The sequence below is a fragment of the Mesoplodon bidens genome (genome assembly GCF_964165515.1).
Source record: "Mesoplodon bidens genome assembly, chromosome: 4".
Taxonomy (NCBI): Eukaryota; Metazoa; Chordata; class Mammalia; order Artiodactyla; family Ziphiidae; genus Mesoplodon; species Mesoplodon bidens.
In genome coordinates, this window is record NC_138160.1 from 135682125 (window position 1) to 135807059 (window position 124935).

The 124935-nt window shown below is 45.3% G+C and overlaps 1 protein-coding gene across 3 annotated transcripts; it reads right to left on the reverse strand.

Moving 5' to 3' along the window:
- Nucleotides 1-2416: 2416 nt before the first annotated feature.
- Nucleotides 2417-89747, reverse strand: ADAM19 (ADAM metallopeptidase domain 19). Of its 3 annotated transcripts, none has more exons than XM_081230636.1 (23): nucleotides 89537-89747; nucleotides 86817-86902; nucleotides 81574-81644; nucleotides 54189-54267; nucleotides 48970-49046; nucleotides 40030-40222; nucleotides 39289-39354; nucleotides 34514-34585; nucleotides 30952-31118; nucleotides 28922-29006; nucleotides 27862-28001; nucleotides 25595-25772; nucleotides 21864-21953; nucleotides 19047-19242; nucleotides 17641-17749; nucleotides 16222-16426; nucleotides 15409-15486; nucleotides 15186-15294; nucleotides 13782-13926; nucleotides 12643-12715; nucleotides 12130-12354; nucleotides 3425-3577; nucleotides 2417-2622 (listed from the first exon to the last, which is right to left on the reverse strand). In XM_081230636.1, the coding sequence occupies exons 1-22, from the start codon at nucleotides 89601-89603 to the stop codon at nucleotides 3458-3460; spliced, it is 2631 nt and encodes an 876-aa protein (XP_081086762.1). In that variant the 5' UTR covers nucleotides 89604-89747; the 3' UTR covers nucleotides 2417-2622; nucleotides 3425-3457. The 3 variants fall into 3 exon arrangements, with proteins under 3 accessions (XP_081086762.1, XP_081086761.1, XP_081086763.1); XM_081230635.1 differs by having other exon boundaries at nucleotides 12643-12727; XM_081230637.1 differs by lacking the exons at nucleotides 39289-39354; nucleotides 40030-40222; nucleotides 48970-49046; ... (2 more) ...; nucleotides 86817-86902; nucleotides 89537-89747 and adding an exon at nucleotides 35823-35846 and having other exon boundaries at nucleotides 12643-12727.
- Between the last annotated feature and the right edge of the window lie 35188 nt (nucleotides 89748-124935).

Consider the following 124935-nt stretch of genomic DNA (forward strand, 5'->3'; position numbering starts at 1 on the left):
ATTCCTTCCTATAAAAGGCCCCTTCCAAAAAAAAAAAAAAAAAGGCCCCTTCCTTCTGAGCTGTGGGATGCTCATAGATCTTGTAGCCGCTCAGCTCACCTGAGCATTCTCTTAATGCAACTGCCTCTATCGCAACACTTCCTTCCCCAGTCTTGCAGTAATCCTTGCGAATAAAGTGCCTCTTTCCCTAAGTCCATACTGGTTTTCATCACCTCAGAGCAGCACATGGACACAGGAGGGGAAAAATGGGCTATGACAGCCAGGCTTGCTCCTGGGCAGCCTCCCCGCCGGCCTGCCAGAACACAGCCAGGAGTCAAACGGTAAATAGAACCGGCTGCCGAAAGTCTTATCAAATTTAGAAAATTCAACCATTTTCCAGTTCACAGTACAATGTTTATGGGATGGAGGTGGTATTAAAATCATGGAAAACAAAAACGGAAGCAAACAAGAAAGCAACAACCCACGTCTCTTTCCGGTATGGTTCCAGGGAGGGTGGATTTCAGGTTCAAAAGGCTCATGCAGCCACAGTGGCTAGGGCATTTTCACTTCAGAGCCTTCAACCTCCTGACATTGGGGAGAAAAGCTGGACATGCCACAGGAATGTCAGTGAGGCAGGGGGTTGAGTTTAAGGGTGATTTCGGTGGGGAGGTGTTTTCACCGTTAATTTTCTGGGGCCCAGCCTTGAGGCCTGGGGCGTCTCGAGTAGCACGCTTAAATGGAAAGCCATCCCCTGACCTCATCAGGCAGCAAGGGTGGTGGACATCGGCTGCGGGGAGCAACGAGGGCCCTTGTCGGCAAGACAGGGGTGTGAACATCACCAATAACACAACTACCTGACTACCTGAGGAAAGAGAACTTCATTTTCCTGAGCTCTTTCTAAATCTATCCCAAGTGTCCCCCGCAGGTGCACAGCCTGAATCTCCCACTTGTCTACACACCCAAGAATATCTAGTGAGCACCTATTGTATACAGAGAACGATAAGGGGGCCCCGGGGTAGTGGTTGGGAGTGAAAACTCAAGCCTCTTCCATGCACTGAGGTTTTCAAGAGCAAACGTCTGTTCACTGCAGGAGGCGGGGAGGCCCCAAGCTGCCCAGCACCTTTCTGGGGTGGGAGACCGTCCCAGAGAACATCTCCGGTGGCTCTCTGAAAATCCTCCCAGCTAGCAGAGCACCACACAGCCCCCATTCCCTGCTGCAGGGAGGACAGGACCAGAGGAAAGAACACAAGGAAGAGGATGAGAAAATGTCTGGCTGGTCCCAGCGCAGACTCTGTTCCGTCAAGGCTGCTGGCTGCTGCTTCTCTAGGGATCTCTAGAGACAGGTCTGCTCTCTGCTCAGAAGACAATGGTCCTGCCTCAAGCCAGTGACCAGGTCTGGGGACAGGCTGGGGCTCCCAGGATGCCCGCTCTCTTCCCTGCACCCACCACTGTCCCTGAGGACCTTACTCAGATTCAGGTCAGGGAGTAAAAGGAAGACCCACACTCTGCTGCGGTCACCACACACCATGGAAAGTAAAGCTACGACCCCACAGCCATGGCCCGAGTCTACCCGGGTCAACACTCTGGAGAACCAGCATAGGAGATCCCGTGGCCAACCCGCAGGCAGGACCCTGACTTACAGGTCACAGCACCAAGTCCCAGGAAGTCGGGACTGCCGGGGATTCACGCTCCACAGCACCACACATTAGGCGGGTCCCAGCGGGGAAGGAGAAATCAAAAGCGTGAGGCACTTGGAAAATGCAGAAGAGAAAACAAGGAGCAAGCAAGAAGAACGGTGAGCGGAGTCGAAACCTTTGGCTTGACGGCTCAGAGGGGGCCCGGGCTGTGCTCCCCCTGCTGTCTACACTGCCTACAAATAGTACCTGTCTGAGTCAGAGTGACCCTTGGGAGTAAGGGGATGCGGGGGCTTTAGTGGGGGGAGGGGGGCAGCGTGAGGAGAGAACTTGACGTTTTCACATACGGCCACAGAGCCAGGAGCTGTGACCTCAACCAAGGCCTGGCTGGAGTGACCCAGCCAGGGGTCAGTAAATCTAAAGCTAAAAGGGACAGTAAGTGCCCAGCCTCTGTCCAGCCTGGGACCTCTGAGGAAGATGGAAGCAAAGGAAAGCTCTCATGCGTACCCTCCTCCACAGGACGTGGATGGATGGCTTCTCCAAGCTGAGTCCTGGCCTCAAGGGCTAAACAGACTTTTCCCAGCTGGGCTCGCCAGCTCAGACAGCCTGCACCAGCTCGACTGGCACCTCTGGGGCGAGGGGCCAGCTGAAGGGCGGATGGGGGACGAGCAGCCATTCAACCTCTTCCGCTCTGCCCTCCCTACCTGGGGCTGAATATTGCACAAAACAACACTTGGATGCCGTTGACGGTAGGCACTCTGGGCCTCTGAGGAAGCCGAGGAGGCACTGAGTCAAGGAGGAGATTTTTCAGAGATGCAGTGGTTCCAGGAGGAGGGGAGTGGGGGAGGGGGAGCTCACAGGTGGCCAGGCATATGCTTCCTCCAGATTCCGTGGCCACGGCTCCTCTGTGGTGTTCAGAGGCCTCACAGAAAGGGAGAAGCCCCTTCAGACGGGTCTAGATTTTCGAGCTAGCCATCCCCACAGCCCTCTGTGACCTGTATTCAGGAAACTGTGGGGAAAAAAGAGACAGAGGGAGAGAGACATCAGCTCCGTGGGATCAGTGGGGAGCTGTCCTCTGGCTTGTGACAGATGGGCAGGAGTGGCAGACTGTCACCTGAGAAGAAGGGTTTCCGCAGAAGTCTGTCCACATGTCTGCTTGTCCAGACCATCAACTCTGCAGTGAGAGGCATGGTGGCAGCCCCCAACCCCCAGCTGACAAGCCATCCCCCTCCTCCCTCCCAGCAAAGCTGCAGCTCAGTCTGCAGAGTTCCCAGGGCCTCGTAGGAACACAGGGCAGTGAGCCAGCTTCCTCACCTGCTCCCCTCTGCCCCAACTCCCAGGACTAAGAATACATCAGCCCCAGGGAAGATGTATTAAGAGGGGCCGTTTGTGCACAGCCTACCATAGGCCAGCGGTTAATGTAAATTAACTGCCTTTGACCTTCACAGTAACCCGATGGGGTTGGCTATTGCTGCTTCCTAAAACCTCTTTCTAGATAAGGAAACGGAGACTCAAGAGAGTGATTTGCTCAGGGCCGCTCAGCTCAGCTCATCAGCTGCAGACCCAGGTTTGAAGCTACCATAGCTCAGCCTCCTAAACATCACCTTTCACATGAAACCAAAAAACCCCTATCACCAATTTAAGGGACAGTCATGCAGGCACGAAGAAATGCTAAGCTTTTGTCCTTTGCTCTTGTTCTGGAAGTTCAGCCCTACGTCAGGAAGCATGAACTGGTCTGTTTCCTCAACTCTATTTTTGCCCCCTGGATCCCTCTGCCCCAGCTTCTACCTCGAGTGTTTCTGAAGACTCACCTTTGGGGCAGGCGCTGCCAGGGGCCGGGTCTGCTAAGGTCTAGAGGCAGGGGGCCACAGAATGGAGACGCCACCTGGCCTGGGGAGACTCTTGCGGCCTGGCACCGGGTTAGCCGGGAGTGCCTTCTGGGGCGGCCGAGGCCTGGAGAAATCCTGGGGAGAAAGCCACAAGCCTCACTCAAAAGGCCAGAGGGGCCTGTTCAAAAGAAAATGTTCTCAATATTTTACAGGTCAAAAGCAGATGAGAAAAGGGATATACTATTTAAAAAGAATGGTCCCATTTAAAAAGAAATTGTGTGCATACATGTTTACATGCTCAGGAAAAAGCCTTTTTGGAAAGCAAATTAGCAGTATCTATTAAGATTAGAAATGATCGTTCTCTGACCTAATACACAATTCCATTCCCTCTGAGAACTATTTGCACAGGTGCACAAAAATGAAACTGCAAGGATGTTCCTTGCAGCACTGTTTGTGACAGCTAAAAGAAACTATAAATAACTAAAATTTCCATCAACAGACAAATTACTAAAATTATACAGTGATATATGACGCAGCATTTCAAAAGAATGAAGTAGGTTGATACGTGCTGAGGTGGAAAGATGGTCAAGAGTCATGGCAAGCTGCAGTATAAGCTATACAGAATAGTTTAGAGAAAATAAGTCACCCCACTACCCGCCACCAATGTAAATGCAAAGGTACAGAGGAAAGTCAGGAAGGATGAAGACCAAATTGATAACAGAGGTCAGAGGTTCAGAGTGGGCTGTGCATAGGGAGAGGGGTCGTCCAAGTGAACATTCAGTTTTTTTTAACAAAAGCATATATGTGTATTACTTGTGCAAATAAAAATAAAAATTGTAAAAAGAAGAAATCATATTTTCCATATTGATTGTCTATGGGTGGCACAATCTTTCCTTTGTGCTTTTACATTACCTTCATGTTTTGCCCCCTTCTCAATAAGGCCTTCCCTGATGACTTTATTTAAAATTATAACACCCCCAAACACAACCATACACAATCAATGGGATGCAGCAAAAGCAGCCTAAGAGAGTTCATAGCGATACAGGCCTTCCTCAAAAAACAAGAAAAATCTCAAATAAACAACCTAAACTACCACCTAAAAGAATTAGAAAAAGCAGAACAAACAAAACCTAAAGTCAGCAGAAGGAAGATCAGAGAGGAAATAAATAAAATAGAGATTTAAAAAAATAGAAAAAAATCAATAAAACCAAGAGCTGGTTTTCTGAAAGGATAAATAAAATCGACAAACCTCTGGTCGGGCTCACAAAGAAGAAGGGAGAGGACCCAAATAAAATAAGAAATGAAAGAGGAGAAATAACTACTAACACTGCAGAAATACAAAAAATCATAAGAGAATACTATGAACCATTACATGCCAACGAATTGGACAACCTAGAAGAAATGGACAAGTTTCTAGAAACACACAGCCCACCAAAACTGAATCAAGAAGAAACAGATAATTTGAACAGAATGATCACTAGAAGTGAAGTGGAATCCGTTAAAAAACAAAAAAACAAAAAAACTCCCTGCAAACAAAAGGGAGTGGCTTCCAGGATGGCTTCACTGGGGAATTGTACCAAACATACAAAGAAGAGCTTACACCAATCCTTCTCAAACACTTCCAAAAGATTGAAGTGGAGGGAACACTCCCTAAGTCATGCTATGAAGCCACCATCACCCTGATACTAAAACCAGACAGAGACACTAACAAAAAAGAAAACTACAGACCAATATCTTTGATGAATATAGATGCAAAAATTCTCAACAAAATATTAGCAGACTGAATCCAACAACGCATAAAAAAGACCATATACCACAACCAAGTTGGATTCATCCTAGGGTCACAAGAATGGTTCAACATATGCAACTCAATCAATGTGAAACACCACATCAACAAAAGACAAAACTCACATGATCATCTCAACAGATGCAGAAAAAGCATTTGATAAAATTCAATATCAACTCATAATAAAAACTCTCACCAAAGTGGGTATAGATGGAACATATCTCAGCGTAATAAAGGATATTTATGACAAACCCACAGCCAACATAATACTCAACAATGAAAAGCTGAAAGCCTTCCCGCTAAAATGTGGAACAAGACAAGGATGCCCATCCTCATCACTTCTATTCAACATAGTATTGGAAGTCCTAGACAAAGCAATCAGACAAGAAAAAGAAATAAAAGGTATCCAAATTGGAAAGGAAGAGGTAAAATTGTCATTATACACAGATGACATACTATATATAGAAAACCCTAAAGACTCACACAAAAACTGCTACAACTGGGACTTCCCTGGCAGTCCAGTGGTTAAGACTCCATGCTTCCAATGCAAGGGGTGTGGGTTTGATCCCTGGTCAGGTAACTAAGATCCCACATTCTGTGCAGCACAGCCAAAAAAAAAAAAAAAAAACTAAAACTGATAAATGAATTCAGCAAGGTAGCAGGATACAAGATTAACATACAGAAATCTGTTGCATTTCTTTACACTAATAATAAAATTATCAGAAAGAGAAAGTAAAAATACAATCCCTTTTAAAACTGTATCCAAAATAAAAATACTTAGGAATAAATCTGACCAAGGAAGTGAAAGACTGATATGCTGAGAATTATAAAAAACATTGGCAAAGGAAATTGAAGATAACTCAAAGAAATGGAAAGATGCTCTTGGATTGGAAGAATTAATATTGTTAAAATGGCCATACTAACCAGAGCAATCTACAGACTTAATGCAATCCCTATCAAATTACCCATGACATTTTTCACAGAACTAGGGCAAATAATCATAAAATTTATATGGAACCACAAAAGACCCAGAGTTGCCAAAACGATCCTGAGGAAAAAGAACAAAGCTGGAGGCATAACCCTCCCAGACTTCAGACAATACTACAAAGCTACAGTTATCAAACTGTGTTATTGGCACAAAAGCAGACATATGGATCAATGGAACAGAATAGAGAGCCCAGAAATAAACCCATACACCTATGGTCAATTAATCTCAACAAAGGAGGCAAAAATATACAATGGAGAAAAGACAGTCTCTTCAGCAAGTGGTGTTGGGAAAGCTGGACAGCCACATGTAAATCAATAGTTAGAACACTCTCTCACACCATACACAAAAATAAACTTGAAATGGCTTAAAGTCTTAAATATAAGACATGACACCATAAAACTCCTAAAAGAGAACATAGGCAAAACATTCTTTGACATAAATCGTAGCAATGTTTTCTTAGGTTAGTCTCCTAAGGCAAAAGAAATAAAAGTACAAATAAACAAATGGGACCTAATCAAACTTACAAGTTTTTGCACAGCAAACGAAACCATAAACAAAACGAAAAGACACCTATGAAATGGGAGAAAATATCTGCAGGTAATGTGACTGACAAGGGCTTAATTCCCCAAATATACAAACAAACAGCTCAATATCAAAAAACAAACAACCCAATCAAAAAAAATGGGCAGAAGACCTAAATAGACATTTCTGCAAAGAAGACATACAGACGGCCAAAAAGCACATGAAAAGATGCTCAACATCGCTAATTATTAGAAAAATGCAAATCAAAACTACAATGAGGTATCATCTCACACCGGTCAGAATGGCCATCCTCAAAAAGTCTGCAAACAATAAATGCTGGAGAGGGTGTGTAGAAAAGGGAACCCTCCTATACTGTGGGTGAGAATGTAAATTGGTGCGGCCACTATGGAAAACAGTATGGAGGTTCCTGAAAAAGCTAAAAATAGAGCTACCATATGATCCAGCAATCCCACTCCTGAGCATATATCCAGAGTTTTATGGTGTCATGTCTTAATTCAAAAAGATACACGCACCCCAATGTTCATAGTCGCACTATTTACAATAGCCAAGACATGGAAGCAACCTAAGTGTCCATCGATAGATGAATGGATAAAGAAAATGTGGTATATATATACAAGCGAATGTGCCATTTGCAGCAACATGGATGGACCTAGAGATTATCACACTAAGTGAAGTAAGTCAGACAGAGAAAGACAACTATCACATGATACCACTTATATGTGTGGAATCTAAAAAGTTATACAAATGAACTTATTTACAAAACAGAAACAGACTCACAGACTTAGAAAACAAACTTATGGTTACCAAAGGGGAAAAGAGGCAGGAGGGATAAATTAGGAGCTTGGAATTAAGAGATACACACTACTATATATAAAAGAGATAAACAACAAGGACCTACTCTATAGCACAGAGAACTACATTCAGTATCTTGTAATAACCTATAACGGAAAGAATGTGAAAAAGAATATATATATATATATCTGAATCACTTTCCTACACACCAGAATCTAACACAACACTGTAAACCAGCTATACTTCAATTTTTAAAAATTGCAACACTCCCCCAGTCAGCATTCCCAGACCGCTTTATCCTAATCTACTTTTTCTTTTTTGGTATATATCACTTATATCCCATTTCACCATACTATACAACTTACTTATTTTTTATTTTCTGCCTCTCCATCCCCCACTATACCGGAAACAGGGGCAGGGGTCCTTTTCTGTTTGATTCAGTGATACAGCTCAAGCTTTAGAACAGTGCCTACTATACAGTAAGCACTCAACACGTATTAACTGAAAAAATAATAAAACTCTGCACCTGTAAAAAAATTTAAATAACTATATTTATTCTGTGATCAAAAAAAAATTTTAAGGGGCAAAGAATGGATCTCATGCCACCACCCACAGATCCCCAAGGTGGTGGGGTGCAAGAGAGAAGCTGATTCCACAGGTGAGAGTTCCAGTGCCTACTGTCCTGGATCGCCCCCCTTCCTGAGAAGGTCACTTGCAAGCACAGAAATGGCTCAAAGGCAAGCATGGGGAGAGAGTGGGAGTAAATCAGAGATCTTCTGAAAGCAGCTTCTCAGCCAGCAGAAAAGTGAGAGCAGAAATGAAAAAGAGCAGCAGATTCTCATGACCAAAGTGCCACGTTGTCCAGCGCCACCCCTTCCCAGAAGGACAATGCAATCCCACACGCTTCCAGCCCAGACAGCTGTCCGATCCGTGGCTGCTGGAGGCCAGGACAGAGACCCTCTCGGGGAAGCAACAGCTGGGGGCAGATGTCAGGATGCCGTGGGGAAATGCTGTGCTCCCTTGGCTGCTTTCTGTGCCAAACGAACAATTTGTGTGTGTGCAAGTGCACACGCAGGGCGGGTGATCTGGGCAGGAGCCTCATCAGCATGGCAACACTGGGCCTCCCAGAGCAGGGTCGTGCCACTGGCCACGTCTGCTTTGACCCAGCTTGGCTCTACCAGGGGCCTCACCCAGCACTATTTTCCAGAGGCAGAAACTGTCCTTGAACCGCTCTGGCCCACTGCTCCTGTCCTCAGGGGGTGGCACCTCCATCAGTCAAGCTGCACAAACCAGACACTGGGCAGCTGTGTGTGTGTGTGTTTCTTTTTTTTTTGGGGGGGGGGTGGTTGTCATCCCCTCCCAACCCTTATCAGCAACTGTTCCCCTATTTTCTCTACTACACAGCCCTTATCGGCTTCACCCCATCACTGCTGTCACCACCCCCTACTCCAAGCTACCATCACCTCTCCTCTGGATGCTGTTTAAACTTGTAACCCCTGCACTCAGTCTCATCCCTCGGATCACAATGCCGCTAGAGTGAGCCTTTCATTCTTTAAAACTAATTTTTTAATTAAAGTATAATATACATAAAAAGAAATGAGTCAGACAACCAGATGAGTCATCAGAGTGAACACACCTATATAATCCTCACCCAGGTCAAACAATGGAAGATTAATAGTCTCAGAAGCATCTCTGGGCACCCTCCCAGGCACTGTGCCTCCCTCTTGCCTAAATGTAGCCCAAAGTGAGATCCCTGTAGATGGCAAACCTGTAGGGAAATTTCCCTGTAGATGTCACCCATGCTCCACCACTGCCCTGTTCCCATCAAATGCAGACCAAATTCCTAGTCTATGCCTATGGCACAGTCTGGCTTCCCCTGGCTGTCCAGCCTTTCATCATATCTCCATGGGCCCCAGGCAAAGGGGCCTTGAAGTTCCTTCCATCTGCGGGCTCTCTCCATCACAAAACTTCCCTACCATCAGGTCCCTGGTCCAAGAACCTCTCCCACCCCTCACAGCCTGCTCACCCCGCAGGTCTCAGCTCAAATGTCACCTCCTCAGGGAAGCCTTCCAAGATTTCCCAGGCTAAGTCCCCCATAACTCTCTTTGTAAGAATGCTGAACCTCTCCTTCATAGCACGCACTACTACGGTCACTACATGTATACCAGTCTCTTTCCCAGCAAGCTGTGAGCTCTGTGAGGCAGAGATGGCATCTGCTTTGCTAACCACTGCCTAGTACAGAGTAGAAGTTCATACACATTTGTAGAGAGAATAGAAGCGGTTACGAAGCTTCACCCTCCACCTCTCCAGAGTGGTCCATGTCACCAAGCTAGGAGGTGGTGGAGCTGAGATCTGGAGAGCGTGAATTCCCCCAGGGCAGGTGGTATCTCAGCTCTGGACTCCAGGGCCTAAGCCAGGACCTGACCCACAGGGTGGTGAAGGGTTTGGAGTCAGCCCTGGGTGCAAGTCCTGGCTACTCCACTTACAAACCGCCACCTTGGGGTAGCCCCTTCAACCCCGTGAGACACAGCTACCCAACACCGAAAATGAGGGCAGCAGAAGCTCTCTTCTTGGAATGGTTCTGAGGAAGGGGGCGGCGCCCCGATTTAATCCCTGCCGCCTGCTCAGAGAAGCTGCCTCCCACTCCCCACCCTTGAGAAACCCCCATCTGGGCCCGGGGCCCAGCGGAAGCCATGCTTGGCATCTGTGTTTTGGGATACTTCCCACCGGCCAGGTGGCCCTCTTGGGCTCTGGATTCCTGCCAGCAGCCACCAGGGAGAGTGGGAGTCAGGGCAGGACAGGGAGCCTCCAGGCTTCCCGTTCCCCCAGCTGGAGTCCACTGCCCCTGGAGACCCCTCCCCCAACCTACTGCTCGGCACCTTGGGGTGAGGCTGACACCATCTCCACTGACCAAGCCTCCAGTGCGGGTGTTTTAGGACCAGTGGTTTCAATGGAGTGCTGCCTCCCTCCTCCTCCACCTCTGTTCTTCTCACACCTCTGTCTGCACGTGGCTGCTTTCTCCCCTCTTCCTCCCTTTCTCTCCTCTTTCCTTCTGTTATGGGCTGAACTGTGCCCCCCCCCAAAAATTCATAGGTTTCCGCTCTAACCCCCAGTACCTCAGAATGTGACTGTATTTGGAGACAGGGCCTTTAAAGAGGGGACTGTGTTGAAATGAGGCCGTTAGAGTGGGCCCTGATCCGGTCTGACTGGCGTCCTTATAAGAGGAAATGTAGACACACAGAGAGACATCAGGGTGCACGTACACAAAGGACGGACCATATGAGGACACGGCAGAATGCAGTCATCTGCAAGCCAAGGAGAGAGGCCTCAGAAGAAACCAAGCCTACTGGACTTCCAGCCTCCAGAACTGTCAGAAGATAACTTTCTGTTGTTTACGCCACCCAGTCTGTGCCGTTTTGGCCACCCAAGGAGGCTAACGCACCCTCCGTCTCCTCGTCTCTCCTCCTCTTGCTCTTTTCCCTTTCTCCTTCCCTCTTCTCTCCCTGTCAGTCTTTCCTTTCCCTTTCTGCATGGAATTTTCTATCCCCCCGCTGCCCCAGATGAGAAAAATGGGAGAGTAGCAGCTTCGCATCATCAGAGAACCAAAACTGATGCTCTCGGCTCTGCTAAACCTTGACACAGCCATGCCCCAGGGACCCCCCCACCCCAAGACCTGGAGCCAACCACAGTCCTTAGGGGCAGAGACAGCCTGGGCCCCATGGAGCCCTCTGGACCGTGCCCAAGAACGGCAGTCCCAGGAGGAGAATGGGCAAGTCCCCTACCCCACCTGAGGGGGTCCACACCCAAAACACACAGGTGGCTCTAGAAGGCACCACACTTGGCCACCGCCCTGGAAACATCTGTGTCTGTGCTACAGGAACTTCTGCCAGAAGGTAGAGCTGGAGCCATCAGAGCACAGACACACCGAGTGAACAGACTGCTGGGCAGGCAGCTCTGCTTCCAAAGAACACCAGTGGTGGGGGGATAGCCCAGCCCCTACTCACCCCTCCCAGAGGCCCGGCCCCTTGACCAGCCTCCCAGACAAGCGAGGCATCACTGTACGTCCCTCAGTAAGACTTCCCGACTAGTGCAAGATACCAAGAGGCACAATTTGGTGGAATAAGTACTATGATGAGAGAAGTACAGAGGCCCCAAACTCAGGCTTGGGGGTCAGAGAAAGCTTCTCAGAGGAAGTGTCATCTAAGAGGAGATCTAAGGATGAACAAGAGCTGGCCATGCAAAAGGAAGTATATGTGGCAGAGGAAAAAGCATTTGCAAAAGCCTAGAGGAGAGAAAAAAGACCATGGGGAACTGAAACATTAGCTGAACATTAACATTTGGGGTGGAAGGTGGGTAGTGGCTTGTCACAGAAGAGGCCAACCAGGGAGGAAGTCCTCGGTAGTGTATTTCCTCATGCTCATCACCCTCACACTCTGTGTGCCCTGTATCTACCAGAATGCAGAAAAGGCAGCCAGCCCATGAGTCAGCAAGCTCCCTCTTCCCAGCCTCTGTCATTCCTCATGGCTGATGGCCTGAAGAGTGATGCTCCCGGCCCAGGGTTGCTGAGAAACCACTTACCTGGGAGAGGATGCACTTTGGTGCGGGGGGCACTGGCCGGCTTGGGGGAGGCCTCCTGGATGATTCTTTCCTCTCTACTGGGGGTCCGGCCCCTGGGGAGTTCCTAGCAGTCCTGCTGAGGTGCGCTGGCAATGGCGCAGGTGGGGACCCACCATGCAGATAGTCCGCAGGGGGCCTGGGAGGAGGCTGGGAGGGCTTCCGTAGGGTTTCAGGGGTGTTGGTCACCTGTATGCATAAGACGAGGAACACCTGAGACACAGGAACCCTTAATGCACTTAAAAACTCAGGGGTGGTCTTGTGTGTCTCACTGGCATGTACAGAGGCCTAGGATCCCAGAGGTCAGATGCAACGTTTAAAGTCATTAGGGGATGGCAGAACCAGCTGACCATCTCTCAAGCCAAGAAAGTGTCTTTTATCACCAATCCCGTGGGCCCACAGAGGCGCTTAGGAAAATCTAGCAGAGTCCTGAGGGACAAAGTTAAAGTAGCAAAGTTCATGGTGCAAAGCCCTTACCTTTCGCTTGCCCTGGGGTGTCTGCAACTTGAACGTTGGGTTGGCGTGGCCAGTTCCACTGTTCTGAGACACCCTGAAGGGACAACTAGTAACAAGGAAGGAGAGAGGAAGAGTAAAGGGGGTGTTGTTCATTGAGGACCAGTGCCTGACACCCCTCTGACCGAGGCATGGCCGACAGCAGCTCAGTCTTCCCAAGTCTGCTCTGGTGGAAGTGGGATGGGTCCTCCTGAACCCCAGCTCCCTAGGCATGGAGACGGTGGCCAATGGAAAACTCCCAAGGAAAGACAATTGGCCTCATACAAAGCAGAGTGTTCCTCAGCACCTTTGCTTCACCCTTTTAAGACCTTTCTCCCCCAAGAAGACGAGGATGTCACCAGCCATCAACCAATCTCCCTCAGGCATCATTCCAGGAGGACCTGGGATTTAAAATCCCCTCCGGAAAAAGTGTCATTTAATAGAGGACTCAGAGACTATACACCTTCAATATCCAAAGGAATGAATCGCTTAGGAAAAAAAATTACTCTGTCTTGAGCTGATGTCCAGCCACCCCTGTGATTGACTTGAGCTAGTCAGTTTTTCTCTGTTGCCTCAGTTTCCTGCCCTTTAAAATGCGGAGCAGGGGCTTCCCTGGTGGCACAGTGTTTGAGAGTCCGCCTGCCAATGCAGGGGACACGGGTTCGTGCCCTGGTCCGGGAGGATCCCACATGCCACGGAGCGGCTGGGCCCATGAGCCATGGCCGCTGAGCCTGCGTGTCCGGAGCCTGTGCTCCACAAAGGGAGAGGCCACAGCAGAGGCCCGCGTACCGCAAAGGAAAAAAAAAAAATGGGGAGCAAATCAATTAGATACATGCTAGCAAAGAGATTTCATTTCTATTCCAACTTGAATTGGTTGGGGCATTCTGCTGAGAAGGATTCTGAAGTGATGACCAGGCTCAGCCGAGCTTACTTATTAATAAAAATCAGCTAGTAATGTCTGCCACGGTCAAGGAGCATGGCAGCAGTGGAGAGAGTGGCGTGTACTTGGCATTTGCCTTCCCCGAATTAGACCCACCACCACCAACTTTTTCACCAGGTACTGCTTACGGAAAGCTCTGTGATCTCCAAGTGGACCCCAAATCCTTCACGGCACCCCGTCATACCTGAACTGTTGCCTCAACTTGGAAGGGAGGGCTAGGGGCTTGAGGTAGCCCAGTTTGTTGTTCTGTTTACAGCAGCGATACATCAGCATGAGGACCGCCAGCACAAAGATGGCCGAAAACACACCGGCTACTACAGGACCAGCACCTTCCAGAAATAGAACCCAAGTGAAAGACTTAGAAGTGGTCTGAGCTTTAGTTGTGGATTTCAAATAATGTATTCCTGACACTCTTCAGATATTTGATCTTCATTTACATTGCATTACTTACTTTAACTTAAAAACTATAATAAAAAACACACATTATGTCCCACTGGGAAGCCACTGTTATTAGCTTCAACAACCAGGTCAACTTGCTTGGCACAGATCTCATAATAAAGCTTCTCCGGCCACTTCTGCCTAATGGAAGAGAATGCCTTTTAAGGCAAGGAGTTTCAGCTCTATTATTATTTACCACTAGTTTTCAGCCTGAATCATGATGTTCCTGGACACAAAGCAACCAACACAAAACACTGAGAGTCATAGATTGATCTAAGACTAGAACTTTCACACATAATCCACAATTTCACATTTGGTTTCACCGAACTGCCTCAATGTTCTCACAAATTATAAATCTAAATGCACAAAATATATACAGACCAGTGACACACTACTTTTATGTTTTATATGTTGAGGTTTCTTCCTTGAAAAAAAAAAGTTCTCTATTACTTTTTTAAAGCTTGGAAACCGGGCCTCCCTGGTGGCGCAGTGGTTGAGAGTCCGCCTGCGGATGCAGGGGATACGGGTTCGTGCCCCGGTCTGGGAGGATCCCATATGCCGCGGAGTGGCTGGGCCCGTGAGCCATGGCCGCTGGGCCTGCGCGTCCGGAGCCTGTGCTCCGCAACGGGAGAGGCCACAACAGTGAGAGGCCCGCATACCGCAAAAAGAAAAAAAAAAAAAAAAGCTTGGAAACCAAAGAGCTAGAATCCCTTAGATTTCCGCTAAAAAAACTGTAACATTTTCTGAGTTTCTGGTTCCTCATTTGAAGCTTTGTTCATCCAAGGAGATCTGAACCACTATAATGTGCCCTAGGTTCATGATTATTTTTAAGTAGCCAAGAAGGGGTAGTCACCACCACCGCCCCCCAGAAAGGATGTGATTATTCAGTAACCTGTGGTCTGTCTTAATCTCTCCCTAAGCAGAACCATGCCCCTCCATAGAAGGGAGAGAGGAAGAGCAACTGAGGCTGAGCCCCACACCAGGCTGCTAGACTGGGCCGCTCCTTCCACTCGGTCCCTCTTGTTCTCTCATCTACAGAATCAGGATAGTGATGCTGACTCATTATCTCTCTGCATCATGCCACCCACCCCCATGGCACCCACCCCTCCTCACAAAGGTGGGCAGAGGCCCACACAGGCCGGGCACTCACTCTCGGGGGGCATGGGCCCGCTGTCGATGCTGCCCCCTTGGCCCGGTGTGTTGCAGAAGGGCGGGGCCCAGCCCCGGAAGCAATGGCAGTTCTGATTGTTGTTGCAAACCTGGAGCAAGGGCAGGGCAGAGGCATCAGCACCCTGGAGAGCTCTGGCCTCCCATAGGGCCTTGCCCCCTCAGACACCATGGCAGAGGGGCCCCAGAACCCCAGGCACGCGTACCCCGTGGCCATGGCACTTCTTCCCACAGCCTTCTGTTTCGAAGAACGAGGTGTTCCTGCACTGCCCCTCGAAGCAAATCTGTAATGAGGAAGAAGCCACTCAGTACAACGGAAGGGACACTGGTTGGCAATTAGGAGACTGAGGTTTTGCACTCAGAATTTATGGGACTCAAAAAGGCAGCCTACTTCAGGTTATTACTGTGAAAAATTAAAAACCACCTAAAAAGCCAAGGACAGGATGGTAGTTAACTAAATTCCGCTATCACTTGTGTGATTAGGGAGAAAAAACCAAATATTATATTTTTAATAAATATGTGTTATTCCACTCTATATTACTATATGTTGGGGTATGTCAATTACTTAATTGTATATTAATATGCACTAATTGAAATATTATACTTAAAAATAATGACCATGGTGACAGCTGTCTACTTTGTGCCAGGTAGTATACCAAGTGCTTCAAATGTTTTTTATAACATCATTCTCATAGTTAACTCTGAGATGCGGCCATTATTTTCCCCAGGCTTCCCTGACTCCTAGTCTAGTCCATTTCTCAACTCATAAGATAATTAATGATGAGGACAAAAGAGATAATAGCCAGCCTTCTAAATGGTTTACAGGGATTATCTCGTTTAATCCTTATAACATTCTATGAGGTGGGTCTTGCTCTTACTAACATGCTTAATAAAGGAAGCAAGCCACAGGGCCAGAGAGGTTAGGGAAGCTGGGACTTGAGCCCAGGCACCCTCGCTCCAGATTCACACTTTAGTCACTGCAACCCAGCGACTGAGTGAGGCTGGAGAAAGGGACTCACGTGGTTATGGCCACATTTGGTCCCGGTCATCACCAGGCCTGGGTCCAGCATGTCACCCTCCTCCTCGGGACCTCGGTAGACGTGGGTGCCCCGACATCGGATCTGCCTGCCGTTCATGATGATGGTGGTGTCGATGGGCACTGCATTGGACTCCAGGGGCCGGGCCTCAGAACTCTGACACTGGATCTTCCCACACTTGGCATCTCTGGGCCCGAGAGAGAAGGAGGGAAGGAGATGGAATCAGAGGCAGGGGAAAAGCTGGGGCACCAAAGAGCTTCAATCTTTCTTGACCAGGACAGCAGGCTTGGATGGGGGAGAGGCAAAAGGGCAATGAGTGTGCTGTAGGGACTCAGCAGGAAAGACCCCATGTGGACTGAGACCTAGGATAGGATGCTAGATCCTTATCCCCAAGCAAATCGGGGCCAGAGAACTGGCCTTGGAAAGTCCTCTTTACTGCAAGGACAACTGCCTGACCTGAGCAACCTGCCCCCTTATGCTCCTTGCATCCCCATGCACTCGAGTGCTGCAGCCAGAAGCCTGGTGTCATCCCCGACTTCCCATACTCCCTCCCTCCTATATACCTACTCTAATTCACACCACCATCCTTTCTCACCTGGACACCAGGAAACTGTCTCCCTGCCTCCAGTCTAGCCCTATAGGAGTCTAATTTCCAAACTGCTCTCAAGCCAAAGTCCAAACTCCCCTAGCCGTGCATTCGAGGCTTCTCATGATCTGGTCCCTGCTTAACTAGTTAGGCTCATTTCTCAGCAGCCCCCTCCCCACTGCACCCCAACATTATACTTTAACTATATCAAATTGTTATCAGTTCTTCCTACCAAGAATTTTTCTCTACTCATCTCTCTGCCTGGTACACTCTTCCCAGGTACCAGCGCCATTCCCCATCCTTTTCAACTGGGTAATTTCTCAAAATCTCAGCTTAGGCATAACTTCCTTTGGGAGACCACCTCAACCCACTAACATTTCCATTATTACACTGTATTGTTACGTTCCATGTACTCAGCACAGTATCTGGCACATGGTAGACCCACAATAGATAGTGGATGGGTGGGTGGGTGGATGGATAGATGTTTGAAATGAATGAATGAATGGGTGAATAACAGGCTATTCAGATGAGGGTATAATTTGTACCCTGTGGAAATGACCCAAGAGGGCTGATGCCCCGCCCTACTATAAGAAGGTCCCAGAAGGAGGTCGGACCAGCTTTCTAGGAAGCATTGCCATCCGCGCCCTCCCTCTGACTTCCTTAGGGCTGAATGGCACATTGCCAAAAGGGCCTGGAACAGATTTATTTAAAGACCCAGTTTGGGGCCAGCCAAGCTGCTGAGAGGGCAGGAGTGAGGAGAGAGCAGGAATTGCTTTGTCACCCCCATCTCATGGGGTCTGCCCTATGGTCATCACCTCATGTTGCACTTCTTGTGTTTCCCATTCATGTCCTTCCCACAGTTTCCAAAGGTGTCCCCTGCCACATTCACCTTCTCGAAGCAGAGATCAGGAGCAGGCCGGGCTCCTGGGTGGGCAAGAAACATTTATCAGTACACTAGCCAACGTTAGTAGAAGTCAGAAGCCCCCAAAGGGCAGAGCTAGCCCTTGGCAAAATCAGAAGGTTAAGAAAGTTTTAGGGGAGGGAATATTCAGCCTTTTCTTTCTTTACCCCTATCAGTTATTCGACCCCCACCTCCTCAAGACCTACTCATAGAAAAAGGTTTTACATCAGTTCTTTATACCTTATTGAGGTTTTATATCCGTGGGAGGTTTGTGTGCTAAGCCTTCTCTCTAATGAAGAAGCCCTGTCCCATTTCAGGTTTTTTACTAAAGGTAATACCTGCACAACATTTTAAAGAATAAAGCATGTCTTTCAGTTTTTTCTACCTAGTCATTCCAGTTCCTACTTTCCTACAACCTGGTGAAGCAATCTTAATTAACAGTGTATCTTCTAAAGATAATTTCCTCTCTACTGTCTAGATACAATTCTTGTGTATCTTCTAGAGATAATCTATCTAATAAAGAGTGGCAGCATAGGCTATTCACTGGTCTGCATCTTGCATTTTTCACTTAATTTATGGCGAGAGTTTTTTTTTTTATTCAGTACATACAGAGCTGCCTCCTTTTATTCAGCTGTATAGTGTCCCAACGTATGGAGGTACCAGAATTACTTTAATTGGTCCCTACTGAAGGATTTATAGGTTGTTATTGGTATCACTAACAATGCTGCAATGAATATCGTTGTAAATCTCTCTTCACATAAATGTGCAAGTACAAATGTAAGATACATCCCCAAGGAGTAGTTTGGATGAGCCCAATGACAGGTGCACTTAAAATTCTGGTATCTCCAAACAGCTTTCCATTGGGTTTGTACCTACCTGTTTTCCCACACCCTCCACAACTATATTATTATTGTTCTTGTTGTTACAGTTATAGTATTATTATTATTACCTTATTATATTAATTCTTCAGTCTTTGCCAATATGATACATGAAAAAAATCCCATCCCATAGTTGTTATAATTTGCTTATAGCTTAAGGCCATTTGCATTTCCTTTTCTGTCTCCATCCTCTGCCATTTCTGTTGGATTATTCTTACCCACTCACCCACTCTGAGAATTTAAAGCATCAAGGAACTAGGCAGAACACTGCCTACTGCCTCTCCCTGGAAGTCTACCCTGAGGCAAGGGGATTGAAAAAGGTAATATCTGGAGACGCTGTTTTAAAGCCAAGGATTCTAAGCTACTCAGAGTGCCTGAAGGGGGAGGCTGGCTAGGAAGCAGTGGGGTGGGAGGAGGGCCATTCCCCCCAGGAGAGCCTTACCAGGACCCCACAGCTGCTGGCACTGCTCCTGGTAGGTAAGGCACATGCCGTTGTAGCAGTAGGCCTGGCCACCCTCGCAGGGGGTGCCGTCCATCTGGTAGAAGTTGGTGGGGCAATGGGGGGACTTGCCCGTGCAGAACTCCGGGAGGTCACACTGCCGCGCCTGCTCACGGCACAGTGTGCCAGGGGCCAGCAGCTGAGCCGAGGAACGAGAGCGGAAAAAAAAGGTCAATCTGCCACCTGCCCTCAACCCTCCCAGCAAGGGCTCATGAGCATCACTCTCGTGGAACAGAATTTCCCATTACCATTATTTCGGAGTGCTTCTTACATGATGACCTCATTAGCTCAAATCACCATCATTCATCTAATATGAATGGTGACTTAGGGTTTCGAGGTGTTTTCACAAATGCAAACTCTACATAGCAGTCGTAAGAAGTAGGTAAAAAATAATATTTATGCAACAATTTACAGTTTACTAAGTGCTTTAGTAATAACAGCCACTTTATGGAGCTCCTGCTTAAGTGCAGTACAAATATTACTTCATTTAGTTTTCATGACAGTCCCATGTAATATAATTATCCCTATTTTACAGATTACGAAACCTGAGGCAAAAGAGGTTAAATAATGTCTCCAAAGTCTCATGGTTAGCAAGTGGCAGAAGAGCCAAGCCCACTAATATATATGTAGAGATACACACACACACAGAGTAGCATTCATAAGTCTTTTTTTTTCCATTAATACAGCTTCGAATTTACGAAGCACTCTGGCAATAATACATCCCCATTACTAAGCCAAGCGCCAGGCTAAGTATGTTACACATACTCAAGGCATGAGATCCTCACAATATCCATGAGCTAGATATACTGCTATTGGCCTCATTCTGCAGGTGAAATAACCTGATCAATAGCACACCTTGGGCAACTGGTAAACAGAGTTTCCACTTGAGTCTTCCAGCCTCCCAGGGTGGTCAGAGTTATTAGTACTCTTCCCATCTTACAGATAAAGAACCTAGGCTTGGATGGGTAACAGGCTGCCCCAAATCACACACAGGGCTTGAATTGAAGGTCTCAGACTCCAAGCCTCATCTTTTCCCACACACTTCTCTCCAGGAACTCCTTTTCAAGATCCAAGCTGATATCCTGGGACTGGGAGATGGGCGCTCTCCACACTCACTCTCAGGCGTTAGCCTGAGACTCGAGGACCTGACCCAGCTAGCACAGCCTCCCTGGGGGACGCCGGGTGCATCCTAAAGTCAAACCAGATGGCGTGGGAATTCCCCTGATCCAGGCAAGGAGAGCTACGTCTGAGAACAGCGCCTCTCCACACTCCCGGGTGACTCCACGCCACCCACAAGGCCCTCCCAAGACAGAAGGCAAGAATGGGCCAGCTGAGCAGCCTTCTGACAGTCTCAGTTCAAGGGTGGCCTCAGGATGCATCTCTCCACCTGAGAGCAAGATGGAGGGGAAGAGGACCCACCCTGGAGTCAGCCTGCCTGGGTTCAAATCCCAGCTCCTTAACCAGCAGTAAGACCTATGTTTATGCGCCCGTGAGGGTAATAACCCTCTTGTGGTTATTGCTAGAAGGTCATGCTAGAAGGAATGTTCTAATAAAGTACTTGAACAGTATGTGGAACATAATGAGCCCTCAGCAAGTGGTAGGTGGAAGCACAGTCCACAATCCTATCCAAAACCCTGGGACCAGATGCGCTTCAGACTTTACAGATTTTAGAAAGCAGACACTACACAGATGTACATACATATGTGTATACAGATATACGCACATACACATTACATATGTATGTTACATAACCCACCAGCAAGGCCTAGGATTATGTTATAATCACACACATTAATATTTCTGCAATGAAATATAATATTCACTTTAAGTGTGATTTTTTTTTTAAGACTATAATTAGACTCATGTCAATTCAGGTCAAATTTTGCCACCAATAAGTTAAAAAAATTTTTTTGAGTTTTCAGAACTTCCTAAATTTCAGAATTATAGATAAGAGACTGTAGACCTATAGTAATATCAGTGGTAAAAAATGATGTGATCTTTCACATTAATTTTAAGAGTGGGGGGCCTCCCTGGTGGCGCAGTGGTTGAGAGTCCGCCTGCCGATGCAGGGGACACGGGTTCGTGCCCCGGTCTGGGAGGATCCCATATGCCGCGGAGCGGCTGGGCCCGTGAGCCATGGCCGCTGAGCCTGCGTGTCCGGAGCCTGTGCTCCGCAACGGGAGAGGCCACAACAGTGAGAGGCCCGCATACCGCAAAAAGAAAAAAAAAAAATATATTAAGAGTGGGCTCCAGAGTCAGGTCAACCTGGTTCAGCCTCCTCCTGGCTGTGTGATCCTAGAGAAGCCACTTATCCCTTCTGAGCCCCAGTTTCCTCATCTTAAGTTGAGGCTATTAATACACATCTCATGGGGCTTTTGTAAGGATCGAATGAGATGGCATATATAAAATTCTCTGTACCATGCCTGGCACCTAATAAGCAATTCATTAATGTTAGTCAAAACTGTGATGAAGATTATTATGAGCTCCAAATAAAATCAAGCCTACTCTTTCTGGACACTTACCTTTTTTTAATCTCCCATCTTCCAGGAGGCACACACAGCCCTCTGGGATGATCTGAACTCAGTGAGGCCCAATATAGAAAAAAGTAAACTTTGTTCAAGGGCCCTTTCTAGCTCCATGTTTCTGGAACTTTGATGCCACCACTTCCCCAGGATAGAGGCTGAATCCTGGCCATTACCCCCCAGCAGAGTCTTGGACTGTTAGGTCAGAACCCTGGGCGGGGAGGAAAGGGCCACTTACCTTACACCGGTGACAGCAGGAGCCATGGGCACACTCTGCCCCCTCTCTCAAGGTGCAATTAGAGGCATTGCAGCAGGGGTTATCACATTCCTGGGGAGGCAGTGGGAGGGGGCGTGAGCAGCTGGGGCAGCAGGGCAGGGAGACAGGGGACTAGGCAGGGTGAGGGCCTTTACCCCCTACCCTGCCCCACAGGCCCCTGGGAAGTCTCCACCAAAACATCACTTTATAGCTTTATCATAAGGTAAGACGTATACATCGTAGAAAACATACATATGCATAATCATCAGTAACACACAACTTGACACAACTACATTTTGTATTTTTCTAAGCACTTTCCTATACACGTACATAGACATATACTCATTTTACAAAATCATAGTATCCATACTGCTTTTTTTTTTTTTTTTTTTTTTGCAGTACACGGGCCTCTCACTGTCGCGGCCCCTCCCGTTGCGGAGCACAGGCTCCGGATGTGCAGGCTCAGCGGCCATGGCTCACGGGCCCAGCCGCTCCGTGGCATGTGGGATCCTCCCGGACCGAGGCAGGAACCCATGTCCCCTGCATCGGCAGGCGGACTCTCAACCAGGGAAGCCCCATACTGCTTTTAACTTAACATAATATGCCCTTTTCTCCTTGTAATCATGGATTCTTCTAAAACATGGTTCTTAGCATAGTATTCCATTATATGGAAATTCTGTGATTTGTTTTTCTCATCCCCAACACAGCATCCAGAGACCATGTCTTCTACTGCTGCCCCTCCTGCCCCCCACGTCCCTAAACCTCACTATCTGACAAAAAGAGGCCATCAGGAGTCAGGGCATGCTGGAACAACTCCTGAACAATTTATGTCAGCCCCCGGGCCTGCTTCCCCAGACTTCTCTTGCCATCTGCTGCTCCTCCTCAACCCTCGCTGGCCTGGACCCTTCTCTAGGGGTTCCATGCTCTCCTCTCTTCCTTCCTGCCCTACGGGTCCTGATTTGCTGACACACAGCATGAGATCGAAAAAGATGACGGGACTCCCCTGGTGGCGCAGTGGTTAAGAATCCGCCTGCCAATGCAGGGGACATGGGTTCAAGCCCTGGTCTGGGAAGACCTCACATGCCGTGGAGCAACTAAGCCCATGCACCACAACTACTGAGCCTGCGCTCTAGAGCCCGTGAGCCACAACTACTGAGCCCACACACCACAACTACTGAAGCCCGCGCACCCTAGAGCCCACATGCCACAACTACTGAGCCCATGCGCTGCAGCTACTAAAGCCCACACATGCTAGGGCCTGCGTGCTGCAACTACTGATGCCCACACGCCTAGAGCCTGTGCTCTGCAACAAGAGAAGACACTGCAATGAGAAGCCCACGCACCTCAACGACTGAGCCCACTCGCCACAACTAGAGAAAGCCCGCGCGCAGTAATGAAGACCGAACACAGCCAAAAAATTAATTAATTAATTAATTATTTTAAAAAGATGACGATTATCTACAAAACAGAAATAGAGTTACAGATGTAGAAAACAAACTTATGGTTACCAGCGGGTAAGGGGCAGGATAAATAGGGAGATTGGGATTGACATATACACACTATATATAAAATAGATAACTAACAAGAACCTACTGTATAGCACAGGGAACTCTACTCAATACTCTGTAACAGCCTATATGGGAAAGGAATCTAAAAAAGACTGGATATATGTATATGTATAACTGATTCACTTTGCTGTACACCTGAAACTAACACAACATCGTAAATCAACTCTACCCCAATAAAATTAAAAAAAAAAAAAAAAAAGATGATGAGATGCCCCGTGACTCCCAATGTCCCTGTCACACTCCTACTATAGAGACAGGCCCATCCATGGGTCCCTCACAGCAGGATTAGGAGGCACAATTATGCCCACTTCACACAAGGGGAAACCGCAACTCAGACAAGTCCAGTGGCTGATTAAGGCACATACCTGGCAAGTGTTGGAGCCGAATTCAAGCCATGTCTGCCTGGGGCCCACTCTGTGCTTATTAACCATATCATAACCATCACTGTCCAGGTCTGGCTTGTTGGAGAGACACATGCCACCACCTGACTACAGATACTCACCCACCTGTCTCCCCCTCAGAGAAGGAATAAGGGCACTTTCTTTCCATGAATCTCCTACCACCCTGGGCTGCAGGGAGACCTGTGTTCCTTCCCTTCTAGCACACCATGTTTCTTCTCACCCTAAGGCACGGTTCCTCCTCTAGCTGAAATGTGCCTTGGCCTCCCTGTGCTCCTCGCTAACACCTACCTCAGCCTTTGGCTATGGGGTCAGAGGTCACACTCCCACCTGAGTAGGGCAGTTCCCCTCACATTACACATACTCCTAGCATCATGCCATTGGCCCTCCTAGCACTTACCACAGTTGTATTTATATATTTTTGCAATTATTTGGTCAATGTGTGTTTCCCCCACTGGACTATACACTCCATAAGGACAGGGACCATGTCTATTTTCTCTGCCTATCTATTTTCCTATCCCTGGCACATGACATAGTACCACATACTCAGTAAATATTTGTTGAATGAGAAGCTCCTCTGAATATAAGCCAACTGGCCAAGCCCACTCACAGGCTGCTCTTCAACCCCACCAGGCCCTCCGTGATAATACAACTCTCTGAAGGGTCTGGGCTGATTTCTCTGAACTCATGGTGGTGCAGATGGTGAGCCTTTAACTAGTTCTTGTTTTATTATGAAAGTTACGTGCTGGCACTAAAAAAAAGTCAGGGGCTTCCCTGGTGGCGCAGTGGTTGAGAGTCCGTCTGCCGATGTGGGGGACACAGGTTTGTGCCCCGGTCTGGGAAGATCCCACATGCCGCGGAGCGGCTGGGCCCGTGGGCCATGGCCGCTGGGCCTGTGCATCCGGAGCCTGTGCTCCACAACGGGAGAGGCCACAACAGTGAGAGGCCCACATACAGCAAAAAAAAAAAAAAAAAAAAAAAAAAAAAGTCAAACCATAGAGAAGATTATAAAATCAAATAGTCTTTTCCCACATATACAGACCCTCAATCTCACCCACATAGTTTATTCTGAATACATAGAATACTCACACATTCTCCCACAAATTATTTTGCATGTTAACGTACATATTTTCATCCTTCAAAAAACAGATATGAAACTATTCAGTTCTGCTTTCTGCAGAAGAGCATCTGTTAAAAGTGAGAGGGCTATGCTGTACGCCCACCACTCTCATTCTGAAGATTATAAGGAAGCAAAGAGCTTGTACACCAAGAGTTCTGCTGCTTCTTCCTCCTAGAAGCCCCTTTCAGACTTGCCAGTACTTCCTACATCCCCTTCCTTTCAATCATCTCTTCTCCAGGCCAAACAGCATGAGCTTGTTATTTTAAGCATCCTCATAATGCCCGGGTTCAAGTTCATATATCTGGCTGCATGGCCTTCAGAATAAATTCAGTACAGCTGGAGGGCCAAGGAGGCCACCTGTGGCTTCACTGGCAAAAACTGTGGTTTCTGGGCAGACCTGATGCTCACAATCTGGACATAAACAATGTCAACTTCAAACCGGGAGAGTCTACAGACGTGGTCCATTCAAGGCTTACTCCCCACATCTTATTTGTGATGGGGTCGTTGATAGCCACGTGTGTGCAGGAAACGCCTATGACTAAATTTTCACTTGCATTCTCTTTAACCTTGAGATTTGAAGCCAATGCAAAGTCTTCCCCTCCTACTAGCACCAGCACAACAGCTTACCTCCTCCTCTCCACAGTCACATTCTTCCCCATCTTCCAGGTACCCATTTCCACATCTCTGGCCTCCATACAGCGTCCTGGTGTCCGGCATGTTGGAGAGACACATCCCTCCGCCTGACTGCAGATACCTGTCCAGCTCCTTCCTGTTGCATCTATTGAACACTCTGGGAAAGGGGTGCCTGGGAGAAGAACAGGGTTGGAATTAGCTGGGAGTCTGAGCATCAAGCAGCCAGAACAGCATCAATCCTGCTGCCCATGAGGCTGATTCCAGCTGGACTCAGACCCCTATAGTCCCATGCACATATATTCTGCCCCCCTAGAACATCAACTGTACATTAACATTCTAAGAATTAAGAAATATTAACCATCCCATAATGCTTTTCTTTCTCACGCTCCATGGAGGCTTTACTTGAGAATTTGAAGCAACAATTTCAGCCGTTTTCATGAAGGAGTTGCAATAAATAAAGGATAACTAGTGTGTTACAATAGGTCTCTTGAGCCTTAGAGCTGAATAAAATTCCAGCCAACCCAAACTCTTCCGGAAGCTGATATTAGATGGAGATTTTCTTAGAACAGAAGACCAGGCCAAAAAACGCCAAGTTCAAGGGTTTAATTTCTTTGTTGGGCCAGTGATCTGATCTCTGTTCTAAGGATGCAGGCAGCACTCCAAACTCAACCAGCTAACTCACAAACACATGGTCTTTATCACAAGAATATGAAAGGTCCTGGATCCCACTACTGGGAAAAAGAGACAAAAGTCATACACTCTCTGGCGCAGGTCAGTACCACAATTTGGGTCTATAAGGGAAAAGTTATCCTGATCCCAATTCTCTAAACCAACTAAAGGGTAAACACTGGAGGGTTTTCTTCAGTTGTCAGGAATGTCACAAAGAACTTGTTACTAATAATTGTTAAACTACTAAAATTTGTGAACAGCTTAAAAACAAATTGGAGTAGTAATTAATATAACTCTCTCAACCATTTGTCTACAAATATGCTTTTTAGATTGAGAGAGAAAGAGGTGGACTTAATGGTGAGCTCACAGGGGTTTGAGCATGACCCATGGAGTTGTCCCCTGCATGTCAACATCATCCTTTGTGTGTCACTTTCTCTGAGAAGTGAGGAGAAAACAATGGACACTGGAGCTCCAAGAAAGCTGCATCTCCTATCTATCTATCTATCTATTTATTTATTTAGGCTGCGTTGGATCTTCACTGCTGCATGCAGGCTTTCTCTAGTTGCGGCAAGCGGGGGCTACTCTTCGTAGCAGTACGCAGGCTTCTCACTGTGGTGGCTTCTCTTGTTGCAGAGCACAGGCTCTAGGCGCACGGACTTCCGTAGTTGTGGCACACGGACTCAGTAGTTGTGGCTCTCGGGCTCTAGAACGCAGGCTCAGTAGTTGTGGCGCAAGGGCTTAGTTGCTGCGTGGCATGTGGGATCTCCCCAGAGCAGGGCTCAAACCCGTGTCCCCTGCACTGGCAGATGGATTCTTAACCACTGCGCCACCAGGGAAGCCCCTGCATCTCCTCTTGGAGACACACCATTCCCTAAGAAGCATAAGCAGACCCTAATGGTTTGGGGTGGGAGGAACACAAGCTCCCACCGTGGTGCCTTCTGAAGAGTGACTAGGGTCCCGGAAGAACCCAGTGTTCTCTGCTGTCTGAGTCCAGGCACTGACTTTTAAGCAACTCCAGAATTCTCTTCCAAAGGCTCTGGTTTAAAGACCCCTCACAGCTACAGGGAGATGGAGCTGCCTTATCCTTATTCCTTGTGGTAAACGCAGCCTGTAAATTCCCTGAGGAGTCACTGGGGGGTGGGGGTGGGGGTGGGGGGGTGCTCTCCTTCCCTTTCCTTGTTCTGGAGGCTACCTCAGCACGTTCAATCTGGCCTGAGGCATAACAGCACTGATCACACTTCGTTCACATGGCGGGACTGAGGATTGTGGCTGTTCTAAATGGGTTCTCAGCAAAAATTCATGAAGTGGAAAAGACACACGTGGTTATGCCAATTTTATAGCTAAAGAACCCCAAGACAGAAATTAAGTATAGCTAAGGTTACACCACACCAAACTTCCTGCTAGAAACCTGTGCTCCTTCCACACGATTGTTTTCTTGGTCTTCTTCCAATGCTTTTGTGGTCAAAACCCCCTTTTTCTTCAATGCCCCCGTTAGTATAACAGAGGCTCCCTGGGCCGGGAGCAACGCAGGGGCCGCACTGGCCTCTCGTGCTCTGCCGTCCTCCCCGTCCTCACCTTCCCGCTTGACTCACCCGGTGGCGGCTGCCATGATGCACCCACCATCAGCCGCGCTGGCGGAGCAGCAATCCGCAGAATCATGGCTCATGCCGAAGTTGTGGCCCATCTCGTGGGCCATGGTGGCAGCCACGCCAATGGCATTCTCAGAGTGGTCCTGCTCAGGGAGACAGTTCAGGTCAAGGACATCTCCCCGCTACAGCCCTGCCTCTTCTTTGGCCAAGCCTCACAGCCCTCCACTGATTATACAATTGCTGTGCGTACAGGCTCGGTGACTAAAGCCTGTGCTCTTAACTACCCTGCTGCATCTGTCAATAAATACGGGTGGATAGAGGGGTGGACAAAGAAATGGACAGCAGCCTCCTTGCTGTCTACTTCACAGGTCAGACATGAGTAGTCCAAACACTCTCACAAAGTCAGAGAGAACTGCAAAAGAGGGCAATAATTTCCTGTGACTCTGAGACAGGCTCTTGTTCCATAAAGATATACAGAACAACACAAGACTTCGGATAAAAAAAAAACATTTTATCTCTGTATCTTACAATTTCTGAGCCCCTGGTCTGGAATATATAAGACATCTAGCGATGTATGATTAATGTAATTGCTTCAAGGTTCTCCTGAGCTTGAAAACTGGGGATACATTACAATAAATGAAAATTCATCCCTGAGTACCTCCACCTCTTAGAACTTAATGCCTTCATTTTAAACAACTGCCCTTCTTTATGTCCAATCTTCTCTTTTCCTGCAGCAATTAATATAAAATTATTTTTTATTTTTTTATTATTATTATTTTTTTAATGTGGTACGCGGGCCTCTCACTGCTGTGGCCTCTCCCATTGCGGAGCACAGGCTCCGGACGCGCAGGCCCAGCGGCCATGGCTCACGGGCCCAGCCGCTCCGCGGCACGCGGGATCCCCCCGGACCAGGGCACGAACCCGTGTCCCCTGCATTGGCAGGCAGACTCTCAACCAGTGCGCCACCAGGGAAGCCCTAAAATTATTTTTTAGAAGATGACCTCCTGTCTTGTGGGGCAATTCTCCGCCTTCTGCAGCATCAATAATATTAGCTGAGACTCACCATGTTGACCCCTCCAGACTGGTACACAGAGCACATGGCCATGAGGGGGGCCAGGCCGATGGTGGTGCCGTGGAAAGACATGCCCCTGCAGGAGGGAAGGAGAGAGGGTGACTGGAGTGGGGACCAAGAGGGCTGTTTCCATGTGCCCAGGAGTGGGTGGCCATCATGGCATTCCCTGGCCCTGCTGACATTCCCAGATCATTCCCAAGGGGGAGAGAGCCCACTACTCTAGGCCAGCTGGACAACTTCCAGGTCACCACACCTCTCACTTCCTCTCACCTACTCTCTCACTGCTCCAGAGAAACAGAAGAGAGAGCAAAAGGTCACTTCTTCCCACAATATGCCCGTAGCCCCATTCCCTGGAAGGAAATGGGCAGGGCTTGCAAAACTGCATCCCATTCCTGCTGCAGAGGAAAAGGTCAGAGGGTGGGGATGAGGGAAGGGTGGCACAGGTTCTGATGCTGAAGTGAATCATGCCCACTTCCGCCAGCTGCCAGGGTGCCCTGCCATATCCCTGGCTCTGTGGTATGTGTATGGGGAGGTGGGGGGGCGTCAAGGCAGCAGCTGTGGGAGCTGATGCTTCATTCCTGCATCACTCTGGGGCCAAGGAAACAGATGTGTCCCATCAGGAGCCTCACAAAGTGCAGCTGGGTGCAAGGATGAGCTGTTTTTGCCTTTGTTTTGCAACTGTGCTCCTAATCTGCCAACAGCCAGCTACATTCCCCCAGTTTAATACATGCTTTTCTCAGTTGTATGCATCCAGGGCAGGGGCAAAGGAGTGAATAATACCAGTGTTTTCGTGCATGCCACAAACATGATATTTATTTAAAGCATCTACATGGAAGTTCATTACATCATGCTTTTATATCTCTGTGTTTGTCTTCTTACTTAGAGCATGATATCTTATAGAGTCAAGGCTATCTCATTTATTTTGGGGTCATTAGAACTTAGCATAGAATCAGACACATAGTGGGTGCTTAATACATGTTTGTTGAATTCAAGGCACATTTATCTTCAGAGAAACACTCTGCAAAAAAATACATGCAAAGCTCTATGACGCCCTACTGGTTATCTGATAAACTCACACATGGCTCCAAAGAAGTCCTACTGGAAATTGGATTCAAGGTCTTGCCCAAAGCAGAACTCCAGGCTTTCAAAGATCAGGCCAAAGTTTTGGTAACCAAAGACTCTTCCTAGGTAAATGTGCCATCATGAAGTAAGCACTCGGGTTATTGGTACAGCTATTTCCCCGGTCTCTTTTAAAGAGTAAACAAAGGTTTAAATGATTGTTGTTTCAGAGATATTTAGGAAACAGGAAAAAAAATTGGTTTTATTATGTATGTGCCTTCTGTTGTAACTTCCTGAGAATACCTTTGGAAGTCAACACTAATAAATACTAGATAATCACCATGGGGGACTGTCACGGGCCACCATGACCCCCATCAGTTTCTGCTCTTTTCTCTCTGGGGACTGAACAAACTCCAACACAACCGCCCTCTCCCCCCATGTCTGTCTCCCTCCTCCCAAACACACTATTCCTGCACTATCTGCCACTTGACTATCTCGTAGTCGGCCCTGAGCCCCTGGGAATGACAAGAAGGACAAGCCGAGACCCCTCTCCTGTGCCTGCTTTGGGCGATTAACACCCATTCTAGAACAAAGCACCACGAAGATCAAGGTGAGCCCCTTAGAAAGTCTGTTTCAAAGCAGCCATGACCACAGTCACTCACTTCCCAAATACACACCCAATTGTTTCAGAGACTCAACTAAATATGTCTAAGGCTAATTTTCTTATTTGGGTTGTAAACACTTCTTGGGATTGCTATGACTCAGGCTTTTTAATATTTTCCTGGATATACTGGGTACGGAGCACATGCCTGAGGAACACTTCGTTACCTGGACTGGAGAGTCAGGATGGCTTAGTCCAGCCAACCTTCAGCACTGGGGAGAAAAGGACGAACAGCACACGCACTGCAGGCAGGGGCTTTGCAGCCAAGGCCAAGGCAACACATATGGAAAAAGCTATTTACGTGATTAACTGTGCATTGTCATGGCTCTTCCGGGCGAGCAGCTTGCGCCTCCAGCTAAGAAATGACCAGAGGGTAGAGTACGGGTTCTCCGAAACTTCACACATATTCCCGTGAGTCCACACTTCCAAGCCCACGAGGGCAATCCGGATATTCAAGGATCGGTAAAACTGAAAACACACACAGAAGAGTCACAGCATCATCTGTCAACACCACGTGAGATTATGAGCCCCTTCCTAGCCCAAGCGCTCGGAGCACAGATTCCAGATTTGTCTTCTATACACGCCTCCAAGGGGAGGAGGGAACAGGTGTTGCTCTTCACCTTCTCAGAAGGGGGACATCCTGAGACAGGCACGACATCCTAAGAGAGGCTCTGCCCCTGGTGGCAGAGCTGGGGTGACTTAGCTTAGAGAAACGAAGACTGAGATAGGACACAGAGCTGTTTTCAGACATGCACGGGGTTCTCATGTGGAGAAAGGATCAGCATTTTTGCACATGAGCCTAAAGTGGGGCTCAGTCTACAGGTAAAAAAGACAGGAAGACATTTCACTTCAAACAGGAAAAAAGCTTTCAAAGCGAGCTAAGCCACGCTGTCATCTGTAATAAGGACCTTGGGCCCAGGTGTCTGGTACAATTATCCCTTGCAATTCCTTTATGGCCCTTATCATTTTTATACAGGTCTAAAAAGTTCTCTTGTATATGGATTTTCAAAACAACTTTATTGAGATATAATTTACATATCACAGAACCCACCCATTTTAGGTGTACAGCTCAATATTTTTTAGTAAACTTACCAAGTTGTAAAGTGATCACCATAATCCAATTTTAGACTATTTTCATCACACCAACAAGATCCCTTATGTCCATTTACCATCATTGCCCATTTTCACCCCCAGACCTGGGCAATCACTAATCCACTTTCTGTCTCCACAGATTTGCCTTTTCCAGACATATTCTATAAATGAAAGTATACAATATGTGGTCTTTTGTTATTTCTTTCATTTAACATGTTTCTGAGGTTCATCCGTCTTGTAGCCTGTATCAGGCTGCCATTCCTTTTTATTGCTGACTAGTATTCCATTGTGTGGATATATTAATGGATTTATTGGAAGACGTCTCCGACTCATTTTGGAAGTAAATGGGTATAAATGAGATACATGTGACAGATGTGCTTACTTTCAAATTTTCTTTCCCCATCACTGGGGGTTTTTGGGTTTTGTGAAGGATGCCATAAACAGGTTGCAAGCTTTAGGCTGCAAAGGTCCCAGATAATCTTCAGGATTTTGTCCAACCCAGAGATCCTGAAATTCTATAAACGAGCTTTGATCCTTGGGCTCCTTAAGGCTAGAGCTACATCTAACTTTCATGACACAGTATCTTTCATCTCACACACTCATAGCAGGAAGAGGGTTTTCCTTAAAGCGAAGTACTGGAAGGCGTAGGTACAAGGAATTCTTCGACTGGCCTCTACCCTAGAGAATACTGAGACAGCAACTTAAAGAGAAAAGCTGCAGGTAAACCTGGGTCACGTGAGCAGGAGATGCCACCTTAATCCGAAAGTGGCAGGTACTGCCCCAGGTAAATATAACAATCATAGCACAAATGCTTATCAAGTGCTTTCTATGTATTAAGCACTGAGGCCTAGAGAAGTTCAGTAACTTGCCAAAGTCTCAGCAGGAAGCTGGCAGAGCCAGGATTAAGGCCCGGATTATTAGACCTCAGAGTCTACTCGTGACGACACTACACTGCTGAAGCGCTACCATATCTACACATCCAGAGAATCAACCTGCCCCCAAGAAACTGTGACGTAAGTGGGCTCCAGATTCAGCAGAGTATCCGTTGATTTCAATGGAAATTTTGATTTTCCTGTTTTGTGCCAGGTCAATCATTACAGAAAATAAAGGGTTTGGATTTCAATTTGAACTTGCTTCACTAGGGAGCTTTTTGAGGACTTAAACTTGGCTTTTTCACAGTTAAGGAAAAACATTTTTGATTGGGTTCATGATTCAGCCGATTAGTGCAGTGCATTCCAGTTTTAGTTCCATAATAGTTCAGTTCAAGTAGGCGGGTCAGCAAGCCTCAGAGAAGTGAGTTTGCCTTCCCTAACCCCAGCCAGGAGTGACTAACCTCAGCTGCAGATGAGAGAACCGAGACTGCTTCACAGAGCACACCAGCTGGCAAGGCTGGGGGCCTTCCAGCCAGGATGCGGTTTGCTAATGCCTCTCTTCTCCTTCCACTTTTCACCAGCACCCCTGGTTCTATCACCCAGACCAGCTGCAGAATCTACATAGGGGAGACCCAGCCAAGTCTCCCACCTGCAGCATCTCCAGAACAATAGATGTCACATGCGGGATAACAGGGTCTACCCCCAGGGAAACAAGCTTTTCTTGTTTTCCCAGATGCTGAGTGTTTGGGTTGTGGGATCATTTAGATGTTATTGTTGAGTGAATTGAAGGCTAGAGAGAGGACTGGACTGTGTCCCTGGAGTCCTTCCTTCCAGGAAATGCCAGTGTTTGACTTTCACCAGGCATCAAACACTGACCAGCGTTTCCAGAGTCATCTACGGCAAAAACACAGGGCATAGACCTGCCCATCCAATGACTTCAGAACACTACCAAATTTGCTTGTCAATCCCTAAAAATATTTGTTCTCTTCCTTATCCTCTAATATTATATATATATATATATATATATATATGTATATATATATATATATATATATATATATATATATATTCCCCCTTGAGACCTGGGATCCAGGAATCCCTAGCAAGCCCAGAGTTAAGGTTCAGAAGTTTTGTGAGTGCCCTGAAATTGTACAATAAATGTGATCAGATCCTCAAGAGACCTGCGATCCCAAACATTAAAATCTACTTTTTAAAACTATTTACCACTCGCCTATCAAGAGGCCACTGTCATTCTAGGTTACCTCTTCTGCATTTTGCACTCTTTCATATAAACAAAGTATTTCCAAGTCCCAGACCAGCCTATTCTAGTAAAATTCAAGAATCTGGGTATTTCCTAAGAGCTTGTTTAAAAGAGCCTGACCTAGGAAAGTTAACCAACTGCATGGCTTTTCTAAGAGACAAAACCAAATGATTTTAGAACTGTTTTACAGATGGAGATTATACAGATTGACCCCAAACAACCCACTCCTCAACTTTTAAGGCAGGGATGAGGGGAAGGGGGTCAGAGGACAGCACTCTGGGTCCTCACCCCTGCTTCAGCTTAGAGGAGTCTGTTTTCATCGGACTTTTATATTAGACATTGGAAAAAGGATTCCATCAGAAAAACAAAAACAATCCAAAGCTATTGATTTAAATCAACCCCTCATTTTGTAAATTAAAAAGCAAAACAAGACAGCAACCCAAACAAGACAAGTTACTTGGCTAGGTCCATGCAGTTGACGGTCTTGTCGTGACCACTGAGCTTCGGCTGCATCGCTACTGCCTCCCAGAAGCTGGTGGGGCGGCCAGTCGAGCAAGAGGAAAGTCAGGTGTGATCTCCTATCCTGCAGCTCCTCTAAGGTGCTGGCACCTTTCCCACAAGGACACACCTGGTCTCACCTTATCAACGTAATTGGCGATCTCCATGAGCTTGTGTTTGGTGGCGTCCTGGTCTCGTCGATTCTTCTGAAACTAAATGGGGCAAGCAGAACTAGGTGAGACCCCAGAACCCTTCCCAGGACCCCTCATGCGCCCCATTACTGGTCTTTGAATTCCTTTTCATTTTCTTCCGTCTTCTAGGACGACTATCTCCCTGGCACATAGTGTCGGCTTGGGAGGGCAGAACCTGGGTCACATCCATCTTAGTCCCTCCCACTGCTAGATCAGCTCTGGGCACACAGTAGGCATGTAACAGTTGTGCAGTGAACTGAACTGTCTTCCTCCAGCCTGTGAAGTCAACCTCGTTCTCCTGTCCTCCTAATTACAAGGCTTCCTGCAAACTTCCACTGGGGCTTAGAAGAGGGACCAATTCAATCCTTGCCTCGGTCATCACCCCAGCATGGAGCCACCATCACAGGGATCTCACAAGGCCTCCGTGCACATGATCAGTCAACATGGTCAAATTGTTGCTGAACACCTGCAGTGTGCAAGGCACTGCACTTGGTGCTGGGTAGGATACAAAGTGTGTGGTCCTGGTCCTAGCCTTGAAGGAGCTTCAGTTAAAACACAGAGAGGACCAGAAATAACAACGATGGCAGATGCTATATTTAAGGAGTATGAAATAGAAACGGGCTGAGAAAACCTGCACAGAAATAACTGCAACAGGAGGCCGTGTGAATGACACAGAATGAGTGCTGGCAATGAGGATCATAAAAGCTTGGCGAATAGGCTTCACCTGGCATGCTGCTCAGATCAACTAGCAGTGCCTTCCACAGTGAGGAGAATTCTAAGACTGCAAGGGGCTCGGCAGGAAAAAGCGCTGTGCTCCATCAGAAATATCTGCCGTGGGTAGCAGGAGGGGCACATTTCGGTAGGTAGCCTCACTTTATCACGCCTGCTTCAAAAGGGTAGATCACGGGCTTCCCTGGTGGCGCAGTGGTTGAGAGTCCGCCTGCCGATGCAGGGGACACGGGTTCGTGCCCCGGTCCGGGAAGATCCCGCGTGCTGCGGAGCGGCTGGGCCCGTGAGCCATGGCCGCTGAGCCTGCGCATCCGGAGCCTGTGCTCCTCAACCGGAGAGGCCACAACAGTGAGAGGCCCACGTACCGCAAAAAAAAAAAAAGGGTAGATCACTTTCAGCTGCAATGATGAAGGAAAGCTTCACAGCATAAAGATAAAATTTGTTACAACTGCAACCTAAATTTGAAAATGATGGGTATGTCCTATATGCTGCCATTGTTACACAGAACCTGGGTACCTATCTGATTTACCTTGTGTACACACGATATATGTTACTTCAGTCCAAACCTTCACGTCCTTCCTCCACTGCATCCCACAAGAATATACAAGAAAGAAATGAAAAGAACAGCCAAATAAAACACTCTGGGATATTTGTCCAGATGGGGGTGTGTCTCAGCCACGAGAGGGGGAGAAACGCACCGTTTCCTATTCTCCCACTGCTTCTGGACCTTCCTGGGCCTCCTGGGAACCGTGACTCATCAGAACTGCAATCGTCTCCCTTTCACCATTGCTTTCTATGGAGTTAAATTCAATGTAAGATCCTGGGACTTAGACCTTTCCAAGGTGTTAATCCTGAAGTTTCTCTTTACTGAGTCATCCCATTTCTAAACTCGTCTCACGGCACAGAAAGTGCTGCAGCACTTAGGGAGTATTTATTAGATAGAACATCAGAGTCAGATTTCATTGTCTTTCAAATATATTAATCCTATCTTCAAACAGCTGCCGGATAATACCACCATAGTTTTAAGGAATGTATCATGCTATCCTGAAGAGCCTCAGGCAAGAGTCAGCAAACTTTCTGCAAATGGCCGGACTGTAAATATTTTAGGCTTTGCAGCCATAAAGTCTCTACCACAACTACTCAACTCTGCCATTGTAGCTCAAAAGCAGCCATGGACAACACATGCAGCGGCAGGCATGGATACGTTCCAGTAAAACTTTATTTATAAAAACCCGGAGTGGGCTGGATTTGACCACGGGCTATAGTTTACAGACCTCTGATGTAAAGAAAAGAGTATCTCCCACTTACACTTTCTGGGCTGACACGGGCCTTAAAACACGGTGCATCACCTGGTCTTTCCCAACTGCCCCACATTCTGTCTGTATCTTGAAAAGTCCTTGGCATACCTGTTCTCACAGCTACCCTGTCTCCTCCTCCAAATCCCATCTTGCTCTTCCCCCACCTGGATCTCCCATTTCACCTGAGGAATGAATAAACTGAGAACCACTCCAGGTGCTCCCACCTAGGCCCAGGGAGCTGCAGGGTCATTTTTACTGCTAAAAACCCTCTCTCTCCAGGCAGCAACCCCATCCATGTCTCTGCTCCCTGTGCTAAGTCCAGAGCCCAGAGGCGAAGCCTGGCCTGTCTCAGCACCAGGTTATAAATCACAGATAAGGCGGCCCTCCTCTTCCCTGTCTGCCCGTCCTCTCAGATTAATTAATTGTCAGGAATACATTTCTGCCCGCGGAGGATGAGAGGCCACTTGGAGAGGGAGTGGGGGAAGAGGTGGTGAGGGGGGCAGGGATTTGTGAGCCTGTGAGCCCAGCCTGGCCTATTACTTCCCCACCCACCCCTGCCCAGGACCTGAGTAGTGAGCTCATTCCCTATCCACCATCCACTGAGCTGCATGAATCACGGCCTGTGGGCAACACCTATGGGGCGCTGCTGGAGACCCTCCCTCTAGAACAGGAAGATGGCTCTAGGCACAGCACAGTTCTGGAGGCACCTCGGGCACACACTTTTCCTCTTGGGGGTTTGCTGTGACCCTGGAGGTCAGGAGACTGAAGATGTCCGATCCCCACCCCACCCCCGCTTCTCCAGCTTTCAGACTCACACCCAGTGGGTTTTAAATCCCCACACCAGGAGTCCTCTGGTGAGAGTGCAAGGCCGAGGGGGAGCATCACCCCACCTTTCCATTAGAGCAGCTGTGTTTCTATATGCTTAACTATTGGGGTCCCAGGAGCTTTCATCTGAACAAAGGATTCTGCAGCAAAAAAAAAAAAAAAAAAAAAGAAAGGTTCGAGACCACTGTATTAGAGGATCTCAAATGCAAAGCTTAAAGATGTCCAGGAGCCGGGGAAGCTCAGCTCTCTTCCAGCAACCCTCCCACTATGGCAGTTCTGTTAGGCAGGGGCCAGCGCCATTAGCATCTCCCATGACTGTGCAGCTGCGGCTTTTAAATCACTTAGGATTTTGCTCCCCACACCACTCCCCCATCCTACACACACACCAGTCTTTGGAAGGGAAAACAAAAGAAAAAAAAATGAAAGAAAGAAAGGCTGCTGGAAAAACCAATACCGACATCAATTAAAAAGCAAAACTCCTCTCAAAGCAGAACAAGATGTTCCCTCTGGGCTTCCCTGGTGGTGCAGTGGTTAAGAATCCGCCTGCCAATGCAGGGGACACGGGTTCGAGCCCTGGTCCGGGAAAACCCCACATGCCGCGGAGCAACTAAGCCCGTGTGCCACAATGACTGAGCCTGTGCTCTAGAGCCCACGAACCACAACTACTGAGCCCGTGTGCCACAACTACTGAAGCCTGCACTCTAGAGCCCACGAGCCACAACTACTGAGCCCATGTGCCACAACTACTGAGCCCATGCGGCACAACTACTGAAACCTGCACTCTAGAGCCTGTGTTCTGCAACAAGAGAAGCCACTGCAGTGAGAAGCCCGCACACCACAACGAAGAGTAGCCGCCACTCGCGGCAACTAGAGAAAGCCCGTGTGCAGCAACAAAGACCCAACGCAGCCAAAAATAAATAAATAAATAAATAAAATTGAAATATATATACATATATTAAAAAAAAAAAAGTTTCCTCGGCCTGGGAGAGCCCTTCACCTCCGTGTCTCTGCCCAGTTAATGATTCCGTGTCCTTGCAGACACTCAAGGGCCCCCTCGTCCTGCCACTAACACTGGAAGGCAGCTCTTCCAGCACCAAGTCTAGTATTCTTCCCCCTTCCCTGCACTGCCCTCCAGGATCTGTGCTGTGGGATTGCTCCTCTGGGGGAGCTGCTAACTAACCCATTTGGATGGTATGTGACAGATGGGAACTGTGATGAGTTCTGTCTGAAAGGGAGCCCCAGGCGAGGTGCACTGTTAGAACGTGGGGAGTGCTCAGCTCATCTGACCTTCCATGCCCAAAAGATATGTCAGTTCTGTGGTTGAGCCACTACATAAAGTGAGAATGAGGTAAAATATGGCTAATTTAGGCAAATATGGGTCACAGGGCCTAAATCCATTCTTTAGGAGTCAGCTTCAACACCACTGCCTTGGGAAGCTTTCCCCAATTCATTATCTGCACTCTAATCCTCTACAATGAACCACCCTAGCAGTCATCACACTTGGAACTAGAGAGTTTTTCTGCTGCTACTGTAAACCCTGTGATGTGAGGGGCAGGTCTATCTCTATTCTCCCAAAGAATAAGCACCAAAACCTAAGGGTCTTCAGACCCAGTCTAAGAAATGTTAACCTAAATAACATTCTTTGTCCTGATGTTCTGATTAATGTACTGAGCTGGAAGAGACTTCTCCTTGTTTTTTTCCCAACTGTGTTTAAAATAGCAAAAAGAGCCTTTGGTCAGATTTAAGGTCAAAATCACATGACAAACCGGAAAAAGAGGAATGCTTTAGTATTTCCCCAAAGCAGTTTGAAGGCTGGAATGGAAGCTATCAAGAGAGCGATTTTTCTGCTAAAACCCATTGCCTCCCCCTTACCTCTGCATAATCAGCCACAAGGTAAAGCTCCACATACTTCATGGAGTGTAAATCTTCCCTTTTCATCTAAGAAAGAGACATAAGCAGATCAGAGCTATAGAAATGGTGGACTTGACCTCATTTCAAAAAACTGCTCAGAAATGGTACAGTTATTAAGCAGCGGCCCTCCTTACTAAATTTGTACCTGGGATCTGGAGACAACCCCAGCTATGGTCGCTTCATCATCACCCTCACTACACCTTCCGCCCGCCATCTTGGTTATCGCGGGAGGCTGCTCTGGGACAGTGGGTCCAGTCCTTTAGTCTCCAGAAATAATGAGCTGGCTGCCTAGTGCAGACAGAACAGAGGCTGACATACCGTGAGGGAACATGCTGACAATCAAGTTCCCAAAAGACATTTAAACCATATACCTCTATTTTCGGCATAAATAAATACAAGCATTTTGTGCACATGGTTAAGTGGCTATTCCAAAAAGGGAGGCGTATATTTTTTTTCTCACATTTTAAAGTTTCTGAAATCAGCACCTTACTTTAAAGGTAGTAATGTTTTCCCCCAAAGCAGTTATTCTGTCGAAAACAAGGGTTTCTCACATTCAACAATGACTTAGACTAAGAGGAAAAAGCTATTTCCTCCTTCTTAGCCATCTCCCTTTAATTTAGAAATACTCCTGGATCCAAGGTAAGGGTCCTCAGAAGGGACAAGCCTATCCCCAGGCTAACTCCTGCGCTAAGAAAAACTCACCCTGCGAGGTCGCTTCTTGATCTGGTTTGTAAACTGAAGGACCCAGTCCCTGGCGGTGGGCTTGGAGTGCTCGAACCCACAGTTCCCGGGGGGAAGCTTGAGATGTTCGGATCTGTAAATAAGGTGGTGGCCCTCGCTGTCAGGGAGGGGCTCGATGATGTAGCTGAGGTTACTGCTCACCATAATCAGTCCTCTGTTGACGGGAGAAATAGAGTCTCTGGTCAAAGATTATGGTCCTGGAAAAGTCCCTTGCTCAGGCCTCAGTTTCCCCATATACAAAATTTCACAGTTGGTTTTGATCATTGCTTCTTAATCTTATTATGGGGTCGTGCACTCCTTGGTGCGAATCTGACGCAAACTCAGACTTCCTCTCCAGAGAAATGCACATGTATGTGAGATGTGGTGCACGGTTTCAGGGTACAAAAGCATATCACAGAGAAGCTTGAAGGTTCTAAAAGGGCTGGACCAGGGACAGCTCATAATCATAAAGGATGGCATGACTAGGATTCCAAAAAACCTCCCAAACCCAAACACAGCATACAACAGATCACAGGTCAAAACTCTATAGACTGAGAAAAAGACGGTCTGGTGACTGGAGAAAGAATGCTGGCCTGAGGATGAGGAGACCCAAGTTCTAATCTTAGCTCCAACATTAAATTGCCAAATGCTCTTCAACAAACCTCTTCAATCACTCCAAGCCTCGGTTTCCCCAAGTGTAAATGCAAATGATAATTTTCTAACTTCACAGGACTCTTGGGATGATTAAATGGAAAGACAAGTGTCCTTGCTCTTGGAAACCAAAGCTAGAGACATCACTGATGGCATGCCTACCAGCCCCAATTTCCCTGCATCAGCAAGGCAGCTCTGAGGTGAGGTGACACCCACAACCAAGCATGTGTGACTACTCTTTTCTCTGGGTTACAGATACTAGCCTTGAACTCAGAATAAAGATGTGCGTTCATTCATTATATTTTTTCATTCATTGAACCCTTACTCTGTATTAGATGTAATCTAGACATAATCCCTGTCCTTGTGTAATTCACATTCCATTGGAGGACAGACATTCATTCCACAAATACTTCCTGAGCTGCTGCTATGTGCCAGGCATCGTGCTAGTTGCTGAGGATGGACTAGTGAACAGGACAGACAAGATGCCTGCCCTCACGGAGCTTAGAGTCTGAACACGGGAATAAATCACTACAGTATGTTAACAGAGAAGGCAAAAAGCTTCCATCGCCCTGAACACTCATGTTGGATGCTGCTGCCTGGGGTGTTACAGCAATGAGTCTTCTGGGTGCTTTATCTGGACTCGGTGAGAAAGAGTGCACAGCTTACTATCAATCACTATCACCAATAAGAGGCCCCCGTAGCAGGTATTTGCCATCCTTGACACTGTGAGATGAAAACTAGAGCAAGGGAATGTTATCAGGGCCCTGGGGAAGGAAGATCCCAGCAATGTACCCCAGGGACCCTACAGCATTTCATGTGCTCCAAAACCTCAGGCTCTATCCATCCAGAAATTTCAAAAGGTAAAGTGTAGCCAAGTCAGTCTTTGCCACTCCAAACTGGCAGGAGGACCTCTCTTCGGCTGTCTCGGCTTCCATCCCTGCCCCTAACACCTCCGGGTCCCCGCCCAGGTTTTGCCCTTTGGGAAGAGCCTGCGACGCTCTCAGGAGAGACAGCGCCAGGCCCTGATCAGCAACAGTCCTTCCTGGAATCCATCCCTGGTTGACCTCATTCCGGTGCCAGGGAGCCTGACGACTTCCCGGCTACCTCACCCAGGCTGACGCAGCAATCCCAGACCAACCCCCCGGCAGGACACCCAATGGGCTGCCTGTGCAGCTGGGGGTGAGAGTGGAGCAAACAGCAAGGGTCACATCCGCTCCTGAGTCCAGACGGGAAAGGGCAGAGGGCAGAGCTGCTGTGGGCATCCTGTTCTCAAGCTATCTTCTCATCTTGGCTGACCAAGGCCCCTCCCCGTCACCTCAGTTTCCCCCAATGGCTACAAACACTGGAAGCAGAGGGCTTCACCACAAACCAGCAGATGGCTTTGTGTGCACTGGGTTGTGGCTGTGGAGATAACACCCAGTGGATGGAAAGTTCCAGTGTAGCTGACCAGGCATCACTTGAATAAGCCTCTAGGCCGAATAGGACAGAGACAACACAGAAGTTTGGTGCACAGTGAACAACAATCATGGTGGTTATAAACTACTGAGTCTTTGCTATGGACCAGGCACTGTGCCGAGTATTTTATTATTCACACCAACTTCTATGACCCTTACAAATATTATCCTCATTTTACAAACGAGAAAACTAAGGCTCAGCGAAGTTAATCAACTGACCAAAGTCACACAGGCAGTAAAAACCTAAGCATCTAGGTCCCAAGACCTTAACCATGACCTCACACTGCCTCTGTCACCAGAGCCCTGTAGAGTAGCTATAAGTGACAAGAATCAGCAACTCTCCTCTGAGGCGTGATTGGCCATTACCCAACTGGGCTGTCTGAAGTGAGACACCAACTGGGAGAGGCAGTCAGTCTATTTCTCATTTTTAGACACCGTTTTTTGAGAGTTAACTATATGTCAGGCACTGTGCTTATAATCTTCATTCTTATTTCATTCTTACATCAGTGCTGTAAAGCACCATCATGGGTCCCATTTTATAGATAAGGAAACTGAGCTCCAGAGAGATTAAATAACAAGCTCTCATGGGTATGCTGGGGCCAAAGATTTAAGGTCCGGCAGGCTCTGGACCCCATGCCCTTAACCTCTATGCTATCTGCCTCTATCAGTGAGTTCCAAACCTAGGGGTCAGAGATCTTAGGATCAAATCTCCCAGCTCTATCCACTAGAATATTCTACAGGGTGTAGTAAAAATGGAGATGTCCAGGCCCCACCTAGGAGATGCAGATTCTGTAGGCCTGAGCAAGTGAACAAGTCGCATAGTAATCCCCTGCACAGCCACACTCAGGAACCTTGACCTGGAGCCCAGCCTCTGGCAGGGGCCTGTCTTTTCACAGAGCTCTAAGCAATTCTGTTCCAGGGAGTGGGCAGATTATAACTGGAGAAACACAAGCTCAGAAGGACATTGAAGGTCCTTCCAGCAACAGGACTCTGCGGCCGCTACCCTCCCCTGCCCCTGCTGTGGCTGCTGGTAATGTGCCTGTGTCACAGTTGTCACCTTCCCGACTCCCTGGGGATGGAGAGGCTGGCACAAGCCCTAGCATGTCACAGCGAAGCCCACCAGCTTTGAGAGTGGGGGGATTTGTGAGAATCTACTTCCCAGGGCCCTTCCCTGTCACCAATCCCAAGCCCTGCTAGCTGCCCTCCCCTGAACACTCACCAGTCATTTCTCCTTCTAAGTGTCTCAGTTGATCTAATTTGCTAAATGTAAGCACTGGCAGAGCTTAGCGGCGGGGCGGGGGGGGGGCGCCGGAGGGGGACCCATGAGGTTGGGTGGTCAGGACCTCACACGCTATTCATTGTTGAGAGCTTGGTACAAATGAAATTGTACAGAGGAACCCTGGCAGGGCAGGCCAGGCAGGCAGCAGGTTTAACCCCTGAATGACTACAGGACTCGCTCAAATGCATCCTTCCAGGAACTAGGCAAGAACTGCTTCTTAGGAATTTGTCCATTTAGAGCTGAACCCAAGGGGACACACCGTACACACCTATATCCAGAGCTGCCGTAAGAGGTAATCACAATGTCACACTTCTTTCCTTCCCCCCAGATCTGCATGCAAGTGAGAAGGAGTTACAGGGAGCTTCAAAGGCAGCACAGAGGTGACGTGGTCACACGGGTGATGTGGTCCCTCTGGGATGGGGTGGCAAGCCACAAGTGGACAGCATGGGCTCGGGAGTGGGACACACCTGGATTCAAATTCTGGCTCTGCTGTCTGCTAGCTTTGGGCTAAGTTACTCAACAAAGCTGTCCCTCTCACAGGGCTGCTACGATAGTTGACTGAAGTAAGAGGCAATGTTTACTAACAATTAGGGTAATATTTAAAAAGGATAGCTAATAGTCATTGAGCATGTATGATACACAAGGCAGGGTACAAGGCATCTTATTCAGTAGCCATTCAGCACATATGTATTGAGCACCTACTGTGTGCCAGGAACAGTTCTAGGCACCGGGGATGCAGCATGATAGGAAAACAAAAAAAAAGTCCCTGATCTCAAGGAAGTTGCACTCATCACCTCATGTAAATCCATCAATGATGTCACTACTGTTGCTCCCATTTTACAGGTGAGAAAACTGATGCTAGGGAACTGAAGCAACCTGTCAGGTTTTATACCAGGAACTGCCTGGCTCCAGAATCTATACCTGACACAACAGGATGCTGCCCTGTGAGGGCTTACTCTGTGCTTGACACAGAGGTAGCATTTCTTATCTGTCCTGCAGAAGGAAGGCCAGGTATTCAAACGGGAAAGGGCCACGCCTCTCCTTGGCAAAAGAGCAGATAGGCATGGACTGGCTCCTTCTGTCCCGGGCGCCCCACCTCCTGGAAACTCTGCCCACTCTCTCTGCAGCCCAGAAATTTCGACACTGGAGAGACCTTTCCATGGTCTTGTCTACCCTGCTTTCTTAGATAAGAGGAAGCAAAGCCCAGAGAAGTAGGAACTTGCCCAAGGTCACCTAGTGAGCTACTGTTAGAGCTGGGGGCAGATCCCAGGTCTCCTGACATCCAGGCTCCTTACTCACGGGCGGAGCCATGACACCACCCTCAGCCCCCCACCCAGGACTCAGCAGCCCCCTGCTCCGTGGGCACCATCTAGAGAGCTGAGCTGGCCAAGGCAAAGACAAGGAGGAAATGAAATGAAACAGGGGGAGGAAAGCTCAGAGATCATACAGCCGGGAGGTATGGAGCCAGAGAAACTCAGGTCGCTTGACTCTAAATTGTGAGCTCCTTCTAAGCCATCACATAACGTTCACACACATCCTCCTGTGCTCACTCTTAATTTCATATCCTCTCTCTCCCACAGAGTCTGAGTCCAGGGACCTGGGGTAAGGTATAACCACAGTGAGTATGGGCCCCAGGGTTTTGAGGACAGATCTGCTATAAGAGTGATGCATCAAATAGATGACTACAGGTGATCTACTGTATGTCTTTGAAAGACTTTCTATGTAATTAAACTTGCCAGACATTAGTACTTAAGATACTATAGAGCCATTAAAAGAATGAGCTAGATCTATGTGTGCCTACGACATAATGTTAAATTGGAAAAAGAAAAAAACCAATTATAGAATGGTATGTATAACCCTATAACCAATCTCCCTTGGATTAAAAAATCATATATACACATAATTATGTATTTCAATTATGTATACTCCCCAACAGATTACAGACGGGGAATGAGATTGATTGAAATGGCAGGACAGGATAAAGAATTTTCACTTCTTTTAGTTTTATGCTCCAGTATTATTTGGATGTTTAGCACACTCATTAGTTACGTAATGATAATCTTCAATAGCATTTTCTTTACAAATAAAGTGAACAATCAGGTCAAAAAAATGTTTTTACTGCAATCAATACCTCTCCTGCTGATAGACAGTGAGTTGGACACACATGGGTGCACGCGCACCCACACGTACACGCATGCCCAGTGTCTGCCAAATCCCACAGGTTCAGTCAAGGACACCTCAACCCAGTAATGTCTAGATTTCTTCACAAATAATCATTGCTCCTAAAATTTATACTTTATGTTAATTTGCAAAGCATTTGTGCATGCAAGACATTGTATAGGACATTTAGATGAGTCCTTCATAAGAGACAGGCTTGGGGAGTATGGACACTAAACATCCCTAGGAAATGGTGTGCCACATCTTTTCATTGGTGTAGTTTATAAATATCCAGAGCTGCCACTCTATTCTCAAAGGAGTCAGTGGCCTAAACAAGATTACAGAGCATTATATTACATATCCATGTTCCTTTTTGGAAGGAATATTTCTAAAAGGATACACAAGAAACTGGTAACAGCGGCTGCCACTGGGGAGGGGGGATTCGGGAAACAGGAAGCGTACTCTTTCATTGTACGCTCTTGTATTATTTGAATGTACTTTTACTATGATCCCGGATTACCTCTTCAATTAAATTAGCCTAAAGAACTGCTTTGGAGAGAAGAGGATGCCCAGCAACAATCTAGAAACTCAGCTGGATTCCTCTGTATTTGTATCATCAGCCTGAAGATCCCACTTGGTATAAATCCTACCTATTTTCTCCAATCACAAAGAGCATGTTTCCAGGAGAGAAGCACAACTGCTATGGAGATTTTCCATTGCAGCATCACTTTATGAGCCTTAGTGGGGGGCGACTTGAGTGTTACGAGGGTTTGAAGCCTGCTGCTGCTACAGCTGCTCCTACTCCAGAGTCTGAATGGAGCCATCTGCCATGCGTCTCCAGCTCTTAAATCAGTCGGGCCCACAGACACCCTTGGTTTCTTAAGGTGTGTAGTGAGAAGGCTGGGAAAATAAGGTGGGTGGACCCCATAAAAGGGAAGCGTGCAAAATAGAAACACATGGACGGCTCACCCAGTTTCCCCCTATCAGCACAGCTGTGGGAATGATGTACGACAGGCCAAGCCAAATTCCCACTGCCCCAGACCAAGAGGACAGAGGCATAGGCAGAGAGAAGCAAGTCACACCTGCATGTTCCCTTTCCTCCTTCTTGGGACAGATGTTGTTCACTTGCAGACTGCAGATGGCTGGGCCTGTAAACACCACTGGAAGGCCAGCTGGCTAGGTTCAAATAGGTCACTTGAGCAGGGGATTTGGGGTCTCTGTTATGGCCTCCCAGCCAAAGCTTGTTTCCTGCCTAATTCCCTCCGGCCGACTCACCATGAAGCCTTACAGATGAGACATGGCTCGATTTATAAACAAACACGTGGGATCTGCAGCATGATGGGCCTCACATTGGCATGTGAGCCTGGGTGAGTCTTAGCATGGTTTCATTGCTATAAGATGATAATAATCCCGTCTGCATGCTGTAGCGTTAACACAGCACTTAACATTCTCTACCATGCCTATCATCCGTGCCCACTTTACAGATGAGAAACTGAGGGCTCAGGAAATTACTTTTATATGCCTGTCTTCCCTCCACCCGTGTAGGGCATGGGCATAGAGCAGACACCCAGTGTTAATTTGCTGAATGAAAGAAACAATCATTGGCTCAATCAATCAAGAGAGAGGAAGGGTACACAGTGGAAACACCTCCTACTGGCTCATGAGGGCCAACGTGTGCGTATCTGCCCAATGCTGCCTTCAGTAAAATCATGTTGATAGCTTCGAATTGGTCATGGTGGGAATATTTTTACCAGCATACTGGCAGATGCTACATATCAGTGCTTTTTTTTCTTTTCGTTTTCATAGAGCTAGGTTATCAACACACTGGGTATAGGTACCACATAGTATAGGTAATTAAAACCCAGGCAATTAGTATAGGCAATTAGAACACAGGTTTTTCAGATCATCATCTCTTTTCCAAAAGGAGGGGAGGGTGGGAAGAGTCTAAATAAATGATTTTTATTACTCCAACATACATGTATAGATCCTACTATATGCAAAGCACCAGGGTAGGCTGGAGGAGAGAAACAGATATTGAGATAGAATTCATATTCTCAAGGAACACATATTCTCAGGTATAAACTATAACGTGCACACATATCACCTGGGGATCTTGGTAAAAATACAGGTTACAATCCAGTAGGTCTGGGTGGGACCTCAGATACTACATTTTGAACAAGCTCCCAGGTGATGCTGATGGTGCCCCTCTGCGGGCCCCGCCCGGGAAGCACGGGTCTGGGAGGTGACTGAGTGCTTGTATATACTGGCCAGTTCCAAACGTTAGATATCTATTAGCACGTGCAATCCTCACAACACGACAGATATATATTTCCCTTATCCACATCTTACAAAAGAGACCATCAAGGCCCAAGGTCACCCCTCTGGTCAACTGCTACTTGCTCAAAGCCAGGTCGTCTGGCTCAGAGAATGGAGTCACTCTCTATCCAACATGCCCCCTCATTGGAACTTTTCAGTTCATTTTCTGTCTTCAAGATTATCCTTGCTTCTCCCTTCTCTTCCTGCTCTTTTCACTAGCTGCCTATTTCCTTTTTTGCCGCCTATAAGCACTTTTACCAGAGAAGAGCAAAGGAGAAGTGGGAATAAATGCTCAAATTCATCAACTTCAAGTGTATGAACGATGTCTTTTATTTCCTATATCCTGGTGCTTTGACACTGGGACCTTGCTCCCGCCCCCAGAGTTAGCCAATTCCTACAGATGGTAACTCACCAGTGAGCACAATATGCCTTTCCAATGGGCTTCTTACTCTCTGGGCCGCCCACCCCCCCGGGCCTGTTCACCCCAGGGCCAGGTACCAGACAACTAGGGACAGCCCCATGCCCCAGATCCCACAAAAATGATTCAAACTAGCCAATCCTAAGCCTGCTTACCCTGCCTTTCCTGTTCCTTTCCACAGAAACCACAATAAAGACTCCTGCCCACATTCCCTCTCCCCGCTCTGCCTCCTGACTGACCCCTGTGCCGCCCTGTGCCCCAGCCCCAGCATGGCATGCCCCTCCTCCTGGGATCTTGAGTACAATAAAGTGTCTTTTCGATGGCAGTTGTCTCCTGCTCTGTTGGCTTCACCATACCTAAATAATAATAAAACCTCAAGCTCCTCAGGAAAGAGTACGCTCAATCCCCAGTGAATCTGTGGGTTATCTATTATTAACATTATTATTTTTACCATCATCATCATCAAAGGATTATTTCCCTTGTCCCTCCCAAGCTCAGCCCTTCTCAGAGCTGGCTTGCATACATTCTCAATAGACAGCTTCTCAAAGTCCCTGCCCAAGGCCAGCCCCGCTTAGCTTAAAAAATTCCATCCCTGGGGAGAGTCTCAGGTGCCCCCCCCAACCCCCAGCACTGTCAGGGCCTCTTACCTCATTCCCCGGCAGGTGCTGAGTGTGACACTGGACTGTTCTGCCTTCCTCACTGTCCCATGGTAAAAGCAGTGATCCTACCATGGAGAAAGCGGGTGGTCAGACCACAGGATACTGATAAGCATGGCAATGTTAGTGTCTCGTAAAGTCAGGGATGATTATATACCTACCCTAAGCCTACAATCTGCAAAGAGCTTTCTAAGCCACCATTTTATTTGACCCTCGCAATGTTCCTGGGCGATGGGACAGGGTGGATGCCAACATCCTCGCTGAAAAGATGAAGAAGCTAAGGCTCAGAGGAGCAAAGAGATTTGCCGCAGGTCTCACTGCTAGCTGGAGAACCCAGGATTTCAGATCTTTTTTTAAAATTTTTTCCAGAGAAACAGTTTATTTATTAATTTTTGGCTGCGTTGGGTCTTCACTGCCGCGCGCGGGCTTTCTCTAGTTGCGGCGAGCGGGGGCTACTCTTCGTTGCGGTGCACGGGCTTCTCATTGTGGTGGTTTCTCTTATTGCGGAGCACAGGCTCTAGGCACGTGGGCTCAGTAGTTGTGGCTCGCAGGCTCTAGAGCGCGGGCTCAGTAGTTGTGGCGCACGGGCTTAGTTGCTCTGTGGCATGTGGGATCTTCCCGGAGCAGGGCTCGAAACCGTGTCCCCTGCATTGGCAGGCGGATTCTTAACCCCTGCGCCACCAGGGAAGTCCCTCAGATCTCTTTCTGTGACATGATGCTGGCCACAGGAAACACCGGCTTCTCAAAAGCCTGCCTCCCCACTAGACTCACATCCTTGACCCCCCATAAGGACTGAACAGTGTCCCCCCGCAAAAGTCATGTCTACCCAGAACCTCAGAATGTGATCTTATTTGGAATAGGGTCTTTACAGATGTAATTAAATTAAGATGAGGCCATACTGAACTAGTATTCTTATAAAAAGAAGAGAGGACACAGAGAGACACACACACACACACACACAAAGAAAAAGGCCATGTGTAGGTGGAGGCAGAGATTAGACAAAACTAGAAGCCAAGAAGCACCAAGCATGGCCAGGAGCCACTAGAAGCTGCAAGAGGCAAGGAAGGATCCTTCCCTAGAGATGACAGAGTGAGCATAACCTTGATTTTGGACTTCTAGCCTTCAGAACTATGAGAGAACACATTTCTGTTGTTTTAAACCTCCAAGTTGATGGCACTTAGTTACAGTGGCTCTAGGGAGCTGATCTATCCCCCGTCTTCCCTGCCCCCCTTGAATCCCTACGCGCCTGGAGCAGACTTGATTTGGCACCTGTGTCCCTGGACGCTTGCAGATCTGCTGCTGCTCTCTAGCCAGGGCATCTCACGGCCACCTGGTCTTCCCAACCTGGCTGGATTCCTCATGGCTACAAACCACTATGTGCTAGGCCCAGGACTAGGCCCCGAGACACAACAGTGAGCAACAGACACAGCTCCAGCCTTCATAGGACTTATGGTCTTGTGAGAGCCAATATTAGTTTAAAAGCCATACAAAGATAATTACAAATCATGAAGAATGGCTTGAAATAAAGTTCAAGGTGCCAGCAGAGTGTTTGATAAGTAGGGTAGCCAGAGCATTTATGAGGCAAACCAGGACCCTGTTGAGAGTGATAAAGTGCTAAACCAGACAGACAGACACAAACCAGGACTGTTCCCAGCACACCAACGGGTGATAACAAGGGACACATTCCTACAAGCTTCTTCCCAAAAGGTCAAAAGAGATAAGCTGGTCCGAAGAGAAAGAAGGTAAAATCTCCAGGGCAGAGCCAGGTTCTTAAGAAGGTCTTAAGAAGGAGGTAAACTGTGTAGTTGCAGACACAGAAGCTTAATCTTTCCCCACCAATGTCCTGGGCCTGAGCAGGGCCAATCAGGAATCTCTGGCATTCACCTACGTAACAACAGTCCGAGTGATCCATCACCAGGACCACACTTGATTGTGGTTGTTCCTTGGTCCCCAGCAGGCAGGCATGTGACCCAGGAGGCAGCTAACCCATTCATCTACATTCTCTGGTTCCACCCTCTGCTCAGCTCTAGGCATGAGTATAGTGCAACACACCTTACAAAGGGCTGTCACACACATCACCGCATGTGATAATAATGCCGGCCACTCACTGTTATTAACAGTAAGAGCTAACATCTACCCAGCTCTTGCTCCTGGATAAACAATTTACATGATTCTTTTCCCTTTAATTCTGATCATAGCCTTATGAGGTAGATACTCTTAGTCTCATTTGTTAAAAGGGGGAACTAAAAGCTGGAGAGGTTTTAGGTCATTCACAGGGCCACACGGCAAAGTGGAGATTCAAACCCCAGCAGCCTGACTTCAGACTCCAGGCTCTGTCTCTCTTAGCAAAAGCAGACCCAGCAAAGTGCATGGAACGTAATTTGTCAAAGCTCTGTTATCTTCCAGCACCAGCGGAGATGGAGGTACTGGTCTAAGCCCTGCCTCTCACTGGTCATCTCGACTTCGGCATGTTCCTTTTTCTCTTCTCCCCTCCATTTCCTCATCTGTAAGATGTGGCGTTGGAAGAGATGTTTATAAATTCCCATAAAAATCAGTGATTCATCTTACCCTTCCACAGCCCTGAGAGTCAGATCTTAGCATATCCAATTTTCAGATGAGGAAACTCAACACTAGTGTGGTCAAAAGGGTTTTTCAGGTCACACAGCTAGTTAAAGCCAAGACTAAAAACCTGGCTTCAGACCCCAAACTCTGCAACCCGTGCTACTGGAACACACTCACAGACCATTCCCCCAGTGATCTGACCTAGATCAAGGCTGGAGCCCACAGGCCCAGCAATGGGTTGGATAAGGTTCCCACAACTCCCACTACCCCTGGCCAAGTTTGGTAGGAGAGTGTGATCCGCAACCTTTGGGTCAAGCGAAGCTAAGTGGTTTATTCCATTCCCATTTCTCTTTGAGTCTTCAGCTCCCAAGTAAGAAAGCTGCCTGGAAGCCCCCTGGGGCTGGGTGGGGGCTTTGCCAGAGCCTAGGAGCAGGGGATGTAAGAAAACAAAGAGGCATCCCATGCTTCAGGCAGAGATGTGCTTCTGTGCTTCAGTCAACCTTCAGGAAGACCTTCGGGAGGGAGGGGCTCTCTGGGAGGGAGGGGAAGTTCTCTCACTGTCCTCTGTTTCTCAAAGGCCCTCACAACATCTCTGCCTAACCCTGAGAGCACAAAGAACAAGTACACAACAGCCATGAAGTCATCGCATTCCTTCCCAGCCTCTCAGCCTGAGGGGGCCACCCTGAGGGGGCTTTCGTAGCAGGAAGCATGAGCTCATGGAGCACTGAGACCCATTCTTCAGCACAGAAGTGCAGAAGCCAAACCCAGAGGAGGGTGCTTTGTGAGGTCATAACGGCCAGGGGCTTTTGAGGCATGTCTGTCCCTTCCCCACCTCGCTGGAGACAGAGAACATAAGTCTCAAGGGAGGAAGACGTGTCAACCAAGGGGCCTTGAAGAAGGTGTGGAACCACAGCTGGCCAGCCTTCCCAGAGATGAGAAGACAGAGCCTACTTGCCTCCCGTGGGCACCAGACACTCCTTCCCCCCACCCCGCCCAGGAAGGTCTTGGTGAAGAAGGCAGCACTGATCTCCACACCCAACAATCCAACATAGCCCCTCAGCTACCGAGTTACTACAGACCTCTTAGACCCATGGAAACCTAACTGTCCTGTGTCCCTCTCCTCATTCAAGGGTGATCTGATAAACTCATCTGTGCTGCTAACGACTGTTAGTGGCTGTCATTGTCTTCTAGGCTTTTGCACTCCGGCAGGGCTACTGTAGGGACTGGATCAGGTGGGAATCTCAGGGTCATGGGAAGCTGTGGGAGGAGCCCATCATGCTGCCTACACACCACACCCCCCAGATACGAAGCCCGTGACATCCGGCCCCAAAGGCAAAAGACTGCTCCTCCCCTTCTCCTTCACCCCTGCTCTTTGGCACAGAGTCTCAGAAGGGTCACTCAAGTCCAGAATGTCTCAACTTGGGCACTATTGACATTTGAGGCCAGATAATTCTCTGCTGTGGAGGACTGGCCTGTGTATTGTAGGGTAATTAGCAGCATCCCTACCCACCAGATGCCAGTAGCATCCACCTCCCAGTCATGATAACCCAAACTGTGCCCACAAATTGCCAAGGGTCCCCTCCTTTGTTGGCTAAAACAGTCAAAGAGACAAATAGAATATTTTAGGGTAATTGCACCTGATTAAAACTGGTATAAATCATCATGAAGCATATTTCCTTTGCTTTATGTTCATTACCAACATATTTAACAAAAATTTAAGGAAAAGAAATGATTTAGGGGCTTCCCTGGTGGTGCAGTGGTTGAGAGTCTGCCTGCCAATACAAGGGACATGGGTTCATGCCCCAGTCTGGGAAGATCCCACATGCCACGGAGCGGCTGGCCCCATGAGCCATGGCCACTGAGCCTGCACGTCTGGAGCCTGTGCTCCACAACGGAAGAGGCCACAACAGTGAGAGGCCCGTGTACCGCAAAAAAAAAAAAAAAGAAATGATTTAAACCCAAATCACTCCTAGTTGAGAACCACCACTCTAATCCTACAAATTCTAAAAGGCCCCTGTAGGAAAAGCTACCAAACCATGAAATGTGTATGATTCATGACCTTAAATGTCCACCAGTGACCAAATGGTGTGGTGGAGCAAACTAAAAGACTAAAACCGAAACACCATTTTTTAAATGACGAATCTCTGTGCAAACAGCCAGACTCAACTTTGAGGGGAAAAGTACCCAATATGAAGATAGCAGCAAAATAAGAAAATCTTTGCATCCTAAAACCACATTAAAAAGGTAGACTACAAAATCTTACATGTCCATATGAAAAAAAAAACTAACACCTGATTGGGTGAGATGACAGGATTACCAGTATATCATTTCTCTTACTTAAACTTTTGTTAGTATGTGGGTAATTAACATAAAGCAAAGAAAATGTATGCTTCACAATGATTTATATAAACTTTAATCAGATGCAACTTGCTTAAAATATTGTTTGTTTCACCATTTTAGCCAGCAAAGGGGGAGGGTATGCTTACGAAACAACAAATTCATATTTCGTGTCTCCTGCTCACTCCCTGGGTCTCAGTCAGGGAAACAATTCCTTCAGGGGAGGGACTGTCTCCACTGAGCATCTCCTCACTTCCTAGGGGTGGGTCTGGGATAGGGCAGCTGCTTGATAGATATTGACCTGAACTTACCTCGGATTTCAGGGTGGTGGTTCGAGGGTTGCCACTTGGAGTATAATGGGTTTCTGTGTAGGCTGGAGCAAAAAGGTGCCTGAAAAGAATAAAAACAGGCATTTGTCTCCTTAGATGATGGACTTCACCGTCCTGGGAACAGCAGCCAGTGATTCTAACTAAACTTGGTAGAGCCACCCCAAGAGTCTCTACACAGAAGGAACTAGGCAGTCCCATGGAACGGCTCAAGGAATAAAAAGAAAAACAGAGTGAAGTTTGTTATGAACTTTGTGTTCATTGGGATCATTGCTTAAGTCAGCCACAACCAGATAGAGTTGACCACAAAAGCTGTCATCTTAGATCTTAACTTGTTCTGGGTCCTGGGAAAATACATGTGCAAACACATTCACAAAAATTCCCAGGGTCTATGGACCCTATTGTGTACCTTGACTGATTATTTCTCCAGCATATCCACCAACTTTTGGTATCAGCACACCAATTTTTCTTTAAGGGGATCCCTCTTCCCCGTTGCATGTTTTGGTAAGACTGTCAATCAAGATATCCTACCTGGCCTTGGCCAAGCGTGGCCCTCGGCGCAAGCCAAGCCAATAGAGCAATGCTGCAAGAACTTAACAAATGGGAGCTATTCATCTGCTCCTGTGTTCCTGCTGCATGGGTTCCAGAAGTTTCCTTTGCCCATCTTTTCTGAGACCTAGTGGTTCAGATCTGCTGAGACCTGGTAGTTTTATGTGTTACCCTTCCAATATTGTTTTTTCTTTCCTAAAATTGGACATTGGTTTCTCTCTTGCCACAGACCTCTTGCAGCTGAGGTTAAGAATCCCTCACCAGGGCTTCCCTGGTGGCGCAGTGGTTGAGAGTCCGCCTGCCAATGCAGGGGACGCGGGTTCGTGCCCCGGTCCAGGAAGATCCCACATGCCGCGGAGCGGCTGGGCCCGTGAGCCATGGCCGCTGGACCTGCGCGTCCGGAGCCTGTGCTCCGCAACAGGAGAGACCACAGCAGTGAGAGGCCCGTGTACCGCAAAAAAGAAAAAAAAAAAAGGGAAAGAAAAAAAAAGAATCCTTCACCAAAGGCAAGGTGACCTCAAATAAGGCTTTTAGAATTTCCCTGAAAGTTAAAAGACAAAAGAGCCAAATGGATGCTTCAACTAGCTCAGCCACATTATAAGCAGAATGAATATAAAGAAAGTCGAGGTCAGGGGGCAAAGTTTGTAATGGAAGGCACCATTAAAAATTGAAGTCTAGGGCTTCCCTGGTGGCGCAGTGGTTGAGAGTCCGCCTGCCAATGCAGGGGACACGGGTTCGTGCCCCCGTCCGGGAAGATCCCACATGCTGTGGAGCGGCTGGGCCCGTGAGCCATGGTCGCTGAGCCTGTGCATCTGGAGCCTGTGCTCCGCAACGGGAGAGCCTGCAACAGTGAGAGGCCCGTGTATCGCAAAAAAAAAAAAAAAAATTGAAGTCTAACAAAAAAAGAATTAAGTGGATCTATATCTACTAATGTGGAAAGATGTCTAAAATGGAGTTATATAAAGACAATAAATTTCAGGAATATGTACTTTTTAAATCCCTTTTAATGAAAAAGTAACAGCAGTACACACTAGTGCATGCATCGACAACAGGTGGAGGAGGGCATACCCATCATTAATGGTGGTTATCTCAGGGAATTACAGAACATGTTCACAATGTAAGTTGTATAATATTTCTGAAAAACTGGTTGATCTTAAAGAATAATTATCATGTATTTATTCTGAAAACGGAAAATCTAATTTGAAACTGCTTTTTAAATGAGAAGATACAAGCTGAGGCCAGCATAGAAAGCCAAAGGGACCTGCAGGGACCACCCTGGTTTTGTAAGAGGTGATATTTCCCACAAGAGAGGGTCATTGAAGAGGATCTCCAGAGTCTCTCGGGGTCACTTCCAGCTCTAAGTTCCGGGACTCCAGACTCTCAGATTCCCCTCCACCCACAGAGTGCAGTCAGAAGGCAAATGCCACAAGGGTTGTCTCTTGCACTGTGTCAAGCCCTTCAACGTGCTGTCTTGGACAAGAAGAAAAGAAACCCAACAGGGAGATGTAAAAACAAAGCAAAACAGAAAACCCAGCTTGTGTAGAGAAACTCCAATTCACATGGAAAGTTTGGGTCAGTAGCTAACTTGCCAGATTCTGTCTCCCTTTCTCTTTCTCCTTAGCATCTAACCAGTCAAGGATCGAAGGGAAGAGTCACCCATTTGTCTGGGCGAGATAAACTGCAAACCCCAGGAGGACAGAGGCCAAGCTGTTTTGCTCACCAGTACATACTGGTGTTTAACACGTACTCAGTGAAAGAATGTGTTAATTTCTGAATGAATGGATGAGTGTGAGTCGTTGAGCATACTAGGAGCTTAGAACATGGTCTGGAGTCTGAGAGACTAAGTCTCAGTGCCAGTTCTGACATTTACTGTCTCTATGGCCATGAGCGAGTTGTTCTACCTCTCCAAACCTTTGTTTCCTCTTCTGCAAAATCCCTTCTACTTGACAGGGTTGTCATCTGAGTAAAATAACCTAATGCATGAAAAGAGCTTAAAACCAGTCCTGGCTCAGAGTGGAGCTCAGTAAAGGTTAGTGATTATCATTATTGCTTTCAACAGGGATTATGATGGGAAGAACCCAGAAAAATGGATGGAATTTACCTATTTGCTTTCAATTCCCCCCAGCCATTAACTTCCCAGTATATCACTTGAGAGAGGTGAAAAAACAATGAGCTCATTCCTGCAGCCCATTTCCTTGGTCTGCTTTCACAGACTGCATAATGGACGGCGAGTCAGGAGTTCAGAATTTAATAGTCCATCCCGGATGACGGTAGGGAGACGTGAGTTTTCCCACAGTAATGCACTCCTGGAAAATACACCCTCAGCCTCTTCTGAGTCTTAGGCGGGAAAATATTCATCCAGTGACACCAAGATGCTCCAAAGAGAGCAATCCAGATTGAACCTCAGAGGAGTCCACATTCTTGTCGGTTCTTGGCCCCACATCCTCAGCAGGGTAAGCATCTTTCTGCACCTTCTTATTCTGAGGTTCTGCCACTGTCATCATAGGACTCTCAGAGCCTCAGTGCTGAGAGGGACCTCAGGAATCATTAAGCCAAACTCACTAGACTGTGGACTCCCTAAGAGCAGGGAGCATGGCTGCCTTGTTCAGTGCTTCTCCCCGGCTCCTAGTACCAGGCAGGTTTATTCTTTGAAAAAGTGGATGAATGAATAGATGAACGAACAAACGGATCTTCTACCTTGTGTAGGAATCTGCCAGATGGCCATTCGGCACTGGACATCTCCAGTGACAGGGAGCTCCTGAGACCACCCACCCCATTTCTGACCACATATAATAGTTAGAGAAAGTTCTTACACTGAACCAAAAGCTACCTCTCTCTGTAACCGGCACCCACTGGCCTCATTCTTGTCTGCTGAATCCACAAGAAACAGTCTGCTCCCCCTTCCACCTAACTGCCCTTTTCAGGACCAGCAGCATTAGCATTACCTAGGAACTAGTTAAAAATGCAAATTGTAAAAAAAAAATATATATATATATATATGTGCAGATTGCCAGGCCCCATTGCAAACGTCCTTGCACACAGAAACTCTGTGGTTGGAGCCCAACCATCTGTTGTTGTAATAACTCTCTGAGTGATTCTCGGGCAGAACCACCACCCTAGACCACAAGTTCTCAACATACTTTTAAAGCAGGCAAACTTCAAAAATATCCACGTGTCTCACTACCCAAGCCTCCATCACCCTTCTACCTCCACCACACCCTGGATCATTCTGAGCTTAAGAAACCCTGAAAAGTTGCAATCAAAATAGTTCACATGCCTTTAAGTGAGAAAGCATATCACCTCACAACATGCCTATGAGGACATTGCAACCTTGGAACTGTAACTTGTCCAAGCTGTCACGGCACAGTGTCAGAGCCGGGTTTCAAAGCCAAGTCTGTTGGACCAGACCATACTTTTTTTTTTTTTTCCTGTGGTACGCGGGCCTCTCACTGCTGTGGCCTCTCCCGTTGCGGAGCACAGGCTCCGGACACGCAGGCTCAGCGGCCATGGCTCACGGGCCCAGCCGCTCCGCAGCATGTGGGATCTTCCCGGACCGGGGCACGAACCCGTGTCCCCTGCGGAGATGGCAGGTGGACTCTCAACAACTGTGCCACCAGGGAAGCCCCAGAGCATACTTTTTAAGCAGTTCTCTTCTCTGTCTCTATTAGAAGGTAGAAGCATAAAACTAAAGCACTACCAGCAGTAGTCCAAAGCACAATTTGACAGTGATAACAGCAGCCTTGAGAACATGTGATGCTACAAAAAGGAGGCTCCTGGGTCTTAGATGTGAATACATGCAGAGAAGAGCCGTAGGGGTAAGCAAAGCACAGGGCAAGATATAAAGAGGATAGACATGTAAGGACGTCAGGGGTCGTTTTGGGGGGTTTTTTTGTTTGTTTTTTTAATAACAACCCTTTCCCCAAATGCAGTTGCGGATGTTGACCAGGAGGGTCATCCTTCCTTCTAAAAGCAAAAGGAAGGGTTATGTTCCATCACCACTATCTGTGCAATTGTACCGATTCATAAGACACTGCTTTCACACGCTCCCCGTCGCCCCAAGCTAGGCCCATCTATGCCTCCAGTCCCTGGTGGTGCCTTGGCGCTGCTCTCGGCACCAAAGACACTATCCCCTCAGAGACAGGGCTGCAGGGCCACTGAGCAGCCCAGCTCAGCCCAGCCACCCCTTCTCCAACCACATCTTGTTCTCATCTCCTCTCTGACAAGGGGCTGGCTCAGCAGATCTGCAGGAAGCTGTCTCTCACCACTGGAGCGTGCTAGGATTTTCAGGAAACGAGTTGCGAGTGATGTGCATCCAGGAAGAGAGAAGGACTGTCCAAGATTTCCCACCCTGCCCCCTCCTTTTTCTGGCTTTGATGGAAAAGCAATTTCTGAAGAAGTGCCTCCCACCCGTGCCCTCAAGGCTCACAAGCCCACAGGCAAGCAGAGATCACACATCATCCCAATGCTAATAGCAGCCAGCACTGCAGTGCTCACTTTGGGTGAAACTCAGGTTGCCCAGACCCCAAAGTCCTCGAGCAATCTTCTGAATCTTTGTATCTTCTGAATCCCAACTGGGAAAATAAGCTGTCCCCCAAATATTGGACATAAAACATAAGGTCACTCTCCAGGGAGGGACAACAGAATTGCCCATGGTGGCCTGGTAACTGTACATGCAGCCAGACCCCCCAAAACACACTGCAGCTCCAACAGCCCTGACCCACCTTTCCTAAGGCTCTCAGCCTTCGAACCCAGAACCGTCCCTTTAAGGACTATGTACTGTCAGACTAATTTCAAATGCTTCTCTAAGCTTCTCTAAAACCCCCTCTAGGGAGAAAGAAGCAGCAGGACTAAAATTTGCAAAACGTCTTCCCGAGTCCAATCCCCCCATCCTGCTGCTTCAGATAAGCAAATCAGTGAAGACAAAGTGATAATTTCCAAACTACCTTGAAAAACAACCCTACCCAGATATGCTCAGCATAAACAAACAGCACTCTGCTCATCCCAGTGGCTATTTTTACTGACACCTCCTTCTCCCAGGTCTTGCTCCATATCTAGCTCTTTCAGGAGTATTGGGGGCATTTATACACTGGTGATGCTTGGGAGGTACAGCCTTGCTGGTCCCTCTTATCTTCTCTGGAGGAGCCTCACCCTCACCCTGTCCATCCATGCGGGTGATAACATAAGGCTCTTTCATTTATCACTTATACTTACAATGCCGTCATAACGAGACTCAGCCCAGTAATACAACACCCGGAAATGCTGTTAAAAAATATAAAATCCCAGGCCCCATCCCAGCCCCACTGAGAATTACATTCTCTAGAGAAGGACTCAGAAATCTATATTTTTAATAGTTTTTCCAGGTGATACTTTTTCAGTCTCTAGGAATTCTCCATTGTATCAATTTTAACATTTTTAATTCTTTTTCTTATTTCTAGCCTCCTAAGCACCCTCTCAAAATCTAAAGATAATATCAGCACAGCCTAGAGGGAAAGTCCCGGGCTCAGAAAGGTTTGGTTTGAGCACCAGCTGCACTACTCTCTAGATGACCGTCATTTCAAACCCTGGAAATGAGACAAAAGATCACCATAATGCCTTTCAATGTCATACAAAAGCACTGCCAAATCACAGGCTCTGGGAGGTCTGAGGTTCTTTGGACTCCATAGGGGGAAATGTAGCTTTGAAAGACTATTTACAATTAATTAGGGCAGCTCTTGTAAAACCCTGTAAAATTAGATGTTAACTTGTAAAAACCTAATAAGATAGAATAGAGATACAAATGATTTCAATCTAGCAGAAAAGCTAACTCTCAAGGTTATGATTTTATTGCCCATAGAATATTAACCAGTTTTGTATGTAATTTAGCAACGTTATCTCAGCATTCCTTCTTCACTATTGAAAAAATATGTTTCCCTTATCTATCCAATTTTTAAACCAGTTTTATCATTTTGTTGGTTCCTCCATTAATTAAACAAAACTTTGACAAAAGCTCACTATCTGTATTTGTATGAGAACTGTTTTCAGTTGAGCCACATAAATTCTGTCTTTTTCCTAGACTGAAAATGAACAGGGTGATAATTACGATCTCACAGCCCCACTGAGAGGATCAAATGAGAAAATACATTCAAATACTAGCTATGACGTTTATGAGTTCTGTGAACTTGGGCAAATCGGTTAGCCTCTCTGTGCCTCAGTTTTCTCATCTATAAAATGGGGGAAATAATAGAATCTACTTCATAGGGTTACTATACAATGTTAGGAGAGTGTCTGACTATGAATATTTGCTAAATAAAATAAACAAATGTGAAAGAAATCTTTGCAAAGTATAAAGTATTTCTTTCTACAAATATCATTGTTAACACTTTCTCTGGGACTATCTATGTGCACATGTGGTAAAACTTGGTAATTGTTAACCAAGATAATGGGCTTCTGAGAGTTCATAATACTAGTCTCTCTCCTTTTGGGTATATTCAGAAATTTTAATATTCATATTTTTTAACTAGCAAGGTGATACTATACACATCACAAGCTACTCAGCCTCAGTGTCCCTTTCTATCAATTGGAAATGGTGATGCCCAGGACAGGCAGACATTGGGAAGAGCTTTTGAAAAGCAGAGAATGATATTCTAATGTAATGGCTAGTGCTTGCCCATATTTGGGACAAAATAACAAATTCAGTAAGTAGTGTTTTGTTGTCTTTTGTTTTCAAAGAGCAAGAAAGAAAAGGGGAGAAGAGACAGCTCAAGCTGTCTCAGAACCAAGATTTCCAAAGCAGTGCTCACTCCACCTCTGACTCCAAAGGAATGGAAACAAACCAACATGCCAAAGGCATGCATGGCCCTAAAGCCAAATAAGGGGCCCACAGGCAGAGGCATTCCTTTTTGAGGGAACAGAAAGTTTAAGGAAGGGGGAACTTTAAAGGTTGCTCCTGATGTAAAGAGTAGGAGATCTCCTCCTACTCCAAGGACTCACTTGAGCAAGCATCATCGCTCCTAGAGACCCAGCTCCAGAAGCAATGCCACAAAACAAGATGGTGCCACCCACAAGCCTGGCATAAAGCCGAAGCATGTTGTCTTTAACCTTCTATAAAGGAAGTGTCCAAACAATGCATTAAATCAACACTCCTTTTCACCAAACGCATCCCATGACATCTTCTCCCAGTCCCCACAAGACCTGGCACCCTTCCGACCAGGTCCTGGTCCTGTGTTTTGCTTTTGTGTTGTCGACCAAAGGATGTTTGGATGAGCTCTGTTTACTCCTTTGGCCAGCAGGGTCTTTATTTAATCCTCTTCAGGCCTCGCTCTTGGCTGCCTCCACGAAGATGGAGTAACCTCTCTGTGCAAATAGGGCTGACCTCTTGGGATCAGGATGCTTAACTGTCAGGGACCCAAGAGGCCCTCAAAATGGCTCACCCAAGAAGAGTTTATGGGTTTCTTTTGCAGGATCCTGTAAAGTACCCATTACCGGCACTTATTGGAATTGGATAAGAACAGTTCAGGGAAATGGGGTACTATGTTTACTACTTCTGAGAAAAATAAAGAAGTGGAAACCAGTTACCACAAGCAACCAAACCAGTTTCAATAGCAACAAGTTTCTGGTAAATCACCACAGTTATCAGATTAACGTGAAGGGAAGAGGCAATGGTTCAGTTGTACAGATAAACTTTGGGGATAAGACACAGGAAAAGTGAAGAAAAGAAATCTCTAAGATCACAGGACTTATGAAAATATGCTTAGAAAAAGGGGAGTAGGTGGGCTATCCCATGAATAAAAGCAAACAAAACAAAAGCAAAGACCACAAACCAACCTGCCCTAAATGTGGGTTCTTGGTCCCTTTTAGGCTCTGATTAAATATCCCAGTAACTCTGATAAACCTTGACCAATGTTTCTTAGCATCCTAAAGCACAAATCACAGTGAATGCACAAGTCAAGAAGGTTAGAACTTGGAAAAGTCCTCCTAGAACATAGTGGACATATGTTGTCCTATACTGCCCAGCAGCCCTGCTACTTTCTTGGGAAAACAGTGCCAAATTTACATTTAGAGAAATGTTCCCCTCTTGCTGCATGCTGACTGGGGCCACCTGGAGTCAGTCATAACAAGTCAGGACAATCAGGTCTCATTTCACTGAATTTCTAGATGAGTGACACCGGTAAAAATGGCTGGAGCTGAGACACAACCATTGGTGGCACCTGAAGATGATGTTGAAATCTCATCCTCTGCACACCGATGCTGAATCGAACCTCAGAGACAGAGTTTCGGGTGAAGTAGAAAGAATAGTGTTATTGCTGTGCCAGGCCAAGGGGACCACAGCGGGCTCCTACACTTGAAAACCATGTATCCCAATCCGGATGGATTTTTTTTTTTTTTTTTTTTTTGGCTGCTTTGGGTCTTCGTTGCTTCGCACGGGCTTTCTCTAGTTGCAGCTAGTGGGGGGCTACTCTTCCATGTGGTGTGCAGGCTTCTCATTGCGGTGGCTTCTCTTGTTGTGGAGCACGGGCTCTAGGCACGTGGGCTCAGTAGTTGTGGCTCGCGGGCGCTAGAGCACAGGCTCAGTAGTTGTGGCTCGCGGGCGCTAGAGCGCAGGCTCAGTAGTTGTGGCACACAGGCTTAGTTGCTCCGCGGCATGTGGGATCTTCCCAGAGCAGGGATTGAACCCATGTCCTCTGCATCGGCAGGCTGATTGTTGACCACTGCGCCACCAGAGAAGTCCCCAACCTGGATTTGATGAGGAGTTTTATAACAGTGGTTCAAGGGTGGGGTCGCTGACAAGATTAGGGTGTACACAGGGGCCTGCACTCCCTTAATCCCAGTCTCAGGTCTCCTAATCTTGATGAGCTTCTCGGGTCCCTTTAATCTTGCCTCAGGTGGTTTCTTGGCTGCTCCTCCCTTGATTAGCAGCTGTTGGAATCTGCCTTTTGGAACTCAGGGAAGGTCATGAGGGCTGGAGCCTTGCCTACAAGAAATGGGGAACAAAAAGGCCTCCATGCCCGGGAGCCCCACAGGGTCCTGCTTGGTTTCAAAGAGACTCTCTATGAATTCCTAGACCCTGTGCTTTTCAAGCCCTAGCTCTTCAGCTTTTCCCTAACTCTGTGTGTTGCCTCATACGCTTCCCATAAAGTTTTATTGGAGGGGAGGGGGATTGGTGAATAAATGGCAGAGTCTACTGCAACAAAAAATCTTTATATGTCACCCTCTCTGTTCAGTGCTTACCCCCATTCCATTCTCATGGATGAAAAATTTGAAAAAGAGCAAAAGCAACTTACCAACATCACAGAATTATATTTTGCTTCTAAACTCGTCAGTCTAAATGAACTAAAGCTACCTAAACGTCAGCATCAGCAGTAGATAACCCAAGAGTTGGGCCATCCAGACACTCCCAAAAGGCAGAGAGGAAGGATGCTCGTGCAAACTCATCAGTGAATGCTTATTAAGCAGCATAATATGGTACAAACTGCAGGGCACACAGCCTCAGGAAGACCAAGTTCCTCCTGGCTTGAATTCATCACGTATTTGCTCTGGATTCTTGGCCAAGCTGCAGTGCCTCTTCGGAACACCCATTCCACAAGTATTTATTGAGGCCAATCATGTGCCAGGCGCTGTGCTGGGCGATGTAAAGGAGGCAAGCACAGCTTTCCTGCCCTCCACAGGGCACCTCGCTCATGAAGATTAGAGGAGGCTGAAGGGTGGCAGCTTATGCCACCCCAGACATGCCACTTTAGCATAAGGATCATTTTGAGCTGAAGGCAACTGAGAAGAAGCAGATACAAGAAAAGCTCCTTGCCCTCCTCCTATTTGCCTAAAAGCGGGTCATCAATTCTCAAAGGTGTCCCTCCTCCTCTCTCTACCAGGAAGGACAAAAGTTAATCACCAGAGACAACTTTAGACCCCGTCAGCCTGGAGACGGCACCAGAGGAATCCACACAACAAACTTTAAAAACTAGCCTTTATCTATCATTTCCCAAATATATACCTTCCCACTGTTTATGGCCTTTAGAAGCCTAAAACCTCTTTCCTTTTTCCTACCATTTCTCTACAAACTTATTGTTCTTTGTTGAAGATGCTACAGAAGCCTCAATTCTGTGTCACTCATTTTTCTCTGGGTATCTCCCATGTATACATGTTAATAAACTTCTGTTTGTTTCTCTCTTGTTAATCTGTCTTTTGTTACAGGGTACCCAGCCGAGAACTTAGAAAGGAAGACAGAAAATTATTTCCCCCTTTCCAAAGTCATCTGTGAAAGTACTTTGCAAACACTAACAGGCCACACAGAAGGTAGATATTACTATTCAGTCCCTAGAAACCAAGTCTCTATATTACAACCTATCTTCCTTCCTTCCCAGAACTGCTGCAAACCACAGCTGCAATCAACTTCCAATTTCCCCTAACAAGCTGCCTACACAGCTTCGGAGGAGGGGTGCGTGCGTGCGTGCATGTGTGCATGCGTGTGTGCATGTGCGCGCACACGTGTATGTTGAGCACAGAGAGAAAGGGCCACCTAGGGATCAGGAACTCAGTATCCTCAACACTGCTGATCTCCTTTTCCACAGCCATATTCCTATCACCACATAACTGAAAGGCCAGTTTAACCTTCGCATTCTTACCCAAGCCCCAAAGCCAGCATTGATAAGAGATAAAGAGCTTCTAGAATACAAGGGGTCTGACATCTTTCCCAACACTTAGATCTCCTCTTTCTCTAGCACTCCAGTCTTCCTCCAAAGGAATCCCTTTCCATGACTTGTCCTTCCTTTCCTGGGAAGGGGGGCGGGGGGGGGGCGGCCTCGGAAAAAGAAACCAAGCCTGATATAATGCAGTCATTATAGCCCCTTTGGCCCATCTGGACCTCTCTCCAGGGAGACTGATGCAAGAGGAGAAAACATGGGGGCCGCCAGTTTCCTGCAAACCCGTAACCTCGGGGGTGAAAGAAGGAGGAAAAGGGGGCAGTGGGGCACATGGGAGCCATGGAGGGGACTGGAAGGGAGCCATAAGTACAGAAGTCATAAAGACCCATTTCTCCTTAAACTGGCTCAGGAAAGCCTGGCCCAGCTCCACCCACTCAATGATATCATTGTTTTCAACAAAAGCTGGTTTGAGAACCCGAAGGAAGACCCCCAGCGAGGCCTCACCAGTTCCTGGGAGATCAGTCAAGTGCTCAGAATTGTAGATAAGGGGGGAAGTCTATGTAAGGGTGAAAATTACAGAGGTAACCAGGGTAAGGACAGACCGCTTCTGCCAGGACTTTTAGGGCCACGGAAAGAGTATAGGATGCTACTTTTCACATAGATTTTGATTCCCCACCACCAGAGTTGATGACTGGAGATTATTACCTTCAACTACTGAGAAAACTAAAGATCTGAGAAGTGGCTTATCTGAGGTCCCACCACAAACTAAGGACAAACATGGGGACTTGTACCACTGTCCTGCTACTTACTCAAGCCAGGAACCTCAGATTGGCCTTTGAATCCATCCCCTTCCTCAGCTCATATCCAACCCATCTCCGAGTCTCCATGATTCCACCCTATAAGTATCTCTGGAATCTGTCCCCTTCTTGAAGGGGGGACAGATAAGTGTCTCCATATCTGTAACCACTTCCCTATATGAGATCACCATAATTTCCCCCTCAGATTAAACTAAAGCTTTAGAATGGGTCTTATTACTCTCACCAGTCTTGCCCTTTCCAATCCATCCTACACACTGTAGTCTAAGTAATTTTCCTCACATGCACTTTGGATGCTGTCACCATCTGCCTTTTAAAATTTCTTCATCGGCCCCCCATTGCCCTCAAGATACACACCCAATCCTTTGAAGGAGCCTACAAGGCCCTTCAAGGACTCGCCCCTGCCTACCTGGACAACCTCTTCTCTCACCGTTTCCTTCCTCCCTCTTGCTCTCTGCTCTAACCCCAAAGAACAACTTTTCATCCTCAACAAAGGCCTTAGAGCCTTTGTTCCTGCTACTTACCCTGCGTGGAACCCGTCCCCCTTGTATAAGCCACAACTCTACCACCACCCTACTTCCTTTTACTTCGCTTCCTCCTAGAAGCCTTCGCAGGCCTTCAATCCAGGGTAGGTTCCCCTTCCCCGTGCTCCCACGGTACCCTCTACTTCCCCCAACATAGCCTGTCCCACACTGCTCAGTAATGGTTGGATTATCTCTCTCCTCCACTAAGCTCTAAGCCCCATGATGTCAAACTGTGTTTGCTTGCCATTACTCTTCCAGGAATACCCAGGACCTAGCCCAATGCCAGCCACCAAGCTGGCACGCACAATATTTGTTAAATGAAGGAAGAGAAGGTAAGAGAGAAAGGAAGTTAAGAATTCCCAATGAGTGGGCTTCCCTGGTGGCACAGTGGTTGAGAGTCTGCTTGCCGAGGCAGGGGACACGGGTTCGTGCCCCGGTCCGGGAGGATCCCACGTGCCGTGGAGTGGCTGGGCCCGTGAGCCATGGCCACTGAGCCTGTGCGTCCAGAGCCTGTGCTCCGCAATGGGAGAGGCCACAACAGTGAGAGGCCCGCGTACCGCAAAAAAAAAGTAAAAAAAAAAAAAAAAGTAAGGGCCTCCCTGGTGGCGCAGTGGTTGAGAGTCCGCCTGCCGATGCAGGGGATACGGGTTCGTGCCCCGGTCTGGGAGGATCCCATATGCCGCGGAGCGGCTGGGCCCGTGAGCCATGGCCGCTGGGCCTGCGCATCCGGAGCCTGTGCTCCGCAACGGGAGAGGCCACAACAGTGAGAGGCCCGCATACCGCAAAAAGAAAAAAAAAAAAAAAAAAAAAAAAAAAAAAAAAAAAAAAAAAAAAAGTAAGAATTCCCAATGAGTAACCCAGAGCTCAAGCCCTGGAGACTCAATACACTGGAGACTCGTCAGAAAAACCATGGATCCTCTGACCCAATACCTACTCCCAGTTGAGTTTGAGCAAGACCTGCAACTTGCTCCAGGGTGCCCAAAAGCCTATTCATTTAGCATCCAAGGTATCAACCAAAGGTCTGTGTATGTCACTGAGTTCTAAATAGAGAAAGAGTAAAGGTTACATTCTTAAAATCAGAATATCTCCTGGGCAAAATGTAAACTTGTCTTCATTCTCAGGACAGAACCAGTCCAGAGGCCTCAGAACTGGCCTCCTCCTATAGACTCTTCCCTGGGGATAATCATGCTCCATGTCCTAAGCACAAAGGTTGGAGAGTAGAAATCCAGCTTCCAGGGAGTCTGGATGAAGAGCCTAGGCACATCCTTGAAGATGAAAACAGAGGTCTGGTCAGGAGACTCCCCCAACTCCCCAAGTTATGAAGAAGCCATCTTTGCCTTGGGCTCAGCCCCTTGCAGTCCATGGCTCCATCTGCCAGGTACACCTCCACCCACTGGGCTCAGCCCAAATTTCCCTTCGATGGCGAGGGGTTGGGGAAGAACTTCTTCTCATCTGAGGTTCAGAAAACACAGCTCAGCTTTAAATTGCACCTCAAGCCTCTTTCCTAAAAATACCCCATCTACCTCTCTGACAATATGGTTTTACCAGAGGCAAGAGAAAGCCCAACTCAAAGTCAAAAATAAGAAAACAAAAAAATTTGAACTCTAAGCCACTCAAATCCTCAGGTAGCCTAGCTGTGGAAGGGAGAGAAACCCCTTTCCCACTGCCACATACCACTCTTCTGAATTATAATGATTTGGCTAGCTGGAATACTGAATTCCTAAGAGCTTATTAGCACTCCAGTTTTGGTTCCCCTAGATCCAGACCAAATATTTATATATTAATTTCTCAGTCTGAATTCCTTTCTCATTCTTCCACTCATCTCTCCTCCCTCCCTCATCCGAAGCCTCCCCTCCTTGCTCCCACAAGACAGAGCTCCAAGGTACCCTCCTGAGGGAAGTTTTCTCTAACCCCCAGTGAGAAATTCCCCCTTCCTTACCGCCCCCTCAGCACTTTACTTTTAACGGTATTAAGTAAATTTGTAACCAACCTTGGATTATGCTGTTTGAGCATTTTCTCTCCCATAGAGAGTAAACGGCCAGAGGGCAAGGCTATGGTCTGCATCTGCTCCCTACAGCACCAAGCATAGGACTTTACACACAGGTGCTCAATCAATATTTGCTGAAATCAATACTACAAAGCTACAGTAATCAAAATAGCATGGTGTTGGCACAAAACAGACATATGGATCAATGGAACAGAATAGACAGCCCAGAAATAAACCCACACACCTACAGTTAATTAATCTTCGACAAAGGAGGCAAGAATATACAATGGGAAAAAGACGGTCTCTTCAGCAAGTGGTGTTGGGAAACTTGGACAGCCACATGTAAACCAGTGAAGTTATAATACACCCTCTCACCATACACAAAAATAAACTCAAAATGGCTTAAAGACTTAAACATAAGACCTGACACTATAAACTCCTACAAGAGAACATAGGCAAAACATTCTCTGACATAAATTGTACCAATGTTTTCTTAGGTCAGTCTCCCAAGGCAATAGAAATTAAAAGCAAAAATAAACAAATGGGACCTAATCAAACTTACAAGCTTTTGCACAGCAAAGGAAACCATAAACAAAATGAAAAGACAACCTTCAAAATGGGAGAAAATATTTGCAAATGATGCAACTGACAAGGGCTTAATTTCCAAAATATACAAACAGCTCATACAACGCAACAACAAAAAAAACAAACAACCCTATCCAAAAATGCGCAGAAGACCTAAACAGACATTTCTCCTAAGAAGACATACAGATGGCCAACAGGCACATGAAAAGATGCTCAACATCACTAATTATTAGAGAAATGCAAATCAAAACTACAAGGAAGTATCACCTCACACCAGTCAGAATGGCCATCATTGAAAAGTCTACAAATAACAAATGCTGGAGAGAATGTGGAAAAAAGGGAACCCTCCTACACTGTTGGTAGGAATATAAGTTGGTGCAGCCACTGTGGAAAACAGTATGGAGGTTCTTCAGAAAACTAAAAATAGAATTATCCTATGATCCAGCAATCCCATTCCTGGGCATACATCCAGACAAAACTATAATTCAGAAAGATACATGCATCCCTATGTTCATAGTAGCGCTATTCACAATAGCCAAGACATGGAAACAACCTAAATGTCCACTGATAGATGAATGGATAAAGAAGATGTGGTATACACTGCTATTTTTAAAATAGATAGCCAACAAGGGCCTACTGTAAAAAAAATTTTTAATTAAAAAAAAATTTAAAAAGAACTATGTATGTTAGTAAATGTTTATAACATAAAAAAAGATGTGGCATACACACACACACACACACACACACACACACACACACACACAATGGAATACTACTCAGCCATAAAAAAGAACAAAATAATGCATTTGCAGCAACATGGGTGCAACTAGAGATTATCATACTAAGTGAAGCAAGTCAGAAAGAGAAAGACAAATACCATATCATACCACTTATATGTGGAATCTAAAATATGACACAAATGAACCTATCTATGAAACAGAAACAGAATCACAGACATAGAGAACAGACTGGTGGCTGCCAAGGGGAGGGGGGTTGGGGGAGGGATGGAGTGGGAGGTTGGGGTTAGCAGATGTAAGCTTTTATATATAGAATGGATAAACAACAAGGTCCTACTGTATAGCACAGAGAACTATATTCAATATCCTATAATAAACCATAGTGGGAAGGAATATTAAGAAAAGAATGCATATATGTATAACTGAATCACTTTGCTGTACAGCAGTAATTAATACAACACTGTACATCAACTATACCTCAATTTTTTAAAAAATCTGCTGAAATCAAACTTGTAGAGTGGAGTCAAGTTAGCTCTGGTTTATAAGGCAGGGGATCCATCAACTGATGAATGGATAAACACAATGTGGTACATCTATACAATGGAATACTATAAAGCAATAAAAAGTAATGAGGTACAGATGCATGCTATACAACTTGGATAAAACTCAAAAACATTACACAGTGAAAGAAACCAGTCACGAAAAACCAATATTGTATAATCCCATTTATATGAAATACCCAGAATAAGCAAATCTATAGTGGCAGATAGCAGATTAATGGTTGCCTAGAGCTGATGGCGTTGGGGGAGCGTTGGGGGTAACCGGTCATATTAGTTTGCTAAGGCTGCCTTAACAAAGTGCCACAAACTGAGAGGTTTAAAAAACAGGAATTTATTGTCTCACAGTTCTAAAAGTTAAGCCTAAGATTAAGGTGTTGGCAGGGCCATGCTCCCTTTGAAGGTACTAGGGAAGGATCTGTTCCAGGCCTCTCTCCTAGCTTCTGGCATTTCCTTGGCTTGTGGCCACATAACTCTAATCTTCACATGGCATTCTCCCTCTGTGCGTGTCTGTGTCCAAATTTCCCCTATTTATAAGGACATCAGTCATATTGGATTAGGTGCAATCCTACTCCAGGATGACCTCATCCCAACTAACTACATCCTCAATGACTATCTCCAAATAAGGACACTCTGAGGTATCAATACAAGGGGTTAGGACTTTGACATATGAATTTGGGGGGGACATATTCAACCCATAACATTGCTAATGGCTTCTTTTTGGGGTGATGAAAATGTTCAAAAATTAGAATATGATGATGGTTGCACAACTCTGTAAATATACTAAAAAACATTGAATGGCATACTTATAAAAATGGATCAACTGTATGGTGTGTAAGTTACATCTCAGTAAAGCTGTTAAAAAAAAAAAAAGCGGGAGAGTTGGGTTTAAAGATTCTGCCCAAGCTCAATAACCAACCCATTGGTGAGAGTGTGTGAAACATTCTCTCAACACAGGTGGTGGATTTAATTTACGGAGAAGCCAGAGGCAAAGTGCCTTTATCTACCTGTTCTGTGTAAATTCCCTGTGACCCAGTGATTCATATCTAGGAGGTGATTCTCTAGAAGTACCTCTCAAAGAACATGAAGGTGACCACTCCAGCACTATTTGTAAAAATGAAAAAAAAAAAGAAAAGAAAAAAATAGTTTGAATGCCCATCAATATGGGGTGATTAAATTGATCATGGCATCTTGATTATTACTGAATCTGAGTGATGGGTATAAGGGATTCATTATATCATTCTCTCTACTTCTATGTGCATTTGATAATTTTTCATTATACGAAGTTCTAAAAGTTAATTATGGCATATGCATACAATGTACCATCATATAGCCATATGATCTCAAAAATTTACATGGAAATGTATCCATAATATACTCCCATACTGTGCTGTATGAACGTAAAATGGTACAGCCTTTGGGAAGGAATCTGTGGAATGGGAGGTACGATTTGTCAGAATTTAAAACATTTTAGACATATATGCTATATGACCTTGCAACTCTATTGCTAGGTATTAATCCTACAGAAATACTTGCAAATGTACTCAAAGATTATGTATAAACCTATTACTGCAGCATTATTTATAATAGCAAGAAATTGGAAAACTGTCTATTAATAGGCAAATTTTTAAATTCTGGTTCATCCATTCAGCGGAATCCTATGTCATCATTAAGAAGAATGAAATAGGTCTATAAATATGCTAATGTGGAAAGATATTGAAAAGAAATAATAAAAAAGCAAATTATAGAATGGTACATAAAGTATGATCTCATTTATTTTAAAACTATTACTTATGTAATTTTTTGCTAGAATTTTATTATCAAAGTTTCAAACACTCCAAGAAGTTCTTCTGTAAATTTTTAAAAATAATTGATGATTGCCCATGTTATATTTCCAAATGAAAAAAAATAGGTAATAAAACTTAGGATATAGTATAACCCCATTTGGATAAACTTACATGGAAATTTATACAGGGTTAAAAAAAATCCATATGAAACAGTATGTTCAGGGTAAATGTTCACTCACTGGATGCCAGCTATCGTTGTTATCTTAAGGTAAACAGCCTGATGGTCAAGGGTTCCTCAAACTCAAGAATCAACTCCCGACTTCCTCCAAGTACACAGCTTCCCTTCGCTCTGACAAGGTCCATCTAAGGCCAACAGGGCAGCTGACAGCTTCCTCCCATTCATTTTACCCTGTGCTCCTGCTGAAGGGCCGCCAGGAGAAATAAGCTTGAGACAAAAGAAAACCATGGACATCCTTCCTGGCTACACAGGCAGCCCTGGCTGCAGGTCCCTGGAAGGAGATAGAGCCGGAACTGGTGAACAAATCCCGACCTCCTTATCAGATAGCTCAGAACCTTGCCAAGGGAGTGCCCGGGCACTGATTCTGCAGGCAGAGACAAGAGGTACAGTTTGGCCGACTGGAGAACCCTGCACAGCTGTATTCTCGAGATACAGTTAGGTCAAACTGGGCACAGCAGGGGAGCAGAAGTGAGTTTCCTCCCAGGGGCAATGGGTTTTAAGGTCATCTTCCTAATTACATTTGGAAACCAGCTCAGGGGAATTCCCTCTTACTTCATTCTTAAATGTTTTTCCCATCCTGCAAAATACAAATAATAGCAACTATTTATTGGGCTCTCACGGTGCACCAGGCACAGTGTAAGTCCTTTAAGAGAACTGTGTTATTGAATATCACATGACACCTGATGAGGTGGCCACTATTATTAGCCCCTTCATGTGGATGAGGAAACTGAGACTTGCATAGGTAAGCAACTTGCCAAAGCTTACACCTCCAGTAGGTGCAAGGAGCCAGCCTGACTCCTATGTGCCTGGATTGCAGCACTACAGTCCACTGAAATCCAAATTCTAACCTAGGCCTAGGGAAGGCAGGAGGAAAGAGAAGAAGGAGGGTAGAATAACAGAGAAGTAACACCAGTGTTCATCGAAGAGCATACCAAGTAAGGACAGGGCATCCAAGAGGCAGTAGGAGGCCACAGCTAAGACCCCGGGCTTGCAGTGCCCTTCCCACCCAGATGTCCCTGAACAAGTCACACTGCTCCATGCCTCAGGGTCCCCATCTGCCAAACAGGACTAACACAGGTACCTACACCTCACAGGGTTGCTGTGATGATTCAATTAGAGATTTCACAACAGAGCCTGCTACATAGGCATCTCCTATGTTGTAGCTATTACTACGGTTGACGATATCATTATTCCTATCTGACCATCATTCCTCAGCCAGAAGCTGCCTGAAGGCAGACTGTGCATCAGACAACATGAGCTGGAACTTAGGAAATGCTGATAAATGGTAACCACACATGCTATGTCTCAGTATGTTTTTCTCTTGCCACTCTTACTTGAAGACAGTCACAGAGGCCACATGCAATGCTTTGCATCGCCAAGACACTTTAGAAAACATCCGTTCTTGACTCTGCATTAATGAAACTTAGCATGTATTGAAAACCAGCTTATTTATGTGCCACGAGTGATACTACGCACAGTGTAATACATTATCGCTGGGACTTCCCTGGTGGTGCAGTGGTTAAGACTCCGCGCTCCCAATGCAGGGAGCCTAGGTTCGATCCCTGGTCAGGGAACTAGATCCCACATGCATGCCACAACTAAGAGTTCACATGGCACAACTAAGAAGCCCCCGTGCCTCAACTAAGGAGCTGGTGAGCCACAACTAAGGGGCCCACCTGCCGCAACTAAGACCCAGCCCAACCAAATAAGTAAATAAATAAATATTTTTTTTAAAATACATTATTGCTAAGGCTCACAAACCTGGTGCATTTTTTTCCTGTGCCTGATGTGTAACAAATTACCACAAACTAGGTGGCTCAAAACAACAGAAAGCTATTCTTTCATGGTTCTGGAGATCAAGAGAGCGAAGTCAAGGTGTTAGCAAGGCTGCACTCAGTCTGAGAGATTCCATTCCTGGCCTCTCCCAGCTTCCCGTGGCTGCCTGTATTCCTCGGCTTGTGGCTACATCACTCCCATCTCTGTGGTCACACTGCCTTCTCCTCTTCTGTCTGTGAGCAAATCTCCCTCTGCCCTCCTCTTACGGATATACTTGTGATTGAATTTACAGCCCACCCAGAAAATCCAGAATTATCTCCCCTTCTCAAAATCCTTAATATAGTCACACTTAGAAAGATTCTTTTTTGCCACATAAGACAGCATAGTCTCAGGTTCCAGGAATTAGAATGTGGGTCTCTGGGAGGGTGGGGAACATTTTTCAGCCTACCTCATCCTGCAATGAAGTTATTTTCTATTTTCTATGCAGGACATAGAGTATAGTAAGAAACAGACAGACATGAGTGTGACTCCTGGATCTGCCTGACACTGAGTAAATTACTCAAATTCCTCACACTTGAGTCTCCCCATTTATAAGATATGAATAATAATAATAATATCTTCTAAAAAGAGTTGCCATGCGGATTAAATAAGATGGCATGTGAAGTGCCTCTGCACAGTGACTGGTTCTCAGTAAATGCTCACTAAGGAGTGAGCGTTATCGTGAACACAAATGAATAAACAACATTCAGGAGGCAAGTGACTTGCTGAAGGCCACCTAACCAGAAAGTGTCAGTGCCTGGAACTGAATCTGGGTCTCTCTGGCACCAAAGCCCAAGCATGTTCTACCCTATGGATTAGGCATTTCAGGCTTATGTGCTCACAGCCTTAAGAGTCAACATATCTAGGTTATTTCAATTGTGGATGCTACTTCATACTCTCTTCCGGCTACTGTACAGCTGCGTCCCTTCAGATCACCACTTCTAGTTACTGAGACTGAGTTTACACAGTCTACCCTAAGAAAGCAATATCATGTTTCCAATGATTTAGAAATACTGGAGACCCTGCTTATGCAGGGGTGCGGTTAAGAGTTTGGCTTGTACAAAATCACATCAGATTGGCTGGCAATCCATTTGGTCTGCAACTCCAGGGGTTCTGGACAATATGGGAATTATAACCGAAATCAATCTCCATCTACAAAGCTACAATTGGAAACTGCACTTCAAACAGGACCATGAGGTCTCTCTGGGGCAAGGTGCCTAGCCCAGCACTTAGAATTTAAATCCACGTAGGCATTCGCTGCCTCAGAGTCAACGCAGCAGGGTTAATTCCAGTTCCTGATACTTCAAAAAAATGTTTGAAGAAAATTTCAGACACTCACAGGGAGCTCTCTTCAAATTCTCATGTCCCCACCCATCCATCCAACCGTTTCCTCGGCACCGGTCTCCTCGGGTTATACAACATCAGCTGCGGGGAATGGGGAGCCCAGCTGTGTGCAGAGTTTGGAAAAAACATTCTGAATACTTTAGGTCTGCCAAATACTTGGTTAAAGAACAATATCCTCTAATTTCTTAAGCCATGTGTATTTTAAGTGAAATGTAATCCATATGTCTGTGACTCATTTAAATGCACTTCAGTGAAGCATGGCTCACCAAGAGCGCTGGGATATGTCTAAGCCTTTCTTAAGCTTCTCTTTGATCCAGGAAATTGAATTCTGCCAACAACAAATGAAGCTCCTGACAAGAGAGGGTCTAAGAGAGCTGTCCTTTATCCTAGATAAGATGTTAAAGTCTATTCCTCACCCAGGAGGAAGCCGGGGAGAACTCCACAGCCTGGGTGATAAGCAGAGTTTTGCTCCAGATCAGCTACGCATTTCCACCGGGCCTCCTTGGAAGAGAGGTGCAGCTGCAAGCGGTGGTAACTAACCTACCCCATCTATTGCTGAAAAAGCTCCTCTTCTGCCTATTTCTCCCCTTCTTGGGTCCTCCAGTATTATACAACTCAAATAGGGATGAAGGGGAAAAAGCCCAGGAGCTAGATCATTCCATTAGCAATGAATGTTAATTTTCCAGGACAATTAATTTTGTTAATTTTGTTGCTTGATTTCCAAGACAACAAAAGCAGCCTCCATCCCTAAGATATCTCTGAGGGACTGATAGGAAGTTAGAGATATGAAGTGAGATGAAAGTCAGAAGTAGTGGTAGGTACAATAATCAGTAAATCTCCAAATGCCTAAATTCTGCCTTGACCATTACTATTCCCCATGAGGTCTGGAGGTAGATATGCACACAAAAGAAAACAAATATCCATTCTTATTAGCTAGCCTTATACAAACAGGATTTCTCTTTCGCTGAGCTGGAGCACAATGAATGGGGTGAGACCAAAGGACATCTCTCCTTTTCCCAAGCCAAAACCTAAATCTGGCATCATTTGGACTCAAGGAAGGAAGTCTACTGAAGAGATGAGCATTGCAGAATGTGCTTCAGAGACCAGCAGAGAGAAGTGTATAGATGGCCAAAGATCCTCTGGGCACAGTGCCCACTGGCTGAGCTGCTCATTTGCTTTTGAAGGTGACCTTGTAATGTAGTAATTGAGCCAGTGAGCATCCTGCAAGCAGGTTCAACAGTTCAGTGTGCCCTCCTCTTGGGAGAAAGTGGAGAAGGGAGAGAGCCAGGGCCTACATCTCCCTGGAGGCGACCAACTCCCCAGATGCCTACAGCTAAGGAAGATTCCATTTGATTTCAGCAAACAAACTGTTGTCCAATATGGTTTCTGGATTGATGAGGCAGTCCTCAGAGCCTGGGGGAAATTACGTGGAGAAAAAAAATATTATGGATTTATACCTCAAAATTGTGGGTTGTGGAAATAGCAGCCTATAATTTCTTCCCTGTAATTTCCCTTCTCGTGCTTATGTTGCCTAAACGGTGGGTCCTGAGCTGGCAGTTCATCCTCAACTTCAAGGTCTGTGGTTTTGTGCGTATTTGCCTTTATCCCAATGCCCCCTATTTCCAGGAATGTCTACAGAACTGGAGAGTAAATGCCCTGAGGCAGGGACCTCTTTTCCACTTTCCACTTATGTGGTATCCTTTCAATAGGTAGCACAGGAAAGGCTCTTAGAACCCACCTGGGACAAAACCCTCATTCAACAGATGAGAAAGTTGAGGCCCAGGAGGGCCAACTGGCTTGTTGACCAATTCCACACTGTCTATCTCTGAGCTCGGTACTCTCTCCACTGTACCACACAGCCCTAATCACAAGTCAGGTTCTCTTAACAACAGCTATGTACCAACAGTGGCAAATGATGGGTAAGTGTGAGTAAATGTAAGACTAGGGAACATATCAGAGCAGAGTACTACCTTCATCACATACAGGTGAGTCTATAAAAACAAGTGTGGAGCGATATGTAGAGTATAATCTCATTTCTGCTCCTCCTTCAGCACAGAAATAGCAGCCTGGTGTGCTTCTGTGTGATTGTGTCGATGAGTATTTACGTGCACGCTCTCACACGCAGAGAAAAGGTCCATGGTAGGCTCACCAACTGTTCACAGTGGACTCTCCTTGTGGCTGGGAGACTTTCATTCTTTCACTCATTATATTTTGGTACTGCTACATGTTTTACAATGAGCATGTACTGCTTTTGCAATTTAGAAAAGCACAAGCTAGAAAAAAATAGTAGCTGCCATTTACTGGGTATGGAGTATAAGCCAGGCACTATGCTGACCCTTTGACAGGCACCATCACATTTCATCCTCCCAGCGGCTCTAAGGTGTGGGACTCTTATTATACCCCAGATAGGGAAACTGAGGCTTGAAGAGGACGTACGGTAAGTGGCGCGTCAGGATCTGAACCAGGACCCTCCAACATGAAAGACACATTGAGGTTAGCCCTACGATGTCACTCTATTCCACCTGCACTCAATAGAGAAAAGTGTGTGTCCCCCATGGGAATGTCATCCATTTATCCCGACTTGCTTCACAGCAGAAAAAGGCTGCCAGCTGCTGTGCTATGGAACTAAGGCACCTTGGGATGTCTGCTGCCTGAGCTGAAGGCCCATTTGCTGTGCCCCTCTCTCCTGGCCTAACCCCCATGTTCCTCCATCTTCACTATTCTTGGCTATCTCTCCGTGTGTGAATTCCATTAAAGGCCTGCTCACTGCTATTTTGGGCCATGCATTAGCACATGGGCTTTGATTAGACAAGAGAAGGCCAGACACCTCAGGATGATGAAAAAGAAATTAGAAATGTCCTCTCCCTCCCCTCAGAGTCCCAGAAGCCCTTGTCCACAGCTCCTGGGAGGCCTGAGAATCCAATATATGAGGAGACGTAGGTGGGGGGAGGGGGAGGGAATGGAAACCTTCATAACCTATTAGGACCTTTGAACTTGGCTGGTCTTGCTCCGGAAGTGTCATCTCCCCGCTGTCCACGTGGCTCACTTCCTCACCTCCTTCAGGTCTGGACTCAAATATCAATTCACCACCAAGGCCTGCTCTGGCCACCATTCCCAAACAGCACCTCCCTCCTGAACCCCCGCTCTTCAGAGCCCTTATGTTCCTTTTGCTTCTGCCACAGCAGTTGTCACTGGACACACTACACATTCACTTGTGTATTTATTGTTCCCCTCCACTGAAATATAAGATCCAGGAAGGCAGAACTGTTTTATTCACAACTATATCTGCAGCACCTGCACTGGTGCCTGGAATGCTACAGATGCATCCAAGATGGAAAAGATAAATGAATCAACTGAGGAAGTTGAGAACCAGAGCCTGAGGATCACTTAGCACAGGGCCTAGTTTCCCCCTCAAATATCATGGGATTATAAAAACTTTATAATTTTTATAAAATGTGAAAAATCAGAAAAGCAGCACCACCACCCCCACCGCAAGCTGTTTTGAATCCAGACTTGCACGCACCATGAATGAGAGGGCTTTGGGAAGTAAACACACTAGGAAGTCATGTGCAGTTGGAGTTCCGCTTGCTAACACATGTTCAAAAACAAAAAGCCCAATTTAGACGAAAATAGCAGGAAGCCATCCCCAGGGATACCTGGTGAGGTCATATTGCTTGGCTCTGCTGCTTCCATTTTTGTCAAGTCTCCTGCCTGCTGCCAATTCAAGGACGCCAGGAATCACATCCAGGCCACTGCTGATCACTGGGAAACAAAAGAGCTCCAGGCAGCAGACAACAGAACCACATCTCCGGGCTCTCCTCTGGAACCTCAGTGTGGGACCGTAAAAAATCACAATAGTAGTCAACTATTTTCTGTGTTCTCTGTAAGCACTTTGTGTACATCACTGTACTCAGCCCTCACAACCACCCATATGAGGCTGGTGTTACCAGTCTCATTTTATAAGTGGGGACACTGAGATTCTAAAAGACGCAGCAATATGCCCCAGGTTACTCAGCTAGTAAGTTGAAACTGCGTTTCTGTGACTCCAGATCCAAGAACACAAATGATCCTCATTTCACCTCTCTCATTTACTTGCTGTGTGGCCTTAGACAAGTGCCTATCCTTCCCTGAGTTGAAGTTTCTGCTTCCATGCATAAGACTGCTGAACTCAGTGTTTTCTATGGCATCTTCACACTCTAACTTCCTATGACCTCTTGCAAAGACTCCAAAATACAAAGGAAGGAAGAGTCCTGGGATCCCTCCTTGGCCAGTCCAACTCCAAAGGATTTGCCCATGACACTAACCCCATCACCTAGGCAGCCCAGAGGAAGCTGAGGGGTCAAATGCCCCAGCTGGAGGCAGAATAGGACAGATTAGACAGAGTTGGCAATAGGGAACAATAGACTAGAGCTAGAGGGTTAGAGCCATGAGAAACTGAAGAAGGCCCCTGAGAGAGACTAAGAACAGACCCTCTGGGGGCCTCTCCTGCAAGACCAAAGGAAGACAATGCAAGGAGAAATCCCAGGCAGACTTCTGGGCCTGCACCCTCTGCAGACACAGCCAGCTGGGTCTATTCCAGGGAAATGGGACAAAAGGAACATATTCTTGGGCTGGTTTTGCTCCAGGAGTAAGGTAGGAGGAAAGTAGCCAAAATGATTGAGATGCCCATCTTTCTGGCTTCCCGAAGGCCACCACATTCTGGAGGCCGAGGAAAGACTCAGATGAAGCCCATTACTGCACAGGCTGCTTAAGTCATACTTTTACTGCACTTCCGACACCACTCATCCTCCTCTGCGAGTGTCCAAAAAGCCCAAATTTGGAATAATTTATATTCTTGCTTTCCACCCAAGCTTAGCAGTCATTCCCATCCTCCTGGATATGGGAAGGTCCCCATCCATCGCTTTCTTGGCAGCAATGCGTGTGATTACTCATCTGCTTCCAAGGGACTCCGGAGGCTGCCAAGAGGAGACAGGCAGTTCTGAGAGCCATGCAGCCTTATCTGCAAGGTCTGTGTGGCAGAATGTAAGTGGGACTGTTGGTGGGGAAATATCAGAAGCCCTCAGAGGACCCCGGCCAAGTAAGGAGAGCTCTCCAGTGGCCAAAGCAGATTGGGAATTGCCAAAGAATGGGCAAAAGACACAGCCGTGCCTTATGTCTATTCACCTGCTCGATAACGTGAATCAAGATACAGCTGCACTTGATGGCAAATCAATGTGGAAATATTTCTGAGCCAGGCAGCCACCCAAGAGGAGTGAGGTTAGGAGGATGGAGGAATGAGCCCGATGAAGCCAGGAGACTGCTGACCATGCCCTTGTTGGCAGGAGCTCAGATGCAGCTGACCCAGAATAGACAGAGCAGCCAGGGTGTGAGCATCGAATCCCATAACACTCCACCTTGCCTCTCTCCTTTCTGCTGTTTTCCTCTAATCTCCTTCACTTCCTGCTGTGCGCTGTGCTGGAGCTAGTAAGACAGCTGCCAAAGTCCTCCAGCCCATCCCTCCCTTCGTGTCTCACACACACGCACACTCACACACTCACTCACACACACACACACACACTCACGTGCAGTGAATTCTAAGAGGCCCCAGAAATACAGCCTGAGGAAATTCAAGGAAGACGTTAAACAGTCCACTAATTTCACAGCAAGTCAAGAGACTGTGGAAATGCTGGCTCTGTAAGATGCTCCCCACAAAGGAACCCTAGCTTGAGAGCTTGGGTCACTTCGCTAACTGCTTCCTTCCAAAACAGCGGCACCTGCGTCCGGCACTGACATGCAAGTGGGTTGTTTCATTTTAGACAAAGGAGAAGTCCACTTACTCATTCTTCTCCAGGTCCAGGATCAGTTCTCGCCCCTCAGCCATCACCCTGAGCTCAGCTTTGAGTGGATGCTAAAAGCAACAACAAAAGAATGTCAGTTCCTAAAAGCAGGGGACGAGGCTCCCAGGAAGGGGCGCAGGATCTAGCTCAGGGCTCTGACCTGGATCCACAGGAAGTGGATCCACTAAAAAGGCTCAATCTCATTTCCAGCCCAAACATGAAATATCTTCACTCCCAGAAGGACCCAATTCCCCTCCCCCATCTGCATTCTCCTCAAAGACAAAGGAGAGAAACTCCAAGCCGAAATGTGGTTTTAAGTGCCTGCATGCAGGCCTGGTAAAGGCAAACCCTGAAAAACACGGTCTTGGAAGACAAATTTTGAGTGGAGTTAGATCTGGCTTCAAGTGCTGGCTCCGACACTATAGTTGTGAATTGGGCACATTACCGAACCTCCCTACAACTCAGTTTCCTCATTTATGAAATAGATAAGTAATAGTCAAATTTATGGGGATCTTGTAAAGACTAAGTGACATGGTAAATGTAAAGAATTTATTACAGTGCTTGGCACACAGGAAGCCCGTTACATGTTGGCTGTTATCTAAAATACCAGGGAAAGCCTCTTCATCATGGTCTCGTATTTTATTTTATATTGGCTCTCAGTTTGGATACCCCTCAATCATCTCAGAGGAGACAACCAGAAGAACCTCCTACTAAGGTTTTAAAGGTCTGAAAGATACATTTTACACATAGGAGAAAATTTGCTGAGGGCGAAAGTAGCTACACACCCAGAATAGACCATTTAAAGTATCATACAAACGGCCAATAAGCATAAAACACATGTTCAGCATCACTGGTAACCTTCCCTCACCCAAAAAGATTTTTTTAAGATATCTTTTTTTTTTTTTTTTTTTTTTGCGTTATGCGGGCCTCTCACTGTTGTGGCCTCTCCCCTTGCGGAGCGCAGGCTCCGGACGCACAGGCTCAGCGGCCATGGCTCACGGGCCTAGCCGCTCTGCGGCATGTGGGATCTTCCCAGACCGGGGCACGAACCCGTGTCCCCTGCATCGGCAGGCGGACTCTCAACCACTGCGCCACCAGGGAAGCCCTAAGATATCTTTAAAAAAACCAAAGGGACAAAGATTTTTTTAAAACCATAAATCACAATGCAGTGGAGTATACTATAGAATGGGCACTCTCACACCCTACCAGTGAGAATTTCAATCAATAGTGGCTCACCGGAAAATAATCTGTCAGTATGGACCAAGAGTTTAAAAATGTTTAGGCCCTCTAACTCAGAAATAGAAGATTCTATCTGAAGGGAACAAATGGAAACACAGGCAATGGTTTATACACAAGGATGCTCATTACTTACAATAATGACTAATGAAATAGAACCTAAATGTCCAAAACTAGGAGAATGGTTAAATAACTGATAATCCATTCACATGACAAAACATTACACAGTCACTAAAAATGATGACTTTCAATAATTTTTAAATTATCAAGAAAGTACACATGATAATGATTAAGCACAAAGGTTTAAAACATAACACTGTATGTTTTATTCATTCACACTTTTGTAAAGGGACTAAAGTAGAGAGAAAAAAACCAAAAGGTTACCATAGTTACTTCTCGGCAGTGAGAACATGAGTTAATTCTATTTTCTTGTGTGCATTTTTCCATGTTTTTATAATGGCTTTATATATATATATATATATATATATATATATATAGATTTTTTTTTTTTTCGGACTGCGTTGGGTCTCCATTGCTGCACACGGGCTTTCTCTAGTTGCAGTGAGTGGGGGCTACTCTTCGTTGCAGGGCACGAGCTTCTCATTGCGATGGCTTCTCTTGTTGGGGAGCTCTAGGCACGCGGGCTTCAGTAGCTGTGGCGTGAGGGCTCAGTAGTTGTGGCTCGCGGACTCTAGAGCGCAGGCTTCGTAGTTGTGGCGCACAGGCTTAGTTGCTCCACAGCATGTGGGATCTTCCCAGACCAGGGCTCGAACCCGTGTCTGCTGCACTGGCAGGCGGATTCTTAACTACTGCCCAGCAGGGAAGCCCAAGCTTCTACCCCTTTTAAGGTTGACCTCAAAGCTTAGTTTTGGCATGTATGAGAAAGTGGGTCACCTGCTTTGCCACCTCTGGTTGGGGGCCTGCCTCTTCCAAGCACGTTTCTCTTCTTATCAGCTTCAAACCCCAGTTCCCATTAGGGTCCTGGGCATCCCTGAAACTTTTGTGCCACTGAGGGCTCTGATGAGATCTGAACATTGTGATCTAGGATGCTTATGCAATTCTGTCCTTTGCTATTTTTTGCTCATTTATCCTACTCAACTTCTCTTAACAAGGGACATTTCAAAAACATGGGGAGAGGAAGCTAGGGGGATGTTTACCCAATAACTTTCACTAAGAAATTCAATTCTCTGAAAAAAAAAAAAAAAAGAAAGAAATTCACTTGTCTGTTTCTGATGCCTATTTCTTTTTTTTTTTTTTTTTTTTTTTTCTTTTTGCGGTATGCGGGCCTCTCACTGTTGCGGCCTCTCCCGTTGCGGAGCACAGGCTCCGGACGCGCAGGCCCAGAGGCCATGGCTCACGGGCCCAGCCGCTCCGCGGCATATGGGATCCTCCCAGACCGGGGCACGAACCCGTATCCCCTGCATCGGCAGGCGGACTCTCAACCACTGCGCCACCAGGGAGGCCCCTGATGCCTATTTCTGATTCAGCTCTACCAGTACCTGTTTCTGGTCGCTGGTCCTTTGCCAATTCACTCTGGGAGGTCTGGAGCAAGGGCCCTGCCCAATCACACTAAGCATCAGAGACACAGTCCCAAGTGGGCATTTGAGGAGAAGCACACAGCAACAGAGCTGCATCAATCCCTTATCTAAGAGGTAGGTGGCCCAGAGTCCACACAAAAAAATGAAAGTTGACACAGATCAAAGCACTGTCACTTCTCCCCCAAAGAGACACAAGCTGCAACATGAGTATGAATATTTATTTATTTATTTATTTATTTATTTTTTTTTTTTTTCTTTTTGCGGTACGCGGGCCTCTCACTGTTGCAGCCTCTCCCGTTGCGGAGCACAGGCTCCGGACGCGCAGGCCCAGAGGCCATGGCTCACGCGCCCAGCCGCTCCGCGGCATATGGGATCCTCCCAGACCGGGGCACGAACCCGTATCCCCTGCATCGGCAGGCGGACTCTCAACCACTGCGCCACCAGGGAGGCCCTGAATATTTATTTTTAAGTGGGTAATCCAAAAATACTTCTCTTGTCTGGAAGATGCTCAGACACTGATATTTAAAATATGATGTTTCCAGAGGACGTTTCAAGCAGAACAATGAAATAGCACTGTAAGGGTTTATGTAGCTTCCCTGTCCAGATTCACTCAGTTTTTGTCTTGCAACTCCGCTCTGTGCTAGGAAGGGGCAACATCACCTCTCCTAGGAAGTGCAGGAGCTGACCCACTGTTTATACTTCCCCAGGGCAGGGTTAAAATGCCTTTCTCTTTTGAGCTAGATTAAACAGATCTTCAGCTCCACAGGGTATTGGAAATCTGTCCTATATATCTGTACCCCCCTTAAGACATAGTACAAAATTTAGCATATAGTGCTCAACTAACATTTGATGAATGAAGTAATTACAAAATGAGAATAAGATGCCTGAGTGAGACCTACCTCTCCCTCTCTGACATTCATTCATTTGTTCTTCAACAAATATTTATGGTGCCAGGCACGGTGCTAACTATTCCTACAAAATACAATGACCCAGATTCTGGGCAGACAATGGCTGGGAACAAAGACAGGATCTGAGCTCCACTTTGTTTCTCAGACCCTTCCTGAGGATGCCCAGCATCCCACATCTGGAGGGAACAGAGAGGCGTCTATAAAAGTATCAGATCCATTCCTCGGATAATAATGGATAGGTTGGAATATCCAAGATCTTAATTTTTAAAAATAACCTTCTCTAGGACGGCCATCCATTAATTTGTCTAGACTTTTCCTGAAGTTATTTTCAGTCTCTCCTACTTTTTGATGAAATGAACTCCATGCATTTATTGTCTTTAGGATAAAATATTATTTGCTTTCATTTGTCCTAATGTTTTTGCTGTAAATTCCCTTATTAAATCCAAATTGGAGCATTTTGGGACACGTCTGTATTACTCTAGGCATAACTTCATGGATTCTGGGCATTTCTACTCTCCATTTACCTTTCCAGACTCAAGGACCACAAGTCTGAAATCTTTCCTGACACAGCTCTCTCCTCTCTCTGCTACCATAATCTGGCTCTTATATGTTGCCCAATAAATCACTGACCATTTGAACCCAAAGGGCTCTTATTAACTACCCCTCCTCTCCAGCCCTCTTCCTTCTTATCCCCTCTAAGCCTTATTTTATAAATGAGGAAACTGAGTTGAGAAAGTGAAAGGTCCAGTAGCTGGTTAATGACATGCAGCAATCACATCTTCCTTTCTAGTTCTTTCTTGTCTCACTTGAGCTATAAGAACCAGAACCAAAGACTATCCTAGATGCACAGATCCTTCCTGAAAGGACAGGATCATGTTTTCTGTCTTATTCCCAATCCCCTTTATAAAGCCTGTGCATTCTGCTGGTGTCATGGCCCAAGGAGCTTACTGAATTTTAAGATTATTGGATTTGAAGACAGATTCCTCAGTACAAGGTCCCTACCCTGCCTCTTATTTTTAAAACAGTTTGGGTTATCATTTTTCTCTCCAAGTATATTATCTCATCAATAAAGTGACGCAGGGTCATCCCCGGTGGTCCAGCAGTTAAGACTCCATGCTCCCAATGCAGAGGGCACGGGTTCGATCCCTGGTCGGGGAACTAAGATCCTGCATGCCTCACAGTGTGGCAAATAAATAAATAAATAAATAAATAAAGTTAAACACATATTCTGCAGAGCAATAACTAATGACAAAATTTAATCAATCCCAGCTGAGAGTCGGTGATTTTTGTGACACATATTTGCACTTAGCTTATGTCAGCATTAACATGGATTTTCATTTCCTCAACTACTTGCATTTAGAAGTGTTTCTAGTAGGTTGTCACACAATGAAGGAAAGTCCCATCTGGGATTTCCAAAACTGGAACACAGAGCAGATAGAGTGGGCCAGAAACGGAACTAGTGGTGATAACTGGGCTTCCAAGAAAGTTGAGTAGGTGACCTGAAGCCTCACAAAATGGAGTTGTCAGCTTCTGCCTGTGAAAATGAGATTCTTTGTCTTACCTTTTCCCTCAAGGGGCTTTCTGCAGTCTTCCACTGAGGTATTAATAGTTCATGCTGTGGCTGGGGGCTGCCTTCCCCACTTCCTCCTGCCAACACAGGAAGCACACCATTGGAATCCCAGACCTCTGCACCCTAGCTAAGCCAAGCATGCACTGCCAACTGGAAAGACCCATATTGGGTTGTCAGGAGACCTGCTGGATTCCAGGCTCCTGGCACTCACTATGGGTCAGGCACTCTGCTAGGTGCTGATAATATAGTGGTTGGTCTGTGTATACTTCACAAAGTTTATCTTCTAGAGATGGGAAGCGGACAACACAAATATTCTCCAGTGGTACAAGAGGGTCATGAAATAAAGAGAACCTGAAGAGGAGGTACCTATTTTAGAGAGGATGATCAGCAAGGATGGCATTTAATTGAGACCTGAGGGACCAGAAAGAAGATGCAAAGATCTAGGGGAAGGGTGTCCCAGGAAGAAAGATCAGCAAGAGCAGAAATGGCCTTGGCCTGTTTAAGGAACAAGCAGAAGTTAGAGGTAGCTAGAACGTAGCAAATGAGAGGGGAAATTGGTAGATATGGTCAGCAAGACAGCCATGGGTCTGATATCACAGAGGGCATGGAAAGTGTCTGGATTTTATTATAAATAGACTTGGAAGGCACTGGAGGGTTTAGACACAGAGCAATATGATCTGTATTTGGTTTTTAAAAGATCTTTCTGCCGCTGGGTGGAGATGGAGAGGGTGGAGGTGGGGGAGGGAGGCAGGAGTGCAAGTAGAAGCAGGAAGGCAAGGCTGGAGACTTGCAGGAGCCCTAGTGAGAGTTGCTGGTGGCTCAGACTAGAATGACATCAGTAAAGAGGAATGAAGTGTTTGGATTCTGGGTATATCTGGAGGGCAAGCCCCTGGGTATTATTCCCATCGAGTTTCAGTTTTCTCATCTGTAAAATGAAGACAATGATACCCACCTGCCCATCTCACAGCATTACTGGGAGAGTTACTGTGAAAGTGCTTCCCAATCCACAAAGCATCATCGCCTTAACCTGAGCTTCCTAAGGGCAAGTTTGCTTTTTCATATCACTTCCTACTTTCCAAATGATTCTCACCACCCAGTTCTCTGTACTCAAGACAACCCTGAGAGCTAGGTAGGAGGATTCCTATTTTGCAAGAAAGGTGAACTGAAATCTGTTGGGGAGACTTGTTCCAGGCAGGGCAGACCTCAAACATTGGTCGCAGGCAATCTTAATAAAGTGGTAATTGCTCAAGACCTAGGCAAATTAGTCTCCGTAAGAATAGGCCAAATCCACAGGACTCCTGGGGTTGAAGTGAGGACTCCAAAATTTATTCTTTCTAAACCAACCACAATCAATAGAATACAATGAGTGACACAGAAGATGGCCATAGTTGCTCTGTTAGACTGGCCCAATTATGAGTGATTAACTTTCCTTTGAGATTACTGATATGATGTATTCTCAATCAAAATAGATCCTAAAAAATAACCTCATTAGAGTAGCATTAGTTTCATCATATTAGTAAAAATGAGAAGCAATTCATTCATTTACTCATTATGTATTTTCTGAGCACTTAACTATATGCCAAATACTATGCTAGGTGCTTGATATTCACTGGGGAATCAGGCATAGTTCCTGATCTAGTGGCTCTGATCAATCTAGATTCTCTGCAACAAAAAGGAATTATGCTATTCAATGGAACATTCAAAGGAATGAAATGATCTTTATGATTGCAAAAATTATTGAAAGCAAGGCTCAATAACAGAGGAACATAGTACATCTCAAGAAAAATTGTTCAAACCTTGGAAATAAGGCAAAAAGAGCAAGCAGGATGTCCTTTCAATGTCACATTTGGAGCATTGTTTAACGGGCCTTCCCACATATTAGTGAATTATCTAGAGGAATGTACCTTTGACTTTTTTGTTTCCTATTAATTAAAGGCTATATTCTGTGAAGTTATCTGTTAACTGTAGCTTTCAGTCTGGTAGAGATGCAAATGACTTCAGTATAGCAGAAAGATAACTAAGAATTATGGTTGTTTGGCCCCATGGAGCATTGACCACTTTTGTATCTGTCCCAGCACAGGATTTCAACATTCTTTCTCCAATGCTTGTATCACTCCTGTTCCTCTAATGCTTTGAACTAGCTTTACCATTCTATTCACTGCCTCATTAATGAATCAAATCACTTTGCCAACATTTCATCCTATATTTGTATGAGAGTCATGTTTTTAACTTTTTGAAAATTATACTTCTGCGATTTCTTGAAGGAATTTATAGTCATTGAAACCATGTTTTTGGAGAATGTAACGATGTGGCAAATGCTCATAATGTGAAGTGGCATATACAAGACACAAAACTGTATCTATCGTATGGCTCCAGTTTTATCAAAATATATTTATAGGCACACACACAAAGACTGGAGAAAAGAGGAGAGACTAGGAAAGCAGCGGAAAGAAAAGCCTAAAGCAGAAAAACAGAGGAAAAGGAGAGAGAGGGAGGCAAGCCAGGGAGGGACCGACTGTTTTCTGCCTGCTCCGGGTCTCCCGCATCTCCACCACCTCCCCAGGCGCACAACGTGGGAACAAAGCCGGGGCTCCCGGCCTGGGGGCCGGCGGGGGCGCTGCCCCGAGGAGTTCCGGGGGGCGACTCCCAGCTCCCCAGGTCCTCCAACCCACCCACCTCCAAAGCCCCCCGTCCCCCGCCCCGCTACTTACTTCTGGTCCATCCCGGCAGGGCGAGCGCCAGCAGGCAGAGCTGGGCAAAGCCCACGCCCCGGGGCATGGTGGCAGCTGGCCCCTCGCGCACTCTGCGTTCACCAGCACGCGGCCATGCCAGCACCCTAACCAGGCCGCGGCGCTTCTGGAACCCACGGTCGCCCAGCAGCTCCCAGCCGTGCTCCCAGCCATTGGCCGGGACGCTCCGCCCCCAGCTCCGCGGAGGAGGGGCGGGAGGAGCCGGGGGCGGAGCCAGCGCGACCCCTGGGAGCCGGGCGAGGTGGGGGCGGGGGAGGAGGGGCGGTGTTCGGCGGTGCTCAGGTGCTGGCGATCAGGGGAGGGCGAGTCCGAGCCGGAAGAAGGGAAGGGATTCACGATGGGCGCGGCCTGAAGAGGGTCGGGGTCTTGGGTTTGTAGGAATTAAACTGGACCCCTCTGGGTACAGCGGCCCGTTTCCTCTGTCCCGCACTGGGCTAGACGCCTTGGGTGACACTCAGAGGCTACTCACCCAGCACAGTCCTCTAGAGGCCGCCACGCTTGGACGCAGGTTCTGAAAGAGTTAACCTGGCACAGAGAACTAAGTGCTATATGGAATTGTTTTCTTAGCAGGACACAAATCAGGGATCCTTTCCTTCTGACTGGGAGGAACGGGGTGGTGAAGAGATGATTCCCAGAGGAGAAGACGTCTGAGCTCAGGAGGAGGCGAAATGGAGCATCAGGCAGAAAACCCTAGACAAACGGACTAGGGTGGGAAAGTCCATGGGCTGTACTGGGGGAAAACTGGAATTAGGGATGGTTAGGATTTAGGGCTTTGGAGGGAACGGAGGGAGATGAGACTTGAAAATAATAATAATGACTGTCCCTTACTGAAGGTTTACTGTTTGCTAGAAGAAAATAATAACTAAGACTGATAGAGTGCTTCCTAAGTGCCAGACACTGTCTTCAGCACTTTACATATGTCAACTTATTTCATTAATTAATCTAGGAAAAGAACTACCTTTTATTGTCCTTTAATATGTGCCGGGGACTCTCTACATCATCTCTTTTCATTAGCCCAGTGATCCCCTGGGGTAAGTACTAATAGTATCCTGGTTTAGAGATAGAAAACCAAACCTGAGAGGCTAAGTAATTTGCCCAAGGTCACACAGCTAAAGTCAGAGTCTGGATTCAAGTCCACATCTGAATAACTCCAGAGCCTCTTACAGCTGAAACTGATAATCAGAGAAAACTGCCTTGCCTAAGATCCCTTAACAAGTTTTGGCAAAGCCTGTTTCTAAAGCCTCAGACCTCTTGTCATCTATTCCTTTCACTGAGTCTCCTTCTTCAAACCCAGGTTTGTACAGTTAAACAAGATGCTGTGTTTGGGGGAGGAAAAGGCACCCCTGAAGATCAGTAGGTATGTCTGTTGAAACCACTGGGCATACCTAAAAGACACTGCTCCTGCCATTGATGTATTTAGAGGCTGTATTATTCTGTTCAAGCTGTCATAACAAAAATCACAGACTGGATGGCTTAAACAACAGAGAGTTATTTTTTCACAGTTCTGAGATTAAGGTGTTTGCTTGGTTGGTTTCATACAAGGCCTCTCTTCCTGGCTTGTAGAAGGCATTCTTGCTGTGGCCTCACATGGCTTCTTCTCTGCTTGTGTGAAGAAAGCAAGCTCTGCTGTCTTCCTCTTCTTAAGGACACTAATTCCATCAGAAAGAGCCCCACTCGTATGATCTCATTTAATTATTACCTCTTTATAGGCTCGATCTCCAAATATGGTCACACTGGGGGTTAGGGGTTCAACATATGAATGAGGGGGCACAGTTCAGTCCATAACATTCTATCCTGTGGTCCCCAAAATTCATGTCCTTCTCACATGTGTCAACTGAAAAAAATGCACAATGCGAGAGTTGTGAGTTAAGTTTATTTCGGGCAAAATGAGGACTATAGACTGGGAAACAGCATCTCAGGTAGTTTTGAGGAACTGCTCCAAAGAAGTAAGGGGGAAGGTCAGAATTATAGATCACTTTAGTGAAGGGGGTACACGCATCAAGCACACATTTTGGCAGAGGCTTGCTGCTGCCAAAGGAGGAGCAGATGTCACCGTTAATGATTTTAGTGCTTTTCTAGACGGGAGAAGGTGCAAGAATTTGGGCTCATAAAATCTTCTCCTGAAGATATCTATCTAAAGGCCTGTTCTGCCAGTTTTTCCCAGAGCACGGAGTGCCTCATTCCTGATCTCCACCCCGAACTCCTTTCAGCGGGTGTTGAAGGTCAGCGACTGCAGTGGCTAGTGACTTACTTCATTCTTGTAGAGGCAGATGGCAAGTGCCAGTTTTTAGTTGATGCGTGCAATTACCCCATCCCAACAGCCCTCAAAGACTTAACCCATGCCAGCATCAATTCCAAGCCCAAAGTCTCATCTAAATATCATCTAAATCAGATATGGGTGAGATTCAAGGTATGATTCATTCTAAGACAAAATTCCTCTCCATTTGTGAACCTGTGAAACCAGACAAGTTATATGCTTCCAAAATACAGGTTTAGGGGGACATTCTCATTCCAAAAAGGAGAAATCCGAAAGAAGAAAGGGGTGACTTCCCATGCAAGTCCAAAACCTAGTCCAAATTCCATTAGATCTTCAAGCTCTAGAATAATCCTCTGGCTGGATGTTCTGCCTTCCCAGCCCCCTGGGGCAGTAGTGTCATCCCCACAGCCCTAGGCAGTGGCACTGCCCCCTCTGCTTTGGGCAGCAGCCCCACCCTGTGGCTTCTTGCTGCAGTCCTGCTCCCAAGGCACTGGGCAGGGGAAGCCTGGCTCCCTGAAACCAAGAGGGGGTCCTACCCTCTGAAACCAAGAAAGAAATAGCCTTGCCCTCTGGGCCTGTATGCTCTATGCATATAGTGGGAATGGCAGCCCTGCTGATCTCTGAATCACCTTCAGGGTGTTCTTCCCTTTTCTTAAAGGATAAAGCACATTCACAGCCAAATAGCTCTATTGTCCTGTCCTATAGAATCCCAGTTCAAAAGCCTTCCTTTATTTTGTCTTATCTCTGTTCTCCTTGGTCCAAACTGGCAGTGTCTCTGCTAGCATAATCCAATCTCTTTTTCTGGCAGCTGCAGAGATGGCTGATTAACGGTTTGAGTCATCTCTTTATCAAGTGATTGTCCAGCCACACCCTCAGCATCCTCTCTAGAACATGTGCTTTCATTTTTTGCAATGTAGATGGGCTGAGAAGTTTCCAAATCTTCAAGCTCTTGTTCATTTTTGCTTAGAATTCCTTCAATTTATCTCTCTCCTTTTGTGTTTTACTATAAGCAACAAGGAGAAACCAGGTCACACCTTTAGCATTTTGCTCAGGAATCTCCTCATCCAAATATCCAAGTTCAAAACTTGGAATTTCTACCTTCCACAAAACACTAGGACACAATTCAACCAGGTTCTTTGTCAATTTATAACAAGGATCACCTTTCTTCTAGTTTCCAGTAACATGTTCTACCTTTTCATCTGAGACCTCACCAGAATCACCTTTAATATTCACAGCTCTACCAACATTGTCTTCACGATATGTGTCTTCTCAAAAATGATAGCCGCTTTCTTTAGAGTGCTTCTCTTTTTTCCTGAACCCTCACCAGAATTGCCTTCAACATCATATTTCTACCAATAGTCTCTTCAAGGCAATCTAGGTTGTTGGTAGCATGGACCTCAAAGCTTATCCAGCTTCACTATTTACAATAGCCAGGACATGGAAGCAACCTAAGTGTCCATCGACAGATGAACGGATAAAGAAGATGTGGCACATATATACAATGGAATATTATTCAGCCATAAAAAGAAACGAAATTGAGTTATTTGTAGTGAGGTGGATGGACCTAGAGTCTGTCATACAGAGTGAAGTAAGTTAGAAAGAGAAAAACAAATACCGTATGCTAACACATATATATGGAATCTAAAAAAAAAAATGGTTCTGGGCTTCCCTGGTGGCACAGTTGTTGAGGGTCCGCCTGCCGATGCAGGGGACACAGGTTCGTACCCCGGTCTGGGAAGATCCCACATGCCGCGGAGCGGCTGGGCCCGTGAGCCATGGCCGCTGAGCCTGTGCATCTGGAACCTGTGCTCCACAACGGGAGAGCCCACAACAGTGAGAGGCCCGCGTACCGAAAAAAAAAAAAAAGGTTCTGAAGAACCTAGGGGCAGGACAGGAATAAAGATGCAGACATAGAGAATGGACTTGAGGACATGGGGAGGGGAAGGGTAAGCTGGGATGAAGTGAGAGAGTGGCATGGGCATATATACACTATAAATGTAAAATAGATAGCTAGTGGGAAGCAGCCGCATAGCACAAGGAGATCAGCTCGGTGCTTTGTGTCCACCTAGAGGGGTGGGATAGGGAGGGTGGGAGGGAGACGCAAGAGGGTGGGGATATGGGGATATATGTATATGTATAGCTGATTCACTTTGTTATAAAGCAGAAACTAACACACCATTGTAAAGCAATTATATTCCAATAAAGATGTTAAAAAAAAAAAAAAACTTATCCAGCTTCTACCTATTACCCAGTCCCAAAGCCACTTCTACATTTTTAGGCATTTGTTACAGCAGGACACCACCTCTTGGTACCAAAATCTGTATTAGTCTTCTAGGGCTTTGCATAACTGAACACCACAGACTGGGTGGTTTAAACAACAGAAATGTATTTCCTCAGTTCTGGAGGATGGAAGTCCAAGATCTAGGTGTTGACAGGGTTGTTTTCTGGTGCGGCCTTTTTTCCTGGCTCCTAAACAGCTGCCTTTTTGCTGTGTCCTCACATGGCCTCTTCTCCGTGTGAGCATGCAGAGAGAGAAAACCCTGGTCTTCCTCTTCTTATAAGGACCCTAATCCTATCAGATCAGGGCCCCACCGTTATAACCTCATTTAATCTTTATTACCTCTTTATAGGCCCTATCTTCAAATACAGTCACACAGGGAATTAGGGCTTCAACATATGAATTGCGGTGGGAGGGGAGACATAATTTAGTCCAGAACAGGGGCTCTAGCCCTAGAGCCATGAGACTAGAATTCTAGTCCCAGCTCTCTCCAACCAGCTCTGTGACTTTGGGTAAGTCACTTCTCCCTTCTAGGCCTGAGTTTCTGACCCAATGGCCTGGGAATGGTAATGGCTACCCCAATCCATCTCACTCAGGAGCTGTGAGAAGCTGTTGAGATAATGGTGGTGAAAGTGCTGTGCCAGTTAAAAAATATTGAAGTATCAAGTCTAATTCATTCTATGGACAATCTACTTGCAAAAGGCATCCAAGCTCCATATCTGAAATTTGCTCCCAATTGCTGGCACTCAGCTGAACAATATTTAATCAGCATGTGTCCCTGAAAATTGCGAAGTAGCTCACAAGAGAAAAAGTCCAGTGGTTTCTGCATTGACCAAAAAATGATTCCCAATTCTGTCTCTCATCCATGCCCTTCCACACTTATACACAGAAACAAACATATACACAACTTTTGACCCCCAAAAGACTTTCCATTTATTTGTAAAGAATGTATTTGTTATTTATAAAGAATACTACATCTCTACATAATCTTTAAAATATTCATGACATTTAACCTACTAATTACATTTCTGGGAAACTAGCCTAAAAAAATAATCTGTAGGGCTTCCCTAGTGGCGCAGTGGTTGGGAATCCGCCTGCCAGTGTAGGGGACTCTGGTTCACGCCCTGGTCCAGGAGGATCCCACATGCAGTGGAGCAACTAAGCCCATGCACTACAACTACTAAGCCTGCGCTCTGGAGCCCGTGACCCACAACTACTGAAGCCCGCATGCCTAGAGCCTGTGCTCCGCTGCAGGAGAGGCCACTGCGACAAGGAGTGGCCCCCGCTTGCCACAGCTGGAGAGGGCCCTCGCACAGCGATGAGGACCCAACGCAGCCATAAATAAATAAATTTTTTAAAAAAATAATAATAATCTGCAATGCACACAAAGATTTATGGACTATAATGTTCATAGTGGTGTTATTTATAATAGTGAAAAATTGGAAACAACATAAATGTCCAACTGTGAAGGAACAGTTAATAAATTATAGAATATTCATATGATGGATTATTATGTGGCCATTTATTTAAAATAATGTTTGTAAAGAGTTTATGCTCTGATGTTAAGTGAAAAAAATCAGTGTCCAAAATTACAAATGTACGTATGATCTCAGCTATTAAATAAAAGACTAAAAAAAAAACTAGAAGGAAATGTGCCAAAATGTTAATGGCAGTTACCTCTGGATGGTGAGACTATGGATGAATGAAGGTTTTTTGTTTGGTTTGTTTTTTTTGGTTTTTCTTCATCATTTTTCGTTTGTTTGTTTGTTTTGCCCCTTCCATTTTCTACAATACTTCTCTACTTATGTGTTACTTTAGTAATGGGGGTGGGTGGACAAATGGTAAACACAGGAAAGAAACACAAAAGGAATAATGGTTTACCCTGGTGTCTTATGCAGAGAGTTTTGCATACTTAACCTCTCTACACAAACTTGATTCTCTCCTCTGATGTTAGGGAAACTGAGGCAGAGTTAGAGCAACCAGTTCCAAATTTCAGGAGTCCAGGTGACTGAGGTCACTGTTCCTTCTAGCTACAGTATAATATCATGGTTAGGAGGTGGCCACCCTGCCAGGTTTAAATCCCTTTTCTGTCCTTTACCAGCTGTGTGACAACAGGCAAATAAACTTTTCTGTGACTTTGTTGCCTCATCTACAAAAGATCCTAATAATAATTCCTAGATCATAGAGTTTTTGTGAGGCTTAAATGGATGCTTAGAATAATACCTCTCACTTAGTAAGCAGTTAACACATTCTAATTGTAATAATTCTCATTCTACTGCTAATAAGTATGGGGGTGGGGACCATATTCATAATGCTTAACTTGTGCTTTTAGTTGTGTAATGTGTGAAGAGTCTAATTATATACTGATTCCTTAATTATTATCAAAGATAATGATCACATTATATTGTAACTGTCTTTTTCTTACCCCACATTCATGACATTGTGAGCCCCTCGTGAACAGGAGCTAGACCTTTTTCTTCTCTCATCCACCCCCTGCATTTAGAAGGCACAATAAATGTTTAATTAAATTAATTATAAATTAAATAACTAATAATAATTCTTTCATTCTGGCTCAGCACAGACTTCCAAGTCGCTCATGGGAGAATTGTATTCATGGGCCCTTCCTGTGAAAATAGTGTTGGCCCTGTGATAGCTTTCCTTTGTAAATCATTTTCCCAGCAACTAGCTCTTTTTTTTTAAAGTTCGGTTTATTCGAGTATAATTTACATACATTAATATTCTCCATTTTTTTTTTAGTACACATTGCTATTAGTTTTGACAAATGCATATAATCTAATAACCACTTCCACAATCAAGATCACCCTCCTGTCTCCTGTCACTTCTAACCTCTGGCAATCACTTATCTGTTTTATGTCCCTATAGTGCTGCCTTTTCTAGAATGTCATATAAATGAAACCATACAGAATGTAGCCTTTGGGGTCTGGCTTCTTTCATTCAGCATAATGCATTTAAGACTCAGCCATGATGCTGCATGTATCAATACTTCTTTCCCTTTTTTTTGGCCGTGCAGCTTGTGAGATCTTAGTTCCCTGACCAGGGATTGAACCCGTGTCCACGGCAGTGAAAGTGCTGAGTCCTAACCACTGGACCGCCAGGGAACTCCCGATACTTCTTCCTTTTTATTGTTCAGTAGCATTCCATTGTGTGATTATACCCTAGTTGTTTACCCATTCACCAGCTGAAGGGCATTTAGATGGTTCCAGTTTTTGACGGTCATGAATGAAGTCACTATAAATATTCAAGTTTCATGTGAATGTAAGTTTTCATTTCTCTAGGGTAAATAATTCAGAATGGACTTGCTAGGTCTTGTGGTTAAATATATGTTTAACTTCATAAGAAACTGCAAAAAGTATTTTCCAAAGTGGCTGTATGATTTTGCTTTCCCACCAGCAATGTATCAGAGTTCCAGCTGCTCTGCATCCTGGCCACAATACCGTCAGTCTTTTAATTTTAGCCATTCTAATAGATGTGTAGCTCCCCAACAATGTCCTTGCTCTTCAAATACTCCTTGAGGTAGCAGGTTAGTGTTACTGGATGCATTCTGACAGAAGGAATTAAAGTCTAAAGAGGATCTTTTACCCAAGTCTCTTGGTTATATTCAAGATTTTAGTCTTTAATTTTGAGTTTTTACCCACAGAAAAAGCAAATCTCCCTAACCCATGGGAAACCCATAAAGCTCTTGGAATCACTCATTCAACCAACAGCATTTATTATATGCCTGGCCTTTGCTAGAATCTATCAATACAAAGATTTCTAAGATAAAATCTCCACTATAACAATTAGGGCAGGAGGAGGTGGGGGAAAGAGTGAAGGAGGTAGAACTGACAAGTAAATTAAAGGGCTAGTTACAGAGAGATCAAGTTTCTTGATGTGTGACTTGGGTCTCTTGATTTCCCAACACCAGGTAATGTCTCCAGGATTGTGGATAATCATCATCATCATCATCATCATCACCACTGGGTATTAAGCACCTCAAATGGTGCTTAATTAAGCACAGCACCTATATTATCTCATGTAGTTCTCATAACAGTCCCATAAGATATACTAGGTCAAACCATATGAAATTATTGATTTTATAGGTCGTAAAGAGTCAAACTTTGCCAGTGTAATATGGTTCAACCTAATAAATAATAGTTGTAATTGACTGCACAAGGCTTACAATGTGCCCAGTGCATTATTCATTTTATCCTCAGGATAACCCTCTATGGTAGGTACTACTGATATTCCCACCTTATAGATGATGCAGCTGAGTCTGGAAGTGGTGGTGGAAGGGTAACTTAAGCACGATCATGCAGCTGCTAAGTTAGAGACAAAGCCTGAATTCAAACTGAAATGTGGGGAACTTCAGAGCCACTGAAGCCATAGTGGTCCGTATCCACTATGCTACTCTGGTATTATTACAGATGAGCAAACTTAGTGAAGAGGTGAAGTTGCCTGAGGTGACTGTGGGATCTACCATGCCCAAATTTGTAGGGCATCCTAGCTTCAGATTCCTGGCCAAACTGCCTTTTTTTCCTCATCACCTGCTTGTCACTCTGGAAATTGGGCTGAATCCAGGCCATCCTCAGGAGCACTTCCATCAGGGTAGTGCCCCCATAGCCAGGAAAGAGGCATTGATACTTGTTGGCTCTCACTAGACCCTAAAAGAAATATATTTTTTATTTAACAAACTGTATTTATTTTAGAGCAGATTTAGGTTTTCCACAAAATTTAACAGAAGGTAGAGAGAATTCCTTACACTTCCCCACACGTGCACAACCTCCCCCCTTCTTCATCCCTGAGAAATTTCCTTGCTTTGATGTTTTCTCCATCTAAAATTAATATAGCTCATCCTGATTTCTTTCTTTTTCTTTTTTTTTTTTTTTTTTGCAGTACGCGGGCCTCTCACTGCTGTGGCCTCTCCCGTTGCGGAGCACAGGCTCCGGATGCGCAGGCTCAGCGGCCATGGCCCACGGGCCCAGCCGCTCCATAGCATGTGGGATCTTCGCGGACTGGGGCACGAACCCGTGTCCCCTGCATCGGCAGGCGGACTCTCAACCACTGCACCACCAGGGAAGCCCCTCCTGATTTCTTTTGGACAGTGTTAGAATGGTATATTTTTCTCCATCCATTTAATTTATATATATATATATATATATATATATATATATATATACACACACACACACACACATATATGTATATACACACACATATATACATACATATATATGTATATACGTATAGGGTTTCTTGTACACATGTAATTGGTCTTGTTTTTTGATCCACTCTGATGATCTCTTTTTTTAAATTCGTACATTTAGACCATTGACATTCAAAGTAGTTATTGATATAGTTGGATTAATATCTATCATATTTGCTACTGTTTTCTATTTGTTGCCTTTGTTCATTGCTTTTTTTTGACTTTTGTTTTTGTCTTCCACTCTTTTCTGCCTTTTGTGGTTTTACTTGAACACCATATATGATTCCATTTTCTCTCTTTTCTTAGCATCAGTTACACTTTTTTTTTACTTTTCTTAGTGGTCCCCCTAGAGTTCGCAACACACATTTACAGCTAATCCAAGTTTACTTTCAAATAACACTCCACCACTTCACAGGTAGTGTGAATACATTATAATAACAAAATAATCCTAATTCCTCCCCTGTATCATTGCTTTCATTCATTTCACACACACACACACACACACACACACACATGTATATATGCTCTGATGTTTTGTTCTCAGGTGATGCTGATGCTGTTGACAGGAGCACATTTTGAGAACCACTGCTTTTGAATGCCATTGAAAGAAACTGTAGTAGTCCTCTTCCCTCATTTCCAATTTTTGGATAATTTTTATCAACATTAAAAAAAATCAGAATATTAAAAATAGGCAGAACACTCTTTGACATAAATCATAGCAATATTTTTTTGGATCTGTCTCCTAAGGCAAAAGAAATAAAAGCAAAACTAAACAAATGGGAGCTAATTAAACTTAAAAACTTTTGCACGGGAAAGGAAACCATCAACAAATGAAAGGACAACCTACTGAATGGGAGAAAATATTTGCAAATGACATGACTGATAAGGGGCTTATATCCAAAATATATAAACAGCTCATATAACACCACATCAAAAATACAACCTGATTTAAAAATGGGCAGAAGACCTGAATAGACATTTTCCCAAAGAGGACATACAGATGGCCAAAAGGCACATGAAAAGATGCTCAACATCATTAATCATCAGAGAAATGCAAGTCAAAACCACAATAAGCTGTCACCTCTCACTGGCCAGAATAGCTATCATGAAAAAGAACACAAATAACCAGTGTTGGTGAGGATGTGAAGAAAGGGGAACCATTGTATACTGTTGATGGGAATGTAAATTGGTGAAGCCACTGTGGAAAACAGTATGGAGGTTCCTCAAAAAACTAAAAATAGAACTACCACATGATCCAGCAATTCCACTCTTGGGTATATACCCAAAGAAAACAAAAATATTTATTCTAAAAGATATATGCACCCCAATGTTCATAGCAGCACTATTTACAATAGTCAAGATATGGAAACAACCTAAGTGTCCATCAACAGACAAATGGGTAAAGAAGATGTGATATATATATATGTACAATGGAATACTACTCGTCCAGAAAAAGACTGAAATTTTGCCATTTGTAACAACATAGATGGACTTGGAGGGTATTATGCTCAGTAAAATATGTCAGACAGAGAAAGACAAATACTGTATAATAACACTTATATGTGGAATCTAAAAAATAAAACAAACTAGTGAATATAAGAAAACAGAAACAGACTCACAGATATAGAGAACAAATTAGTGGTTACCAGTGGGGAGAGGAAAGCAGGGGAGGGACAAGATAGGAGTAGGGGATTAAGAGGTACAAACTACCATGTATAAAATAAGTAAGCTACAAGGCTATATTGTACAGCACAGGGAATATAGCCAATATTTTATAGTAACTATAAATGGAGTATAACCTTTAAAATTGTGACACTATGTTGTACCCCTGAAACTTTATTCTATTTCAGAACAAATTTCTTTATATTAAAAAAGTTGTTGATACATAAAGAAGTGTGCCATAAAAAAGATATTTTAAAATGTGGAGGAAATGATTAAGACTGTCCACTAGATGCGGGAAGCGGACTGTTCCATAAAGTCTTTTCATGATGCTATGTAATGACTAAGATAAATCTTGAAGAATCAGTAGATATTTTCCAGGTAGACAAAATAGTTGTGAGTGAAGAACGTTTCAGGAAGAGAAAGCAGTACTTATAAAAACATAGTGGTGTGAATCACTCTTCATTAAAACAAAATTTACGCAACCAACCTTTACTGAGTTCCCACTAACTGCCAGGCTCTGGACCAATCAGGGAACTGCAGGAGTTCAGATTGGCTGGCATGCAGGCAGCTGAAATGGGGTAGAAGTTCAGAGCGTAGGCTCTGGTGTCAGACTTGAGTTCAAACCTCAGCTCCAAGTTGTACAAACTTAGGTAAGTTATTCAATCTCTTTGTGCCTTGGTTTCCTCATCCATCAATATGTGCAGTGAGTATACACGAGAAAATGTATATAAAGCACTTTGCCCAGTGCCTGTTTGTGATCACATGTCACCCACCAATACGTTCATGTTGTTAATTTGGTATAAATGAGTACATATTACTTGTATGGGTGTACAAGATAATAAACTTTTTGTAACCACAAAAAAAAAACCAGGAGTTTGCTTTTTTTTTTTTTTTTTGAAGTCTTGATCCTGGCTTCTCTTGAAAAGTTAGAAGGTTGGGCAATAGTCAACCTACATTCTCCCATGGTCACCACCACCCCTAGCCCACATCACTCATTTATTTTATTGGCATTTGATTTTGCTATTCCTGTAAAACATGGTAGAGACATAAGGCCCACTTCTGAGGAGGGGCATGAGCATAGCTGGTTAATCCTCTCTGATTAATTCAGACACCCAGGGCTGGCTTCACAGAAGTATGACCCAGGCAGTCTGCACAGGACCCCTGTCTCAAAAGGTCCCCATACTTGGCTTAATACCTTGCTGTTGCTATCTTGAAGTTCTTAATAATTTTTGGACCAAGGAAACTGCAATTTCATTTTGCAGAAGGACCTGCAAATCATGTGGCTGATCCTGCAGCCACCCCACACTTAACGTTAACACTCTCAGAGATGGTCAAGGAACCGAGACCTGGGTATGTACAACTCCATCCCCAGATCCACTGTGTTTGGCTCACTGATGGGTACGTGATCCTAAGGTGGACCAATGAGCATCCTCCCCAAGACTCTTGACAACCCTACCAAAAAGTTGCTTTCTTTTCTTCCGAGATGGTGAGCAAAGTAAATTTGGAGCTGTGGGTGGTCCTTTTACTACCACGTCAGGAAAATATCTGTCTGAAAATTAAGCCAAACAGTGGCAAACGATAGAAAAACAGAGGGGTGAGGTGGGGGGGGTTAATAATATTATTTGAACCTGTGGATGCAACCGTGTCTGAAGTGAACCTACCCCCGGAACTTCTCAATTACTGAGCCAAAATTTTCTGTTTTGCTTAAGCTTGTCTGAGTTAGGAGTCTGTCCTTTGTGGCTGAAAATGTCTCACTAACATAAAGGCCTTCTCCATCCTAGGCACTGTACAAGGTGCTGGGATTACAATAGTGGACAAGACACATGTCATTCCTATCTTCGTGGTACTTAGAGTCCAGTGGGAGAATGGCAATAAGCAAGCAACTACACAAATAAATAAAATATAATAATTACACATTGGGATTTGTAAATAAAAGGAGCTAAGAAAGAGAATAAGAAAGGAGGACTACTTAGACAGCATGGTTGGGAAAGGCTCTCAGTTGAGTGTATTTTAAGCTGAGAGTCAGCAATAAGAAGAACAGAGGGAAAAGACTTCTGGGCAGAGCAAACAGGAACTGCTTTTAGGCTTCAAAGAGCTCGATTCATTCAAGGACTGAAGGAAGGTCTTCATCTGTTCATCTGTTCATCTATTCAACAAACACCTAGTAGGCAGGGACATGGTGCTAGGCACTGGGAGACAAAGGGAAATGAAAACAGTCCCTGGGCTTCCCTGGTGGCGCAGTGGTTGAGAGTCCGCCTGCCGATGCAGGGGACACGGGTTCGTGCCCCGGTCCGGGAGGATCCCACATGCCGCGGAGTGGCTGGGCCCGTGAGCCATGGCCGCTGAGCCTGTGCATCCGGAGCCTGTGCTCTGCAACTAGAGAGGCCACAACAGTGAGAGGCCCGAGTACCGCAAAAAAAAAAAAAAAAAAAAAAAAAAGCAGTCCCTGACAAGTTGGCGAGATACGTTGAAAGACGTAAAAATGTTCAAACCATTCAATTCTAGGAATTTAGTCAAAAGAAAAAACGGGCTTCCCTGGTGGTGCAGTGGTTGAGAGTCCACCTGCCGATGCAGGGGACACGGGTTCGTGCCCCGGTCCAGGAAGATCCCACATGCCTGGGGGCGGCTGGGCCCGTGAGCCATGGCCGCTGAGCCTGCGTGTCCGGAGCCTGTGCTCCGCAACGGGAGAGACCACAACAGTGAGAGGCCCGCGTACCGCAAAAAAAAAAAAAAAGAAAAAAAAAAGGAAAAAACCCAGAAATGTCTGGAAAGATATAGCTACAAGGATGTTCATTACAGAATTACTTATTTTTTCAACTTTTTGTTGAAGTACAACATACATATACATCTGTTAAGTGCACATATCATAAATATACAATTCAACTATTTTCACAACCTAGATACACCTATATAATTCGTATGCAAATCAAGAAAGAGAATATGAGACCAGAACTCCAGAAGCCCCCTTTTGCCCCCTTCTAGTTACAAATCCCCTTCCCACCAAGGGTAAATGTTAGCCTGACTTCTAACAGTATAGATTAATTTTGCCTCTGTTTATACTTTATATAAATGGAATCACACAGTGTGTGATTTGCAGTTGGGTGGCGGGGTTGGGGTCGTTGGGGTGCCCTGGCTTCTTTTGCTTAACATTGTATTTGTCAGATTCTACTATATTGTTCATGTAGTTATAGATTGCTCATTCTGTATAATATTCCATTACTGGAATGTCCCACAAATTATTTATCTATTCTGCAATTTATAGACATATGGATAGTTCCTAGACTGAGACTATTATAAACAATACTGTTGTGAACATTATTTTGGTTAATATATGTCTGCATTTATCTGGGGTATATGCTTAGGAGAGACATTGCTGGGCCATAGAATGTTGGGTCAGAGTATATGATCCACTCTAGCAGATATTGCTAAACAGACACCCCCACCAATTTTGTAAGAGAGTTTGGGTTTCTTCAAATCCTTGATAACACTTGATAGTTCCCCTTTTGAAAAACTGTAGCCATCTGGTAGTGGTATCGAATTGTGGTTCCAATTTTCATTTCCCTAATGATTAACAAGGTTGAAACTTCTTCATATGATTATTGGCCACTGGACATCCTCTTTTCTGAAAAGTCTACTCGTCTATTCCCCATTTTTCTACTGAGTAGTCTGTCTTTTTCTTATTGGTTTGCAGGAGTTCTTTAAACATCTTGGCTATAAGCCCTTGTTCGGATATATGTATGCAGATATCTGCTTCCACTTTATGAAGTGCCTTTTCACTCACTTTTGGTGAAAAGAAATTCTTAATATAATATTAATATATCCAAATTTATCAATCTTTTTTATGGTTAGTACTTTTTTTTTTTTTTTTTTTTTTTGCGGTACGTGGGCCTCTCACTGTTGTGGCCTTTCCCGTTGCGGAGCATAGGCTCCGGATGCGCAGGCCCAACGGCCATGGCTCACGGGCCCAGCCGCTCCGCGGCATGTGGGATCTTCCCAGACCAGGGCACGAACCCGTGTCCCCTGCATCGGCAGGCGGACTCTCAACCACTGCGCCACCAGGGAAGCCCATGGTTAGTACTTTTTGAGTCCTGTTCAAGAAACTGTGTCCTACCCCAGGATCAGAAAAATGTTCTCCTATGTTTTCCTCTAAAAGCTTTACTGTTTTTATTTTATATTTAGATCTACAATTTATCTGAAATTCATTTTGTTTATAGTGTGAAGCAGAGGTCAAGGAAATTTTTTCCATATGGCCATGGCTCTCAAACTGTGTACCAAGTACACAGTGGTACCTTGGGTGCCACCGTGAATTCACAGGGGTGTCGCGGGATATTTTACATTTTTGAAGGAAGCACAGTGACATCTGTTGGGTACCATATAAACTATTAACCTGAAGTAGTTCACAGTTTCATCATTAAATTGTACTATGTTCCCTTCAATGACATCATATTTTTGCAAAGCTGGGTTTTTCAAAGTTGCCGTGACATAAAATAAATATCACTTGAAATCAGGAGATGAGAATAATGGTGTTCAATCTGATTCTAACACATGATAAGCTCTGCAGTGCCCAATGGGAGCACAAGTCCATTGGCAAATATTGTGGTTGCTTAGAAGTAAAATAAAATGTTATTTTTTTCTTTTAATTTGTGTGTATTATATAAATACTCACTAAGTTGTTTGGATCTAGCTACTTAATAAACAGATTTATTAGGTATTTGTATTTGGGCCTAGAGGTGCCATGAAAAAAATGACTGAGACATTAAATGTTCCATGCATCAAGAAAGTTCGGGGCGGAGATCACCTTCCTCCCCACGGATACACTAGAAATACAGCTACACGTGGAACAACTCCTACAGAACACCTACTGAATGCTGGCAGAAGACCCCAGACCTCCCAAAAGGCAAGAAACTCCCCACATACCTGGGTAGGGCAAAGCGGAGAGATTCCCGCACAGAGGACCGGTGCCGAGCGGCACTCACCAGCCCGAGAGGCTTGTCTGCTCGCCCACCACGGCGGACGGCGCTGGAAGCTGAGGCTCGGGCTTCGGTCAGAGCGCAGGGAGAGGACTGGGGCTGGCGGCGAGAACTCAGCCTGAAGGGGGATAATGTGCCACAGCTAGCCGGCAGGGAGTCCGGGAAAACTCTGGAGCTGCCGAAGAGGCAAGAGACTTTTTCTTCCCTCTTGGTTTCCTGGTGCGCGAGGAGAGGGGATTAAGAGCGCTGCTTAAAGGGGCTCCACAGACGGGCGCGAGTCACGACTGAAAGCGCGGAGCCCAGTGACGGTCGTGGGACGCTGGGGCTGCTGCTGCCGCCACCAAGAAGCCTGTGTGCGAGCGCAGGTCACTGTCCACACCGCCCTTCCGGGAGCCTGTGCAGCCCGCCACTGCCGGGGTCCCGGGATCCAGGGGCGGCTTCCCTGGGAGAACGCACGGCGCGCCTCGGGCTGGTACAACGTCACGCCGAACTCTGCCGCTGCAGGCTCACCCCGCACTCCGTGCCCCTCCCTCCCGCCCGGCCTGAGTGAGCCAGAGTCCCCGAAGAGGCTGCTCCTTTAACCCTGTCCTGTCTGAGCGAAGAACAGACGCCCTCCGGCGACCTACACGCAGAGGCGGGGACAAATCCAAAGCTGAGACCCAGGAGCTGTGAGAACAAAGAAGAGAAAGGGAAACCTCTCCCAGCAGCCTCAGAAGCAGCGGATTAAAGCTCCACAATCAACTTGATGTACCCTGCATCTGTGGAATACATGAATAGACAACAAATCATCCCAAATTGAGGAGCCAGGAGTCAGTGCTGTGCCTCTGAGGTGGGAGAGCCAACTTCAGGACACTGGTCCACAAGAGACCTCCCAGCTCCACATAATATCAAACGGCGAAAATCTTCCAGAGATCTCCATCTCAACACCAGCACCCAGCTTCGCTCAACGACCAGCAAGCACAGTACTGGACACCCTATGCCAAACAACTAGCAAGACAGGAACACAACGCCACCCATTAGCAGAGAGGTGGCCTAAAATCATAAAAAGTCCGCAGACACCCCAAAACACGCCACCAGACGTGGACCTGCCCACCAGAAAGACAAGATCCAGCCTCATCCACCAGAACACAGGCACTAGTACCCTCCACCAGGAAGCCTACACAACCCACTAAACCAACCTTAGCCACTGGGGAAAGACACCAAAAACAACGGGAACTACGAGCCTGCAGCCTGCAAAAAGGAGACCCCAAACACAGTAAGATAAGCAAAATGAGAAGACAGAAAAACACACAGCAGGAGAAGGAGCAAGATAAAAACCCACCAGACCTAACAAATGAAGAGGTAATAGGCAGTCTACCTGAAAAAGAATTCAGAATAATGATGGTAAAGATGATCCAAGATTCTATTTCCCAGATCAAAAATCTTGGAAATAGAATAGACAAAATGCAAGAAACAGTTAACAAGGACCTAGAAGAACTAAAGATGAATCAAGCATCGATTAAAAACACAATAAATGAAATAAAAAATATTCTAGATGGGATCAATAGCAGAATAACTGAGGCAGAAGAACGGATAAGTGAGGTGGAAGATAAAATAGTGGAAATAACTGCTGCAGAGCCAAATAAAGAAAAAGGGATGAAAAGAACAGAGGACAGTCTCAGAGACCTCTGGGACAACATTCAACGCACCAACATTCGAATTATAGGGGTTCCAGAAGAAGAAGAGAAAAAGAAAGGGACTGAGAAAATATTTGAAGAGATTATAGTTGAAAACTTCCCTAATATGGGAAAGGAAATAGTTAATCAAGTCCAGGAGGCACAGAGAGTCCCATACAGAATAAATCCAAAGAGAAATACGCCAAGACACATATTAATCAACCTGTCAAAAATTAAACACAAAGAAATCATATTAAAAGCAGCAAGGCAAAAACAACAAATAACACACAAGGGAATCCCCATCAGGATAACAGCTGATCTCTCAGCAGAAACTCTACAAGCCAGAAGGGAGTGGCAGGACATAATTAAAGTCATGAAGGAGAAAAACCTGCAACCAAGATTACTCTACCCAGCAAGGATCTCATTCAGATTTGATGGAGAAATTAAAACGTTTACAGACAAGCAAAAGCTGAGAGAGTTCAGCACCACCAAACCAGCTTTACAACAAATGCTAAAGGAACTTCTCTAGGCAAGAAACACAACAGAAGTAAAAGACCTACAATAACAAACCCAAAACAATTAAGAAAATGGGAACAGGAACATACATATCGATAATTACCTTAAATGTAAATGGACTAAATGCTCCCACCAAAAGACACAGATTGGCTGAATGGATACAAAAACAAGACCCATATATATGCTGTCTACAAGAGACCCACTTCAGACCTAGAGACACATAGAGACTGAAAGTAAAGGGATGGAAAAAGATATTCCATGCAAATGGACACCAAAAGAAAGCTGGAGTAGCAATTCTCATATCAGACAAAATAGACTTTAAAATAAAGACTACTAGAAGAGACAAAGAAGGACACTACATAATGATCAAGGGATCGATCCAAGAAGAAGATATAACAATTGTAAATATTTATGCACCCAACATAGGAGCACCTCAATACATAAGGCAAATACTAACAGCCATAAAAGGAGAAATCGACAGTAACACATTCATAGTAGGGGACTTTAACACCCCACTTTCAGCAATGGACAGATCATCCAAAATGAAAATAAATAAGGAAACACAAGCTTTAAATGATACATTAAACGAGATGGACTTAATTGATATTTATAGGACACTCCATCCAAAAACAACAGAATACACATTTTTCTCAAGTACTCATGGAACATTCTCCAGGATAGATCATATCTTGGGTCACAAATCAAGCCTTGGTAAATTTAAGAAAATTGAAATTGTATCAAGTATCTTTTCCGACCACAATGCTATGAGACTAGATATCAATTACAGGAAAAGAGCTGTAAAAAATACAAACACATGGAGGCTAAACAATACACTACTTAATAACGAAGTGATCACTGAAGAAATCAAAGAGGAAATTAAAAAATACCTAGAAACAAATGACAATGGAGACACGACGACCCAAAACCTATGGGATGCAGCAAAAGCAGTTCTAAGAGGGAAGTTTATAGCAATACAATCCCACCTTAAGAAACAGGAAACATCTCGAATAAACAACCTAACCTTGCACCTAAAGCAATTAGAGAAAGAAGAACAAAAACATCCCAAAGTTAGCAGAAGGAAAGAAATCATAAAAATCAGATCAGAAATAAATGAAAAAGAAAAGAAGGAAACGATAGCAAAGACCAATAAAACTAAAAGCTGGTTCTTTGAGAAGATAAACAAAATTGATAAACCATTAGGCAGACTCATCAAGAAAAAAAGGGAGAAGACTCAAATCAATAGAATTAGAAATGAAAAAGGAGAAGTAACAACTGACACTGCAGAAATACAAAAGATCATGAGAGATTACTACAAGCAACTCTATGCCAATAAAATGGACAACCTGGAAGAAATGGACAAATTCTTAGAAATGCACAACCTGCCAAGACTGAATCAGGAAGAAATAGAAAATATGAACAGACCAATCACAAGCACTGAAATTGAAACTGTGATAAAAAATCTTCCAACAAACAAAAGCCCAGGACCAGATGGCTTCACAGGTGAATTCTATCAAGCATTTAGAGAAGAGCTAACACCTATCCTTCACAAACTCTTCCAAAATATAGCAGAGGGGGGAACACTCCCAAACTCATTCTACGAGACCACCATCACCTTGATACCAAAACCAGACAAGGATGTCACAAAGAAAGAAAACTACAGGCCAATATCACTGATGAACATAGATGCAAAAATCCTCAACAAAATACTAGCAAACAGAATCCAACAGCACATTAAAAGGATCATACACCATGATCATGTGGGGTTTATTCCAGGAATGCAAGGATTCTTCAATATACGCAAATCAATCAACGTGATACACCATATTAACAAATTGAAGGAGAAAAACCATATGATCATCTCAATAGATGCAGAGAAAGCTTTCGACAAAATTCAACACCCATTTATGATAAAAACCCTGCAGAAAGTAGGCATAGAGGGAACTTTCCTCAACATAATAAAGGCCATATATGACAAACTCACAGCCAGCATCGTCTTCAATGGTGAAAAACTGAAACCATTTCCACTAAGATCAGGAACAAGACAAGGTTGCCCACTCTCACCACTCTTATTCAACATAGTTTTGGAAGTTTTAGCCACAGCAATCAGAGAAGAAAAGGAAATAAAAGGAATCCAAATCGGAAAAGAAGAAGTAAAGCTGTCACTGTTTGCAGATGACATGATACTCTACATAGAGAATCCTAAAGATGCTACCAGAAAACTACTAGAGCTAATCAATGAATTTGGTAAAGTTGCAGGACACAAAATTAATGCACAGAAATGTCTGGCATTCCTATACACTAATGATGAAAAATCTGAAAGTGAAATCAAGAAAACACTCCCATTTACCATTGCAACAAAAAGAATAAAATATCTAGGAATAAACCTACCTAAGGAGACAAAAGACCTGTATGCAGAAAATTATAAGACACTGCTGAAAGAAATTAAAGGTGATACAAATAGATGGAGAGATGTACCATGTTCTTGGATTGGAAGAATCAACATTGTGAAAATGACTCTACTACCCAAAGCAATCTACAGATTCAATGCAATCCCTATCAAACGACCACTGGCATTTTTCACAGAACTAGAACAAAAAATTTCAAAATTTGTTTGGAAACACAAAAGACCCCGAATAGCCAAAGCAATCTTGAGAATGAAAAACGGAGCTGGAGGAATCAGGCTCCCTGACTTCAGACTATACTACAAAGCTACAGTAATCAAGACACTGTGGTACTGGCACAAAAACAGAAAGATAGCTCAATGGAACAGGATAGAAAGTCCAGAGATAAACCCACGCACATATGGTCAACTTATCTTTGATAAAGGAGGCAGGAAAGTACAGTGGAGAAAGGACAGCCTCTTCAATAAGTGGTGCTGGGAAAACTGGACAGGGACATGTCAAAGTATGAGATTAGATCACTCCCTAACACCATACACAAAAATAAGCTCCAAATGGACTAAAGACCTAAATGTAAGGCCAGAAACTATCAAACTCTTAGAGGAAAACATAGGCAGAAGACTCTATGACATGAATCACAGCAAGGTCCTTTTGGACCCACCTCCTAGAGAAATGGAAATAAAAAGAAAAATAAACAAATGGGACCTAATGAAACTTAAAAGCTTTTGCACAGCAAAGGAAACCATAAACAAGACCAAAAGACAACCCTCAGAATGGGAGAAAATATTTGCAAATGAAGCAACTGACAAAGGATTAATCTCCAAAATTTATAAGCAGCTCAGGCAGCTCAATAACAAAAAAACAAACAACCCAATCCAAAAATGGGCAGAAGACCTAAATAGACATTTCTCCACAGAAGATATACAGACTGCCAACAAACACATGAAAGGATGCTCAACAACTTTACTCATCAGAGAAATGCAAATCAAGACTACAATGAGATATCATCTCACACCAGTCAGAATGGCCATCATCAAAAAATCTAGAAACAATAAATGCTGGAGAGGGTGTGGAAAAAAGGGAACACTCTTGCACTGCTGGTGGGAATGTGAATTGGTACAGCCACTATGGAGAACGGTATGGAGGTTCCTTAAAAAACTACAAATAGAACTACCATATGACCCAGCAATCCCACTACTGGGCATATACCCTGAGAAAACCATAATTCAAAAAGAGACATGTACCAAAATGTTCATAGCATCCCTATTTACAATAGCCCGGAGATGGAAACAACCTAAGTGTCCATCATCGGATGAATGGGTAAAGAAGATGTGGCACATATATACAATGGAATATTACTCAGCCATAAAAAGAAATGAAATTGAGCTATTTGTAATGAGGTGGATGGACCTAGAGTCTGTCATACAGAGTGCAGTAAGTCAGAAAGAGAAAGACAAATACTGTATGCTGACACATATATATGGAATTTAAGAAAAAAAAATGTCATGAAGAACATAGGGGTAAGACAGGAATAAAGACACAGACCTACTAGAGAATGGACTTGAGGATATGGAGAGGGGGAAGGGTAAGCTGTGACAAAGTGAAAGAGCGGCATGGACATATATACACTACCAAACGTAAGGTAGATAGCTAGTGGGAAGCAGCCGCAAAGCACAGAGAGATCAGCTCGGTGCTTTGTGACCGCCTGGAGGATTGGGATAGGGAGGGTGGGAGCGAGACGCAAAAGGGAGGGGATATGGGAACATATGTATATATATAACTGATTTAATTTGTTATAAAGCAAAAAATAAATAAATAAATAAATAAATAAATAAAAAAGAAGGCAGAAAAGAAGAAAGAAGGCAGACAGATACTTGGAGAGAGAGAAAAATAGGTTAAAATCTATTTGGTCAGCATAGCATAGGGAGATCAGCTCGGTGCTTTGTGACCACCTAGAGGGTTGGGATAGGGAGAGTGGGAGGGAGGGAGACGCAAGAGGGAAGAGATATGGGGATATATGTATAAGTATTGTTGATTCACTTTGTTATAAAGCAGAAACTAACACACCATTGTAAAGCAATTATATTCCAATAAAGATGTTTTAAAAAAAAAAAAAGGAAGTTCGGGACCCTCACTGAGGCAGAGCCTAGAGCAGTCCCATGATTCCCACCCTGGTGTTTATGTTCTTTGTGATCCCCTCCTCATGAGTGTATGTGGTACTGGTGACTTGCTTCTAACCAATAAAATATGGCAAAAGTGATAAGATATATGTGATTATGTGTACGTCATTATGTTACTTAAAATTGTAACACTCGAATTGAAAGGAGTCTCTCTCTCTCTCTCTCTCTCTCTCTCTCTCTCTTTGGCTTTGAAGAAGCAACCTGTCATTTTGTGGGCTACTTCATAGAGAGAACCATGCAGCAAGGAGGTGAGGGTGGGCTCAGGCTCTCAGCAGCCAAAAACAGGCCCTGAGTTTGGCAGCCTGCAAGAAATCGAATTCTGCCTATAACCACATGAGTTTGCTTGTAGATCCTTCCCTACTTGAACCTCTGATGAGACTGCAGCCCTAGCCAACATCCTGATTGCAACTTTGTGAGACCCTGAAACAGAGGGACTAGTTAGGCCATGCCCAAACTATTGTCTACAGAAACTTTAAGATAATAAGTATGGGGGGGCTTCCCTGGTGGTGCAGTGGATAAGAATCTGCCTGCCAGTGCAGGGGACACGGGTTCGATCCCTAGTCCGGGAAGATCCCACATGCTGCAGAGCAACTAAGTCCCATGGGACACAACTACTGAGCCTGCACTCTAGAGCCCGCATGCCACAACCACCGAAGCCCGCGTGCCTAGAGCCCATGCTCCACAACAAGAGAAGCCACTGCAATGAGAAGCCTGCACACCGCAACGAAGAGTAGCCCCCGCTCTCCGCAACTAGAGAAAGCCCGCGTGCAGCAACAAAGACCCAACACAGCCAAAAAACAAAAAAAGTGTGCAGGGGACACAGGTTCGATCCCCGGTCCAGGAAGATCACACACAGTGAGAAGCAACTAAGCCCGTGAGCCAAAACTACTAAAGCCCGTGTGCCTAGAGCCCATGCTTCGCAACAAGAGAAGCCACTGCAATGAGAAGCCTTTGCACCGCAACAAAGGGTAGCCCCCGCTCTCCGTAACTAAAGAAACCCCGCACGCAGCAACAAAGACCCAACACAGCCAAAATAAATAAATAAATATATTTTTTAAAAAAGATAATAAGTGTGTGCTGGGAATTCCCTGGCGGTCCAGTGGTTAAGACTCTGAGCTTCCACTGCATGGGGCATGGGTTCGATCCCTGGTCGGGGAACTAAGATCCCATGTGCCACGTGGCACAGCCAGAAACAAAAGCAAAAAATAAGATAAGTGTGTGTTGTGTTAAAGTGCAAGTTTGTGGTAATATTGTTACATGGCAATAGGTAACTAATACACTCACCATGTGGATATCACATTGACCAGCCTCATTTAATGAAAATACCATTCTTTGCAGTGTCACCTCTGGCATAAATCAGACACAGCATTTTTTATAATAATGAGAAGTAGAAGCCACCTAAATTTCTAATAGATTTTTGATGAATAGATCATGATACATTTTATCCACTTGACAGAATAATAGATGGCCAATAAAAATCATGTGGAAAAATAGCTAATTACATGGGAAAGTTTTCACAATATATAATTAAGTGGAAAAAATGAGTTATAAAATCGTATGTTCAATTATATCCTAATTGTGTAAAAGTGAGTTTTGTGTGTATCTGCATTGTAAAAATGGTGTTAAAGTGTGTTTGGGAGAGGAAGGATTACAAGTGGTTAACAATCTTTTTGTGTGTTTTTAAAATTTTCTATAGAGAAATTGCCTACAAATTTCCTACAAAGAGAACATACTACTTTTATACACACAAATTCATACATGCATATTATTTAAATCAAAGAAAAGTCCCTGCCTTGAGGAATTTACGGGGTGGTAGAAGGAGACAGACTACAGACAAACAAGGGCATATAAAGTTAGAGGTTGTATGTTCAGGACCATTTAGAGATGCAGCTTGAACCATCTTAACACAGAACGTTCATGGGCTGTGATTGGCCCTGCTTGGGTTATATAACATAGTTGGACCAACTGCAATCGCTAGAATATAGGGTTCTAGGCCAGGATCATGAGGTCATTCTATGAGCCTTGCCTGTCATCAGCACCACATGCAGAGTTGGGGGGGAATCTTCCCAAAGGAAAGAGAGTACCATGAACAGAAGCGGGATGAGAAAGGTGACAGTGAGTGACAAGACAAGAGGAAGTCAATTCTGCCTGGAGGAGCATGGCAAAGGCACAGAGGAAGTGATGCTTAGGCTGAATGTTCCAAGGTGAAGAGGTGTTTCCAGGTATCTGGGGTCAGGAGGGCATCTGAGGAGGAGGGAGGGAGTGATATGAACAGAGGTGAAGGGAGCCAGAGAGATAGATAGAGACCAGATCATCCAAAAGTGGCTTCTGTATCAGGTTAAGGTATCTGAGCCTTTATCCTGAGGATAATGGGGAGTCCCAAAAGAACTGAAGGCAAGGACCAATGTGTTTGATCACCTTTGCTTACCTTGCAAGGTACAATACCCGATGCATACTACTATAAGCAAGAATAATTAATAATATTTTCTCTCTCCTGCACTAGCCTTCATGAACTCTCCAGTGGCTGTGAGGAGGATACTTGGAGGAATCTTTTATAATAGCCTCCGCTAAACCAGTGTGTTTCCATGTTTTTGACCATGATCCTCAGTAAGAAATACCTTTTACATCACAATTCAACTGAATTATGTTTAAAAAAAGCAAAACACTTCCCTAGACTATCAAATTCACGATGGCAGTGACCAAAACTTTTGATTATCACTATAGCCTCTATATCTGGCACAATACTTGTCCTATGGTGGGCCCATAATATTACTATTATTACTAAGTATGTGTTTACTGAATGAATGAATAGATGGAGGTTCAATAAATGATTCAAAATGCATTGCAAACTACAAAGAGTTATACAGATACAAACAATTGTTGTTAGCATCCAACTCAGAGCTAGATTTATGAGGCTCTGTGTTAGATCACCAGAGCAGGCAGGGGGAGGGGATGCTGAGGGCAGAGCAGAATTTGGATATCATGCCAACAGTGGGTGGTGCCCCATACACCCCACTGGAATGATTCATACTACTTCCTGGGCCAGAGTCCCCCTTCGTAGCCCCACTTCCTCTTTAACAGACCGTGAGTAATTTCAGTGGCATACTGAGACCATGATTCAGAGACTGGAGATAAGAGGGTTTGAAGATTCCCTCTCAAAGAGAGTGCAACAAATGCACAAGGTAGTCTTCTTCACTGATTAGGGGACCTGGGTTTTAAAAAGCCACTGCTTTAGATACCTTGAAAGTGCGTTTGGCTCAGGGAGGGTAGCCAGGGACCACTTAAACCCATCATATCCTCCCTGCCTCTTGAAGCTTATGGATCAGTATCATTTGCAAAGCACTTCTCTTGTGTTCTCTGTAACAAAAGTTCTCTAAGCAAAAAGCCAAGCCAAGGAAACAACTCTAAAAGGAGCTGTTTGCCCAAACATTAGCAATGCTAACTGGGGCTGAGAAATTACTTCCTCCCAGTGTCAATATTCCTGCAAGGTTTAAGGATTAGAATCCCATTTGAAGAAGGGCTGGTCAGAAGAAATAATGATTTTCTGTCATTTTCAAAGAGCCAGAATCTTTTGTGATGAATGAAGTCATCATTAAAGATCTTTAGTTCAGGATTGCACTAACAATAATTTAATAGTTATAGATGACTGTGGGGGGAATTTCCAATACCAATCACATAGAGCCTTTTTCATTCAAAAAGCAAGCCAAGGGCTTCCCTAGTGGCACAGTGGTTAAGAATCCACCTGCCAATTCAGGGGACACGGGTTTGAGCCCTGGTCTGGGAAGATCCCACATGCCGTGGAGCAGCTAAGCCCGTGCGCCACAGCTACAGAGCCTACAGTGTAGAGCCCGCGAGCCACAACTACTGAGCCCATGCGCCACAACTACTGAAGCCCACGCACCTAGAGCCCATGCTCCACAACAAGAGAAGCCACTGCAATGAGAAGTCCGTGCACTGCAACAAAGAGTAGCCCTGCTAGCTGCAACAGAAAGCCTGTGTGCAGCAATGAAGACCCAATGCAGCCAAAAATAAGTAAATAAAATAAATACATTTATAAAAACAAAAACAAAAACAAAAAAGCAAGCCAAGAGTTAAGACAATGTTTGAAAGCTAAGGTTCGAGATTAAGGGACTTTGGGAGCAAGACCTGGGTTGGATTCCAATCTCTCCCCCGTACCTTTTAAGTAATCACTTTGGTCAAGTTAAAGAACATACCTCTCTAAGCCTCAAATTTCTCAGCTATAAAAATTCAAAGGTACTCTAAGGATTGGAAGAAAAATATGGAAAAGAATTTAGTGCTGTACCTGGCACATCATGTGTTGAATAAATAGTTGTGGTAGTAATGATAATAATGATGATGATGGTGGTTGTGATAACCTTTGTTATTTTGTCCTAAAGCAATATGAAGAGATATAAGATCAGGTTAATACTCAGAATCCAGTTGGAAAAATAAGTTGGCTTCCCAAATAACCACAGTATCAAGCAGTATTCAAGAATGAGTATCACATTCCTATCTTCTTGAATTTATCCAAGCTGTTCCATCTACTGGAAAAGATGTCTCACACCATGTTCACTTCTTCAAATATGGCCTGACTTTGTTTCGAATGCTGTTATTCTATGAGACTGTCCTTGATCACTCAAGTCAAGGAAGCTCTCCTGCAAGCCCCCCGCCCTTCATTTGTGAGACAGTCCTCCTGCAGCCTTTCAATAAACAGCCTTTCTACTTGAGTTAATTTGAGTGAGTTTCTGCTTCTTGCAGCCAAAAAAGCTTTGATTCAGATACTGCCAACGCATGTGGTTTCAGACATATTGAGTGTGAGGGTGCTGGAAACGCAAGGGAGGATGGAAGCAAGCCAGGCAGAGGGGAGGATGTGGGAGTCACAAGCTGATCATCAAAGGTGGTTCAGAACCTATGAGATCTCTAGGGAGGGAAAGAGAGATGAGAGAAAAGACTGGAAACATGACTGATTTCAAGAAGAACTTAGATAAACTCTTGTCCCACTAAACAAAATCACACTACCACCAAGCACCTAGTGTGTGTGGCTGAGCACTGCCTAGGTACCAGGAGAGAATGCAAAGTAGAGTAAACACGACCTCTGACCTTCAGGAAATTACACCTACAACTTCTACTGAGTACAGATGAAGTGCAAGGAGGACTATCTTGCAGTTCTTTCTCTTAGAGGGTCTTAAAGCATGAGACAGAAGAATCGGACAAGATCATACCAAATAGTATATTCAGAAGTGCTTTAGCAACGGTAAACAGCTTTGTATGTATAACTGATGTTAGTGTTCAGTCCACAGTTATGGAGGACCTACTGTGCCAGGCACAGTGGCAAATCTTTTATACATATTCTTTGAAGGAACAAAAAGTACCCTAGAAGTAGGTGCTATTATCCCATTTTACAGATAAGGAAATGGAACCTCAGAGAGGCTAAGTCTTTCTGTAAGGTCATGAGGCTGGTGAGTAGCAGAACCAGAAGTAAATGCACATTTATGTTTAGCAGATTTTTGACAGGAGAAAAAAATTATATTTTCAATAAGCAGTACTGGAACAACTGGATATCTGTACGAAAAAAAGGGAATCTTGGCCTTTACCTCACATTGTGTACAAAAATTACCTTGAAATAAACCATAGAGCTAAAAGTAAAGCTAAAACTACAAATTTCTAGAAGAAATCACAGGAGAATATATTCACAACCGCGAGGTAGGCAAAGATTTCATGGACAGAATACAAAAGTATAAACCATAGGAGAAAAAAATGATAAATTAGACTTCAAAAAAAACCCCCACCAAACTTCTGCATTTTGAAAGACACTTGAAATGGAAACAGCAAGCCACAATTTGGAAGAAAATATTTGCAATGTAAATATCAGATAAAGGGCTTGCAACCAGAATAAAAAGAAGGTAACTCAATCTTTTAAAAAGGACAGAAGGATTGAAAAAGATGATATATGAATGGATAACAAGCACAAGAAAAGATGTTCAACATGATTAGATATCAGGGAAATGCAAATTAAGACCACTGTGAGATACCACTTTATACCCCTGAGAATGACTAAATTTAAAATGACTGACAATACCAAGCACTGGGGAGGATGTGATGAAGCACCTGGAACTTTCAGATATTCCACTCTGGAAAACAGTTTGGCAGTTTCTTACCAAGTTGAAAATATACAGGACTTCCCTGGTGGTCCAGTGGTTAAGAATCCATCTTGCGATGCAGGGGACACTGGTTCAATCCCTGGTCGGGGAACTAAGATCCCACATGCCACAGGGCAACTAAGCCTGTGTGCCACAACTTGAGAGCCCAAGTGCCACAACTACAGAGCCCACATGCTCTGGAGCCCGCGCGCCACAGCGAAGAGCCCACACGGCGCAATGAAAGATCCTGCATGCCGCAACTAGGACCCAACACAGCCACTAAATAAATAAATATTTTTTAAAAATATATACTTATTCTATGACACAGCAATTTCACTCCTAGGTATTTGCCCAAGAGAAATGAGTGCACATACAAAGAGAGTTTTACATGAATGTGCACAGAACCTTCATTCATAATAATCAAAAAATGGCTAACTCAAAGGCTAAACAGATCGTGGTACATCCATAGAATAGTATATTACTCAGCAACAAAAAAGAACTATTCATATATACAACAACACTGATGACTCTCACAAAATTTCTGCCGAATGAAGGAAGCCGGGAACAAAATACTGCATTCTCCGTGGTTCGATGTAAATGAGATTCTGGAAAAGGCAAATCTAAGCTGCAGCGGCAGAAGGCACATCGGTGGTGGCCTGGGGTGGGGGGTTGGGGGGTGGGCATTGCTTGCAAGGGGCAGGTAAGAATTTTCTAAATCTTGATTGTGGTGGTGGTTGTATTGGTGCACACTTCTGTCAAAATTTATTGAGCTATTTGTACACTTAAAATGGGCACATATCACTACATGTAAACTCTACCTCCAGAAATTTTTTTTAAAAGAACCTTAAAACATGGCGAATTGTTCCACAGGCTCTGCGGCGGGGAGAGGACCTCCCCAGGTAGACTTGTTGTGGAAGACGTGGAGTTGGCATGGGCGGGAAACCTTCCGGAAATTATTCACTCTCCACCTTGCCAAGACCTTTCACACTCTTAGAAGTTGCAGTCCCTCCTCAGGTCCTGTCAGACATGGAGTGCTGGGCCGGCAGGGGCAGGGCTGCCCAAAGGACAACAATATGGAGAAAGGGGTCTGTTTTTTCCAGGTACCTCCCTGAACCTAGGACACATCATCTGACTTGGTTCTGAGTTCTCCATAAAAACCCTCACGGCCTTTCTCCTCCTCTGGCCTCACATCTCTGCCTCACTTCCTTAGAAGGCTGTCTCTCTCTCTAGGTCTCACTCAGCAGCCAGGGGCCCCTCACAGGTCCTTGGGCAGAACAGAGCAATAGCCATCAACTCTGAACCCTTTACCTTCTCCTTCAGGGAAGCCACAGGAAACACTGGATGGAATAAATCCCTCCAATCACAAGCATTCAAACATTCTCATAAGTACTGTTCTTTTAAAAAGCTGGAAAGTTGGGTTGAGGAGTTTGGGGTTATTATTAGCACCACACACTATAAAAAGGAAATGCCACTGATGATCTTAGATGGCTGTATTTTTATATGGGATAATTCAAGCTTCCTTCTTAGAGTTTCCAGTCATAAGAAATCCTTAATAAAAATACTGCCTCAGGTCGTACCCTCAAACCCAGCTCAGCATTGTTGAAATCCGTGGGGACTATTCCAGTCAGGACTGACTGGAAGAACCAGGATTGCATTTTTAGCCCATTCTTATGGCCGTTCCCTTCTGAGTTGCTCAGGTCTGTCCTACCAGAAGAAAACAACCAATTAATCAACCTATGTATAAATATTTATTTGTAGTGACCATGTGGAAGCAGCATGACAATGGGCTGATCTGCAGACTCTTATCAGACTGACCTGAGCTTGGTCCCTGTGTCGCATAAGGCAAGTTGCTCAGCCCTTCTGTGCTTCCTCTACAAAATGGGTCGTTGTGAACCCTGTGAGCTAATGCCTAATGTCTAGCACTTAGTAAATATTCAGTAAATGCTGATTCATTATTATTATGTGTTCACTCATACCTCTTACCACGGAAACTGCAAAAGTGTGGGTTTGCCTTTGGGAATTCTATACTCCATTTTGACACTCAAAACATACAGGCAGGAGAGTAAAAGAACAACAGAAGTAATGAAATCTCATGTTAGTGAAGTTGCTAAAAAACGTGCAATTTAGTCTTTCAGATACTGCTGGCCCCGTGCTTTGAGCTTTATTGGAGAGGAATTTGTCAGTGTGCGTCAAAAGCGTTTAAAACGTGTTTGTCCTTAAGAAAGCAATCTGTCTGTCATGGACAGGCAAATGAGGACTGACACAGGAGGACCATGCCATTTCTGTATGTAGACTAGACAACTTTAAGGTCTCTTAGAGCCCCAAGAGTCTGGGGCATCTTTAAGTGAAAATATTAATCTGAATTTGGAAAGTCATAGGGGTTAGGGGTACCTAACTCCATGTATTCAGTTTAGTTAGGTTGTAGCAGATCACTGATTTTCCATCTTATTTCACAGAACCCAAGGCATGACTTGGGATTTACTGACATAGAAAATAGTCACGGCAGTTGTGTTTCCATTGTATTTGCACCCATCACCTCCCATCCCAAGAAGAAGGAATAAATCTGCAGCTGTTGTTTGAACTTCTGCAATGTGAAACAATTTGAAAACCACAGCTGTTAGAGGCATAAACCTGATTCTGGCTTTGTCCTTGATCCATGTCTCATGTTTCATGGAACTCACCAAAAGCCACGCTCTGGGGGTTGAGTCAGAGAAGGCCGCTTCTCCTAATCATCACCCTCCCAGAAAACAGAAGTATTGAGTGCTTATTCCTGAGGGGACTTTCCAGTGTGAAGCAGAGCCCGTTTGTGCCTTGGTTCAGTGGAACTGAACCCCTGAGAGGGGTGCTGATATTCCTAAAGTCCTACGAAAAGTTCAGCTACTACCCAGCTTTGCCCACTGGCAAGCAGAGATGAATACTATGGTAAACACCAGCATCTGGCTGCCAGCAGCCTGGCTATTTGGAGGAAGGGGCAGTCTGGAGGGCTTTAGTGCATCTCAAGTTAACCACGCTAGTCTACCCTCACTTCCACAGAGAACAGCAGGCTGTATTCAGGCATCTCAGCGACAGCTGTGCCTTCCAAACCAAAACGCTGTTCGGAAAGATGATCCAAATGTGGGCTATGTGTTTCAGCGGGATTAGGTGGGGCTTTCCTACTCAAATGGCCCTTTGTGTGCTTCTCAAAGACAGGGTATTAACCTCACGCGTGGCTAAAGCATGATGGATGACTTGGAGTTCTCGATTTACATTTGGCTGGCGGTCAGAACTGAACCATCAAAATGCCTGGGTATCTGATGGACAGTGCCTGGCTTATTCAGACTTGTTTCTGATGGAGCGGGTGGATCCTGGGGCTTTTGCTCCATCCAGGTTTGATACGCTAAACAAGGCTGGAATGTTACAAAGTTCCTCTCAAGGCAGCAGAATTCAGTGTCCTGAATCAGTAGGCTCTATCATCATTTTTGTTTATATTCAGCATCTTTACCTACTTCCAGATCTACTCTGACCTCTGCCCATTTGTTGCAAGGTGTGGTCTTACCCAAGACTGGGGCAGCCGGAGCACAGGGCCTCTGCTCGAGTCACTTCTCCCAGCTCCTTTAAGTCACCTGCTTGGTCTTCTTGCTTTCTCAGTAAGATCCCTTGCACGTGTGAAGTGCTTCTGTCTTCATCAGTGCTTTGGACTGTCTTCTCAGGCCAAGGGGAGTCAGAAGTTGACCTGCTCTATCTTGCCTGTTACAGGCTTGCATCATTATATGACAAGAGTTCAACACTCCCAGGCTGGAAGTGGGGTGGCATTGCCCCTCCATTCTCCTACAAACCAGAGTGGAGAAGGGGCTGCTTCATGTTCTGGTGAAGAGCTGAGCTTTTAGAGGTTCCAGAATGATTCAGATGTCTTGGTTCCCAACAAAAGCTGTGTGGGAGACGTAGGCTGGCCTGCTGCACTGACCCCTTGACTAGGCCCAATGGCAAACAAGTTACCATGTGGGAGGAGCTAAGCTAAGTACCTGTGGTGTCACCGGAAGTCATGAGCCCAGAATCCAGGCATTATAAACCTAATAAGGGATCCAAGGGAACAAGTGCTCCTCTGGCCTGGCAGACCCTTCACTCCACATGCTGAGTCTCTTCCCTCAGTGTGAAGAAGGGGCTGAGACTGAGATGTGTGGGCTGCTGGCCTGAGACAAAGTGAGGTCTGGGGTTGAGGTGGAGAGTGGCTACATCTGCCATCATGGAGCCCTGGTTCTATGTGCAGCCTCTGCACTGCTCGCTGGCGTTGGCAACAGTGAACCAAAGTGAGAGCGACCTCCGTAGAATGGGACATCTTCTCAGTTATCCCCAGACACAACCAGCCTTTGTGCTCTGGCCTAGCTCAGAGGAAACAAGAGAACCTCTTAGAAAGTTTAACTCCGGGACTTCCCTGGTGGCGCAGTGATTAAGAATCCGCCTGCCAATTCAGGGGACACAGGTTTGAGCCCTGGTCCGGGAAGATCCCACATGCTGCAGAGCAACTAAACCTGTGTGCCACAACTACTGAAGCCTGCACGCCTAGAACCTGTGCTCCACAACGAGAGAAGCCACTGCAATGAGAAGCCCGCGCACCACAACAAAGAGTAGCCCCTGCTTACTGCATCTAGAGAAAGCCCACGCGCAGCAACAAAGACCCAAGGCAGCCAATAAATAAATAAATAAATTTATATATATATAAAAAAAGAAAGTTTAACTCCATGGAAACTTTTACAAGGTCAAACTTTTTAAGCTCTGGCACTGAATTTACTTACAGGAATCTACTCTAAACAAAAGAATTTTTTGTCCTCTCCATGTTGGTAATCACAATACCTGTCATAAATAATTTAAATTCCAATAGAAAGGGATTGATTAAAGGGATTATGTTATATCAATACAAGTAAACCATTAAAAGCTGTATTCTAGATTAGTTCTTCCTGGTAGAACTACAACCCACCACCAAGAAGTGTTCTGACCAAAACTCTAGATCTAACCACCAATTTATAGAAAATTCAGAGGACAGAGAAGCATGTTAAATGACAGCAAGGGAATGCAATCAGGAAAATTCAGAATGTAAGTACTCTACAAAACAAACCTAGTTTCTTTTTCAACAATAAAAAAATACAAGAAAAACAAAAGACAAAATGGGAACATACAGAGAAAGAGACTTAGGATATATCTGGACCAAATGCAATGGGAAGACCTTTCTTGAATCCTGACTCAAACATACAATTGTAAAAAAAAAAAAAAAAAAAGGTCATTTATGAGACAATTGGGAAACTTGAATGCTGGATATTTAATATTAATGAATGAATACAATTTTGGGTTTTTTTTGAGTCTTTTAGAGATATGTACTAAAATGTTTATGAATAAAATAATATAATATTTGCAATTTGCTTTTTAAAACTCCATTGGGGGGGTGGGGGCGGGACAGTAGGAAAGTATAGAATTGGTGATTGTCAAATGTGAGTGATAGGTACAGAAATTTTATGATAGTATTTATGCTTCTTTTTAATAATTTTATTTATTTATTTATTTTTGGCTGTGTTGGGTCTTCGTTGCTGCGCTGGCTTTCTCTAGTTGTGGTGAGTGGGGGCTACTCTTCGTTGCCGTGCACGGGCTTCTCATTGTGGTGGCTTTTCTTGTTGCGGAGCACATGCTCTAGGCGCCCGGGCTTCAGTAGTTGTGGCATGCAGGCTCAGTAGTTGTGACTCGTGGGCTCAGTAGTTGTGGCTTGCGGGCTCTAGAGCACAGGCTCAGTAGTTGTGGTGCACGGGCTTAGCTGCTCCACAGCATGTGGGATCTTCCTGGACCAGGGCTTGAACCCATGTCCCCAGCATTGGCAGGCAGATTCTTAACCACTGCGCCACCAGGGAAGTCCTATGCTACTTTTATATAGTTTAAAATTTTTCATAATAAAAAGTTTTGGAAACCATGTTGTGGAAGAAATCTTGTGTCATGGTAAGCTCTTTATGGCACATTACATTAAAAGAAAGAGGGAGTTGTATCTTAAGTACTATTATGATCTCATTTTTGTAACTGTGTGTATGTGTGAAAAAGTCTGCAAAAATATATGAACCAAAATGACTGATGAACTATGATT

Excerpts from the sequence above, each read along its gene's own strand:
- ADAM19 (XM_081230635.1), bottom strand. The coding sequence starts at position 89,603 with ATGCCCCGGGGCGTGGGCTTTGCCCAGCTCTGCCTGCTGGCGCTCGCC. Across the intron at positions 31,119-34,513 it reads TCGCCAATTACGTTGATAAG|TTTTACCGATCCTTGAATAT; the intron begins GTGAGACCAGGT and ends GTGTGTTTTCAG. Across the intron at positions 21,954-25,594 it reads GTGACTGTGGAGAGGAGGAG|GAATGTGATAACCCCTGCTG; the intron begins GTAAGCTGTTGT and ends CTGCCTCCCCAG.